General features: G+C 36.7%; 2 protein-coding genes across 3 annotated transcripts; one reads left to right on the top strand and one right to left on the bottom strand.

Moving 5' to 3' along the window:
• Window positions 1-2,897: 2,897 nt before the first annotated feature.
• On the bottom strand, window positions 2,898-49,908 carry STAP1 (signal transducing adaptor family member 1). Of its 2 annotated transcripts, XM_003931891.4 has the most exons (9): window positions 49,629-49,907; window positions 38,816-38,887; window positions 34,108-34,221; window positions 32,368-32,424; window positions 28,645-28,811; window positions 26,130-26,258; window positions 20,240-20,309; window positions 17,496-17,592; window positions 2,898-3,944 (listed from the first exon to the last, which is right to left on the bottom strand). In XM_003931891.4, exons 1-9 carry the CDS (start codon window positions 49,746-49,748, stop codon window positions 3,883-3,885), a joined length of 888 nt encoding a protein of 295 aa, XP_003931940.3. In that variant the 5' UTR covers window positions 49,749-49,907; the 3' UTR covers window positions 2,898-3,882. The 2 variants fall into 2 exon arrangements, with proteins under 2 accessions (XP_003931940.3, XP_074252319.1); XM_074396218.1 differs by lacking the exon at window positions 32,368-32,424 and having other exon boundaries at window positions 49,629-49,908.
• A 13,702-nt stretch (window positions 49,909-63,610) lies between these two features.
• On the top strand, window positions 63,611-127,670 carry CENPC (centromere protein C). Its single transcript, XM_039468564.2, has 19 exons — window positions 63,611-63,856; window positions 64,456-64,502; window positions 67,603-67,673; window positions 68,722-68,816; window positions 76,503-76,596; window positions 87,923-88,208; window positions 89,065-89,274; window positions 92,291-92,904; window positions 94,620-94,787; window positions 98,011-98,302; window positions 100,195-100,341; window positions 102,772-102,854; window positions 112,876-112,935; window positions 114,093-114,197; window positions 115,083-115,211; window positions 115,806-115,901; window positions 117,957-118,111; window positions 125,644-125,734; window positions 127,475-127,670. The coding sequence occupies exons 1-19, from the start codon at window positions 63,839-63,841 to the stop codon at window positions 127,543-127,545; spliced, it is 2,832 nt and encodes a 943-aa protein (XP_039324498.1). The 5' UTR covers window positions 63,611-63,838; the 3' UTR covers window positions 127,546-127,670.
• The last annotated feature ends 16,509 nt before the right edge of the window (window positions 127,671-144,179 follow it).

The following is a 144,179-nucleotide window of genomic DNA, read 5'->3' as shown; positions in this document are numbered from 1 at the left end:
TACTTGCTGTCTCTTGGAAACCTCACCTTTGGCACCTGGACACCATGTTGTGTGGAAGCTCCAACTAGTACAGATGGAGAAAATCTGATACTCCCAGCCTGCAGGCAGTATCAGGTGTCAGACATGTGAGTAGGCAAACTTTCAAATGATTCCAGGCCCTAGACTTCACAGAACAGAAACAAGCCATTCTTATTGTGCTGTGCTATGCTGTGCCAAACTCCTAACCCACGGAATCCATGAACATGGCTTGTTTATGCAACTAAGTTTTACAGTTATTATTATCTAGATATAATAACTAGAGCAACTCTTTAATTTCCAAGTTACATACTGTTGTCATATATTTTATCTGTACTGTGTGTCTTAATTCTGTTGTGATGTACTTTAATGTTCTTTATTTCTAAGAATTTTTTTTATGTAGTCAGTGTTTGTATTTAGCCACACACACACACACACACACACACACACACACACACAAAAACTTTATTTGCTCTTCATTATTTTTTGTATCTAAGGCTTACTGCTATAGGCTGAACATTTATGTCTTCCCCAAATTTATATGTTGAATTTCTAATCTTCAAGGTAATGTAATTTGGAGATGGGGCCTTTGAGAGGTGATTAAGTCATGGAGTCAGAGCCCTTATAAAAGAGGCTCTGGGACCTCTCACCTCTACTAGATAAGGACACAGCAAGAAGGTGCCATCTTTATTATTATTATTATTTTATTTATTTATTTATTTATTTATTTAAGATGGGGTTTCACCATGTTGGTCAGGCTGGTCTTGAACTCCCAAGCTCAGGTGATTCTCCCACCTTGGCCTCCAAAGTGCTTGGATTACAGGCGTGAGCCACTACGCCCGGCCTCCAACGAAGACTTCATTTTCTTTTTTTTTCTTTTTTTTTTTTTTTTTTTTTTTGAGACGGAGTTTCGCTCTTGTTACCCAGGCTGGAGTGCAATGGCGTGATCTGGGCTCACCGCAACCTCTGCCTCCTGGGTTCAGGCAATTCTCCTGCCTCAGCCTCCCGAGTAGCTGGTATTACAGGCACGCGCCACCATGCCCAGCTAATTTTTTGTGTTTTTAGTAGAGACAGGGTTTCACCATGTTCACCAGGATGGTCTCGATCTCTTGACCTCGTGATCCGCCCGCCTCAGCCTCCCAAAGTGCTGGGATTACAGGCGTGAGCCACCACGCCCGGCCTTAGAAGGTGCCATCTTTAAGCCATCTCGTGTGGGCCCTCACGAGACACTGCAGGTACCAATGCCTTGATCTTAGACTTTCCAACCCCTAGAAATAAATTTCTGTCACCCATAAGCCAGTTTATCATGTTTTGTTACTGTAACCCAAATGAACTAAAACACCATCTGGAATAAATTTTTATCTGAACTTACTTTAGAATTTCATTTTATGAGAGTCTGCTGGTAGCATACTTAACTGATTATTGTTTTCTGAACATATATGTATTTTTCTTGATTCTGCAAAGATTTTGTTAATTATAGATGCCTAATTTGGCCTTTATTATCTTTCAGCACATTGGAGACATTTTTTCATTCTCTCATGACTTCCTCTCTTGCTTTTGAGTCAGCTGTCATGCTAACACTTATACCTTTAAAGAAATGTCTTTTTTTATCTGCTTTGATTTTATCCAATTTAATTAACATATGTCTGGGTATGAATTTCTTTTTATTAATCCTGCTTAAGATTTGTTGAGCTCTTTAAATCTGGCTTTGTGTCTTCATTATTAGTTCTAGAGATGTTCTCAGATACCACTCCTTCACATGTAACCACTTTATTCTCTACTTCTATGGAGATTCTCGTTCAACATGACAGACCTTCAGTGTTTATCACCCTTTCTTCTATATTTTCCCGTTGTTCTTTCTTGTCATACTTTACTCTGTATAATTTCTTTTAACCCATATTCCAATTTACTTACCTCTTCATCTCTTTCTTATCTACTTACAGTCTTCTGTTTTGTTATTGTGGTGGTGGTGATTTTATTTTTCACTCCTAAAACTTCTGTTTGGTTCTCTTTTTAAAACTTGCTAGATCACTTTTACAGTTTTTTATTCCCTGCAGATATTTTCTAATATGTTTATTCTTTAAACTATGAGAGCTGTCTTTGTCTGCATTGTTTCAATTTCTGAAATGCCTGTAGCTCTGTTTCTGTTGTTTCTTCTAGATAAATGTATTTTTGGTCTCCTGTGAGACTCTCTACATTGGTCAGGCACTGGGCTTTGATTTCTGTTTCCCTTGACCATTACTTTTCCATTTATTGCATTCAACCACAATGCCTCACCAACTTTAGGAATCTACTTTTTAAAAGTTTTTTTATATTAAACACCCTGATTTCTTAGAGATTGCAAGAATTCACTCAACATTTTGAAATGGTAAGAAATTAGAGCTCTTTAGTCTCTTATCTATATTTTGACCAACTCAATTGGAAAACCCTTGAGAATAATATATATGTGCTGCTTTTGTAATTTTTACATCAATTAACACAGTGATTTATATAAATACTCAATACATTTCAGTAAATACTTAGATTAAATGCTCAGGCTTTATGTCCCAACTCTTATCATATTTATGATTCCTAATTAATTGGCACTGCCTTTCCATTTAAAAGAAAGCCTTACTTGATTTTGCATATATTGCTACACAGATTATTTATCTTCATAATACAGTAAATCTTAAAGAACTGGTTCTCAAACTTGTTATGTATAGCAATTACCTGTGGTGGGTGCTTAAAAGGCAGATTTCTGGACCAGCCCCAGCCCTCCTCCCCAATCCCTGAAATTATGATTCAGTAAGTCCGAGAGAACTCTGCATATTTTTAGGAATCCTAGGGAGCTCACTGAATTCATTTGCTAGGATTGTCATAACAAATACCCCACACCATGTGGATTAAAGAACACAAATTTATTTTCTCACAGTTCTAGAAGCTAGATGTTCAAGGTTTTGGCCAGGTTGATTTTTCCCTGCCATGAGGCCTCTCTCCTTGACTTGTCAATGGCTGTTTTCTCCTTCTGTCTCACAAACTCTTTCCTCTGTAGAATACAGACCATATCTTTTCATTCTTAGTTGATTGTGTGATTCCCAAATTGAATAACCATCAAAATCAATTTAAAAGTTTGCTTTTGAAGAAAAAAATTTATGAAAAAAAAAAATCCCTGTGATTTTGATTCAGTAGATGTAGTCTGGGGCTGATGGTTCTGTATTTTTAAAAACTGAGTATTTATAATCAGGCTCATCGTGCTTACGAAACATGATGATGATACAGATTTTCACCATCTTTGTGAGGAAGTAATGGGTTGATTTTGAACTGCAAAAAGATGACATCAGGGAGAAACATGGAAATGGATACATTTATTTCCATTAACAAAAATATGTGGTATATAGTATTTCCATTGGAAAGGGCTTCTCCTAGTACATTTCATGTCTCTAACTTCCAGCTAGGTAATTAAAATGCATATTTGATAAATTAGTCAAACCAGATTTCAACAAAACTTAGCTTTTCTGGGAATTAGTAGGATTTAGAACTAGAGAAACTGCTGTGGAAATTGTATAGAGGAAATGTATTTAATTGAGCCTAAATTTTAAAAAAACCTCCATCTAGAAAGTACTATGTGTTTTCAGCTTATGTCAGTGCATGGGAATGTGTATATCTGCAGGTTACTGCCACAGCCATAGTCTCTGATTTCCCTGTGAATTGGTTTCATTCTGATAAGATAATGAAATTGTATGGTACAATGTTTAATTCTAATTCTGGTGTTCAAGTGAAGGACTTGGAAATCAGGATCAAGAGAATATAGGTAATTCTCTTTAAAAGTATGATTTTGTTTTGAAATGTAAATTACCAAGATACACAAAGGAGCTTTCACATTCTATTTCATGCAATGTGTGGACTTTTCTTCAACTTTTCACTTCTCCCTTCCATATTGGGTTCTTGACCTAGAAATTGTGGATAGAAAAACTTAATTAGAGAACCAATATTGTAGAAAAAGATGGTTCTTTATTTTCAGTGAGTTGATTTTCCTGCTTGTGCTCAGAACATTGCTGGTGTGGTAGTAAATGCTAGGAAAATAAATACTGAATATTCAGGTGCCTTTTTACATTTTATTTTGTCCTGGACTTGTAATTTTGTTCCTAATAATTTTTTTTCTTTCTCTTTAGCCTAATATCAGTTACCTGCCTTATATTTTGAAGGCGCTTTTAGTTTAAACTGCACATTTCTGGAGTTGGGAAATATCTTTGACCATTCTTGTTCCATTGTTGTTCTTTTGGTGTAAGAGAGAGCCAAATTCTGACATGGGTTAACAGGGATCAAAGAAAACCTTGTTTTCCTTTAGGTAATATTTTATTACATATTAATTTTTTCCAAATCTCCAGATTTGAACCCTTACTTGCGCTACAACTCCCATTTCCCAACTCAAGGTAAATTGAAGCTTAATGTACTAGCAGTCTCACTGTGCCCCAACCATATATGAGTCCAAATTCCTGAAGCAATTTTAGGGTTCCACAAAGTTTTCTTAAAACATCAGCATTATTTGTCAAGATAAGTTTTGATCTTTGAGTAGCTTTTCTTAGAAAGTCCTGTTTTCATTCTCATGTACTTTTCCATCTTTCTGCTTTTGAAAGAATATATGTTACTCTACAGATGATATTCTAATTATTTAAAGTCTTTCTTCACATGTCCCTCTAATTCCATCTGTTCTTATGTCATTCCCCAGTCCCTATACAAAGGAATCTGAAATGCAGGGAGGATGAGTATTTTGTTCCTAATCACAAAGCAAACTGAACAAGTTTAGTCACATACCAATAGCAGTTTAGTTGTCCATTTCTAAAATCATTGTCATTTTACATCAATAGTGCTCTTTTTTTTTTTAGTGTTTCTATTGTCTATTTTTTTTTTCCTGGCCCTTCCCTAAGGGTTGCTCCTAGTCATGATGCAGCCTGTGGCAGTGGCAGCATGGGCACCCAAAATCCCATGAGAAAATTCATCCTTCCATTCAGAGAAATTGGGAAAAGTGGACAGAGGGGAGAATTGGAATTACATTTTTCTCTTTCCTATCACTAACTTCTTGAAGAGATTGGGGCAGCTGCAATCTCAGAACTGCAATTACAGCACAGGTGTCATTAATAAGCTCCATCATTCTAGCAAGAACACCAAGAAAAAAGACCCTTGGTGGCTGGAGAGTATGGAGAAATCCCGGAGAGGTGACAGCTGGAAAAGAATTATCTCCTAGTTCTGAAGTGACACAAGTTCCAGGCTCACCTCTGAATTGTGCATGCACAGAACCTGATACAAAACAGATGCCAAAGGCTTTGACAACTAAACTAAGGTATAAACCATGACCAAGTCCCAGGCTGATGATTCCTGAGACACGGAAAACAGCGTAACAGAGGCTTTGAAAACTGAAGTAATGTTGGAATTGCTTCCCACAGAAAGTGAGACAGAACTTGTTCAATCTAATCAAGATGGTTACCTGCTTTTAAAACATGCTCCAGAGAATTTTAACAGGAACCAGAGGCTCATAGTGTAATATTCAAAATATCCAAGACACCATTCAGAATTACTTGATATATGAAGAACCAGGAATTACTTGATATACAAAAAGCTAGAGGAATGTAACCAATTCCCCAATTTTGTTTTATTTTATTTTTTAGATGGAGTCTTGCACTGTCGCCCAGGCTGGACTGCAGTGTGTGATCTCGGCTCACCGCAGCCTCCGCCTCCCAGGTTCAAGTGATTCTCCTTTCCTCAGCCTCCAAAATAGCTGGGATTACAGATGTGTACCACCATGCCTGGCTAATTTTTTTTTTTTTTTTTTTTTTTTTTTTTTTGTATTTTTAGTAGAGATGGAGTTTCACTATGTTGGCCAAGCTGGTCTTGAACTCCTGACCTCATGATCTTCCCGCCCCCGGCTTCCCAAAGTGCTGGAATTACAAGCATGAGCCACTGTGCTCAACCCAATTCCCCAGTTATCAAGGGAAAAGACAATGGATGCCAACACTAAGATAACCAAGATGTTGAAATTATCAGATGAAGAACTTAAAGCTGCTATGCTTCATTAGGTGGTCATAAACACTCTTGAAATGAATATAAAGATAGATGTTCTCAACAAAGAAAAGCTATAAAAACCCAATGGAGGCTGGGCACGGTGGCTTACACCGGTAATCCCAGCACTTTATGAGGCTGAGGTGGGTGGAGCACGAGGTCACAAGTTCAAGACCTGCCTGGCCAAGATCGTGAAACCCCGTCTCTACTAAAAATACAAAAATTAGCTGGGCGTAGTGGTGGGTCCCTGTAATCCCAGCTACTGAGGAGGCTGAGGCAGGGAATTCCTTGAACCTGGGAAGTGGAGGTTGCAGTGAGCTGATCACACCACTGGACTCCAGCCTGGGCAACAGAGCAAGACTCCACCTCAAGAAAAACAAAACCAAAAACCCAATGGAGGGAGGAGGTGGAGCTACATGGCCAAATAGAACCCTCCAGCTATCCCATCAGGAACACCAAATTAAACAACTGTCCACACTAGAAAGCCCCTTAATAAGAACCAAAAAATCAGGTGAGCAGTTAACAGTACTTGGTTTTAACATCATAGCAATTAAAGAGACACTGACGAGGGTAGGAAAAATAGTCTTGAATTGTCAACCTGGTTTCTTCCCCCATCTCCCGACAGTGGCTGCTGGTACAGAGAGAAAATCTATGTGCTTAGGAAAAGGAGTGGACAGGGACTGTGGCCGTTTGCATTGGAACTCAGTGCTACTTGTCACAGGAGAAAACAGCATAGGGCAGAATTCAGCCAGTGCTACAGAAGGGAGCATTTAGATGAGCTCTAGCCAGAGAGGAATTGTCCATCCCAGTGGTCAGAATTTGATCTCTGAATAGTCTCAACACCAGAGGCTAAAGTGATCTGGGGTTCTAAATAAACTTGAAAGGCAGTTTAGGCCACAAAGACTAAGGGTCCTGGGCAAGTTCTGTACCATGCTGGGCTTGGAGCCAGTGCTTAGATGGCATTTCTGGACCCACCCAGGTCAAAGAAAAGCCCCCTACCCTAAATGGAGAGAACTAGGCCTGGCAGCATTCACCACAAACTGATTGAAGAGCCCTTCGGTCTTGAGTGAACATCAGTGGTAGCCAGGCAGCACTCACCACAGGCCTAGGACGGTGGTAGCCATGGGGAGAGACTCTTTCTGCCTGAGTAAAGAGTAGGAAGGACTTTGTCTTGTACCTTGGGTACCAGTTCAGCTGCTGTAGAATAGAGTACCAAGTAGATTGCTAAGATTCCTAACTCCAGGCCCTGGCTCCTGGATGGCATTTCTTGACTCACTCTGGTCTGGCATGGGGGAGCTCACCAATCTGAAGGGAAGGACACAAGCTTGGCTGGATTAGCCACTTGCCAAATAAGCCCTTGAGCCTTCAGTGAACATCAGCCTTCAGATTACCAAACAATGATCACCATTGGCATTGGCCAAGACTCAGTACTGTGCTGGCTTCAGGTATGACCCAGCAGATTCATAGTGGTGGTGTCCACAGGAGTGCTTGTGTCCACCCCTACCCCAGTTCCAGGCAACACAGCACAGAGAGAGAGAGAGAGAGAGAGAGAGAGAGAGAGAGAGAGAGAGACCATTTGTTAAGGGGAGAGTAAGGGAAGAGACCAAGAGTCTCTGCCTGGTAGACCAGGACATTCTTTAGGATATTACCCAAGACCATCAAGGCAGTACCTCTACAAGGCTGCAAGAGTCACAGTGTTCCTGGGCCCAGGTGCCTCCTAATGTACACGTGGCTGCAGTGCCCAAAGACTTAGATTAGAACACGCAATTATTTTTGAAGACTGGGAAAACCTTTCCAAAAAGGATGGGTACAAACAAGCACATACTGTGTAGACTAGAATTTAACTCTTTACTGCGCAGACATTGACACAAGCATCAAGACCATACAGGTAAATATGACCTTACCAAATGAAATAAATCACCAGTGACTAATTCTAGAGTGATAAAGATATGTAAACTTTCAGGCAGCGAATTCAAAATAGCCATTTTGAGGAAGCTCAATAAAAAGAAAACACAGAGAAGGAATTCAGAATCCTATCACATAATTTAACAAAGAGATTGAAATAATTTTTAAAAGTCAAGCAGAAATTCTGGACCTGAAAAATTGACATTCTGAAGGATACATCAGAGTCTCTCAAGAGCAGAACTGATCAAGCAGAAGAAAGAATTACTGAGCTTGAAGACAGAATATTTGAAGATACAGAATAGGAGGAGACAAAAGAAGAAAGAATAAAAAGGAATGAAGCACATCTACAATATCCTGAAAAAAGAAAAGCCTCAAAAGATCAAATCTAAGAGTTATTGGTCTTAAAAAGAAGGTAGAGATACCAAGGTAGAAAGTGTATTCAAAGTAATAACAGAACTTTCCAACTTTAGAGAAAGGTATAAATATTCAAGTACAAAAGGTTGTAGAACACCTAGCAGATTTAACCCAAAGAAGACTACTTCAAGACATTTAATATTCTAACTCCCAAGGATAGGATAAAGAAATGATCCTAAAAGCAACAAGAAAAGCAACAAATAAAATACAAAGGAGCTCCAATACATTTGGCAGCAGACTTCTCAGTGGAAACCTTATATGCCAGGAGAGCATGACATATTTAATGTGCAAAAGGAAAAAAAAACTTTTCTCCTAGAAAGTATATCCACTGAAAATATCCATCAAACATGAAGGAGAAATAAAGACTTTCCTAGACAAACAAAAGCTGGGCGATTTCAATAGCCAACTTGCCCTACAAGAAATGCTAAAGAGAGTTCTTCAATCTGATAGAAAAAAACATTAATGAATGTTAAGAAATCATCTTATTTCTTTGGAACAAAACTCACTAGTAATAATGCACAGACAAAACAGAATAGTAAAACACCATAATTGTCATGTGTAAACTACTTATATCTTAAGTAGAAAGACTAAAAGATGAACCAATCAAAAATAACAGCAATTTTTCAAGACATCCACAGTATAAAAATATACTGACCAGGCACAGTGGCTCATGCCTGTAATCCCAGCATTTTGGGAGGCTGAGGTAGGTGGATTGCCTGAGGTTAGGAGTTCAAGACCAGCCTGGCCAACATGGTGAAACCTCGTCTCTACTAAAAATACAAAAATTAGCTGGCCATGGTGGCAGGTGCCTGTAATCCCAGCTACTTGGGAGACTGAGGCAGGAGAATCACTTGAACCTGGGAGGCAGAGTTTGTGGTGAGCTGAGATTGCGCCATTGCACTCCAGCCTGGACCACAAGAGTGAAGAAGAAGAAGAAGAAGAAAAAAAAAAAACAAAGTGAAGGTATGAAGTTAAACTACAGGGCTATTATTAGTTTCTGTTTGTTTGTTTGTTTTTGCAGTCAATGTTGTCATCAGTTTAAGATAATGGGTTATAAGATGTTTTTTGAAAGCTTCATGGTATTTAAAAACAGCATTCACAAAAAATTAAAAAGATACCACCAGAGAAAATCACCTTCACAAAAAAAAAAAAAGGAAGGTAGAAGGAAGAGAAGAAGACCACAAAACAATGTGAAAACAAGTAATAAAATGGCAGTAGTAAGTCCTTATCAATAATATGTTGAATATAAATGGACTAAACTCATCAATCAAAAGACATAGAGTGGCTGAATGGATAAAAAACAAGACTCACCAATCTGTTATCTACAAGAAACATACATCACCTATAAAGACACACATAGACTGAAACTAAAAAGATGGAAAAAGATATTCCATGCAAATAGAAATCTAAAATCAGGAGTGGTTATATGAGACAAAATATATTTCAAGTCAAAAATTAGGAAAGATTACTATATAATGATCAAAGAGTCAATTCAGCAAGAAGACACAATTGTAAATATATATAATATATATGCACGCAACCCCGGGCACCCATGTATGTAAAGCAAGTATTATTAGAGCTTAAGAGAGAAATAGACCCCAATACAATAATAGCTAGAGACATCAACATCCCATTTTCATCTATACAAAAGCAACAAACATCAGACACAATCTGCACTATAGACCAAATGAACCTAATAGATATTTACAGAACATTTCATTCAGCATCTACAGAATACATATTTTTGTCTTCAGAACATGGATTATTTTTAAGGATAGACCATATGTAAGGCCACAAAACAAGTCTTTAAAACATTCAAAAAATTGAAATAATACTAAGCATCATCTCTGACCACAATGCAATAAAACTAGAAATTAGTAATAAGAGGAACTTTGGAAACTATACAAACACATGGAAATTAAACAATAGGCTCCTGAATGACCAGTGGGTCAGTGAATAAATTAGAAAGGAAATTTAAAAATTTCTTGAAACAAATCAAAATGGCAATTCAGCAGCCCAAAACACATGAGATACAGCAAAAGCAGTACTAAGAGGAAAATTTATACCAATAAGCATCTACATCAGAAAAGTAGAAAAGTTTCAAATAAACAATCTAATGATTCATCTTAAAGAACTACAAAAGCAAGAGCAAACCAAAATTAGTAGAAGAAACAACAAAGGTCACAGCAGAAATAAGTGAAATTTAAATTTTAAGAAATACAAAAGATCATTGAGAAGTTCGTTTTCTGAAAACATAAACAGGGTGGACATGGTGGTTGAATCCTATAATCCCAACAATTTGGGAAGCCAAGGCAGGTGGATTACTTGAGGTCAGGAGTTTGAGACCAGCCTGGCCAACATAGGGAAACCCCGTCTCTACTAAAAATAGAAAAATGAGCCAGCTGTGGTGGTGCAAACCTGTAATCCCAGCTACTTGGGAGGCTGAGGCAGGAGAATCACTTGAACCCAGGAGGCAGAGGTTGCAGTAAGCTGAGATCACGCCACTGCACTCCAGCCTGGGTGACAGAGTGAGATTCCATCTCAAAAAAATAAATAAATAAATAAAAGGAAATCAATAAACCTTTACACAGACTAAAAAGAAAAGAAGACCCAAATATATACAGGATGAAAAAGGAGACATTACAACTGATACCACAGAAATTAAAAGGATCACTAGAGACTACTATAAGCAGCTATATGTCAATAAGTTGGAAAATAGAAAAATAAATTTCTAGATATAACCTACCAAGATCGAACCATGAAAAATCCAAAACCATTATTTATTATAAGCCAATAATAAATAATGAGGTCAAAGCCATAATAAAAATCTCCCTGCAAAGAAGAACCAGGAACCAATGGCTTCACTGCCAAATTCTACCAAAGGTTTAAAGAAGTACTAATATCAATCCTACTAAGATGATTCCAAAAAATAGAGGAGGAAGGAATACTGTCGAAGTCATTCTGCATTGCTAGTATTACCTTGAAAACAAAACTAGACAAAGACTATTTTTTTTTTTTTTTGAGACGGAGTTTCGCTCTTCTTACCCAGGCTGGAGTGCAATGGTGCGATCTCGGCTCACAGCAACCTCTGCATCCTAGGTTCAGGCAATTCTCCTGCCTCAGCCTCCTGAGTAGCTGGGATTATAGGCACACGCCACCATGCCCAGCTAATTTTTTGTATTTTTAGTAGAGACAGGGTTTCACCATGTTGACCAGGATGGTCTCGATCTCTTGACCTCATGATCCACCCACCTCGGCCTCCCAAAGTGCTGGGATTACAGGCGTGAGCCACCACGCCCAGCCCAACAAAGACGTTTTTAAAAACTACAGCCCAGTATCTTTGATGAACATTGATGTAAAATGACTCAACAAAATACTAGCATACTAAATTCAACAACACATTAAAAAGATCATTGAACATGATCAAGTGGGATTTATCATCCCTGGGATACAAGGATGACTCAACATATGTAAATCAATCAGTGTAATGCATCATATTAACAGAATGAAGGACAAAAATTATATGATCATTTCAATTGATGCTGAAAAAGCATTTGATAAAATTCAACATCCCTTCATGATCTGAAACTATGGAACTACTGCAAGAAAACATTGGGGAAACTCTCCAGGACGTTGGTCTAGACAGAATTTTTTTGAGTAAGACACCACAAGCACAGGCAACTGAAGCAAAAATGAACAAATGGGATCACATTAAATTAAAAAGCTTCTGTGCAACAACAACAAAAAAACAATCATTAAGGTGAAGAGATGACCCACAGAATGGGGAAAGATATTTGCAAACTACACATCTGACAAGGAATTAATAACCTGAATACATAAGGAGTTCAATAACTCAATAGGAAAAAAAAAACTAATAAAACAATTAAAAATGGGCAAAATACCTGAATAGACTTTTCTCGGAAGACATACAAATAGTATATGAAAAGGTGCTCAACATCATTGATCATCAGAGAAATGCAAATCAAAACTACAGTGTGATATCATCTCACCGCTGTTTAAATGGCTTATATTCAAAAGACAGGCAGTAACCAATGCTGGCAAGGATGCAGAGAAAAGGGAACCTTCATACACCGACAATGGGAATGTATATTAGTAGAGCTGCTATGGAGAACAGTAATGAAGGCTCCTCAACAAAAGAAAAATGGAACTACTATATGACCCAGCAATCCCACTGCTAGGTGTATACCCCAAAGAAAGGAAATCAGTGTACTAAAGAGATATTTGTACTCCTGTGTTTATGACAACACTATTCACAATAGCCAAGACAGAGAGTGCAAGGGAAACTGCCACTTTTAAACCACCTGATCTTGTGAGAACTCATTATGAGAACAGCATGGGGGAATCTGCCCCATGATCCAGTCACCTCCCACCAGATCCCTCCCTCAACACCTGAGAATTATAATTTAAGATGAGATTTGGGTGAGAACACAGGGCCAAACCATATCATTCCTGGCCCCTCCCAAATATCATGTCCTTTTCACATTTCAAAACCTATCATGCCTTCCCAACAGTCCCTCAGCGTCTTAACTCATTCCAGCTTTAACCTAAAAGTCCAGGTGCAAAGTCTCATATGAGACAAGGTAAGTCCCTTTTGCCTGTGAGCCTGTAAAATAAAAAACAAGTTAGTTACTTCCAAGATACAATGGGGATACAAGCATTGGGTAAATACAGCCATTCCAAATGGGAGAAATTTACCAAAACAAAGGATCCATGCAAGCTTGAAATCCAACAGGGCAGTTACTAAATCTTAAAGATCCAAAATAATCTTCTTTGACTCATGTCTCACATCCAGGGAATGCTGTGACAAAGGGTGGGCTCCCAAGGACAGGGGCAGCTCTGCCTCTGTGGCTCTGCAGGGTACAGCCCCACAACTGTTTTCAAGGGCTAGCATTAAATGCCTGTGGCATTTCCAGACACATGGTGCAAACTGTGGGTGGATCTACCATTCTGGGATCTGGAGCATAGTGGTCCTCTTCTCACAGGTCCACTAGACAGAGCCAGTGGGAACTCTGTGTGGGGGCCCCAACCCCACATTTCCCCTCTGCACTGCACTAGTAGAGTTTCTCCATTAGGGCTCAACCCCTGCAGCAGATTTCTACCTGTACATCTAGGCATTTTCATACATCCTCTAAAATCTAGGCAGAGGTTCCATAATCTCAATTCTTATCTTCTGTGGACATGCAGGCCCAACACCACATGGAAGCCACCAATGCTTGGGTTTTGCACCCTCTGAAGCACCAACCTGAGCTGTACCTCAACATCTTTTAGCCACAGCTGGAGCGGGCACAGCTGGGACACAGGATGCCATGTCTTGAGGCTGCACAAAGCAGTGGGGCCCTGGGTCCAGCCCATGAAACCATTTTTCCCTCATAGGCCTCCAGGCCTGTGATGGAAGCCACTGCCTTGAAAATCTGACATGCCCTGGAGACATTTTCCCCGTTGTCTTGGTGATTAACATTAGGCTTCTCATTACTTATGCAAATTTCTACAGACAGCTTCAATTCTTCCCCAGAAAATGGGTTTTCTTTTCTATCATATGGCCAGGCTGCAAATTTTCCAAATGATTATGCTCTGCTTCCTTTTTACACATAAGTTCCAATTTCAAACTATCTCTTTGTGAATGCATATGACTGTATGCTTTAAACAAAAACAAAAACAAAAACAAAAAACAGGTCACATCTCTAACACTTTGCTGCTTAGAAATTTCTTCTGCTAGATACACTAAATTATCTCTCTCAAGTTCAAAGTTCCACAGATCTCTTGGGTAGGGGCAAAATGCCACCAGTCTCTTTGTTAAAGCATAGTATGAATGACTTTTACCCCGGTTCCCAACAAGATCCTGATCTCTATCTGAGATCACTTCAGCTGGACTTCATTGTCCATGTCACTATCACCATTTTGGTCAAAACTATTCAATAAGTCTCTAGAAAGTTCCAAACTTTCCCACATCTTTGTCTTCTTCTGAGACCTCCAAATTGTTCTACTCTCTGCCTGTTACCTAGTCCAAAAGTCACTTCCACATTTTCAGGTTATCTTTATAGCAGTACCCCACTCTGCCAGTACCAATTCTCTGTATTAGTCAGTTTTCATACTGCTATAAAGATACTACCTGAGACTAGGTAATTTATCAAAGAAGTTTAACTGACTTACAGTTCCCAATGGCTATAGAAGCCTTAGGAAACTTACAATCATGACAGAAGGTGAAGGGGAAGCAAAGCATGCCTTCACAAGGTAGCAAAACACAGAGAGAGAGCACAGGGGAAATGGCCACTTTTAAACCATCAGACCTCATGAGAACTCCCTCAGTATCAGGAAAACAGCATGGGGGAAACCAGCCCCATGATCTAATCACCTCCCACCAGGTCCATATCTCAACATTTGGGGATTACAGTTTGAGATTTGTGTGGGGACACAGAGCCAAACCATTAGAACAATTATAATTCAAATTTTACAGAATAGCATTTACTAGCAACAAAAAATTAAGTAGATATAAAACAAAATGAGTATGTGCAGATGCTGTATGCTGAAACAAAGCACTGTGAAAAAAAATCAAGGACAGCCCAAATGTACCAGTATATACTGCATTCCTCAGCTGGGAGACTCAATATGAAGATGTCAGTTCTTCCGAAACTGATCAACAGATTCAACATAATCCAGTCAAAGTCTCAGGAGGATTGTTCTCTGGATAGCAACAAGCTGATTCTAAAATTTATATTGAAAGGCAAAGAAACTAGACTAGTCCAAACAATTTGGAATTAAAAAAAAAAGGAACAAAGTAATCCTCCTGATTTTAATAATTACTATAAAGTTATAGTAACTGTGGCAAGACGGTAGGAATATATATCATTGGAAATTAATCCATACAAATATGGTCAATGGATATTTACAAATGTTGCAAAGACAATTCAGTGGAGAAAGAACCATTTATGTTTATTTTTAATTTTTTGGAGACAGGGTCTCTCTCTTGCCCAGGCTGGGGTGCATTCATTGGCACAGTCATCGTGCACTGCAACCTTGAACTTTTGTTTGCCTCACCCTCCCAAGTAGCTAGGACCACAGGCATTTGCTACCATACCCAGGTTTTTTTTTTTTTTTTTTTTTGGAGAGATGACGTCTCCCTATGTTGCCCAGGCTGCTTGTAAAGTGATCCTCCTGCCTTGTGCTCCCAAAGTGCTGGGATTATATATGTGGGTTGCCCTGTCTGGAGGGATAATCTTTTTATCAAATGGGGCTGGAACAACTACACATCTAAATGCAACTAAAATGAGCTGTGACTCAGCCTTCCCAGTTTAAAAAAAATTCAAAATGTATCATATATCTAAATGTGAAATATAAAATTACAACACTTCTAAAAGAAAACAGGAAAATAATTTTGTGATTTTTAGGTTAGGCAGAGTTCTCAGGTACAACACCAAAGTACAATCTACAGAAGCAAAATTTAAAACTCTGGTCTCCAAAAGACACTGTTAAAAGAATGAAAAGCCAAATCACAGACTAAGAAATTACTTGCCAATCATATACCAGCCAAAAAGAAAAAGAAAAACTTGTATCCAGAATATGTTCAGAGCTCTCAAAACTTAACTATGAAAGGAAAAACAACCCAATAAAAAAATATGGGCAAAAGAACAGATACTTTCCCAAATAAAATATATAAATAGCAAATAACACAGAAAAAAGTGCTCAACATTATTATTCAGGTTATATTTTAAGTGAGATATTTAATAATAAGATAAAGAGAATATCAAAGATGAGTGTGAGAGACATACAGGAACCAATAATTCAGATGCCAGAGAGTAAAAAATTAAGGGGAGACATTGCAGACATTTTTAAAATATTTGATGGGCTTTTAAGTCATATTGTTTCAAAGCCAGAAATTGGATTAATATGTAGACGTTGAAGGAATGCTTCAGACTCAATATCAAGGAAGAATTCTCTAATATGAGAACTGTCCAGAAGTGAACTGTGCTGCTTCAAAAATCAAATGTAAGCCCTCTTACATTCACAATTCACAAACAAGCCGAATGGTCGTATCTTAGAGATGTTTCCTGTACTGAGTGTGCAGGTGAGTTCTAAACAGATAAGATAATATAATTTTGTAAAGTTCACTCAGACCCTGAGATTCTGTGTTTTGGTTACTGTTGTTATTTGGCATCACAAGATTCATAATAATGTTTTAAGAACTTGGACTTTTAAACTTACTCTCCTTTTAATTAATGAGACTATCCAAATACGCCTCTGATGGAGGTAGCCAAATAAGGTTGCTTTCCCTCATAATCTGTAAGAAAAGGGACTTGTTTTTGATAACTAAATCCAAACAAGCTGAAAATATTTTCTCTCTTCTGCTTACAGTTTGCCAGTGACAACAACAGTTCTACCAAGAACTGTTGCATAGAATAGAGAGACTATTACATTCATCCTGGCTTGCTCTGACAGAAATTGGACTACAAAGAGAGGCAGTTTCAGGGGTGTGTAAACTGTGCAGTTGCATAGGGTTTCATGCTCGGTTTAATGGTTTGCTATAACTGTTTTTGGAATTATTAATTTATGAACAAGGGGCTGGCAAATTCTGCAGCTGGTCGTAACTACAGTCTTTATCTGTAATTCCTCACCACCCACTCATTCCTTGTAATTTTGCAATCTGACTTCTGCCTTCATAGTGGAATAAAACTTCTCTCTCAAGTCATCTATTGGCTAATCACCAGTTCCCACCATCTCTTCTTAATCTTCATTCATTTTATCTTGTATTAAGCATCTTTGTTGATGGACTATACCTTTAAATTCCATTTAGTTTCCATTAACTTACATGATTATGGTTTTCTCTTACCTTTAATTTTGTTTGATAAAGCTGAGTAGAATGATAGAATAAAGTTATCGTGATAATACATACCTCAGGGTTTTTCATTCCTTAGAATGCACCCATACTCTATTCACAATACATACTGGTACTTTCCTGTTTTTATAGACTGAATGACAAAATGATTTCTAAATGGACAAATTTAAAGGCTAAACTACAGTTCCTGCCTGGCTGGTACTACAAATCATATGCAGAGTTTTGGGAATTGTGTTTTGTTTCCTTTAATATAGCAATTAAGTGAAGAACATACCAGTGTTTTCATCTGTTGAACATATAAACGGCCGTAAATTTCCTCGAGTCTCCTTCACAAAGTAATCAATGACACTGAAAAGGTTTGGAAGTGTTACCTGTATGAATAGAGAGTGAGAGAAAACTCAGCGTCACCTGTTAAAAATGGAGTAAGAGAAGGCTCAGTTGGAATCTAGTGGAGATTACTGTCATTACTTCACTTCAATGGATTACTGTATGACCATAGTTTTCTATATGCATGTGTCTTATTTCTCCTTTTTAAATGACCATGTGTCCATTCTCTGTTGAGGAATTACCTCCTTTCCCATTGAAGACAATCTGGTGGACAATAGTTATGTACCTTGCTCTCCTTCAATTAAAGCATAAGAATGTAAGCCAGGTGTGGCTCACACCTGTAATCTGAGCACTTTGGGAAGTGCAGGTGGGAGGATCACTTGAGACCAGGGGTTTCAGACCAGCCTGAGCAACATAGCAAGATCCTGTCTCTACATAACTGAAAAAATTAGCTAGGTGTGGTAGCTCACACTTGTACTGTCAGCTACTCAGGGGGCAGAGGCAGGAGGATTCCTTGAGTCCAGGAGTTTGAGGCTGCTTGAGTTATGATAGTGCCACTGCACTGCAATCAGGGTGACAGGGTAAGACCCTGTTCTAAAAGGGGGAGCAAAAGATTGTGACTCAAGTTAGGCCAGAAAATACTTTCTTTCTGAAATTTGAACTTGAGTAGAAGAACAGAGAAGGATAGCATTTTCCTAATCAGATGGTTCTTAGCACAAGTTGCTTTCTAGTCCCTGAAGGTTTGCAATCCTTCCAGTCATTCTATGTTCTTTTTTTTTCTTTTTTTTTTTGAGACAAAGTCTCGCTCTGCTCAGGCTAGAGTGCAATGGCACTATCTCGGCTTACTGCAGCCTCTGCCTTCCAGGTTCAAGCTATTCTCCTGCCTCAACCACCCAAGTAGCTGGGATTAACAGGTGTGTGCCACCACACCCAGCTAATTTTTAGTATCTTTAGTAGAGACGAGGTTTCACCATGTTGGCTAGGCTGGTCTCGAACTCCTGACCTCGTGATCCACCTGCCTCAGCCTCCCAACATGCCGTGATTACACGTGTGAGCCATTCTATGTTCTTATAATAAATTTATGTTTGCTTAAGTTAGCTATAGTTCGTTTCTTCTGCTTTAAAGCAAATAACCTTTAAAACCAGAGAATTTAAGCACTGTAATATTTTATTGTAACAGGATAATTTGCTTGTCTAGGAATAGATAAAATGTGTCTCTACCCCAAACTAATATTTTTATACAAGTGAAATCAGATTAAATATACCAGACTATACCAAATAACCTTGAAAAGGAAAATGAATTACTGAGCCAGGCACAGTGGCACGCACCTCTAGTCCCAGCTACTCGGGAGGCTGAAGTAGGAGGATCATGTGAGCACAGTAGTTTCAGGCTGGCACTATGATTGCACCTGTGAACAGCCACTGTGCTCAAGCCTGGGCAACATAGCAAGATGCCTGTCTCTAAAACGAATTTCACAAAAATGCAACCTCATTGAGGGCTTGAGGGGTATTGCTGTGGAGGGTGAAAAATGAAAAAATAATCCAGGCTGTTAGTTTTCCTTATACTGCAGACTGTATGAACTAATGACAGAAATGAACCCCAGTTCACCAGTTACAAAGATGACACATTATTATTCCTTGTCCATTGCTTTTAGTCACTTAGTTATTTGAATTATCCTTTAGCAATCTAGTTCTCTGCCTTCTTTATTGAATTTTATTTTAAAAGTCCAGTCAGGAATGGATCTGAGAACCGAGAAGCTTTGGGAGGCATTTATGGCAAAGACGTAAGTGTTCTGTATGAATCAGCAGCTGCCTTGCTCTCTAAGAATTATGACCAAAATATAAGAAATTCAACCACACTGTTCCTTTTTCTATTTCTTCAACACCATGGGCCCAGAGAAGCAGAGGAACTAGGTAAATATAAATATCTTCAAGACCCACTAGTTCTATTTAAGTGATATCCAGAGACATCTTTCCTGACTCAATCTTCCTATTACTTCAGCCTAAAATCACAGAACTATATATAGTCTCTTTTTCAGCATCCTGAAACATAGGCCACATCACCACATTCTCATTAATGCAGAACAGTGTAAATACCAATTATCTCACTTGTATAAAAGGCTTAACAGTATCTACCTCAGGGTAACAATAACAATTACATTGGATGATATATGTCAAGCACTTAGCTATATCATTAGCCCCATGATAAGTCAGCTAAGGTGAGAGAAGAGCTGAAGACAAATAAGAAATCCTTTCTTCACTACTATGTTGCTACTAAGAGAGGATTTCTTAACTTCAGCATGACAGGTATTAGAGGATTAGGCATTTACAGATTTCTTCCCATTAGAAATAAACATATTTGAAGATTTATAATGGGAGAATGTTTAACAAAAATATCTTTCTTTCCCTGAAAAAATTATTCCCACTTTTCTTTTTCTGCAAATTTTTCTCTGCAAAGATTTGCAGAGAAAGAAAAGTGGAAAGAATTTTTAGAAGCAAATTGTCTTTTACTCTGCCTCACCCACCTATTCTTGAATCTCTCTTTTCACCCTGTATGTCTGCCATGTTCAGGGCTCCTTAACTTAACTGGTTTTAATTTTTATTTATTTATTATTTATTTATTTTGACAGCACTAGGAGGCTATAAGGAATTAGGAGGAAGGTCATCAACAACAACAAAAATAGCTACTTACAGGTTTTTCCAGTTCAATAGTGTAGTTCTGTCCTACGCTCATCACTTTGTAGTGCTTGATTCTTGGCATACTACAATGAAACAAATGTTAAATCTCCATTTTATTATATAATTGGGTACATGCAAACTAAAGTAAATATAAAATATCACCTGTATAATCAATCTATGTTCTCATGACTGTAATTTGGCAAAAAAAAAAAAATAAATAAAAAATCCTTGGTGGTTTGCAGTGTCTTTTTTGGGGCTACTCAGTAGAAATATAGGCAATCTAGGTCATTGAGTGGGTGAATGAGAAAGAATCAACAGAGAAAAACAGGAATCAAGAATTAAAAATCTTTCAGGTAGAAATAATTTTATTTAATGTCAATAACCTAGAAAGTAAACAACATAAAATTCTATATAGGTATATAAAAATCAGATATATATTCTCCATATTAAGAGAGAAGTAGGAAGAATTATTAAAAGTACTTTGGTTTCTACTCTACATTATCACTAATCCAACCAGAAGGCACTCAATAGCTGTTATTCATATTCGCTCATATACTGCTGTGAATATCTGCTAACTTTGGAGCTTACTTAGAGAGATGGAAAATACTGGGTCTTAGGCACTATATGAACATGTAGATGAGAACATGAGTATAATACATGAATTGTAATGTCTTCCTCTTCTATAGTCACATACACTCAGAATGATTACCACTTGACTACATGGTTATTTTATTGATTATGAACTGCTTATGAACAAGAAGAATATCCTATTCATCTTTGTGTTCTAGCATTAGGCACACAATAAATATTTATGAAGTTGAGTTTTTAAAGCTTTAGGAGCTGGATGGGTGGAGTCACACCTGTAATCTCAGAACTTTTGAGAAGCCAAGGCAGAAGGATTGCTTGAGCCCTGGAGTTAGAGAACAGACTGGGCAAAATAGTGATACCCCATCTCTACAAAAAAAATTTTAAAAATTTGCCAGACATGGTGGTCCCAGCTACTCAGGTGTTAGGTAGGAGAATCACTTGAGCCCAGGAGGTCGAGGCTGCTGTGAGCTATGATTGTGCCACTGCACTCTAGCCTGGGCGACAGAATAAGACCCTGTCTCAAAAAAAAAAAAAAAAAAAAAAATAGGACCCTCCCATCTAATAATGTTATCTGCTAGAACTAAGCAAATTTATACTGAGATCAGAAGTCAATATCCTTTCAATTAGTTTTGAACCAGAGTATGTTCGTCTTGAATTCCCTTGATTTGTAATGGCAAGAATGTTAGGACTAAAACTTTTCCAGTGTTGACAAGTTAACAGCATTTATTATATTGTCATTTGCTTGAATGACACTAATTAAACAGCTTCCTATGTATAGAAGCTGTCTAAAACAGAAGTGTTCATCATGTTAAGTTAGGCACAGAGCCTTTCTACCTTCTTTTTAAAAAATCTATTCTCCTTCCATTTTCAGTTAGGACTGAAACTGAAGTCTTCTATTTAGGAGACTCTTCTCATCCACCGTTAATCAAAATCACCTCTCTATTGAAAATCACAATGGAAAACAGCTCATAAATTCCAATAACCTACTTTCAAACCACGGAATAAAACCTAACCAGCCTTTTCCCTTCCTAAAAGAAAGTATTCCTTAATGCGGAAACTTCAGGTATCAGTTACAAGTTGATGAAGGAAACACTGTGGACACAGAAGGTTACAGAGTACCCTTTTGGGGTGGTTGTATCTGGCTTTATCTTTACCTCATTATAAAAAGATCTTCATAATCAGACAGTTACTTTTGAAAACTCTAAAGTTTCTATTAGAATGCCTGTATTCCCATTAAATAAGGGATTACTGTTCCTTGGAAGACTGAAAGAAAACTTGGTTTAAATTCTGATTCTGTCATGTGAGTTATCTGAACCTCCATTGTCTTCATCTGTAAAATGGAGATGGTGATGCCTTGCCTCACAGGGCTGCTGTAAGTTAATGTTTGCAAAGCCCTTAGTGCAGTGTCTGGTACATTTAAGTACTCTGTAAATTATAACCATTTTTACTACTTCTTAAATGTATTGTTTTAATGTAGTAGTTTCTGTGAGTGTCATCCCCTTCGTTTGTAAAACATGGAAAATACTGTCTGTCTCAAAGTTTTTTTTGTGCCTGAAGGAAATGTTTGCCAGCACTCAACATAGGACCAACAAATGGTACCCTATAACGGGAACAACAATTGTTGTTATTAAAAGCCATCATATCATCATCATTATCATCATTCATGGCAAAGCTGTGGGAGGAAAAGTGGCAAAGGTCAAAAGGTATCTTCGACTTTTGACTAATATGATGAAAGTCTGAAACAGAAAAAGGTGGGAAAAAAATCCATTGAAGTTGCTTAGGTTTTGACTCTCTTTTTAGACCTTTTGCTTTTCTTTCATATTCTGTCTTGTTTGGCTTTTCCAAAGAAATAGAGATGAAAAAAAAACAAGATTGATGGAATTTGCTATATTAAAGTTTCCTGATGCTGACCTCAAAATGGAAGTCACAGGTCTTTTGTTTTAAGAAAGGTGTTCCCTTAAATGTTGTTATAAATACTTGTTCTTAGCCTTGACCTCAATTTTTGCAAAGAAATCAATTTTGGGTAATATTTCCTACCGCTTCCTTAGCTAATTGCTTTCCAAAGTTTCCATACTACTAACTTGGTACCTAGTCAAAACATTTTCAAGAAAGCCAAACCAAGCCATGACGTTTTGTTGTAAGAACAGCTTTATGTCTTATGAATTCATGCACCACTGGGCTGGGTAAAGGTAGATGATAGTTTACACTGAGACAAGAGTCATCTGGTAATTTGGCATTGAATGGCTTTTGTTTATTCCTGAGAACAACAGTCTTTCCTTCCACAGCTGCTTTGTGAACAGATGGAGATAATTTTATTTTTATGTACTGCTTTGTAAACCAACTTGTACTTTTCAGCTAGTGTTTTACCAAACACATTCATCTAACTTGCATGACTGAACATTTCTCCCATAACCTGTGAGAGAATGAATTGGTGTTGTGGGTAACACAGGTGCTTCCTAATAGCCGAGGTTTCTACCAAATTCTTTACATTAAGTCATGCAGTATATAACAAGCTAAAATCTAATACTCTATACAATTGTTATCCTTTAAAATTAAATGACCTGTTAAATAGAAGACATTAAATTCAGGTACTCTGAAACGCCTGTTTCGATGCATTAGAGAATACATTTAACAAATCTTGACATCATAGATGGATCTGGCATATAAAGAAAATTTGTGCAACACAAATGAATTTTTCTTAGCCACTTCCAGGTATAAACTATTTCTCAAAGCCTAAATAAGTACACACTGACTCAAGTGTTAGAATGCTTTAGTTTAACCACTATACTTCTTGTTTTCCAAATATAAACTTTTGTAGGGGGAGAGCAATTAGTTTTATAAAATGTTGTAAGTTTTGATGACCATCGGCTCACAAAAGCATGAATTCCTATATAAATAAATTCAAACTGCAAGTGAGCTTATTAAATTTAGACTTATACAACTTTGATATGAACTCCTTTTCCAGACTCTCTTATTAGTTTAACATACAACTTAAATACAATAAAACTGTGAGTAAAAACTGTGACACGACATTTATATCCTAAGTACAGAAATTCATAGTTTAGTCACACACCACATCTGTAGCAGAAAACAGTCATTTCTTGTAGTTAATTGTATAGAAAATGTAATGAAAGAGTTGGACCAATCTAGACTACCTTAAAAGGGATCAGGCTTCTCTGTGCAGGAACTATGCAGTCTTTAAGGAGCTAACAGATCTTTATATTTTGTTCATTTCATGCAGAATAGTAAGACAGGGGTCACATTTAAGTGGATCAACCACTCAATCTGACCAAGAAAGGAATAATATTAAGGAAAAGAAAATCACTCTCTTTGGTGATCTAATTATACTTTTAAGCATTTAGATTATGTTTTTATTAAAAATTATCTCTTTATTTTTAATTCAATACATCCTCTTATTTTTAAACGTGGAAGTAAATGGTTAAGTATATGCTGTAGTTTATGGGATAAACAATTTCCAAAATCCTGAAGAAGGACAAACTTCTTGATTGGGATATACTATAGAGAAAAATCCACTTTTCTCCTACAAATTATCCTAAGTTCACTGATATTTAATGGCAGTTATAACAATAAGAAAAATGATTTCTTTTGGATTTGTTTCAAGATAGTCAATTAAATTATAAATCAAATTAGGTTGTAACTGAAATATCTATTATTTTCTACCATATTTCAATAGAGTTGAAAATCCAATAACTTCAAATGTTAGCTTATAATAAACAAAACATAATGAAACCACGAGTTTAAGTTGACAGACATTCATTGTGGAAATATACACACAGAGATTTACACACACACATATTTCTTTACACAAAGAACCATGATCTGATTTACCATCTAACATTCTTGCCATATGTTCAGTGTCCATGACTAGTGTGTAAAGACAAATATCTGTTTACAGCAAGTGAATAAAGCTTACTGGTCTGTGGTTCACACTAGCAATGTAGCCATAATGCCATGTTTTTAAATTTGTCTCTGGAAGTTGTTTCTTTTTAACTGCTTTATTCACCATACATATCTTCATATTTAGAATTATAGATGTTTATGGGGTGGATTAGTAGATAGGTTCATTGATAGATATGTTATAGTATAAAATTTAATAAGATAATATTATCCCCACTAGGAATAGCAAATTCAAAAATAAAAGTTCTGTTTATGCGTATATATTAAAGAAAGTCATTGACTGAATATTTTCATGTAAGACAAAATCTCTATATTTAAATTATATTATCAGTTGTGGAAGTATTAACTAAGCCAGAGTCCCCAGTGAAGTGCAAGTTCTCATAAACTTTGAAAGCTGGAGTCTATTGAAAGATCTAACTACTGTAACTACACAGAAAACGTTTGCATTTAAGTGTTACTGACTTTATCAAAGTTAAACCATTTGCCAGAAAGAAATTAGTAACTTTGACAAAGAGGCTCCTAAATGGCCTGTTTTTAAATAGGTAAGTCAGATTATGACAACAGTTCAGTGGCCTCTCATGTCATTTAAAGTAAAACCCTTGTCCCTACTATGACCTGCAGGGCTTTGAGTGATCTTTCCTTACCCCCACCTCTGGAATCTCCTCTCCTACCACTTTTCTCTGCTCATTTCATTACCGTCACAATAGCCCTTTTCTTTTCTTGAACAAGTCAAGCATTCTTCTGTCTCAGAGCATATGCACTTGCTGCCTGGAGCACTTTTGCCCCAGATATTGGTAGGATTTATTTTCTCACTTCCTTCAGCTCTCTGCTTAAATCAGTTAATAAAGTAGGTCTTCCTTGACCACTGTATATTAAAGCAACAGCAACCATAAAAATGTGCTCCCTTTATCACATCATCTCTCTCATCCTGCTTTATTTTACTCTGTAGAACTTATTACCACATATATTTTTGCTTATGTGTTTAAGTCTATGTCTCCTTATAAGAATGTAAACTCACTGAAGATTGAAACTAGGATGTTTTGCTTTTTATATTTTTATTGCTAGGCAACTCAAACCAAAACAGGGATGTTGTTTGTTTTTTTCAGTGCTGTATTCTCAGTGCCAAAGTATTGCTTGACATATAGCAGCTGCTCAATAAATATTTGTTTAATTGAATGAATGAACAATACAACTATATCCAGGACCCAAATAATGTGCTATTCCTTCTTCTTCCCTGCTGCAAATGTTAGCACTGGCTCAGTCTTTACTATTGGTTTTATGACATTCCCTACCTATTCTTGTGTTCATGTTTTTAGCCCCCAACAAAACACATAGCAGGTGTATTAAGTGATACCATGCTTTTAAAAATTCCATATATTTTTAAAAATTAAACATACTCTATCTCCTGCCGGATAGTGATGGAGTAGTTTCTATTGTCACTGCCAGGCCTTAGGATCATATTTCCCAAGGAAGGGTTCTTCTGGAGCATCTCAGTTGCCTCTTTCCGGGACACTGTATAAAAACATCTACGGAGGTGAGATTAAGAAAACAAAATTTATTTTTAACTGACAAAGATCATTACTTGAAAAAAAAAAAAAATGCTACCAAAATAACTTTGAGAGCTGCAGTTGTTAACTTTCCTTAAAACTTCTGGCTTTATTATTCCAATTATGTAATTACAGCGATCTATTATTACAAGCCTATGCCACTGTGAGTATGTTAACATTAAGGCCTTCCTTCCTTAATTCTTTCAAAGCCTTTTTATACAAAGAGAACCTGAAAAGTTATCTACTGATCAATATATAATCAGCATTACCATTTGAAAATCTACAAGAATTAACAATATATTCCAGTCTCAGTTGACAAATAGGTTCTTGGATAAATATCTGTTGGGGGATTTCCTTTCAGGGATATAAAACATGTAAGTATTTCTCTTGTATGGTCTACGTTTTATACAACTGATATTTACGCATGTCTGAACTCACTTCTTTTGGTATAATATGTCTTTCTATGGCATTGTTATTTTTATATGAAAAAAATTAAACACTTCTCATTTTTATAATATGTAGATGCTCCTTGAATTATGATGGGATTATATCCTGATAAACCCACTGGAAGTTGCAAATATTATAAGCTGAAAATGCGTTTAATACACATAACCTACTGAATATCATAGCATAGCCTAGCCTACCTTAAAAATGCTTAGAACACTTACATTAGCCAATAGATGAGCAAAATCATCTAATAGAAAGCTTATTTATGATCAAATGTTGAATCTCATGCAATTTATTGAATACTGAAAGTGAAAGACAGAATGGTTGTATGAGTACTCAAAAAACAGAGTTTATACTGAATGCCTATTGCATTTACATTATCTCAAAGTCAAAAAGTCGTTTAACCATTGTTCAACCTATACAGATCACCTGTATATTATAGTCAAGAAAATATATAGTCATATTCATAGAAAAAAAAATACCTCATAGAAAAAATCTGGTAGGAGGCTGGGCGTGGTGGCTCACACCTGTAATTCCAGCACTTTGGGAGACCAAGGCAGGTGGAACACTTGAGCTCAGGAGTTTGCGACCATCCTGGGCAACATGAAAAAACCCTGTCTCTACAAAAATAAAAAAATTAGCCAGGTGCAGTGGCAGGCGCCTGTGGTCCCGGCTACTCAGGAGACTGAGGGACAGTAATCGTTTGGGCCCCAGAGGCAGAGATTGCGGTGAGCTGAGATTGCACAGCTGCACTCCAGCCTGGGTGACAGAGTGCCATAGTGTCTTAAAAAAAAAAAAAACTGCCCCTCAAAAAATATGGTAGAATATCAGTACACTAAAATGTTGATAGCAAATATCTCTGAGTGGTGGTGGAAGAAGAAATTATTTTAACCTTTTATACATAATAAACATTTATTACTTGTTTTATTGAGAAAAAAGAAAAATTAGCAGTCTTTGTGACTTTTCACCTATCAGTCCGTCAGTTGCCAGTGGTTTCAGGTAAATGTGATGGTTGGCAGGTTTCAGTGACTATAGTACAGATAGAGTATGCAACAGAATTCTATGTCAAAGAGAGTACAAGGACAGTTTTTAGGACAACACCACTAAGATTCCAGGAGGAAAGAGCTCAGAATCTTTTCGACAATATAAAAAAATAAAAAAAATAGAATAAAATAAAAACATTAAAAAAAGGCTGGGCATGGTGGCTCACACCTGTAATCCAAGCACTTTGGAGGCCAAGGTGGGCGGATCACCTGAGGTCGGGAGTTCAAGACCAGCCCGACCAATACGGTGAAACCCCGTCTTAAAAATATATCTATATCTATATCTACCTATATATCTATATATATATCTATATATATCTATATTTATAGATATATATATCTATGTATACACACATATATTAAGATGTTGGTGAATTTAGCATTTTCTGCACCTCTCTATTTTCCAGCACCTTACACATTTTACCCAGGGCTGTTGTCAAAGTACAAGCTCAATGACTACTCACTGATTGACGACTGGCCAGTTGAATAGAACATTCTAGATATTTAAAATTTATTGGTATAATCTTCTGATAGAAAATCAGTCAATCATAGAGTTTGCATAGTGAAAAAAATATATTTTCCTGCCTTCTTCATAGGAGTTTTTATTTAGGTGTGAGCTCTGGAAAGAATATCTATTTATTCTAAAAACGTGGGTGGAAGGGGATTTCCTGTGTGGTAAGCGGGTTGGTTCAAATTTGCATTTTGTTGATCATGACATAGAAGAGGAAATGTGGCAGGTACTCAGAGATATACAGTTTATCCCCAAGACTGCTTATTGTCCCTGGCTTAACACGATCAAGTGGCTAACTCTCCTTGATAGTTGGAAATTAGTTTCAACAACTGAATGAATAAACTGCAGTTCATTGTGCACTTACGCTGGCATAGGGTTCAGTACATCCACATAGTCTTCAGTTGATTCCTTCTCCTTTTCCAGAGATGTCCTCTGCTCTGTCTCAATCCTCCTTTTCTTTTCTCTCTCTAGGACCTCATGCAATTTAATTACTTGCCCAGGTAGGAGTGACACATTTTGGGGAACTGACAGCTGAAACCAATGAAAAGAGTAGGTAGGTAAGAAAACAGCTTAATAACTTACGACTTTAGAAAAGATGAGCCTGTTCTGGTCCGACAGGGCTGCAGTTACCTGACAGAAATGGATGAGTAGGGAATAAGAAATAGAGGATTTTAGTCTAGGGTGGGTGTCCCAGAACTGCCTCTAGATCAACTACAACCTGCACAAAGTGCCTCCCCTTCTTCCAAGGAATCTTCCTTTTGGTTTGGTCCCAAAGCAAAGAACATCTCACCTTGCACTACAAGCTGATTCAAGTAAAAACAAACCGCACATTTTTCATTCTGAGCTCACTTGTTCATCAATGCCAGGGAAGTTCCAGAACACCTTCAAGGTGCCTCACTCTCTCACAAGTAATCCAAAATGATTTGCCCCAGCCACAAGGCAACATGGGATTCAGATGGAACTGCTGATTCGTTGACTGAAGGTCAGCAGTCAGAGGTCTCTATTGTGTGTTTGTGGTGTGTTTCAAACATTCATTTACATGTTAGAATTACTAGTTGGAATTTCTACTTACTAGTTGGTTTTGTGGTGGTTGTTACCTTTTCTTGAGATGTGTTTTGGATTGACTCACCCATATTTGTCCTTCTGATTTATATTCATACCTTCAATTTTGACCTCATTATGACCAGCTCTGTGCTCTTGGAAGGTATAGTTTGAATGGTAGGATATTTGTTGTATGTGACACGAGCAAGTCTGTATTTGGAGGTAGCCTTGTGTGATTATCACCAAGGGGTGCATGCTTTCCAAGAGGTATACAAGAAAGACCATTAGAGTATGTGAAGAAAACATTAGTAGAACTTTACTTTCTATAAGGTTACTACTTTGCTAATTTCTATTATTATGTATGTTTTAATATGTGTATGAGTACATATAAAATTTACATAAATATTTACTAGTAGGGATACACAATAAAAAAAGCTTAGAGACATTTTAGATAACTAAGCTAATAACCAATAAAACAATTTCCGTATATACTAGAAAAAAATTAAATAATGGGAGAAGATACCTAATGAAACACATATTTTTATTAATTGACTATTATAGCTCAAGCATTGTACTTGTTTTATTGCAACTCCTCACAGAAATGCTACAAGGTATTGCTTTGCGGGAGGGCACAGTGGCTCATGCCTATAATCCCAGCACTTTGGGAAGCCAGTGAGGGTGGATATCTTGATGTCAAGAGTTCAAGACTAGCCTGGCCAACATGGTAAAACCTGTCTCTACTAAAAACACGAAAGTTAGCTGGACAGTGTGGCATGTTCCTGTAATCCCAGCTACTTGGGAGGCTGAGGTAGGAGAACTGCTTGAACTAGGAGGGAGAGGTTGCAGTGAGCCAAGATCAAGCCACTGCACTCCAACCTGGGTGACAGAGCAAGACTCCATCTCAAAAAAAAAAAAAAAAAAAAAAAAAAAAAAGGTATTGTTATCCCCAATTTACAAATGGTGATATAGTTTGGATATGTGTTCCTACCAAAGCTCATGTTCAATTAGCCCCAGTGTTGGAGGTGGGGCCTGATGGGCAGTATTTGGGTCATGGGGATGAATCCTTCATGGCTTGGTGCTTTTCTCATATTACTGGGTGAATTCTTGTGAGATCTAGTCATTTAAAAGTGTGAAATACCTCCTTCCCTACTCTCTCTCTTTCCTATTCTCACCATGTGACATATATTCTTCCCCTTCATCTTCTGCCAGGAGTAAAAGCTCCTTGAGGCCCTTCCAAGAAGCTAAGCAGATGCTGGCATGATGCTTTCTGTGTAGCCTGTAGAACCATGAGCCAATTAAACCTCTTTTCATTACAAATTACCCAGTCTTAGATGTTTCTTTATGACAATGCAAGAATGGCCTAATACAAATGGAAAAAAAAAATCAAGCTCAGAAAGATTAAATAACTAGTCCAGAGTCACACAGCTAGTAAGTTATGGAAAGGATGCAAACTGAGGTTTATTTGATTCAAAAGTAATGTGTCAGCTGTTTGAACTACATGCAATCTGAGCTTTTCTCATTTCTTTTTTTTTTTTTTTTTTTGAGATGGAGTCTCATTCTGTCACCCAGGCTGGAGTAGAGTTGGCTCAAACTTGGCTCACTGCAGCCTCTATCTCCTGGGTTCAAGAAATTCTCCTGCCTCAGTCTCCCGAGTAGCTGGGACTATAGCTATGCACCGCCAGGCCCAGCTAATTTTTGTATTTTTAGTAGAGACATGGTTTCATCATGTTGGCCAGGATGGTCTTGATCTCCTGAACATGTTATCTGCCTGCCTTAGCCTCTCAAAGTGCTGGGATTACAGGCATGAACCACCACGCCTGACCATCTCTCACCTCTCTACTAAAGTTTTCTTAATAACAGCATATTGTAAATGTTCATATACTCTGATCTGGAATCACAACACAAAACAACATTTACAGAGTACAAAATTTGAGGCAACTTGTCTTCTCTTAAAAATTCACGCCGGGCGCGGATGGCTCAAGCCTGTAATCCCAGCACTTTGGGAGGCCGAGGCGGGTGGATCACGAGGTCAAGAGATCGAGACTATCCTGGTCAACAAGGTGAAACCCCGTCTCTACTAAAAATACAAAAAATTAGCTGGGCATGGTGGCACATGCCTGTAATCCCAGCAACTCAGGAGGCTGAGGCAGGAGAATTGCCTGAACCCAGGAGGCGGAGGTTGCGGTGAGCCGAGATCATGCCATTGCACTCCAGCCTGGGTAACAAGAGCGAAACTCCGTTTCAAAAAAAAAAAAAAATTCACATAGGCTGGGCATGGTGGCTCACACTTGTAATTCCAGCACTTTGGGAGGCAGAGGCAGGAGGATCTTGCCTGACTTGAGGTCAGGGCTTTGAGACAAGCCTGGCCAACATGATGAAACCCTGCCTCTACTAAAAATATAGTTTTTAAAAACTTAGCCAGGCATGTTGGTGGGTGCTGTAATCCTAGCTACTCAGGAGGCAAAGGCAGGAGAATTGCTTGAACTCAGGAAGTGGAGGTTGTGGTGAGCCAAGATTATGCCACTGCACTCCAGCCTGGGTGACAGAGTGAGAACCCATTTCAAAAAAATGAAAAAGAAAAAAAGAAAAGAAAGAAAAAATAAAGTAAGACAGAAAGAAAGAAAGAAAAAGAAACAAAAGAGAAAGAAAGAAAGAAAAAGAAAAAGGAAGGAAGGAAGAAAGAAAGAGGAAAGTATTTTTGAATATGCTGTATTAGCTACAAATATAAGAATATACAAAGGACTATTGAGTCAAATATATAAGACCAAAAAGTAGATCTCCTTTACCACCTGTTACTCCCTAGCAAATTGCCTTATTTTCTTCATAACAATTATCACAATATGAAATGATCATCAGTTTACTTGTTTACTTTCTCCCTCTCCAACACCTGATAAAAATATAACTTTCATAAGTAAGTGCAAAGGTTTAGATCTGTCTTTTTAAATTGGTATATGTTCAGCCATTTTCATTCTGTATGGTTCATAGGGTGTTCAGCAATATTTGTTGAAAAAAAAAATGAATCAACCAAAAGCAGTGAGCATCCTACCTCTGTTACTGTAAGAATGAAGCCTTTCCATTCTTCCCCACTTTCCGTGTTCTGTGTCTAAAGTTGAAGACAAAAGCACATAAAGCCAAGAAGGAAACACATGAGTGACTGAGCATAAAATAAATAATTATGACTGAGCATAAAATAAATACTTCATTTTCTTTTTTGGCGTAGAACTATTAATGTGTACTTTTATGAAATATTTCAATATTATTTTCTTTCCAGAAGACATATATAGCTGTAATCTGTTTGCTTACTTAAAACAAATAAGCATGTAAAATTTGCTCAACTTAAAAAATTCAATGTTAGCAAACTTATTTTTGCAGTATGTTAATTCACAGTTACTCTCTCCATTAACAGTTAAAATGGACTGGCTTTAAATTTAAGACAACCAAATTTGGAAGTAGAAACTTCCAATTCTTATCTGTAAATGCTATTACTATGTTATTACTAATAATAACAATATCAGGCCAGGGGTGGTGGCTCATGCCTGTAGTCCCAGCACTTTGGGAGGCTAAGGTGGTTTGAGAACAGCCTGGGCAACATGGTGAAACCCATCTCTACAAAAAACACAAAAAATTAGCCTGGTGTGGTGGTATCAGCTACTTGAGAAGCTAAGGTGGGAAAACTACTTGAGCCTGGGAGGTCAAGACTGCAGCCAACATGTTTTGAGCACTTACAGTGGTAGCTACTATTTAAGCACTTCACAGGTATTACTTGATTTAATCTTCATGGTAACTTGACAAAAGGTCCTATTATATTTTTGTTTGTTTGTTTTACAGATTTCTTCATTTAACAGATATTTACTAAGTACCTTTAAGTGCTAAGCACTGTTCTACATACTAGTTTATAACAGGGAACAAAACAAAAATCCTTGTTCTCACGGAGTTTAGGGTCTAGCCAGGAACAATAAATAATAAACATAAAAGTAAATTTTATAGTGTCAAATAGAAATCAGAAAAATTAAAGGTACAGCAGGGTTAGAGAGAGTAGGAGTACAAATATCGGGTAGGAAAGGAGAAAAAAGTTGCCATTGTAATATAGTGGTCCGGGTAGGCCTTGGTCAGAGGGTTTCATCGGAGCAAGACTTACTTCTGGGTGAAAAAAACGAAGAGACAAAAAAGCGAAGTAACTTGCCTACAATCACATGAATCGATAACTAATAAAACCACCCAAATTCAAACTTAAATTTCTGACACAAATCCTGTGCTCTTCACCATAATATCTGTGAATCATCTGGGGAGCTTGCTTAAAATGTAGGTTTTGAGGTGGAGGATGAGGATCTGAGTTCCTTCGTACAGGTGATTTCTATTAAACGAAAGTTTAAAGACCAGTGCTTTCAAGGTCAATCAGTAATCTCCCAGGAAAAGTCTCTGAGCATATCTTATTTAATTGCAAGTTGTTCTCTTTATGTTATTACTGTAGTTACTGGTTGACTTTCATTGGCTTATTTCGAATGCTGATTCAAGAACGACCTTAACAAACACCAGGTGGGCTCCCTGACTTTGTCAGAGGGCAGGAGTATCTGGTTTCATGGTGCTTGTATACTAAACAAGTGAACGTGTATTTTTAAATTCCAATTCAAAAAAACTAGCTCTTGGCCAAACACAAGAAAAAATATTAACAAAGTATAAGACTTAGCCTCTCTTGTAATTTCTCTTTACTTCAGCCACTGGATGTGAAGACGTGAATGTTATTTTAACCACAACCCTTTACAGACTACTGTTTCTCCTTACTCACCTTCAGTTGTACTTCCTCTTTTGGCAAAACAAGGGTGAATTTTGCACAGTTTTTTTCAGTTGAATTTTGGTCAGTAAGAGATGTGAGGTCTATTATGTCTAATTTGTCAACATACTGCAAAGATAAAGGAAGGTAACATTACATGATTTCACGGGTAATAGACATTAGTTTTAGCAGAAAGCAAAGTAATATCTTCCTTTCAACTGATTAGTACTTTACATGATACCCTGGTTTTCCTAATCCCACAGGACATGTGGAACTATATTATGTGGTGGTATGCTGAACCTGGCTCACACAGATTTGCAAAAGCCAATTGTTAATTTTCAGGAATTTTGTAAACACATTGTTAAACACAGCCATTATTAAAAATTAAATTATATAAACATACCAATAAATAAATTACAGTCCAATCAAAAGTAATTAGGGCAGGCACAGTGGCTCACACCTGTAATCCCAGCACTTTGGGAGGCCGATGCAGACAGATCACCTGAGGCTGGGAGTTCGAGACCAGCCTGACCAACATAGAGAAACCTCATCTCTACTAAAAATACAAAATTAGCTGGGCATGTTGGTGCATGATTGTAATCCCAGCTACTCAGGAGGTTGAGGCAGGAGAATCGCTTGAACCCAGGAGGTGGAGGTTGTGGTAAGCCAATATCGCACCACTGCACTCCAGCCTGGGCAACAAGAACAAAACTCCATCTCAAAAAAAAAAAAAAAAAGTAATTAAAACACAATTTGTTACATTCTAATTATATTTCTAAAATTTCCTGTTCTCTATGTTCTTAAGGTAATTTACATATTCATTTCTGTATGGGGAAAAATACCATATAATACTGTGCTTTTCTTCCCAAATATATGTTCAGTGAGATCATATTGATAAGTCGAAATCAGCCATGGTGCGAGTATTTTACACCATGAAAACTGATAAACCTTACAAATCAAGCTTGATTTATTATTTTGTTGATGTCCAGGGGCAGCATTTTTTTTTTTTTTTTTTTTTTTGCAAAAGGCCGAACAGTACCATACTTCAGGGACACATACAGTCTTTTGCACATTCTTTGTCTTTATTTTATTTAGAAACACTTTAAAGACGTTTGGTTGGGTGCAGTGGCTTACAACGGTAAACCTAGCCATTTGGGAGGCCAAGGTGGGCAGATCACAAGGTCAAGAAATCGAGACCATCCTGGCCAACATGGTAAAACCCCATATCTACTAGAAATACAAAAGTTAGCAGGGCATGGTGGCAAATAAATGGCTCACATTCATTGATTTTAACGAATACATGATGTTTTGACATAAATCATTATTTTCTTTTTACTCATTAATGTAAATGAAAATATTAGATAATATCCATGTCAAATATCATATTTAATGATAATAAATTTATTATGGAAATAGCAGATTTAAATACCATTTCAATCTCTATTTGTCAAATTATGATTGAATTATCTTAATAGTTGGTTACCAATCCAAGAGTTAGGCAAAAATAAAGGAAAGCATTCTGTGAAAATCAGTTGTCATTATGAACATTACAATAAAGACTACTGTGTATTTTTCTAATTGTGTACTATACACTGTTTATATCAGTAATATTTGTAATGAATTTATGTACATATATATTCATAATTCTTTCTAGAAAGCCATTCAACATTTACTACACACCACTGATTATGGCATTCCTATTAAGAAATTCCTATCCTATCCAAGTATAAAAAAAAAATTTCTTCTGAGAAGTTGGTTGGTCAGTTTCCACTGTCTATATGCAATGCACTTGCCTTCTAGTAGTAGAAACAACCACCTGTAATAAGTATAGCGGGGTTTTTAAGATATATATATATTTGCTAAATTAGCCTCATTCTTGAGTTCTTTTTATCTCCTTTTATGTTTCTTTCAATTGTGCCCAATATAACTTATTTTATTGTATATTTGTAAGTCTTATTTTTCTGAGTAAGGTAGGACATAAAAATAGGTATATAATTTTTTTTCCCAGAGCTATTTCCATATTGATGAGATAGATAGTAAGTTTGAGTTGGCCTGGTTATTTTCAATTTAACCATTCCATAATGTATATATACTTCAAAATACAGCATGTGTACATAATAAACAGTTTTATATGCCAATCTTAATTTAAAAAAATATGAAAGGAGAGGTACAAGGGAAGAAGGAATCTAAAATTAAACAGAAGTCTTTTTCTGAGAGATTGTCTAGGTCAAGCTTAGTGAGTTTTGCTGCAACAAAGGAGGAAGCAACAGAGGAAGAGGTGGCAGTTAGATAGAGTGCAGTAGCCTGATCCGTTGATTATAGGAAAGGAAGTCATATCTTTTTGTTTTTATTTGTATCTTGCGAAGAGGCTTAAAGGTCATCTGTCTAACCTTACTACCATCTGATGGCATCTCTGTCAGGGTATCCTTTCATTAGTCATCCAGCCTGTGTTCAAACATGCCTAACATGGAACTCATGCCTCCTGAGCACTTCTACCTACTAGCAAGTTTTTGCTTGTATTAAACCACAACTTTTCTCCAATTTTCATCCATTGCTCCTAATCTCTTCTTTCTGGAATAACACAAAACAAATTCAGTGACCCTTTCACATGACTTCCTGACAGCCTTTCATATATTTAAAGACAGCTTTAAATTCTTCCTTGTTGTAAGATAAAAATGTACACTCTCACCTTGTCTATCTTAGTGCTTTATTCGAAGACTACCACTCAAAAAAGTTCCCAAAAGGTCTGTATATTCTTTTAACAAAATTGGTAGATGCGTAATTCTGAGTCATTTCATTATAACAATCATCTCATGGCATTTTGATGAAGAAGACTCGTTTAGGAGCAAGACCTGGATTGTACCTTTCGTATTACCTCTCTGACCTTGTACAATTTCTTAATCTTTAAACTTCACTAATTTCATCTATAAAGCCGGGGTTAAAATAGCAGCCATTCTGTAGAGTTGTGAGAAGTAAATTAGACAATGCATGTAAAATGCCTGAATGCTATGTGCCAGCTACTCTCTTAGATCCTTACATGTACTATCTTATTTAGTTATTTTGAGAACCTTATAAAATAGACTAATATTTTTATTCTTATTTCAGATATTTGAAGACTGTGGAGATCTTTTGTTTGCTCTTTTAGATTCACTTTTATTCCTTCACCACCTAACACTGTACCAGGAGAGAGACCTGTATGGATAACATCGGGGAGCTTCGTACCCTTTGCGTTCTTGTTGGGTTGGACCACTGGAGAATGGTGGCAGAAGATCAGAAGACTGAGGCCAGGTATTTATTACCTAACACAGTTGCTCCCTCAATCAAAGATCATACTCTTCTCAAGGCAGTCATCTCTACACAATTCTCACTACTCTCCCACTCTTTCCTCTCAGTCCTAGGTGTGGTAATGGACATTGTTATTCGCCTCAGGGTTCTGTACTATCTTTTGTAATTTTCTTACGCTCTGTTCACTACTGTGCATATTTATTAAAGCTTTATTAAATTCTCTTCAAATTGCCCAATTCGAGGTGTCTTTTGTTTCCTGCCAGTTCCCTGTCTGTTGCCACTGAGACACAGATCAGATAACTAGCTCAAGATTCCACCGCTAACAGTGGTAGGGCTAGGACAAACACCCAGGCAGGCTGTCCAAAGAGAACAGGCTCTCGATGACTAAGCTTTACTGCCTCTTGCCGTGTGGTAAGTGAGCAACAACTGTTAGCTCTCTCATTTACGGTGCATTAGAAAAGGTTAAAATGAAAGCTCTTTTATGTTTACTGAAATCAGTGGGAAATTGGAATGCATAAAAGAGAAATTAATTTTGTAAACTGTATTATGGTATTTGAAAACACTCTTGTATAAATCTTGTCTATACAGGACTCTGATAAACATGACTATTTTAAGTTTGTTTTTGTATTTGTTTCTCTTCAGCGGTTTCTGCCTGGTTTGCCAATAATGGCACTGAAATGATTTTATGTGGAATACATTATGCAGATTATTTTTCTGTCTCTTTCATTAGATGTTAGCTTCTAATAATGCAGTTCTAAGAAGTGTGGGCTACTATATCCAGATCCAGAATGTTTATATTTAGTCAAGTTACTGGCTCATAGAAAGTCCTATAAATATAGTGTTTCAAGGTAGGTAAGCATTTGCCACTAAAAACTACATCTTATTCCTGAAAAGAACTGAAACATACAATCAGAATTTGAAATAAATATGAATAAGTAAACCTTAGAATCCCTTTATTGTTATTCTCACGTTTAGTCCCTTGGAAGTCCTGCTTTGTGGGATATGTTTTTGTCTTTTTAGAAAATTTAAATAGCGGCTTTGTATGCTCTGGAGATCGTTATGTCCCTTTCCAATTATAACTGCATACTACAGCAGATCAAAAGTGCGAGAAATTGAAGCTATCACTTGGCATTAAGCAATCTATGTGCAGATGTCTTGTTAAAACTTTTCACTTTTTAGCTAAGTTTAGTTATCAGAATCAGAAAGAAAAGAACGAAAAGTAAAAGACATGAGCCAGTATCTTCTTCTGAATTGTCCAGGAAAATTTTTCATTGTTCCTGTAATCATTGACAGCCCCCACAGACTTAAACATTTTTGTTTGAACTGATTTTACCAGAGCATCTTTATTCTTGGATAGCAGAAAATCCAAAATGAATAATATTCTACGTGATAAGGGCATACTGGGAAACAATGGAATTAACTGAACACGTTTACTTACTATTGTACTTTTTTTGTCAGAATAAAAGAAAAGTGTAGTGCCTCTCAACTCTGTCCAGTAATGCTCATACTCCTGTGGGAAAGAAATCATAAGCATTATTTCATTAGTGTATATTCAACTATTTTTCTAATGGTATTATCTTTTGTAACTTTCTTAATTGCTTGTGTGATATAAGAAGTTTTCTTTATCATGGATAATTCTAACTTTTATCACTTAATTTTACATTTAATTCTTTTCATTTTTTGAGATAGGTTCTGTGGTCTCAAGATTTGCCCAGGCTGGACTCTCCAAAGAATGGGCTCAAGCAGTTCTTCTGTCTCAGCCTCCCCTCCAAGTAGCTGGAACTACAGGCACATGTCACCATGCCTGGCTTAACATTTAACCAACCCTCCCTCCCTCCGTCCCTCCCTCCCCGCCCTTTTCTTTTCTTTCTTTCCTTCCTTCTTTCCTTCCTGCCTCTCTCTCTTAGTTTTCTTTCTTTCTTCTCTATTTTCTTCTACTTTCCTTTCTCTTCTTTTTCCTTTTCCTTTTCTTTCTTCTTTCACAGTCTTGCTCTGGCACCCATGCTGGAGTGTAGTAGCACAATCATGGCTCACTGCAGCCTTGAACTACTGGGTTCAAGCAATCCTCCCACTCCAGCCTCCAGAGTAGCTAGGACTACAGGCCCATGTCACCACTTGATTAAATCATTCTCAAATTTATTTTAGCATAACATTTCAGATAAGGATATACAATCATGTGTCACAAAAAGATCTTTTGGTTAGTGACAAATGCCTATGTGACAGTGGTCCCATAAGATACAATGGAGCTGAAAAATTCCTATCACCTGTCATAATGTTGTAGCACAATACATGACTCAGATGTTTGTGGTGATGGCGGTAAACAAACCTACTGCATTGCCAGTCAAACAAAAATGTAGGACATATAATTATGTACAGTAAATAATACTTGATAATGATAAGTGACTATGTTACTAGTTTATGTGCTTACTATACTATACTGTTTAATCATTATTTTATAGTTTACTCCTTCTACTTTTAAGAAACATAACTGTGAAGCAGCCTCAAGCACATTCTTGGAGATATTCCTAAAGAGGGCATTGCTATCATACAGATGACAGCTCCATGCATGTTATTACCCCTAAAGGCCTTTTACTGGGGCTTGGCATGGTGGCTCATGCCATAATCCCAGTACTTTGGGAGGAAGAAGTGGGCAGATCACTTGAGTCCAGGAGTTCCAGACCGGCCTGAACAACATGGCAACACCCCGTCTCTACCTAAAAACATAAAAATTAGCCAGACATTGTGGTGTGCACCTGTAATCCCAACTACTCAGGAGGCTGAGGCAGGAGAAGCACTTGAACCAGGAGGCGGAGGTTGCAATGAGCGGAGATCATGTGACTGCACTCCAGCCTGGGCAACAAAGCGAGATTCCATCATGGGTAAGAAAAAAAAAATTGAGACAAGATGAGAAGGTGGAAGACAATAATATTCATAATCTTGACCCTGTGTAGGCCTAGACTATTGTGTGTTTTGTGTCTTAGTTTTAAACTAGAAGCTTACAAAGTAAAAAAATAAAATATTTTAAAAGTAGAAAAAGCTCACAGAATAAAGATATAAAGAAAGAAAATATTTTTGTAAGACTGTCCAATGTCTTTTTTTTTAAATTTAAGGTAAGTGTTATTACAAAAGAGTCAAAAAGTTAAAAAACTTTATAAAGTAAAATAGTTACAGTAAGCTAAGATGAATTTATTAATGAAGAACACAAAGTTTTTTATAAACTTAGTGTAGCCTAAGTGTACAGTGTTCATAAAGTCTACGGTAGTACCTGGTGATATTCTAGAACTTCACATTTACTCACCACTCACTCACTGACTTATCCAGAGAAACTACCAGTCCTGTAAGCTCCATTTGTGCTAAGTATCCTATACAGGTATACCATTTTTTCTTTTATATCATACTTTTACTCTACTTTTTCTATGTTTTGATTTGTTTAGATAAACAAATTCTTATCATTTTGTTACAACTGCCTACAGTATTTAATACAATAACATGCTATATAGGTTTATAGCCAAAAAGCAATAGGCTGTATCATATAGCCTAGGTGTGTAATAGGCTATACAATCCATGGTTGCATAAGCATACTCTGTGATGTTCACACAATTATTAAATCACCTAACAAGGCATTTCTAAGACTGTATCCCCATTGCTAAGTGACTCATGGCTGTAATTTGATTTGTGTTTAAGTAGTTCATTTTCCAAAACTTTCCTCATTGATTTAAAACTATTTATGCTATTTCAGTGGAAGCTTACATGTGTCAGATGGACCAGTGAAGGGCCCAGGATAGGAAAAACATATACTATCTACCTTCTAGAACAGATTAAAAAATTTAATAAACTAATACATGTAAAGCACTTAGCAAAGTACATGGCTCATAGTTGGGGTTCAATAAATAATATATATTATTGGCATAGATCAAGAAAATGTGAGAAATTGATAATTTAACACCATCAAAGCTGAACTTTAAAATTCAAATCTCATTCATGTGGTGAATATTTAATAATAAATATGTTCATATTACTCTGGATTCTATAGATATATAACCTTTTAAGTTTAAAATATTGAAATAACCTAATCAAACTCCCATTTCATTCAAAGTGAGTTTATTTAAATTAATACAGAGTGATTATATTAAAGAGTAACAAGTTAAAAAAATAAAATCCTTCGAGATCTAAAGATTTACCTTCATATGCAGCTTTTTCCAAAAGTGTGTATAAAAATATCCAGTTATTTTAATAAACTTGTTAATCATTCCTTCCTTTATGGTTTAACAAGCTGATTTTTTACCGCTTATTGAACTATCACGGCATGTTGACGATTAATGTAAGAAAGTCATATAAAGGGTTTTCTCTTTTATTGTGCATGTGAAGATATTTTGTCTTATGATATTTTGTGTCTTCAGTATTGATACATCCTTTGTATTTTTTAACCAGTAAAATGTTTGTTACCTCTTGAGAATTTATATATTTATTTTCTCAAACAATGACAACTCTATAACCCAATCTTGCTTTTAATTCCCTGGCTACCAGGAAGCTCGATGTTAAATTCATTCTGAACTACAATCACCATTTTTTTCCTATGTTCTTGGTAGAACTATTTTCTTTGTCTTCATGACTAATAAGATAATGTATTAGTTAGCTTCTCCCATGTAACAAGTCACCCTATAACTTAGCGGACTAAAATAAACAAACGATTTCTATTTCTCACCGTTCTATGGTTGGCTGATGGCTTTTCTGATGTGGACTTACTTGCCTATGGCTGAATGGTCTAGGGTGGCCTCACTCACTTGTCTACGGTGGTAGCTGGGAAGGCAGGAACAACTGGGAAGGGAGGGACAACTGGAATCTCACTCCAATAACTCTCGTATCCTCCAATCAGCTAGCTTAGACTTGATCACATGCTGGAAGGAGGCTTCCCAGGAATAAGAGAGAGCAAAACCCAGTTTGCAAGCTTATTCTAAGCCTCTGCTTGTGTCACATTTATCAATGCATGCCACATAAGCCAATCCAGATTCAAAGGGTAGAAAATTATTGTTTGCTGTAAGTTCAATTCTAAAAATTAAAATAAAGGTTAGAGAAATAGATTCAGCCTTTTTGTATGATGAGCAGAAAAGTCACATTTCAAAGAGGCTTACATACTGTAAGACTCGAACATTGGTTGTATGACTGTAGCAATCAACCTCAGGAGCATGTTGGAATTTAGGACAAAGTATCTTTGTTCAAGCCCTGCTATGTTTTCACTCTATCCTCCCCCCAGTTGAGAACTGGTTATAACATGTAATGAACCTGCTGATGCCTCTTGAACCAAGAACAAATTGCCATAGAAAAGAACAATTCAAAAGGGCAGATTATTAGAGGATCAGACAATAAATGGTCCTCAAAGGAGTAATTATAAAACTAGGCAGAGATTCTCTCTCTTGTCTGAAATCCAGATGTCCAACATATACCTGACACATCTCAGAGTCAAGCAGTTTAATAGGACAGTAAAACACATCTTAACTTCCACCCCATCCAAAGTCTTTTCTTTACTTCTTTTTATATAGGATATAAGGTGTTTTTCCTATAACAGCATCACTTTACCTGTCTTTCTACTACCATCTTATACTTTACAATCTATTAATCTATTTTTTTTCTGACAGAAAATTCACTCAATCTGTTGCCCAGGCTAGAGTGCAGTAACATGATCTCGACTCACCACAACCTGCATCCCTCTGGGTTCAAGTGATTCTCCTATCTCAGCCTCCCCAGTAGCAAGGACTATAGACATGTGCCATCATGTCCAGCTGATTTTTCTATTATTAGTAAAGACAGGGTTTCATCATGTTGGCCAGGCTGTTCTCAAAAGCCTGAGCTCAAGTGATCTGCCCACTTCGGTCTTACAAAGTACTGAGATTACAGGTGTGAGCCACCGAGTCCAGCCTACTTTCTAATCTATTCTGCACAGTGCTGCCAGGGTGGTCTATCTGCTTTGCAGAGGGTAGGACTGAGTATATAACAGGTGTGTTTGGGAGGCAGCATGCTCGGCTCAGCCCTTTCCTGTCCTCTCTCAGTTCATGCTACTAGGAGACAGTGGGTGTACTGCTCTGTTCCCTGCCATATGGCAAAGGGCCTCCAAGAGGGTCAGGCTGTGGCTCTTAATCTGAGTCAATGACTTGATGTAGGTCAAGGTTACCTAAATCTGGAGTAAAATATTAGAACAGTTTTGGACTTAAATCTAAACTACACATTGATAATTTATCAATACTAAAAGTAACTAACTGATCTTCATTTGTGTGATTTCTGTGTCCGGTTGTTTTCAAACTTGGGAGAAGAAAAATTCTAATAAAAGAGTACGAAAATGTAAAAGCGGGGGAAAGGGCCAGGCGCGGTGGCTCACATCTATCATCTCAGCACTTTGGGAGGCCGAGGCAAACAGATCACCTGAGTTCAGAAGTTCGAGACCAGCCTGGCCAACATGGTGAAACCCCGTTTCTACTAAAAATTTGAAAATTAGCCAGGAGTGGTGGGAGCGCCTATAATCCCAGCTACTTGGGAGGCTGAGACAAAAGAACCTCTTGAACCCAGAGGGTGGAGGTTGCAGTGAGCAGAGATCACACTCTAGCCTGGGTGACAGAGCAAGACTCGGTCTGGAGGGGAGGGGAGGCAGAGGTGGATAGGGAAGGAGAAGTGAGTGTGACTGCCCGTGGAGCTTCTTAGTAGAGACAGGATTTCACCTTGTTGGCCAGGCTGGTCTCAAACTCCTGATCTCAAGTGTTCTGCCCACCTTGGCCTCCCAAAGTGTCATTTGTGTAATTTTACTAAAGTATGACTTCTAAAATCTAGTCCAACTCCAGGATTGTATGATTCCTGAAGGAAAAACATACAAGAGAAAACCCCGAAGTAAAGGCCTACCACTCTATTCATCTTCTTAATCAGCCTCGTGAGTACAGCATTACCCTGCCATGAGGTAGAAAAACTAGTATTACTGATAGCCAGAAAATGTTTATTGAATTCCCTCTGTATGTACATGCAGACCTCCTTTGTACTACTGAGAAAAACTATAGAGGTGTTCTGTCTCAAAAAAAAAAAAAATGATATGAATTGGGTAGAGTTAAATAAGGGAAAAATGGGAGTTCTATGGGTAAGGAAATGTATATACTTGTGGAAAGCATTAAGTGTTTATTAAATGAGGGAAAAAGCGGGTATAAAGGCACTGAGATGAAAGCAAAGGAAAAGTAAGGTTCCAAATAGCATTAGACCCTGTGAACTGCAACCACAGCTGCAAACCTAACACTAGATCAAACTTGCATTCAGTATGCAAAGACTTATTGGTCACAGTCTTGATTTTGTTTCTAATAAGATGTAATAAATACAAGTATAATCTGAGTCGTTTATAAATATCAATCTCAACAGACAACATCTAGGTACCGATTCATATCTAGAGAAATACTCAAAAATTCAAAAAATTAAGTTAGAAGGACACATCTTTGGATGAAATACATTGGAATGAAGTACAATTTTTTTATTTTTTAACTATCATTTGTGTTAAATCACTGACATAAGAGGCCAAAATAAGACTTCTCAATTTATCACTAGCTTAACTAGGAAACCTACAATCAAGTGGAATTAAAACTTGAGTTTGAGGAGCAGAATATTCAAGTATATCACAATCAAATCCAAGCTAGGCTCCTTAATAGATAAGGAACCTTGAGTAACCTCTGTGGCCAGAACTCACCCATTTGTTTATCTGGGGTTCCTTATTTGTTTGTTTTAGAGAGACAGGGTCTTGCTCTGTTGCTCAGGATGGGGTGCAGTGGTGCAATCATAGCTCATTGCAGCCTCAAACACCTGGGCTCAAGTGATCCTCCCATGTCAGCCTCCTGAGTAGTTGGTACTACAGGGTGTCCCACCATGCAGGGCTAATTTTTTATTTTGTAGAAATGGGGTTTCGCTATGTTGTCTAGGCTGATCTCCAACCAACTCCTGGCCTCAAGCAATCCTACTTCCTTGGCCTCCATAAAAGCTGGGATTACAAGCATAAGCCACCATGCCCCACCTACTCACTTATTTGTGAAATGAATAAAATAATTACCCAGAAGAGTTAGTATAAAAATCAAAATGATACAACACTAAGAAACTAGAATGATATTCTTCATATCTCAGAAGATTGTATTCATTATTATATAGTCTACTTAGTCATCGAAGCAACCTATTCAGTTATGCGAGAGCATAATTACTCTTTGTAGAAAGGAGAGAACAGATTTTAAAATGTAAAGGAATAGCCCAAATTCTAGAATTTGACGGATACTTTTATCTCTTAATTCACTAGTCCTCTTTTCTCATTAATATAACTAGCAAAAATGAATTAAAATGCAAACTCCAGTTAAGTTTCTCACTACCCTCTCCCCAATAAAAAACCCTCTTTTTTTTTTTTTTTTTTTTTTTTTTTTTTTTGTGAGCAAGTAAAGTACATTTACCCAAGGAAGAATGTTGCATAGGGGTCTCCAAAATGGGTTGCATAAATTCCAAAGGTGTGCAGGATGATCCATTGGGAAAGAAAATTTTAGAAATTTTATTATATTTTATTTAATCTTTCTTAATTTATTTTTTATATATTTGAAATAATTTACATGGAGTAAAAGTATGGAAAATTATATATTTATAATTTCTAAGTGAATTAATATTCTCATATTAGGCATCTGTGCTCAAAACGTTTTCCTGAAAGGAATGTGTTATTTAAAAAACTTGAAGAAGATTACTGCCGTAAGAACTGTGTGTAAGCTTTTCTTTCTTTTTCTTTTTCTTCCTTTTTTTTTTTTTTTTTGATGTGGAGTCTTGCTCTGTCACCCACACTGGAGTGCAGTGACCCTATCTTGGCTCACTGCAACTTCCACCTCCTGGGTTAAAGCAATTCTCCTGCCTCAGCTTCCCAAATAGTTGGGATTACAGGCATGTGGCACCATGCCCAGTTAATTATTATGTTTTCAGTAGAGACAAGGTTTTGCTAAATGAATTAGAAGTGAGTAGATTAGTTACAGAAATACTATTTTGATATAGTTATGATGTCCACATGCTTATGTTCAGGTTAATAAGACATATCATGCACACTGTTTTTTTAACTTTACCACATCACAAATTGAAGGAATTACAAGACGTTGCCCAAACTCTTAGTTTCAAATGGTCCCAGAAAAAAATGAGAAATTTTTTCCATTTGTAAGAACTGTGGTGCCATTGATATTCCATCATGGCATTTAATAGCTTTTATTATCAAATACGTCTTCCTATTTAATCCAGAATCCTCATGCTGTGATTCAAATAAATCTTCCCACATTATCTTTTCCACAAAGATTATGTGATTTTCATGGGTTCTTGACCTCAGATCTACAAACCTTCTGGAATTGCATGAAAAGTGGTACATGTTGTATATTTTTTTCTGGAGAAAAGCTCTTTAAATACTTAGAAGTGCCTCATCACAAAAAATGGCTATGTAATGCCTTTGTAGACCAGGTTATTTCTCAGTTATATTTTTTCGAGTTTAAATGTTCTGAATGACTTTGGCAGAGACCCTACTTTACATTCTGCAGAGCCTCTCAACTTCTTCCAGCTAATCAACTCCAAAGCTGACCTGGCTATATACCTTTGGCTCACCTTCTGTTTAAAGATTCCTTGGCACTTTGCTGCTGATTGCTTGGAAATTCCACTTATTTTCCTTAGATTTTTCTCATAGCTTCTATTTTCAAGTACCCTAATTATCACCAGGCTCACTCTCCTTTGAGCCGTATTACTCGCAGAACTCAAACTAATTTTAAGAGTATGATAAGTGATGAAAAAGAAAGAGAATGAATCTAACCTTTAATGTGAGCCAGGTGTTTTACATATGTTTTCACTTTAATCCTTGAAACCACCACATAAGTAGGCATTATTGTCATCCTCTTGCTCTCTTCTCCCTGACATGCAAGTAAAAGGTAGTTTGTGGCCAGGCTCAGCGACCCACGCCTATAACCCTAGCATATTGGGAGGTCAAGGTGGGCAGATTGCTTGAGCCCAGGAGGTCGAGACCAGCCTGAATAACATGATGAAACCCTGTCTCTATAAACAATACGAAAATTGGCCAGGTGTGGCATGCACCTGTAGTCCCAGCTACTCAGGAGGTGAAGGCAGGAGAATCACCTGAGCCGGAGATGTTGCGGCTTCGTGAGCAGTGATTGCACTCCAGCTTGGGCAATAGAGACACTGTCTCTCTCTCTCTCACACACACACACACATACACACTTTGCTATAAATTCAAACAGAAACACAAGTTAATTTCATTGGAAATATTTATGCCTATAATTATTCATTCTGCTTCAAAGAGTGCTTTCTAAGAGAAGGTAAAGAGTAGAAATTTGGTAAGGAAGACAGCACTCCTACTAAATTAAGCCTCATGAAAATAGGATCTTTGTGTTTTTTTTTTTTTCATATTCTCCAGAAATAAGAGTAATGCTTGGTGCATAGGAGGCACACAATAAATGTTGCTTGAGTGAATAAATTGATTGAACACCTACTGTATCCCAGAATTGTACCTTAGGAGGCAAGTAGCAAGTAGTATTCTATCTTATAGTTGAAGAAACAGTCTCAAGGAGATTGAGTAACGTGCAGAAGAACACAAGCTGTAAGTGGCAAAACCATCAGATAGGCCGGGCACGGTGGCTCAAGCCTGTAATCCCAGCACTTTGGGAGGCTGAGGCGGGTGGATCACGAGGTCAAGAGATCGAGACCATCCTGGTCAACTGGTGAAACCCCTTCTCTACCAAAAATACAAAAAATTAGCTGGACATGGTGGCGCATGCCTGTAATCCCAGCTACTCAGGAGGCTGAGGCAGGAGAATTGCCTGAACCCAGGAGGCGGAGGTTGTGGTGAGCCCATATCATGCCATTGCACTCCAGCCTGGGTAACAAAAGCAAAACTCCGTCTCAAAAAAAAAAACAAAAAACAAACAAAAAAAAACTGTCAGATAAAGATACTGTAAAAATCTTACTCTTTCTGATAGTGATACTAATGGCATGCCTTCTTTAAGCATTAAAAAGGAGCTGCTATCATAAACAGTTATAACAAATACTTTGGCAAACATTCAATGAACAACCAAATTTAAATTACAAATTAGAATTTTTTTTCTCAACTCCCCTTTCCTAACAAAGTGTGACTATCTGGCTTATCTGTGGTGACAAGATTAAATTTACTTTAAAAGCATATAGGATCAACCTAAAAGTATTCTAATATAACTGAAAGATAATTTATGTATGTTTAACATCCATAACAGAATACAAATTACTCTGTCTTTACTCTCAAATAAATGATCTGATAATATATATAAGAAATGCGAATATGCTATTATAGATTTTTCATGTATATAATTTTTCCATAAGTATTCATGAATCCTCAGAAAATATATTTCATCATCATTAAATATTTCTGATGACATTTCTGAAAACCTTAAAATTTTTCTAGTTTTAGTCAATATACAATTTCATAAAATTTGACCTAAATTAATGATTTTTTTCTTTAGTAACAGGCAATTTTGGGCTTATTTCTCTAATTAATTTCAAGTCATCCATAATTACTATTTTTAAAGTAATGATTTTAACAACTATAAGTTTTAATTATTATATTAAAAAATACAGACTGCTTCATATTCTTAGAGCAAAGGTATTTATGTAACTTACTGTACTTAATACCCAAATAGTAATCTAAAAATTAAAAGTCACTATCTTGAACAGTATTTTTAGAATACATAACTATATATAATATTAAACAGTATGAACTTGGTCATTTTAATAACTTTTACAGAAGTCATTTTTAATAAATTGATCATTATAAACTTCAAATGACTGAGAAGAGAAGCAGGTTTAATTTCAATCATGATATCATCTTATCTTAATTGTACATGCCATCATTGAAGCATAGCAATAAATTGTGGAGAAAATACAAGAAACATTTTATCTCTTAAGCCAAAATCTTCTGTGATGTTTAAATGAATTCTCTGGAAATTTAGCTTACTGATTTTTTATATTAGTGCCTTAATATTACCACTTAAGTTATTATATATATTATACATATGTATACATATAGGTAAGTCATACATTGTATTTAAATTATGAAATATTGGAATCATTCTTCTGAGCTCAAAGAAGAGATGATTTAATTCCAGCAGAAATAAGGAGGTCTGAACACATCACCATGAAATAAATACTAAATTAAAACAGAAGTCTTTTAACATTATCATCTATAGACTCACCTGGTATCCTGACCGCTTGACTAATAAAAAACCTTCAAAGTACAAAGGTAGAGCAGTAATCTTTAACCTTTCCTGGAAGATCCTGCGAGGGGCTGGTTTTGGGGGCTTCTTAGCCATCATACCCCTCTCTTTGGTGTGTGGTTTTGTTTCAACTTGATCTGGTCTCAAACAAAATGAAATCTTCCTTGTATAAGAGGAAGAGGCAACTGTTCAAAGAGGAAGTCCCAAATTGCTTTTTAACCACCAACACCACCACCAACAGGACACACACACACGCTCACTCACTTTTTTTCCATTACTTTTTGTGAGATCAGAAAGAACAGGTGTAGACTGACTTTTAGAGGGCAATCTCTGGGTAACCCACATGTGCTTAGATTTAAAGTAGCAAAATAAACAGAAGATTAACATCACCTGACGATGAAAGAAACAGGTGTAGAGATTGTGAACTTTAGAGGAGACATCGACAAGACAGTTATTCTTTCTACCTTTGTTTTTGTTTATTGCTGTCCATTTTTATTTGCAGAAGACATGAATAAACTCTACTTCATTAAAATTACTTCATAGAATAATTTATTAGTACTATTTCTGTTGGTTAAATATTTCAGGGCCAAGTTTTGTGTAAATAAAAAAATAATTCTATCTCATGCCCATTTGATGCTTCGTTAAATAAAATCACAGTTGTGGGAACATGGAATATGGAATATTTTTCTTTTTTATTTTTATTTTTTGCCAATAGGTATTACAAGTGCATGAGTTTCCAATGAATACTTAGTGCTGTGTTTTGAATGTGTCCTCCAAAGTTTATGTGCTAGAAACTTAATCCCCAATTAACAGTGTTTAGAAATGGGATCTTTAGAAGGTGATTAAGTCATGAGGTATCTGCCCTCACAAATCAATTAATACTGTTATTGAAGGAGTGGGTTTCTTTCTCTTTTTGTAGATGCAGGGTCTTGCTCTGTTGCTCAGGCTGGAATACACTGGCACAATCACAGCTCATTGCAGCCTTGACTTCTCAGGCTCAAACAATCCACCCACATCAGTCTCGAGTAGCTGGGACTACAAGGCAGGTGCCACCCACCACTCGTAGCTACCTTTTTTATAGAGACAGTATCTCCCTGTGCTGTCCAGGTTAGTCTTGAACTCTTAGGCTTAAGTGATTCTCCTGCTGTGGCCTCCCAAAGTGCTGGGATTACAGGTGTGAGCCACTGCACCTGGCCTGGAAGTGGGTTTTTTTTAAGTAAAAGCAAGTTTGGCCAGGCATGGTGGCTCACACCTGTAATCCCAGCACTTTGGGAGGTCAAGACAGGTGGATCACGAGGTCGGGAAATCAAGACCATCTTCACTAACATGGCAAAAACCAGTCTCTACTAAAATACCAAAAATTGGCCAGGAGTGGTGGCACAACTGTAGTCCCAGCTACTCAGAGGCTAAGGCAGGGGAGTTGCCTGAACCACGAGGCAGAGGTTGCAGTGAGCCGAGACTGCGCCACTGCACTCCAGCCTAAATGACAGAGCGAGATTCCATCTCAAAAAAAAGCATGTTTGGCACTTTCTCATATGCTATCACCCTCTCTTGCTCTTCTACCTTCTGCCATGGAATGATGGTGCCTGAAGGTCCTCATCAGTTGCTGGCCATGCTCTATGACTTCCATCCTCATACTTGAGCCAAATACATTACTGCTTATGAGAGGATTTTTTTTTTTTTTTTGAGACAAAGTCTTGCTGTGTCCTCCAGGCTGGAGTGCAGTGGTGCCATCTTGGCTCGCTGTAACCTCTGCCCCCTGGGTTCAAGTGAGTCTTATGCCTCAGCCACCTGAGTAGCTCGGATTACAGTACTGTGTCACCACGCCTTGCTAATTTTTGTATTTTTAGTAGAGATGGGGCTTTACCACATTGGCCAGACTGGTCTCCAACTCCTGGCTTCAAGGAATTTGCCTATCTCAGCCTCCCAAATTGCTCCATACCTGGCCTTATTGGAGAATTCTTATTTGTGGTGTCAACAGCACATCATTTCTGCCCCTTATCTTTGCTTCTAGTTTATCTTCCTATTGTCTCTTACTTTTAGGTGAATGATGGAGCCTCTGGAGAAAAAAACAAAACAAAACAACTCTCACTTTTAGGTACTATCTGCAAGCTACTATTTTGGTATTTTATTGTTTATGAGTTTCTATAGATACTTGAATTTACAAACATGTCATATATCATATGCCACATATATTTAACTTAAAATGACCCAAGCATAGCAAGTAGTATGATAATTCATCAAAAGATGCTCATTCTGTATCATAAGTTACAGCTGAGAAGAGATGAAGGCAGGCACCATAAAAACTGCTTGATAACTTTCCTGTTTTTTTTTTTTTTTAAATTTCACAAAGAACTAAAGCATGTTTCCTGTCAAAAATTAAAAAAAAAAAAGAAAAGGAAACAGAGAACTTTAATGCTCAATGTTTCTAATGCTTTGAGTTACATTGTGCTAAATAAGTATTAGTTTTACTTTTTTTCCATTTCCCTATAAATTTATAACTGACAATAAGGGATAAGTTAATATTTTGATAATTGTTTTTTGAGACAGCGTCTCGATCTGTTATCCAAGCTGGAGTACAGTGGCATGATCTCAGCTCACTGTAGTCTCTGCCTCCCAGTTTCAAGCAATTCTCCTGCCTAAGCCTCCCAAGTAGCTGGGATTCAGGCACCCACCACCACTCCTGGCTTATTTTGTATTTTTAGTAGAGATGGGATTTCGCCATGTTGGCCAGGCTGGTCTCGAACTCCTGACCTCAGGTGATCCACCCGCTTTGGCCTCCCAAAGTGCTGGAATTGCAAGTGTGAGCCACCATGCCTGGCCAATAATTTTTTTTTTTAAAGATCATAAAACAATCAGAAGTTTTACATGATTTCAGCTTACATGGTCTTTTTAAGGGTCCTGCACTACTTTGCAAAGCAATGACTGGCTGAAATTTAAAAATCATACCCTACATTACTTGCCAATTTTCACTCGAGGTAATTTAAGTCTTCTCAAGGGTAAAATTATAATGCAGAACCATTTTATTAAGCTTTTGAAAATCTTATACAGCAATTTACAGTTTGAAAATTTATACAGCACTTTACGATTAAAAACTCATTGTGGACCTCAACAACTCATAGCATTGTAAAACTGTTCTTGTAAACATTGCTGCCACCTACCTGAACATTGCAAGCATATTTTATTAACTTTTCTATTATGGTCTATGTAATATAGATAGCATTTCTATTGAAGGATAATTTCGTCAGAAAAGAATACTTAAATGAATCTCCTTAACAGAGGGACCGACATTTGCAGTAAAGAGTAAAAGAAAAAATTACATAATAAAATAAAAACCAAAATCATGTTTATTTTACCTTAGCAAATATTGTTATAGTTGCAACTATGCTACACTTTTTAGAAGAAATTCATTTTTATGTGTAATTTTTCTAACAAATATGATAGTCATTTGCTAATATTTTCACTTTTGACTTTTGCTAATATTTTCATTTTGACTTTTGCAGAATAAATAATAACTGTTTTTGCAAAAGTTTTTAGAACTTCAGCAATTTTATTAAGGTGAAGTTCTGCCATCATTTTACTATGAAAGATTTCAAACGTACAGAGAAAGACTAGTGTTAAACACACTGAAGAACTAGGTTCAATAATTGTTAACATTTTCCCATATTTATTTAACTATCTCAATTGCTGTATGATTAACAATTTCAAAGTACTTAAAAATATCACAAGACAGTTCACCCCTAAATACTTGGATATGTATATACTAAGAGTAAGGACATTCAATTACGTAAACATAATCATATTATAACACCTAAGAAGACTTTACAATTCTCTACTATTATCTGAAAATTTTTTCATCTTCATTTACTGTTTAATGCTCTTTACTGCTACTTTGTTTTGAACTAGACTCTGATCAAAGTTTACACATTGCATTTGTTTTTCATACAGTGCCTTTGAGTCTCTCTCATTTTCTCTTTCTCTCTTTTCATCTCTCTCACAGATTTACTGAGGGATAATTTACTGCAAAAGTCACTATTTTGGTCGGGTGTGGTGGCTTATGCCTGTAACCCCAGCAGTTTGGGAGGTAGAGGCCAGAGGATCACTTGAGCCCAAGGGTTCAAGACCAGCTTGGGCAACATAGGAAGATTCCATCTCTACAAAAAAAAAAAAAAAAAAAAAAAAAATTTAGCAGGGTGTGGTGGTGCATGCCTGTGGTCCCAGCTATTCAGGAGGCTGAGGTGGGAGACTCATTTTAGCCCAGGAGGTTGAGCCTGGAGTGGGCCTTGATTGTGTCACTGCAGTCCAGCCTGGGCAACTAAGCAAAATCTTTCTCAAAAAAAAAAAAAAAGTCATCTTGTTCAGGGGCACAGTTCTAACTAAGAATTTTGACAAATAGATACAGTCATATAACTACCATCATAATCAAGACATAGCATATTTTCAGCACTGGAAAAAGTTCTCTCATACTCCTTTATAATCTTTTTCCCCTCCCTCCTCAACCCCTGGTAACCATTGATTTAATTTCTTTTCATACAGTCATTGATGTCCAGCTTCTTTCACTTAGTACAATGCTTTAAAGATTCATCCATATTGTATATCAGTAGTTTGTTTTTATTGCTGAAGAATGCACTGCATTGAGGTACTACAATTTGTTTATCCATTCACCAGGACAGATGTGCATGGGAATGAATACGGACTCATTTCAAAGTGATTAGTTCAGTTGCATATATTTTTGTGCTAACACTTAATGGAAGACATTTTGATAATAAACACCCATATCATAATTATTTGATGGAAATCAAAGATCTAAAACAAAATATTCTTAGAAATAGTTTTAAGATTTACAAATTTTAAATCATCTACCTGAAATCGTAAGTAACTAAAAGTTTTTTTTTTACTTCCCTTTCAAGCCAAATTTCTGGATACTTTATGTTCCCCATATATACATCTAATTATGTATATGTTAATACTTCCATATACTGATATGTAAACACTCACACATACGCACACGCAGCCCTTAACTAGGTAAGTAGTTGTGAAAGAAAACTTCAAGATTGTCATAGCAGTTCATAAGAAGTAATCTTGACGTATTTTAGGGGGGAGATTTATAATGACAAACCTGGGTTTTTAAATAAATATTACTCCCTTCATTAATTAGTGATCCTATTTTAGGATACTAAAACCATAGTGGGGCTACTAAGTACTACAACAAGTACATATGGAAGTAAAGCCTTTATTGGGAAACTGTGGAGTCTCCACAACTGTTTTTATAAGAGTGCTACTCCATTTTCTTTAGAACAATTCATCCTCAACACCCTTTTTGCCCTGCATTCTACAGCAGCACAAGCCATTGCATTTCAAATTTCTCAAAATAACTGTGAGAGATACTGTTTCTAGTGGAAGCAGAAGATATAATTTTACATGTGGGACTTTACATCTATAATTGTGCTTGCTAAAATTTCTTACCCAGAGTCAGAGGGTAGTGATTAAGAGCTCAGTCCTGGAGCTGGCGACTGGAGTGCCTGGGAAACAGAGATGTCCATTCAACTGATAAAAAGGGAGCTGAAACAGGGAGCCAGGCCAGGAGATTCCCAGGGGAAAAAGGAACACGAGTCTCCAGCACGGCTGTTTCAGCCACGCAACAGGGCTCTGCATGAGAACTCACACAAATCTGGGCACCGTTTCAACTGGTGACTGGAACGCCTGGGAGACATAGTCACCCATTCAACTGAAAAAAAAAGGGGTCTGAGACAGGGAGCCAGGTGATCAGGCTCAGCCGGTTCCACCCTCACAAAGACCAGCAATCTGAAATGCTCTAGACTGAGAGTTTGACAGCAAGCACAGCTGAACCTAGGACTATCCAGCTCAGTAGGGGAGGAGCGTCCGCCATTACCGAGGCAGTCCACTATTATTGAGGTAGTCTGCCTTTGCTGAGGCTGTCCACCATTGCAGATGCAGTCCACCATTGCCCATGCAGTCTGCCATTACAGAGGCAGGCCACCATGGCCAAGACAGTTCTAACTATACCTCTATAAACAGGAGTACAGGGAAGTTCACACGGCAGCTGGGCAGAGCCCATGGCAGCTCAGCAACACCTCTACTGGCAGACTGTGACTAGGCTGCCTCCTTGCTGGGCAGGGCATCCCTGATAAAACGCAGTAGCACAGCAGGAACTTATAAATAAAGCCCTACCTTCCCAGGACAGAGCACCTGGGGATAAAAAAGGCAGTTATGAGTTCTGCTACAGAAGACTTAAATACACCTGCCCAGCAGCTCTAAACGGAACAACAGAGCTCACAGCTAAGCACTTGAGCTCCTCCTATAAAGGATAGACTGTCTCCTCAAGCAGCTCCCTGACCCCCATATATCCAGAGAGTCACCTCATAAAGGAGAGCTCAGACTGACATCTGGCAGGTATCCTTCTGAGACAAAGATAGAAGAAGAAACTGGCAGCAACCCTTAGTGTTCTGCAGCTGCTGCAGGTGATCCCCAGGCAAGCAGAGTCTCTAGAGGACCTCCATCAGTCCTACATCAGAGGGGCCTGTTAGAAGGCAAACTAAGAAACAAAGAAATAACTTCATTATCAACAAATAGGACGTCGATTCAGAGACCCCAGCTGAAAGTTACCAACTACAAAGACCACAGGTAAATAAATCCACAAAGATGGAAAGAAACCAGTGCAAAAAGGGTGAAAACACCCAAAACCAGAATGTCTCTCCTCCTACAAGGGATCACAACTCCTCACTAGCAAGGGAACAAGGATGTATGGAGCATAAGTCTGATGAATTGACAGAAACAGGCTTCAGAAGGTGGGTAATAAGAAACTTCTCTGAGCTAAAAGAACATGTTCTAACCCAATGCAAAGAAACTAAGAACCTTGAAAAAAGGTTTGACAAAATGCTAACGAGAATAAACAGCTTAGAGAGGAATATAAATGAACTGAGGGAGCTGAAAAACACAACATGAGAACTTTGTGAAGCATACACAAGTTTCAATAGCTGAATTGACCAAGCAGAAGAAAGGATATCAGGGGTGGAAGATAAACTCAATGAAATAAAATGAGAAGGCAATATTAGACAAAAAAGAGTAAAAAGAAAACATGAGATTATGTGAAAAGACCTAATCTACATTTGATAGGTGTATCTGAATGTGACGGAAACAATGAATCCAAACTGGAAAACACTTTTCAGGATATTAATCCAGGAAAACTTCCCCAACCTAGCAAGGCAGGCCAATATTCAAGTCCAGGAAATACAGAGAACACCACAAAGATATTCCTCAAGAAGAGCAACCCCAAGGCACATAATTGTCAGATTCACCAAGGTTGAAATGAAGGAGAAAATGCTAATGTCAGCCAGAGAGAAAGATTGGATTACCCACAGAGGGAAGCCCATCAGACTCACAGCAGATCTCTCAGCAGAAACCTTACAAGCCAGTAGAGATTGGGGACCAATATTCAACATCCTTAAAGAAAATAACTTTCAACCTAGAATTTCATATCCAGCCAAACTAAGTTTCATAATCAAAGGAGAAATAAAATCCTTTACGAACAAGCAATTACTCAGAGATTTTGTCACCATCAGGCCTGCTTTACAAGAGCTCCTGAAAGAAGCACTAAACATAGAAAGGAACAACCAGTACCAGCCACCCCCAAAACATACCAAATGGTAAAGAGCATCGACACAATGAAGAAACTGCATCAACTAACAGGCAAAACAACCTGCTAGCATCAAAATGGCAGGATCTAATTCACACATAACAATATTAACCCTAAATGTATATGGGCTAAATGCCCCAATCAAAAGACACAAACTGGCAAATTGGATAAAAAGCCAAAGTCCATTGGTGTGCTGTGTCCAGGAAACCCATCTCATATGCAAGGATACACAAAGGCTCAAAATAAAGGGATGGAGGAAGATTTACCACGCAAATGGAGAGCAAAAACAAGCAAGGAGTTGCAATTCTAGTCTCTGATAAAATAGATTTTAAACCAACAAAGATCAAGAGACAAGGATATTACATAATGATAAAAGGATCAATGCAACAAGAAGAGCTAACGATCCTAAATATATATGCACCCAATTCAGGAGCACCCAGAAACATAAAGCAAGTTCTTAATGACTTACAGAGACTTAGACTCCCACACAGTAATAGTGGGAGACTTTAACACTCCACTGTCAATATTAGACAGATCAACGAGACAGAAAATTAACAAGGATATCCAGAAGTTGAACTCAGAACTGGACCAAGCAAACCTGTAAGATATTTACAGAACTCTCCACTCCAAATCCACAGAATATACATTCTTCTCAGCACCACATCACACCTACTCTAAAATTGACCACATAATTGGAAGTAAATCACTCCTCAGCAAATGCAAAAGAATAGAAATCATAACAAATAGTCTCTCAGACCACAGTGCAATTAAGTTAGAACTCAGAATTCAGAAACTAACTCAGCACCTCACAGCTTCATGGAAACTGAACAACTGGCTCTTGAATGTAGACTGGATAAACAACGAATGAAGGCAGAAATAAAGATGTTCTTTGAAACTGATGAGAATGAAGACACAACATGCTAGAATCTCTGGGACACATTTAAAGCAGTGTCTAGAGGAAATTATATAGCAATAAATGCCCACATGAGAAGTAAGGAAATATCTAAAATCAACACCCTATTGTCAAAATTGAAAGAGCTAGAGGGGCAAGATAAAAAAAAAAACCCCTCAAAACCTAGCAGAAGATAAGAAATAACTAAGATCAGAGCAGAAATGAAGGAGATAGAGATAAAAAAAAAAAAAAAAAAAAAAACTCTTCAAAAAAATCAATAAATCCAGGAGCTGGTGTTTTGAAAACATCAACAAAACAGACAGACTACTAGCCAGATTCATAAAGAAGAAAAGAGAGAATAATCAAATAGATGCAATAAAAAACGATAAAGGGGATATCACCACAGATTCCACATAAATACAAACCACCATCAGAGATTACTACAAACAAATCTATGCACATAAACCAGTAAACCTAGAAGAAATGGATACATTCCTGGACACTTGCATCCTCCCAAGCCTAAACCAGGAAGTCGAAACCCTAAATAGACCAATAACAAGGGCTGAAGTTGAGGCAGCAACTAAAAGCCTACCACCCAAAAGAAGCCCAGGTCCAGATGTGTTCACAGCCGAATTCCACAAGACATACAAAGAGAAGCAGGTACCACTCCTTCCGAAACTATTCCAAACAAACCCAAAAAAGAGAATTCTTCCCAAATCATTTTATGAGACCAATATTATCCTGATACCAAAACCTGGCAGAGACTCAACAAGAAAATAAAACTTCAGGCCAAACATAGATGCCAAAATCTTCAACAAAATACTGGCAAACCAATTGCAACAGCACATCCAAAAGTTTATCCATCATGATGAAGTAGGCTTCATCCCAGGGATGCAAGCCTGATTCAACATATGCAAGTCTATAAATGTAATTCACCACATAAACGGAACAAAAGACAAAAACCACATGATTATCCCAATAGATGCAGAGAAGGCCTTCAACAAAATTCAATAGTCCTTTATGCTAAAAACTCTCAATAAACTAGGTATTGATGGAACGTATGTCAAAATAATAAAAGCCATTTATGACAAACCCACAGCCAATATCATACTGAATGGGCAAAAGCTGGAGGCATTCCCTTTGAAATCTGGCACTAGACAAGGATGCCCTCTCTCACCACTCCTATTCAATACAGTATTGGAAGTCCTAGCCAGAGCAATCAGGCGAGAAAAAGAAATAAAGGGTATTCAATTGGCAAAGGAGGAAGTCAAATTTTCTCTATTTGCAGACAACATGATTTTATATTTAGAAGACCCTATCTTCTCAGCCCAAAATCTCCTTAAACTGTTAAGCAAATGCAGCAAAGTCTCAGGATACAAAATCAATGTGCAAAAATCACAGGCATTCCTATACACGAATAACAGTCTTAAAGAGAGCCAAATCAAGAATGAACTGCCATTCCCAATTGCTACAAAGAGAATAAAATACCTAGGAATACAACTAACAAAGGATGTAAAGGACCTCTTCAAGAACTACAAACCACTGCTCAACGAAATAAGAGAGGAAACAACAGATAGAGAAACAGTCCATGGTTAGGAAGAATCAGTATCGTGAAAATGGCACTACTGCCCAAAGTAATTTATAGATTCAACGCTATCCTCATCAAGCTACCAATGACCTTCTTCACAGAACTGGAAAAAAAAAAAAAAACACCTTAAACTTCATATGGAACCAAAAGAGAGCCCGCATAGCCAAGTCAATTCTAAGCAAAAAGAACAAAGCTGGAGGCATCACACTACCTGACTTCAAACTATACTACAAGGCTACAGTAATCAAAACAGCATGGTACTGGTACCAAAACAGAGATATAGACCAATGGAACAGAACAGAGGCCTTGGAGGCAACTCCACACATTTACAACCATCTGTTCTTTGACAAACCTGACAAAAACTAGCAAGGGGGAAAGGATTCCCTGTTTAATAAATGGTGTTGGGAAAACTAGCTAGCAGTGTGCGGAAAGCAGAAACTGGATCTCTTCCTGACACCTTACACTAAAATTAACTCCAGATGGATTAAAGACTTGTATAAGACCTAACACCATAAAAACCCTAGAAGAAAACCTAGGCAAAACCATTCAGGACATAGGCATAGGCAAGGGCTTCATGACTAAAACACCAAAAGCATTGTCAACAAAAGCCAAAATAGACAAATGGGACCTAATTAAACTCCACAACTTCTGCATAGCAAAGGAAACAATCATTAGGTGAATCAGCAACCAACAGAATGGGAAAAAATTTTTGCAATCTCCCCATCTGACAAAGGGCTAATATACATAATTTACAAAAACTAAAACAGATATACAAGAAAAAAAGAAACAAATGCATCCTAAAGTGGGCAAAAAATATGAACAGACACTTCTCAAAAGAAGACATATATGAGGCCAACAAACATTTGAATAAATGCTCATCACTGGTCATTAGAGAAATGCAAATCAAAAGCACATTGAGATACCATCTCACTCCAGTTAGAATGGCGATCATTAAAAAATCTGGAGACTACAGACGCTGGAGAGGATGTGGAGAAATAGGAACACTTTTACACTGTTGGTGGGACTGTGAATTAGTTCAACCATTGTGGAAGACAGTGTGGTGATTCCTCAAGGACCTAGAAATAGGAATTCCATTTGACCCAGCAATCCCATTACTGGGTATATAGCCAAAGAATTATAAAGTATTCTATTATGAGAACACGTGCACACGAATGTTCACTGCAGCACTGTTTATACAATAGCAAAGACCTGGAACCAACCCAATGCCCATCGATGATAGACTGGACAGGGAAAATGTGGCACATATACACCATGGAATACTATGCACCCATAGAAAATGATGAGTTTGTGTCCTTTGTAGGGACATGGATGAACCTGGAAACCATCATTCTCAGCAAACTGACACAAGAACAGAAAATCAAACACCACGTTTTCACTCATAGGCGGGTGTCGAACAATGAGAACACATGTACACAGGGAGGAGAGCATCACACACTGGGGTCTGTGAGGGGGATCTAGGGGAGGGACAGTGTGGGGTGAGGAGTTGGGAATGATAACATGGGGAGAAATGCCAGATACAGGTGATGGGGAGGAAGGCAGCAAACCACATTGCCATGTATGTAGCTAGGCAACAATCTTGCATGTTCTTCACATGTACCCCAAAACCTAAAACACAATTAAAATATGTATATGTATATATATATATATATATATATATATATATATATATATATATATATAAATGTTGGGACCAGCAAGTTGATTTCACTGTGTTTTAATGGATCAGGTTCTCACAGTGTAAAATCCATTAGGGTTCTTGTCCAGGTTTTGGAGTCAGGGAGACCCAGGTTTGTATCCTGGTTTGGGCACCTAGAAGCTGTATAAACCTAGTTAGGCAAGTCATTCCCACTCTATCACAGAAGCCTGAGTTTCTTGATTTGTAAAATGGGGGTGTCAATAGAGCCTGCTTCAAGGGGTGACTGTGAGGATTAAATGGGATTAAAAAAAAAGAGCTCAGTTCTGAAGTCAGAATTCTTGGGATAATATTCCATTCTACCATTTAGCGGTGATGTGATCTTGGTCAAGAAACTTATCCTTCTGTGTTTCAGTGCCCTTATTTATAAAACAGAAATATTAATTGCTTTCTTCAATGCATGCGAAGCATTTACAGAACTGGGCATAGAGTATGCACTCAATAAATGTTAGTGTTTATTATTATCTGTTCCAAATGTGACAGCAGTAAATTATATTTGATATAAACTGATTGGCAAAACTGCCAAAGATAGTAAAAAAAAAAGTCCTTGCAATGACACCAATAGCTTTATTACTGAATTCTTACTATGTTCCAAACATTGTTCTTAGATCTTAACAGGAATTATTTAATTACAGCATCTCAACCATTTTAATATTATTCTCAGTTTACAGACAAGAGAATTAAGGAACAGATAACGTACTTGCTCATGATGGCAGAATTCATGGAATGGAGTGCAATGCAGGCCCACTTTCAAAGTTCATAGTTCCTTTTCCTTCCCTATCAAAAAATAAATGTAAAACTAAAAAATTGGCTTTCATAGGTGACAGCATATGTTAAAGCACTACATGTTTTAAAAATGTATTAGCTCCACTCCTGATTAATGTATTTATTCAATTAGTAAACTATTTTCTGATTAAAATTTTCTTGTAAATTTTTAATTAAATAAAATAAGATACAGCTTCACAGAATAACACACTGGTCAGGTAGGACGAGGTCTTCAGAGCACCTAATTTAGACGTCCATTCTATCACTATGGAAACACCCAGAATGGTGCCACAATTTTGTCCTAGACGACACATAGTTAGTCACGGCTGGCAGGTTTCAGGATTCTGTATAGAATTCTTTTCAGTGCATCATACTTAATTGATAGATATTTACGTGGGTCATTTGTTGGCAATGCATCACCAAAATATCACCCACATATTTGAAAAATAATACAAGCCATCATCACCATTATTATACAGTTCAATTATTTTCAGAGATGATGTTTAGATGGGCTGGGCGTCCCTGACAAATCTGCATCAGAAAAATTTCTTCAAAAAAAGATTCTATTCGAATAAAGTCGTCAGCAATTTCTACCTCTCATTCTTCCAAGTATTAAATAGAACTGTTGAGAAGTTTTGCATTGGGCACAAGGGGCGGTTGCCATGGCCGTGCCTTCCAAACAACGGCCCAGTGTCACGCCGGTCCCTAACTCGGAGCTGATGGAGAGAGAGGTGGAAAGAACCGAGAGGCCCGAGGCAGGGGGGGCGGGGCTTCGCGCGGCCGGAGTCGGGGAGGGCGGGGCTGCGCGCGGCCGGAGGCAGGGAGGGCGGGGCTGCGGGCGGCCGGAGGCAGGGGGGCGGGGCTGCGCGCGGCCGGAGTCAGGGAGGGCGGGGCTGCGCGCGGCCGGAGTCGGGGAGGGCGGGGCTGCGCGCGGCCGGAGGCAGGGAGGGAGGGGCTGCGGGCGGCCGGAGTCAGGGAGGGCGGGGCTGCGCGCGGCCGGAGGCAGGGAGGGCGGGGCTGCGGGCGGCTGGAGGCAGGGGGGCGGGGCTGCGCGCGGCCGGATTCAGGGAGGGCGGGGCTGCGCGCGGCCGGAGTCGGGGAGGGCGGGGCTGCGCGCGGCCGGAGGCAGGGAGGGTGGGGCTGCGGGCGGCTGGAGTCAGGGAGGGCGGGGCTGCGCGCGGCCGGAGTCAGGGAGGGCGGGGCTGAGCGCGGCCGAAGGCAGGGAGGGCGGGGCTGCGGGCGGCAGGGCCATTGGCCAGGAGCCTGAAGGGGCGAGACCACTAAACGCTTGCTTCCTATTGGACGGCGTGGCCGGTTTTGCGCATGTGCTGTCCAGTTCAAACCCGACTCGCGCTGAGTGTTTCTGTTTGTTGAGGGCGTAGCCAATGGGCGGCTTGCGTTGTTAGCGCGCGCCTTCCGGACCGTCGCTCTCGTCGCAGTCGCCTTCAACTTGAAGGTGTTACTGGGCCGCAGCCTCGTAGTCTAGTGACTAGTTTCTTGCTCGGCCTCCTGGAGCTGTGGCCCGTGTGGATTTCCACCTCAGACCTCTGCGCGAGCTCAGCGGGGCCGGAAGATGGCTGCCTCGGGTCTGGTAAGGGCGGGCCCGGGCGCTACAGGCGAGCGGTTGAGCGCCTGGCTGCGGCGCGGGGCACAGGCGCCCGAGGCTCGGGAGAAGGAAACGCTGGGCTGGGGCTGTGGTCTCTGACGGATTTCAGGGGGAAAGCCGCAGGAATTTTTGAAATGAAGTGTGATCGTTTGTCGCTAACCAGAGTTAATCTATTGTACTTTTATTATTTAAGTTTTCATGTCGTCATTTCGTCTATGCCGACGTCTTAGTTTTGAGAGGTGCTTGTGATTCCTGCCTTTTAGTCTAGCCGCAGTTCCTAGGCCTCCAAATACTTTGCTGCCCATAGTAGAAGTATTGAAACGCCTTAAACATGTGCCTTTGCATCACACTCGCTAGTTGGGAGGAGCAGATTATGTAACAACTATAGCTGGAAATAATCTGACATTTTCAGTTCTTTTGTCAAAGTGGTGACCTTATATGCAGTTTTCGTGGCTGATATTTATGGGGCATCAGTTATTAACAAAGTCTTCTGAAAGACACCTGTTAGTTAAAAGGTGCAAGCTGTGAATGACTGATGGAAGCAGCAACTCATATTTTGTGTTGGTGATTTACTTCTCTTTCAGGATCACCTCAAAAATGACTACAGAAGAAGATTTTGTCGACCTTCCAGGTGATTTATATACTTAAACTTTTAAGATTAGTTTTATTACCATCTTTATGTAGATTTTTAAATGAAGAAAGGAGAAAGTGTCACCTCTGACTAAAATAATGATTTCTTTGCCCACTTAAGACTAGTCATCTTAGTTATTTTATGTTAACAGAGGAATGTTAATGCAAGCAGTGCAGTGACTTTGTGGCAGTGAAAAAAGAAATCCACCTGATACAATAGTGGAACCAGGAAGAGACAGTCTCAATTCTGACTACGTGACTGCCATGGGAAAAGGATTTTGTAGCATGAATCAAATGGTAAAATTAGAAAATTATTCAGTGAGGCAAAAAGAAAAATACTACATGCCGTCATGCATTTATTTGTTGGGTGCTAATTTGGGTTGTTTTGGTCCTTTTAATTATAAAACCTGTTAAAAGTAAATTTTCTGGTTAAATATTTAATAGTAATAGGATGAAAAGCATGTTTTTAAAAGTGAAGATGCTATTGTGAATAACGTCTTGTTTATTGAGCTGTGATTTTAGTACGTCCAATGGGGCACAGAAATACTTTCTTTTCCTTACAAGAAGCTTTCATTTCAATTGGGAAAATGTACATTTGTGAAATAATTTAACGGACAAAAATTTCCACTTTTAATACTGAAGTAATGACTTGTATATTATAGAGAGTAGGCCTATATATAATTAAGCATTAACTTGCAGTATAGACAGCCATGTAAGAAATAAGGGATTTGTGTGTTGTTGGTATTAAGGAAAGCTTTAAAGTTGTAGTGTAACTTAGGTGGATCTTGAATAGGGATTTAAAGACTAAGATAAAGTACATTGCAGACATAGAAAGTAACTTAAAAAAGGAACCAAAGTAGGAATACATTTATTTGTCAGTAGCAGAGAGACCTGATTTAAGAAGGTGAATATGTTGGGTATTAGTGGAAAATGACCATATGAGTTGGATTGGGCAGAAAATAGATATGTTAGACTTTAGGCATTTATTATAGGCTTGAATAAGCTGTCCTAAATCTTCTGTGGAATAAGGGCTGTCTGATGTAAAAACACACACATTTAAAAAAGCAAAGGGGTTTAATGTTTACAAGGTAGCTTAAGAAAGGGGTCGTAGTAGTCTAGACATGATGGAGGTGCTTTTATGCTAAGGTAATAATAATGACAAGGGGGGAGAAAAGATTAATTTGATAAATTTTGAAAAAGCTGTTGTCTAGACTAATGTCACTTGTGTTTTAGTAGTGACTGTCTGCATTATCACCTTTGACAAATCTATCTTTTTGGATTTCATCCATGAAATAGGTAATAGCAGGAGTGTGTTTATAGTTGGAAATATATGCACCTGTAGGTGGTATTCTGGGCTGGTGTCAAGGGCAGAATTTATAATAGTGACCTATATTTTGGTAGAAGGCCAGCCACTAATACTAATTAAGTTTGCAAACTGAGGCAGGCCATTTGACCAATTTGGATTTCAGTTTGCCTATCTACAAAATGAGGGCACAGGATTCAGCTAGTGTTTTTTAACTAGATTCACACATCAGAATTATCTCAATCACCCTAGAAAATCTGATTAAATTGGTTTGTGGGATGTGACCCAATATGTATTTCTGCAAAGCTACAAAAGTAATTTTATGCATCTGTTTGGGTGATAATTATTAGACTGGATGATTTCTGAGATGTTTCAGTTATAAAAGTTTATGATGGATGACCTGATAATGCATTGTGGCTCACAATCTTTAATTACTTCATATATAGTACTTTTCAAGAATAATAGAAATTTTGTAGATGAGGGATCAGTTAACTTTGGCTGATAGGCCAGCCAAATGTTTTGTCACAGGTTTTGTTTCAGTTTTATTGGAATACAGGCATGCTTCTTTATTTACATACTGTCTGTGGTTGCTTTCGGGTTAGAATGGGAGAATCGACTGGTTGTGGCAGAGACCGTATAGTTTACAAGTCTGAAATATTTACTGTCTGGCCTTTTAAGCAAAATTTGACAACCCTGTTAGACATGCATGTCAAAATTTTATACTGATTGAAATCCAGACGTCCTTCAACAGGTAAATGGTTGAACTTTGTGGTATACACATAGCGTGGAATGCTACTTTTCTCTAAATAGCAAAGAAATATTGATACATTCAACTGCGATTGATCTCCATAGAATTGTGTTGAGTGAAAAAAGCCAGGGCAAAGGATACATACTGTATGATTCTAGTTACTTTTAATTTTTTTCCAAATGACAGAATTTTAGAAATAGAGGACATATTAGCGGTTGCCAGAGGTTAGGAATGAGAGGAGGCAGGAAGGAGGAGAGAGAAAAGTGGTTATGGTTATAAAAGGACAATAGAGGATCTTTGTGATGATGGAACTATTCAGTATCTTGACTCTGGTTGTTTTATATGAACATGCAGATGTGATACGTTGTGTCGAAATAAATACACATAAACACGAACATATTCAGAAATGAGTACATGTAGAACTGGAGAAATTGAAATAGCATTGGTAGATTGTATCAATATTAGCATCCTGGTTATGATAATATGCTATAGTTTTGTAAACTCAGCACTGAGGAGCACTGGGTAAAGTGAACAAAGAATTTCTATTATTTTTTATAGCTGCATGTGAATCTATACGCTCAACGTAATTTTTAATTAAAATTTATATTGATTCATAAATTGTTAATATTAACGATACTGAATCAAAAATGCATTTGAGAACTTATAGGGAGGAATATGTTACTTGGAGATGTAACTGTAAAGTCTTTTAAAAAAGCATTTCAGGACCGATTGGATTCATTCAAAAAAATTTGTGTTGAGATACAGCAGTAATCTAAAACAGCTTTAGACATGGCTTTAGCGATGGCTGTTCAACTAAGAAATGTAATTGTTAATGTAGATTATTATATACTAATTCTTATTAGGAAAGAAGGAGTTCATTAGAGGGAACTCATAGACCCTCAAATACTTGTATTATCTTCGAATGGTAAAGATATTTTACATATTAAGTTAATTAATATTTTATAATGAGATCTGGAATTTTCAAATAGATGGTAATATAAACAAATATCTTCTGAAAATGATTGGTTATATTTTCTCTTTCTTTATTAGGGCACGGAACATTAACACAGAGCAAGGCCAGAATGTTCTGGAAATCTTACAAGACTGTTTTGAAGAAAAAAGTAAGGCTTCATTTCAAGATGGAATTTGAGGGTTAGGTGGATGAAAATATGAGTTTGTCATGGTAATTAATATCAAATGCAGCAAATATGTTCTAGGGTTTAAATATACTTAAAGTATTTTCCCTAGAATTTTGAGTTCATGTGCAATGCTTTGTGTACCTTCTGGCATACTTAGGATAATACTGACAAAAATAACAATAATTTGACAATAATTTGTCATCCCCTTTAGTTCACATTAGATTACTGTAATCTAGAAGTCCATACATAATTAACATACACAAGAAAAAAATATTTATTTATGTTTTTGAGACATAGTCTTGTTCTGTTGCCCAGGCTGGTATGCGATGGTACTATCTCAACTCCCTGAAGCCTCTACCTACCAGGTTCAAGCAGATTCTATTGCCTCAGGCTTCCAAGTAGCTGGGATTATAGGTGTGTGCCGCCACGCCTGGCTTATTTTTATTTTTATTTTAGTAGAGTCCAGGTTTCACCATGTTGGCCAGGCTGGTATCAAACTCCTAGCCTCAAGTGACCTGCCCACTTCAGCCTTCCAAAGTGTTGGGATTATAGGTGTAAGCCATTGCACCCAGCCAGAAAAAATACTTAATGTAATGAAAATAGATGTGTAGAATTCTTGAGATCGTTAGAGAATTTGGTATAATCTTTGGTGATATATATGCCTGTTTAAGAAAGTCATGAATTATAGCAAATACTTTTCCAAGTAGTGATTAGCATCAGCAGGTATTAGAATAAGAGTAAACCGGCCAAAGAAATAGGGGCAGATGATAGAAAAAAATGTTTTCTATACAAGCTCTGAAAGAAGAGCTGGCATATATTGATACTTCAGGTGTTTTTTTTTTTTTTTCTTTATTCTTGATGCTTCCCAGGAACATTTGAGTATTGAATTAATGTCTCTACTTGACTTAAGCTAATTGTGGTCAGTGAGTCAACAGATGGTTCTTCACATGCTATATACAGCTACTTTTAATTGTAACTAATAGATATTACGTTATATCTTGTTTTTGAAAATTTTATACTTTTGTTTTAGGTCTTGCCAATGATTTTAGTACAAATTCTATAAAATCAGTGCTTTATTCAACACCCAAAATAAAAGACACTTGTATTCAGTCACCAAGCAAAGAGGTAAGTGATAAAGGAGAGCTGGTATAGGTTTAATATTTTAATGAATGAAGGTATGCACAATATACTTACGTATATTTTAGTTGTTTGCAAGTCTTATTCTTGAAAGGGAATTCTGTATTCCCATTGACTTTCTTTAGAATTTGGAGATATTTTGTGAAAAGTTTTATTTGATATTTTCTGTGTTAGAATTGGGGTTATGGGAATTAGCGTTGTCAAATTATAACAAACATTTCTCACTTCTAAAATAATACTCAAATTAGGTTTTTAGGAAAATGGGCAGGGATTGAAGTTGCTGTTCAGGTTGACAGGTTTGGTTATATTCTTAAAAATGAAGGTACTACCTTGCTCTAAAGGGAAATCGGTCTTTTGTTGATTATATATTTTAATTGTTTGCTGTTTGTTTGATCATAAATAAAGTATTTATTTATGTACTAATTAGAAAAATCATATAGTGCTAGAAATAACATTTACTAGAAAACTATAAAAGGCTGTCAACATATTAAACATATTGTAGCCTTTTAGCTCCAAGGAATGAAGACAAAACCATTTCTTTCAGAATTGAGAAGACTTCTGAAACATGATAAATTACAATGGTTTTTGAAAGTTAAAGCAACTTTACGTTTTCTGGGATAAACTTAACTTGCTCATAAAGTATTAACTTTTTTGATTAGGTTTGCCTAATATTGAAGATGTTTGCTTCTATGTTTGTGAACAATACTGTCTTTTTTTCTTAAAATGTTCTTACAGGGCTTTGGTATCAAGGTTATGCTAGAGGTTCTTCTAGATAGGATGCAATAAGTCACAGAAGGCTAACACTCCTGCTAAAGTAACTATTTTAAAAAATGGAAACTAATTTTATTTTTAGAGATCTGAGGAGCTGTGGAAACAATAAAGACTAGCAAAATATAGCCTGTAGCTAATTTTCTTCCCTTCTGAGGCAAAATTCTTCTTTACTCTACTGTGTTCTGTTACTTATGGAGGTTTTCCACTCTGGCTGGTAAGTACAGGCATTATTTTAGGTCCTGTGTGACTGGGAGGATATTCCCCCTCAAGGCTTCGGGTGGTTCTTTCTCTGGTTTTCTCACAACACATTCTCTGTTCAAATATTTGATTGAATGCTCAAGAGAGATCTGTACATTCCAAAGTTTTCTCTGTGTAACTCGTGTCCAGTATTTTACCTTGTAAATTCTAACCACCTTGGTCTTCCTGAATCCTCAGCTTTGGCTCCTCAACTGAAGATTTCCCCTGTGTGTCACATCCTGGAAATGGGTGGATCAGAGGGTTCACTTCATTTGTTTCCCATCTCAAGAATCATTTTCTTTGTTTTTCAATTTCATATTTCTTGAGAATCTTGTATGTTTTTTCTCTTTTTAAAATTTAAAGGAGGGTAAATATGGTCCCTTTTGAGACATTGTGCTCTAAAGTCAAGGTCCACTGCAATGACTCTAAATTACTTTGGGCCAAAGAAGAAAGCATGTTGGGACTGCAAAATATTCTGAACTGAATAAAAACAATAATATGAATTATCAGAACTTGTGAGATTTAGCTAAAATAGTGTTAAAGGGAATTCATAACTTTAAATGAATAATAAGAAATAAATGTTCAAAAGAAGGGGCTCTCCTCTATGTTTATATTGCTTTGTAAAATGAGTTGTTCAGTATTTTATCTTTCTCTTTTCTCCTGAATTGTTTATGAGTCAGTATTGTTTCTTAAATATTTGATGTTATTCATAGTTTTATCTTTGTGAAAGTTTTAAAATATGAATTTATTTACTTTTCCTTTTCTGAGACAGGATTTCACTCTTTAGCTCAGGATGGAGTGCCATGATATGATCATAGCTCTCTGCAGCCTTGAACTTTTCCTGAGCTTGAACAACCCTTCCCTCTCAGCCTACGGAATAGCTAGAACTATGGATGCATGTCACCATGCTGAACTGTTTATTTACTTTTCACAGTCTTGCTCTGTCACCCAGGCTGGAGTGCAGTGGTGCTATCTCAGCTCACTGCAACCTCCACCTCCCAGGTTCAAACGATTCTCCTGCCTCAGCCTCCTGAGTACCTGAGGTTGTAGGCACCCACCTCCACACCAGGCTAATATTTGTAGTTTTAGTAGAGGCGGATTTTCACCATGTTGGCCAGGCTGGTCTTGAACTCCTGACCTCCAGTGTTCTGCCGAACTTGACCTCCCAAAGTGCTGGGTTTACAGGTGTGAGCCACTGCATCTGGCCATTTAAAATTTTTCTTTACAGAGGCAGGGTTTCAGTATGTTCCCTAGGCTTGTTTCAAACTTCTGGGCTCAATCAGTCCTCCTGCCTCAGCCTCCCAAAGCATTGGGATTACAGGCATGAGCACTGGGCCTGGCCTCACTTTTGTTTTCTTATGAAACATAATATGTTAAAATTCACAAATTGCATGTGTATTGCATTGAAATTTTACAGCTGCTACCTAGACGACGATATAGAATATGAAAGATTTAGATTTTTCTTAATAGTTTCAGTAGACAATTTTGATTTTTTATTTTCCTTTTTTTTGGAAAGTTTTGCCTAATTTTCTCTTTTTAGGGATTTGTTCATTTTATTTGAAATTTCCAGTTTATTTGGATAATGATAATGTTGTTTTGTAATGTCTTTTTACAGTATTATAATGTTTGTGGGACCTATAGTTACATACTCTTTTTCATTCCTGACATTGGTTATTTATGCCTTATCTTTTTTTTTTTTTTTTTTTTTTTAAATTAGAGCTAGGGATCTTGCTATGTTGCCCAAGATGGACTAGAACTCTTGGGCTTAAGTCATCCTCCCGAAGCTAAGTAGTAGCTGGGACTACTTACTGCTCATGAGGCACATGTCACTGTGCCTGCTATGCCTTGTCTTTTTCATTGATTCATTTTGTCAGGGTTTATCAGTTTTGGTCTTTCAGAAAACAAGTTTGGCTTTGTTGGTCCTCTCATTTGCTTGTTTTTAGTTTCATTTTTTTTTCTTAATTTTATTTTTCATATATTCTTTATTTTTATATTATTCTTTTTATTCGAATCCTTGAGATGGATGCTTCCAAACAACAGGTAGTTGTTAGGGTTTTTTTCAGGTAGGGCCTTTCCATGCAACAAACTTGGCCCAGGCCTTCCACATAAGAAGTGGAATTTGTTTACTTGATTTGAAAATAAAGTGAGTTAATCAGACTTAAAACTTACCTGTCTTACTGGGTTTTCTGTTTGAGAACTTGAGATTTTGAGGTCTAGTTACTATTTCATATTTGTATGTCTTTAAGTAAAATAAGATATGAGTCCTTAGGTTTTAACTGCAACACAACCAAGCTTCATGAAAGAAATTAGTTTTTCTCTTCTGTTTTCTGGGATAACTTGATTAAGCAAAAATGATCTGTTTCTTCAAATTTAGATCATTTGTAAAACATACGGTTGAGGCTGCTTTGTTGGGGATGTTTGTGATTACCACTTTATTTAATGATGATGTTACATTTTTTGTATTTCTTTTGCCAGTTTTGATATTTTATAATTTCCTTGAAACATCTATTTCCTTCTTAATTTGTGTATAGTTAACTTTATGATCTTTCTCATCGTTGTTACTCTTTTTTTATTGCTCATTTTCACCTTTTTAAATTATCTGTGTTGTTAGAGGTATTTTTCTGTCATTAGCATTTTCAAAGAACCAGCTGTCTATGCTGGTTCACTGTTTTCTTTTCCATATATATCCATATATATATATATATATATATATATTTTTTTTTAAATTTTATTATTTATTTATTTATTTTATTTTTTTTTTTTGAGATGGAGTCTTCCTCTGTCTCCCAGGCCAGAGTGCAGTGGCTCAGTCTCAACTCACTGCAGCCACTGCCTTTTAGGTTCAAGCGATTCTCCTGCCCCACCCTCCCAAGAAGCTGAGACTACAAGTGCGTGCCACCATGCCTGGATGATTTTTGTATTTTTAGGAGAGACGGGGTTTAACCATGTTAAACAGGATGGTCTCGATCTTCTGACCTTGTGATCTGCCTGCCTCCACCTCCTAAAGTGCCAAGATTACAGGCGTGAACCACTGTGCCCAGCCCTCTTCCCTATCTTTTAAAATAATTTTCTTCTTAATGTTTTGGAAGAATTATTTTTAAGCTCAAAGGCATTATATACATATAAGTTAAAATAATTCCATAACTTCCACAAAAAAAAAAAAGTAGAGCCCACTCTTCCTCCTCTAAGTCCAACTTCTTAGTCTTAGTTATTCTTCTGGATATTTTGACTCCGTATTTCAAAATAATGTTTATATGACAGTTTCTTGATTTTTTTTCAGTCTTTGCTATTACTTACTGATTTTCTACTATGGAAGTTTAGACTATTTGTCATATAGTTTCTACTTTGTACCACAACACATAAACTTCCATTTTTTAGTACATCATATTTTCAGTAGGATTAGTATTTAGGGTTCACAATATTTTTACAACTGTTTCAGTAGTCACAGCTATGTAAAGTACTAATGGTTAATTTTTCTTTATGTACAGCTCTTAGTTTTCTCCTGATTTAATCTTGGTTTTTCCAGTTTTGACTTTCTGTGCACCTATGACTAATTCGTCACCAGTTTTCTGTGACAAAAGTTTAAGTATAAATGTCTTAGTATATGTAGACCCTTTAAGTAATTTATCATTTTCAGCTTTTTTTGAAACTATCTCTGCTCTTTTTTTTCCCTTCTGTCTATCCTTAGAGCTATCAAATAGATTTTGTCATGTACTCTTCCTATATCAGAGGGAGTCCCTTTGCTTTTCTCCTGAATTGCATCTCATATTTCTTGGATCTTAAGTCTTCCTTTTTTCTTGGCCTCTCCTTTTTTGGAACTCATCCTTTAATAGCTTTCTGAGAATTTAAGACCTTAAATGTTTAAAAATATCATGGTTTTACTCTCATGATAAGTAATTTGGGTGAGTACAGAGTTGTATTAGAAATTATTTTCCTTTAGTTAAAGTAACATATTTTTTCATATGAAGCCTCTGTTTTAGTCAGGTATATTTTCCCTTAGACTTTTAAAAATGTTGCTTTCTCTTATTTTAGCTCCTCCTCTTGAGAATACTGTTTTGAGTCCTTGATCCTTTGTTACTGTTTTTTCCTCTTTGCAGGCTTTTAGGATATTGTCATCTGTCTTTAGTGATCTAAATTTTTATTATTTTTTTTGATGTTAGGTTCATCTAACCCTTTTCATAAATATTTCTTCTTACAACTTCCGTTTTCTACAAGTACCTTTTTTACTTACTTTGCTCATTACCTGGCTTTTTTTCTTATGTCTAATGATCCTTAGCTGTCTCCTCTCCTTTGAAAGTGGGAAACTAAAACACATGGGGAGCTCCATATGCCTAGTAAAATTTGTAGACTGGTGGATTTCACTGGTGTAGCTTACTCCATTTAATTGTTGATACCCAGGTGTTAACATCTGTAGATTTCTTTTCCCTCAGCCTGGTAAGATACCTCTCTCGCTTGGCGATTCAATTCTAACAGAGATTGTTTTGAATTTTAGTCAGATGTGGCAAAGGGGAAAGTGCAGTTTGAATGCTCCTATTTAATATCTCTGGTTTTCATGTATTGCCCTTAACTTCACCTGTGTCTTCCACCACTAATTTCACAGTCTTTATGTTTTAGAAACTCAAGAGAGTAAACATCTAATCTTCTGATGGGTTTGGGAGAGGCTCTTTGGTTTTACTACCTTCTTTTTTTATTTTTTTATTTTTATTTATTTTTTTTTTTGAGATGGAGTCTCGCTCTGCTGACCAGGCTGGAGTGCAGTGGCACAATCTTGGCTCACTGCAACCTCCACCTCCCAGTTTCAAGCAATTCTCCTGTCTCAGCCTCCTGAGTACCTGGGACTACAGGTACCTGCCACCACTCCTGGCTAACTTTTGTTTTTTTAGTACAGGCGGAGCTTCACTGTATTAGTCAGGCTGGTCTCGAACTCCTTACCTCAGGTGATCTGCCTCCCCTCAGCATCCCAAAGTGCTGGGATTACAGACGTGAGCCACTGCACCCACCCAGTTTTCCTACCTCTATATACACTTTTTTCTTTTCTGTGACAAAAGACACATTCGGCTATACACACTTTTAACACCCTCTGTTTGCATGCCCCTTCTTTTTTTTTGAGACAAGGTCTTGCTCTATTGCTGGAGTGCAGTGGCGTGCTCATAGCCCACTGCAACCTCAAATGTCTGGGCTCAAGTGATCCTTCTACCTCAGCCTCCTGAGTAGGTAGGACCACAAGCATGCACCACCACTCTTGCCTAATTTTTTGTTTTTCATAGAGATGTGGTCTTGCTAAGTTTCCCAGCCTGGTCTTGAATTCTTGACCTCAAGTGATCCTTTTGCCCTGGCCTCCAAAAGTGCTGGGATTACATATGTGAGCCACTGCATCTGGCTTGCACCTTTTTTTAGAGGTGTCTTACACTTCCACTAATCCTTATAAGTTTCTCCATGATTCAGTTATCACCCCCTGGGCCCCACCCACAACACAAGGGAATTCTGGGAGATACAGTTCAAGTTGAGATTTGGGTGGGAACACTGCCATACCATATCAGTCTGTTTTTTATTTATTTTTCTACTGGTAGATCTGTGCTGATACCATGTCCACATTTCTGTTGCTACAGAGAGCAGAAGGAGACCTCTGTGACAGGTCCCACTACCATCCACATTTGGTGCTTCACTAAAAGGACTCAAGAGACTTGGCTTACAGTTGAACTCATGACTGATACTTATTATAGTCATTCAGTCAAAATACACAGCTAGGTCAGTAAGGGAAAAATTTACATTAGGTAGAGTCTGGAGGAATCCATGTATAGGCTTCCTGTGCTCCCCAAGGGGCCATATAGAGTGTACTCATTTCCTCCAGCAGTTAAATGCAGTAACATGTATAAACACTTTCTCCTCAGAGAAGCTTTTTTAAAACTCAGGTTGTTTTCACTGGGGGTTGGTCCCATATACACTCTCTGCCTACCAAAATTTTACACACTCCCAGAAGGAGAGAAAGCAGATGCTAACTATAAATCACATTGTTTATACAAGCAGTGTAGGCAGGGTGTTTATACAAGTAGTGTAGGCAGGATGTTACAGCAGGTGCAACCTTGTCTGTTGGGAATGGAGGGAATATTCTAAAAGTCAAATCTCTGAATGCCTACCAAGGGATTACCCTGTAAGCTGGCCTTTTAAATGATCAGGCCTAATATGTTAACTCTTTCCTGCAAAGAGTGAATCTGTAAATACTATAGAGTTTTACATGTCTATTTTGAACTTTGCATAAATAGGATTGTTATGTACTTCTGCAGCTTTTTTTTCTGGTTAAAATAATTGTATATATTATTGTAGTTTGTTTCACTATTATGTATGTAATATGATATATCTTTACCACAACTTATTTATTCAGTAAGTTTATTCAGTCTTCTGTCCACATAGTTTTTGGCTGTTGAGAGCAATATTGTTTCTGTGATAGGTTGTATGAAATTTCAGCCTTACTGAATAATGCCAAATTGTTTTGTAAAGTAACTATTGCTTTAGAAATAAAATAAAAAGTAGTATAAAACTCTTAACAGCTGGTTTGTTGTTTTAGAATGTTGGTTTTCCTCCCATTTTAAAACAAATATATTTCATCAGAAATGGTAAGTTAATAAAATAGTTCTAATGTTGTATTTCTTCTGTGCTCTGTGCCAGAAATCACATCCAAAGTCAGTTCCAATTTCTTCAAGGAAGAAAGAAGCCTCTCTGCAGTTTATTGTAGAACCAAGTGAAGTCACCAACAGATCAGGTTGGTGGCATCTCCATGGGCATTATTTGCTTGGATATATTTAAAAAGTGAGAAATGCTAATGCTGCATGTGTTGTTTTGAGTGTGAAGGTCAGGTTCAGGTTAGACAGAATTGTGAATTGTGAAATGGATGAATATTTTTTGATTTCCTTACAACTCCATAGTCAGTGCCCTTTTTCTGTCTTCTCCATTTCCTTTAGTCTGTGATACGTGCTATTACTTTTTAAAGTTTTCTTTATTTTCATTTTTTGGATTAAAAGAGGGTTGCTCCATTGAGTTAATAAAGGTTTAAAAGAATAATTTAGTCATTACTTCTATCATTCTGCTGAAGTAGCCTTTGAATCATTCTATAACTTAATTGGTGCTCATAAGTGAAAAAAAAAGCATATGTGTTTGTATGTGTCTGTGCCTGTGCTTTCAGAAAAGGCTATTACAATTTCCTTTCACACCAATAACGTATGACTATCTTTTACCTGATAGACTATTTAACTAGTCTACGTTTTTTGCCAGTTCATTGATAATGAACAATCTCGTTTTTACTTTAGAGTCCATTTCCGTGATTGCCGGAGTTTGAGCACCATATGTTTATTGACTGTTGGATTTTTAATTGTTAAATGGTGTAACTTTTGTTTTATAGCTTTAAGTTTCCTGTTTTAGTTCAAAGTTTCTTATCCCAATGGTATCTGTAATAACTTAGAGTTTTCATCTGAATACCTTTTTAAAAAAAAAAAAATCTAAATCTTTAACGATTCGGAATGTGTTTTGGTATATAATGTGACATAATCTTCTAAGTTTATTTTCTTCCAGGTGGTCAGTTGTGTCAGATCTGTTTATTAATTTAAAAAAATCTGTTTGCTTCTGAATGTACCACTTATATCATATATTAAGTCTTACATAACATTCAACATACATTATTTTTTTTTTTTGACACGGAGTTTTGCTCTTGTTGTCCAAGCTGCAGTGCAGTCGCCTGATCTTGGCTCACTACAACCTCTGCATCCCAGATTCAAGCAATTCTCCTGCCCCAGTCTCCTGAGTAGCTGGAATTACAGGCACATGCCACCTCACCTGGCTAATTTTCTGTATTTTTAGTAGAGGTGGGGTTTCACCATGTTGGCCATCTGGTCTTAAACTCTTGACCTCAGGTGATCTGCCCACCTTGGCCTCCCAACACATTCAACATACTTTTGAATGTTTTTTCCTCTGTCAACACAATACTCTTGTTACTTATAGTAGCTTTATAGTATGTGCTGATACGGAGATAAATACCTTTACTATTCCACTGCTGTTCGCCAGCCTTTTTTCTTTCTATAAGCTTTTAGTTTTATCCAATTCCTAATAAAATTTTACAATTCTAACTGCAATTGCATTTAATTTATAGTTTTGTGAGAATTCACATTTTTATGTTATTTAGATTTTTTACAAAATAATTTGTGTTTATGTTTCTTAGAAAAATATTAATCTGGGGCTGGGCATGTTTGCTCATGCCGGTAATCCCAACACTTTGGGAGGTTGACGTGGGTGGATCACTTGAGGTTAGGAGTTTGAGACCTGCCTGGCCAACATGGTAAAACTCCGTCTCTACTAAAAATACAAAAATTTGCTGGATGCGGTGGCAAGTGCCTGTTATCCCAGCTACTCAAGTGGCTGAGTCAGGAGTATTGCTTGAACCCAGGAGATGGAGGTTGCAGTGAGTTGAAGATTGCACCACTGCACTCCAGCCTGGGTGACAGAATTAAGACTGTGTCTCAGAAAAAAAAAAAAAAAAAAAAAAAAAAAAGTAACCTGAAGGATACTATCAAGAGTGTGGAAGGGGAACCAGACCAGGAGAAAGTATTTGCAAATAATTTACCTGATAAGAATAATAGAGATTTATATCTAGAATATACAAAGAACTTCTACAGCTCAACCACAGAAGAACCAGACAACCCAAATACTCAAATAAAAGATGAACAAAGGACTTCAATAGGTATTTCTCCAAAGAAGGTATACAGTTGGCCAATGAATATATGAAACGATGCTTGAAATCTTTAGTCGTTAGAGAAGTGCAAGTTAAGACCCTAGGGAGATACCACTTTATGCTCACTAGGTCAGCTATTATATAAAACAAAAAAAGGAAAATAAGGGTTGTTGAAGATGTGGATAAATTAAAACCATCGTGCATCACTGGTGGGAATGTAAAATGGTGCAGCCACTGTGGAAAACAATTTGACAGTTTCTCAGAAAGTTAAACAGAATTACCATATGACCCAGCACTTACCTCCTAGAAGAATACCTAAAAGAATTGAAAGCCAGGACAGAAGCAGACATTTGTATACTAATATTCATAGCAGTATTATTCACAGTACCCAAAAGGTATAGACAACCCAAGTGTCTGTCAACAGATGAATGGGTAAACAGCGTGTGGTACATATGTAGAATAGAGTATTAGTCATGAGAAGCAAAGTTCTGCTATATACCATAGCATAGAAGAATCTTGAACACATTAAAACTTGCTAACTGAAATAAACCAGACAAAAAAAAATTTTATATAGATAAATTTAAAAATATTTAAATTTAAAAATTTAAAATAGATAAATTTAGAGATAGGAAATAGAATAGAGGTGGCAGGGGATTTCAGTAGGGGGTAATTGGTGAGTTAATGTTTGATGTCTACAGAATTTGAGATGATAAAGTTCTGGAAACAGTGATGGTTGCACATTGTTGTGAATGTACTTAATTCCACTAAATTGTACACTCAAAAACTGTTGGTATGTTGAACTTTGTTTTGCCATTAAAAAATCTTTTAGTAAAATTCGTCTCCTGGCTTCCCATTCTGTCCTCCCTCATAGTATTGGGTCTTTAACTTTCTTACCAAGATTAACCCTAACTATACTATAATTTTTGTACTGTTCTGAATAACATTTTTTTAAATTATGAGGATAATTTTTGTATCAAGAAAATTTTATCCCAACACCGAGGTTTTTTAAAAAAATTCTTGACCTTTAAAAATTCAAATATTTCGGTTTTCTTTAAGCCATATAATCATGTCATCAGCTAAAGAGAGGTTTCATCTGTTATGTTTAATCTGATTATTTCAGTCTGCTTGCCTTCGATAGAATATGAGTCAGTGTTGTCTAATAATGATAATAGTAGGTATCCATGTCTGTTCTATGATTTTAAATGAAATTATATTAGTACTGTGCCACTTAACAATTGTGGGTAGTTTGGGGTAAATTTAGTTTATGTCTTTTATTTCTTTTCCTTGCTATCATTATCTAGCACTTGAGTATTGTGTTAAATAACAGTGATGGGTCCAAGCACCATAGCTTAGACCTATAGTTCCAGGACTTTGGGAATCTGAGGTAGGAGGATCACTTGAGGTCAGATGTTTGAGATCAGCCTGGGCAACGTAGTGAGAACCTGTCTCTACAAAAAAAAAAACCCCAAAACAACAACAACAACAAAAAACCCACAAAAATTTAGCCTGTGCAGTGGCACATGCCTATAGTCCTGCGTTCTTGGGAGGCTGAGGTTGGAGAATCACTGGAGCCCAAAAGGTTGAAGATGCAGTGAGCTGTGCTAGTGCCACTGCACTCCAGCCTGGGTACAGAGTCAGACCCTATCTCAAAAAAAAAAAAAAAAAAAAGATGGGATGAAAATTCTAGCCTTGTTCCTGCTCTTAGAAAGCATTCAGTCTTTCACATTAAGTATGTGATGTTAGCTGTAAGCTGTAAGTTTTTAATAGGTGTTTTTTAGGGTTTGGAGATTTTCTGTTTGCCAGTATGCTGAGATTTTTTTAAATCATGAGTAATATGAATTTTGTCAGATGTATTTTTTTTCATAAATCCATATGATTTTTCTTCTTTAATCTATTGATATGGTGGCTTATACAGATTGATTTTTGAATATTTAACCAGCCTTGCATAAAGTTCCCATGTGGTCATGGTGATTTTAGGTCTGTCTCCTTTTCAAATGTATTCATTTGGCACAAATTTCCCCCTTAGCACTGTTGTAGCTGCATTTTACAGGTTTTGATGTGTTGTGTTTTCTGTTAATTTCACTTATTTTGATGTATTTTTAAATATGCTTTCAGACTTTAACCTATTTGGTTTTTTTTAAGTGTGTTAATTTTCTAATGTTTGCTACTTTCATATTATTTTTTTCCTTAATTTCTGATTTTGATTCCTTTATGACACAGTATACATGGTGTAATTTTAGTTTTTTTATGTTTATGAAGATTTGTTTTATGACCCAAGATATTGCCTGTCTTTATGAATGATTCATGGGTACCTGAAAAAAAATGTATTCTGTTGTTGAATATAGTTATCTAAAAATGTCAGTTATTCTTCATTATTGGTACTTTTTCTACATTGTTAGATGTGATTTTTTAAAATTTTGTTTAGGATTTTTGTATTTAAGGAGAGATTGGTTTATACTTTTTTTTTTTTTTTAAATTCTGTGTTTGTATGGTTTTGGTATCAAGGTAATATTTGCCTTATTAAATGAGTTGGAAATTATTCCCTTTTCTAATTTTTGAAAGGGACTCTTTTAAAATGGTGTTAATTCTTTGTTTAACATTCTCCAATGAAATCATCTGGTTCAGGAGATTGTTTTTTTCCATGAAGTTTTAAGTAACAAAATTAATTCTTTAATAGTTACAGGACTATTTAGGTTATTATTTTTGTTGTTGGTGAATTTTGGTAGTTTGTGTTTTCTGAGGTTTTGGTCCATTTTTTTGTAATCATCTGTCAAGTTGATAAGCATAAAGTTGTTCATTGCATTACCCTGCTTATTATTATGATTTTTTTAACTTTAAGTTCTGGGATACATATGCTGAACATGCAGGTTTATATAGGTATACCTGTGCCATGGTGGTTTGCTGCACCTGTCAACCCATCATCTAGGTTTTAAGCCCCAGATGCACTAGGTATTTGTTCTAATGCTGTCCCTTACTTTTCTCCCCTCCCCTAACAGGTCCCAGTATGTGATGTTCCCCTCCCTGTGTCCATATGTTCTCATTGTTCTACTTCCACTTACGAGTGAGAACACGTGGTGTTTGGTTTTCTGTTCCTGTGTCAGTTTGCTGAGGATGATGGTTTCTAGCTTCATTCACGTCCCTGCAAAGGACACGAACTCATTCTTTTTTATGACTGCATAGTATTGCATGGTGTATATGTGTCATATTTTCTTTATCCAGTCTATCATTGATGGGCATTTGGTTTGGTTCCAAGTCTTTGCTATTGTAAGTAGTGCTGCAGTAAACATACATGTGCATGTGTCTTTATAACAGAATGATTTATAATCCTCTGAATATATGCCCAGTAGTGGAATTGCCGGGTCAAATGGTATGTCTGGTTCTGTGTCCTCGAGGAATCATCACACTATCTTCTACAGTGGTTGAACTAATTTACACTCCTACTAACAGTATAAAAGTGTTCCTGTTTCTCCACATCCTCTCTAGTGTCTGTTGTTTTCTGACTTTTTAATGATTGCCATTCTAACTGGCATGAGATGGTATCTCATTGTGGTTTTGATTTGCATTTCTCTAATGACCAGTGATGATGAGCTTTTTTTGATATGTTTTTTGGCCAGATAAATGTCTTTTTTTGAAATGTGTCTGTTCATATCCTTCACCCACTTTTTGATGGAGTTGTTTATGTTTTTCCTGTAAATTTGTTTAAGTTCCGTGTACATTCTGGATATTAGCCCTTTGTCTGATGGATAGATTGCAAAATTTTTCACCCATTCTGTAGGTTGCCTGTTTATTCTGATGATAGTTTCTTTTGCTAAGCAGAGGCTCTTTAGTTTAATTAGATCCCATTTGTCTATTTTGGCTTTTGTTGCAATTGCTTTTGGTGTTTTAGTCATGAAATTTTTGCCCATGCCCATGTCCTGAGTGGTATTGCCTGGGTTTTCTTCTAGAGTTTTTATAGTTTAGGTTTTAGGTTTAAGTCTTTAATCCATCTTGAGTTAATTTTTGTATAAGATGTAAGGAAGGGGTGGCTAGCCAGTTTTCCCAGCACCATTTATTAAATAGGGAATCCTTTCCCCATTGCTTGTTTTTGTCAGGTTTGTCAAAGATTAGATGGTTGTAAATGTGTGGTGTTATTTCTGAGGCCTCCGTTCTGTTCTATTGGTTTATATATTTGTTTTGATACTGGTACCATGCTGTTTTGATTACCGTAGCCTTGTAGTATAGTTTGACGTCAAGTAGTGTAATGCCTCCAGCTTTATTCTTTTTGCTTGGATTGTCTCGGCTATATGGGCTCTTTTGCTTCCATATGAAATTTAAAGTAGTTTTTTCCAGTTCTGTGAAGAAAGTCAATGGTAGCATGATGGGAATAGCATTGAATGTATAAATTACTTTGGACATTATTGCCATTTTCATGATGTTGATTCTTCCTATCCATGAGCATGGAAGTTTTTTTCTATTTGTTTGTGTCCTCTCTTACTTCTTTGAGCATTGGTTTGTAGTTCTCCTTGAAGAGGTTCTTCATGTCCCTTATATGTTATATTTCTAGATAGTTTATTTTCTTTGTAGCAGTTGTTGATGGGAGTTTATTCATGATTTGGCTCTCTGCTTGTCTATTATTGGTGTATAGGAATGCTTGTGATTTTTGCACATTGATTTTGTATTCCTGAGACTTTGCTGAAGTTGCTTATCAGCTTAAGGAGTTTGGGGGGAGAAATGGTGGGGTTTTCTAAATACATAATTACATCATCTGCAAACAGAGACAGTTTGACTTCCTTTCTTCCTGTTTGAATACCCTTTATTTCTTTCTCTTGCCTGATTGCCCTGTCCGGAACTTCCAATACTTTGTTGAATAGGAGTGGTGATAGAGGGGCATCCTCATTTCGTGTCAGTTTTCAAAGAGAAGCATTACCGTATTTTTAATGGCTGCAAAATCTATTGTGATATTATCCTTTGTTCTATTCCACATATTGGTGGTTGGTTTCTTCTTATCGTTGTTAGTTTTGTTAGATAGATGTTTATCATTTTGTAGTTTTTTTCCCCAAAGAATACCTTGTGTCAATAATTTTCTGAATTTTTCTATTATCAGTTTTATTGATTTCTGCTGTTTATTTTTTCCAATCCTCTGCTTCATTGGGTTTATTTTACTCTTGATGGAGAAATTTTATTTCTACTTTATGATTCATTACTATTTATTTTGTTCAAATTGTTCCAGATGTGGCTAATAGAAGCTCTTACTTTAGTTCTAGTGACATAGTCCAGTTTTGTTGTTGTTTCTGAGCACTTTCTTACCTTTTGGAGCCACAAGATGCTGTTCTTCCCTGTCCCAGAATCAACTATTTCTTCTGTGGAATCACGATTTCTTTTACTGGGTAATGGTATTAGAAACCAAGATCTGAATGCTAGGTGTGCTGTCACTCCTGTGGAGTTGTTGCTTCTAGACCCTTTCAACTGACAGAACCGGGTAATTGTGTGTGTGTATACTAACTTGTGTATAAACACATATTTATAAATATCTTTAAATGTATCTGTATCTATATTGAAATAAACATAAGTTCATATTGATGTCTCTGACTCTAATCCATTACCACATGGATTATTCTAGCCTCCTCCCCTTGCTTATCTGTAAACTCCCATTACATGGATTAGAAACTTGGTGTTCACCATTCACTATCTATTTACTTACCTTTTACATTTCTGTATACATGTAGAAGAGTGGCAGAATTGTTGATTCATATCCTGTGGAAAACAGTTTTGTCAGCTGAAGCATAGTGCTTATACTTATGTACAGTTTCTTTTGCCTTCAGTCTCACGGACTCCCTTCATTTTGTTGGTGTTTTTTTTGTTTTTAGTTTTTTAGTTTTTTTTTTTTTTTGAGGTAGAGTCTCGCTCTGTCAACCTGGCAGTGGAGGGATCTCGGCTCATTGCAACCTCTGACTCCAGGGTTCAAACGATTCTCCTGCCTCAGGCTCCTGAGTGGCTGGGATTACAGGTACTGGCCACCATGCTCGTCTAATTTTTTTTTTTATATTTTTAGTAGAATATACTACTAACAGGGTTTTCACCACGTTAGCCAGGCTGGTCTTGAACTCTTTACCTCAAGTTATCTTCTGGGCTTAGTGTTCCAAAGTGTTGGGATTATAGATGTGAGCCACTGCAATGCCCAGCTGATTCGTTTCTTGTTTTTAAGATGGAGTTTTGCTCTTATCACCCAGATTGGAGTGCAATGGCATGATCTTGGCTCACTGCAACTTCTGCCTCCAGAGTTCAAGCAATTCTCCTCCCTCAGCCTCCTGAGTAGCTAGGATTACAGGCACGAGCCACCATGCCCAGATAATTTTAGTATTTTTAGTAGATACTGGATTTCACCATGTTGGCCAGGCTGGTTTTGAACTCCTGACCTCAGGTGATCTGCCCACCTTGTCCTCTCAAAGTGCTGGAATTATAGGCCTGAGCTATCGCACCCAGCCTTCGATTCATTTCTGATCATTCCTAGGTCATCACCTTCCCCCCACCCTCATCCACTTCAGCGAGGTTGTTTCTACATATCATACATTGAATATGGCATATGTAATACATGTGATTTCCATGATTAGGTCATAAAAGGCTATATGGCTCTGCTTGGCATGCTGTATCTCCCCACCCCCACTCTCTCTCTCTCTCTCTCTCTCTCTCTCTCTCTCTCTCTCTCTGTCTCTCTCTCTCTCTCTCTCTCTCTCTCTCGTTCTCTCCAGTTACACTTGGAACCCAGACAATTTGCTATGAAGAAGCCTACACTAGCTGTCATGGAGAGAAAGACTCCCAGCCTGCAACCAAGACAAGGTGTCAAATATGTGTAAACAAGCTGTCAGATGATTCCAGGGCTCAGACTTGATGGAAGAAGCCATCCCTTCTGTGCGCTTCTGAATTCCATGAACATAACAAATGGTTGTTTTATGCAACCAAGTTAAGGAGTTACATTATGCAGGCATAGTAACTGAAACAACTAATTTGCAACTTAAATAATACTGTTATTTATTTCTGTTGTCATGCGTGTTAATATTTTTTAACTTTACAAGACTTTGAATAGTTGTTTATATACACGCATCACTTTCTTTGCTGTTTTAAAGAAATTATGTATTTCAGAATATCGTATAATAAACATAAAATTTTCCACTTTATTTTTGAATATACAGTTCAGTAGCTTCAAGTACATTCAAATTGTTGTGCAGCTGTCACTACCATGAATCTATAGAGCTTTTACATTGTGTAAAACTGAAACACTTTATCCATTAAGCAGTATCTCTTCTTCCATCAGCCCCTGGCAACCACCATCCTGCTTTTTCTGTCTCTATGAATTTCAGATGGAAAGTTTGTCTTTGACTGGCTTATTTCATTTAGCATGTCTTCAGGATTCATCTGTGTTGTAGCATGTGTCAGAATTTCATTCTAAGATTGGTAATATTTCATTATATGTGTATACCACGTTTTATCTATTAATCTGTTGATGGCACTTGAGTTGTATTCACTTTTTGGCTATTGTGAGTAATACTGCTATGAACATTGGTGTGAAAGTATCTGTTTGAGTTCCTGCTCTCAATTTCAAGTTTTTAAGGATCCACTGTACACTTACAGTCACACCTGCAGTGCATGCACAAAGATTCCAATTTTTCTACATCAACAGTTGTTATTTTTTGTTTATGTAAATAGCCATCCTAATGAGTATGATACAGTATTTTATTATGGTTTTGATTTCTTTTACATCATTGTTATTAGGAAAATTTAAGAACATTTAAAAACCACTACATATCTATAATGGCTGCTATGCAAAAAACTTTTTTTTTTTTAAAAATTACTACTTATTTGAGAGTTTCTTTTTTTTTATTTTTATTTTTTGAGACAGAGTCTTGCTCTGTCGCCTAGGCTGGAGTGATCTCAGCTCACGGGAACTGCTGCCTCCCAGGTTCAAGTGATTCTCATGCCTCAGCTTTCAGAGTAGCTGGATTATAGGCATGTGCCACTGTACCTGGCTGATTTTTGTATTTTTAGTAGAGATGAAGTTTCGCCATGTTGGCCAGGCTCGTCTCGAGCTCCTGGCCTCAAGTGATCCACCCATTTTCCCTTTCAAAGTTTTGGGATTACAGGCGTGAACCACTGTGCCCACCCTCTCTTTCCTAGTTTTATGAGTCCTATTTTCAATGATAGTTAAGTGTTCAGAGTAATAGCAGTGGTATTTTGTTCTACTTCATTTTCTGATGCTGTTAGAATTCTAGCTCAGTTCCTGTTGATGCTGTCTGGGGTGGGTAGAAGGTACCTTTTGATGTCCTTGTTCACCTATATGGAGTTCTAGTTAAAAGCTGCTGGGCCTGAGTTTTCTTATATCATTGGGTGGATGACAGGGGAATGCTGGCCTCTCTTACACTGTTGTTGCCTCAGATTAGACCGTCTGCTGGTGCCCTGGTTGGTAAAGCAGGAACTGGGATGACCTGGGGTGTAAATACTGTACGTGGATCAAAATGTTGCCTTGGGCTGTGAAGGTCAGGTGTTTCATTCCTCTACAGCTACCTGTGGGTCATACTGCTTGCCATCTCTGACTCTTGAAGCAGGACTGGCATGGTATGAACTCCTTTGCTGCTACAGTCCATAGCACAGCTCAGGGCTTTGTTGCTCTGCTAGTGCATGTAGTAAGCAGTGCTCCATGGCCCACAATGCAGAATGAGGCTTGAATTTTCTCATTAGGTCTTTATTGGGTTCACCTTGTTCAGAGAATGCAGAGTCCACCCAGCCCCCACCCTGTCTTTCACCTGTTGATAGTTCCAGCTTGTAGGTTTCTCCACTACCCATCCAGGGGTATATGGGAGACAAAGAGAAAACCCAAGGGACTCATTGCCTTGTCTGTTCCTTGTCTTGAGTTTCCTAGATAGTCTACCTTTTTTCTTTCAGCTTTTAGAATCCTAATGTTGATTGATGGATAACTTCCAGGGAATTTAGTTGTATTTAGAGGGAGAAGCACGGAAATGCTATCTCATTCAGAAGGATGAGGGTTAAGAAAATATATATATATATTCTCTTATATTTTCTCATAAATGTTCATATACATATATACTGTGTATGTATATATGCATACATGCCTACATCACATCTTTATATATATCTATATTCATGTGTGTACGTGTAAATATGTGATCATCTAACTGCCCTAGGTCACCAGTTTTTAGCTCAAAGATAGAAGAATCTTAAGTACTTATTTTAATCATATATCTTTGGTTCTAATCTTAATGGCTTTTGAGTTTTCTGAAAACTATTTCTGATTCAATTATTTCTGAATTTTAAAAAGCCTGCTTGATTCTCTTATTCTTTTAATTGACAGTATCTTTATATAATTTTCTTCTAGTTCAGGCCAATGAAGTTCATCGGAAAATTCTGGCAACTGATGTTAGTTCCAAAAATACATCTGACTCGAAAAAAATGTCAAGTAGAAACATAAATGATCATCACAGTGAAGCTGATGAAGAATTTTACTTATCTGTTGGCTCACCTTCTGTTCTTTTGGATGCAAAAACATCTGTATCACAAAATGTTATTTCCTCTAGTGCCCAAAAGAGAAAGACTTACACTTTTGAAAATTCAGTAAATATGCCGCCTTCAAGTACAGAGGTTTCACTTAAAACCAAAAAAAGGTAACATTTTATTTAAATAATATTAATTGCACTTTAAAAATTTTACCTTTTATATTAAAAAATGGTAATTCAATCATGTTATGCAATTTTACAGTAAGAAAGGAGGAATGTTAACATGTTAACATATTAACATGAGAAAATATGCATTTAGCATATATTCAGTTTATAATAAGGAAGGACTTAAAGTTTACTTAAGAGAAGTTTAGAGGTTAACTTTTCTATAGTCTGTAGAAAGATGTATTTTCTCTCTGATTTGACTGCTTCCTAAGATAAACAATTTGTATTTCCTCAGTATTTTTTTATAATTGCAAGTGTAGGTATATATCAGGTCACTTCTAGGGTAGCAGAGCATACCTATTATTGAAGATACTATACTTTGTGGACAGCTGGTTTCTCTTTCTTGGCCTTACCTTTGGCCTTTAGGAAGCAAAGTGGATTGTTCAAGGACTTTTGCTGTTGGAGAGCTCTGTAATGAGTGTAATTTCTATCTAGAGTATTGTGTGATTCCTGGAGCCAAGGAGTTAAGTATATTCTAAGACTTTGCTATTCAAAGTTTGGTCTGTCACTGTGCTCTAAGATTGCCCTGAGAACCATCACCTAGCTATACATTTCATTGATGTATACTTTGACTATCGTTTTCTCTTTTTATGTTTTTGTATTGGTAAATACAAAAGTTAATTTTCCTGAGCAGTTTATCTTGTGTGTTTGGAGTGCACAAATCAGCATTTATGTTTTAAATAAAGGCCTAGTGCAGAATTTTAAAGTGGTCTGTATTGTCTGTAAGGGAGTTCAGAAAGGCTCATAACTCAAGAAACATTACAGGAGCATTCAGCTTATCCTCCATTTAACCTTTTAGGTTAAACTTTGAAGATAAAGTTATTTTAAGGAAAATAGAAATAGATAATAAAGTATCAGATGAAGAGGATAAAACATCAGAAGGACAAGAAAGGCAACCATCAGGATCATCTCAAAATAGAATGCAAGATTCAGAATGTGAAATTCAACCACAAGCTAAAAGTTTTTCAACATTGTTTTTAGAAACGATAAAACGAAAAAGTGAATCCAGGTGAGTTATTAAGAAACTATCCTTTGAAACATTTTTCTTTTTTATTCTATGAAGTATGTATAAGGATTCCTAATGTTATTTAACTTAGAAATAAATCATTTAATTAACAACAATTTTAATTGAAAATTTTGTCTGACTTGTAAAGAGAGATGTCGCCTGGCCAACAATGCAGTATTTAAAAATCACTATTTTAGGATCCCCTATGTCACTATCATAGGTGTCAGAATGTTAGTGAACATACTAGGAATTTTTTATTCCTGGGCGCAGTGGCTCATGCCTATAATCCTAGCACTTTGGGAGTCTGAGATGGGCAGATCACTTGAGGTTAGGGGTTTGAGACCAGCCTGACCAATGGTGAAACCTTGTCTCTACTAAAAATATAAAAATTAGCCAGGCATGGTGGCACATTCCTGTAATCCTAGCTATTTAGGAGGCTGAGGTAAAAGAATCACTTCAACCCGGGAGGTGGAGGTTGCAGTGAGCCGAGATTGTGCCACTTCACTCCAACCTGGGTGACAGAGTGAGACTTTGTCTCAAAGAAAATGAAGTTTTTATAACAACATGTTGAATGAATGAATGAAATTCCCCTTTGTTCAGTCTCTGTTTCCTGTAGTTGATTATTTTTATGTATATATTTTACCCCTCATATGGATATTGTCACCACCATCTGAAACAAATGTGTTATAATTATGAGCTAATTATATCATGTCTGAGAAATAATTTTTTAATGTTCTTTTTGATATTCTAGTGAGTAAAGTTAATTTTATGTTTAATTATTGTAGCCACATATAACTATTCACTATTCCCAGTGCTTTCTAGCATCATTGCTTCCACTTAGGCTCTTCCTTCTGATTGTCTTTCTTGTATCTCCTTGTGACCAAATCTTATAAATCCATCAAGATCCAGCTCAAATGCTACAAAGCCTTTCATGGTTTTTCTAGCTAACCACAAGCCATCTTTCCCTATTCTAAACTTTCATAGTATCATCATTGTTTCATAAGGATATCATTTCTGTTAAACATCCATTCATTGTAGTATTTGTATTGACTTTGTCCTTTATTCGTTTTTATAGTTTTATTATATAAATTTGTGAAACTCTACCATTAGAGAGTATATTTCTTAGAGTATTTGCTATTTTAAATTATAAGATTTGTCAGGAGTTTGAGATTATAGGAATAAAGAAGGCATTTTCATTTCTGGTTCATTTTCTATATTCTAATTAAAAGAGAAAAACATAATCTAATTTTTGCATTCTGGCTTTCTTTCTGTTATGGCTAACCAGAGCTAAGTAAGCCTTCTCATCCAATGGAAAAAGCAGAAACAAGGGTGCATATGCTAGCTTTGGAGTTTGGATGTTTACCTTGTTTTTTATTTTTTGTATCTCACTGCAATATGTGGTGTATTCAAGGCTACTATAAAAAGCAGGGAAATGAAAAGTCAGTCAGTCTGTCAGATTACCATCCTTGGAATAGTTCCTTCCTTCTCTAGAAAACTTTCCTGACTAATTGGAGGAGGTGCTGTATGCACTAGTCTTAATTTATTCAACACCTCATTAAATGCATGAATCTCTTTGTATGTACTTAACATGTACATGATTTTATGAAAATGTAAGAATTAGTGTTGATGTTAGATTATAAGACATAAAATCGTAGTTGAAATTGTCTTACTGTTTATCCTTTTACAACACTGGGAGTGGGAAATAACAATAATAGTCATAATACAGGTTTTCTCCCTTTTAGTAAAATACATAAAGTTTGGGCTATAGCTATGGAGAAAGGTCTAGAGTTGGGAAACATTGTTTGACTTTGACTTCATTATTTATAACAGATTCTGTAGCATTGTAAGCTTTGTAATAAGACTTGCCTTTTATTTTTTCCTGTTTCTATGGCACTAAATTTCTTTTGTGCTTAAGCTACCTTTCTAGATACACTCCATTTATTTCTATACCATGATTATAATATGAAAATATATATGAAATACCAAATTTGGAATGAATTTTTACTCATATGCTGTCATATAACAAGTTAGTACACATTTAGTGGCTTAAAACAACAAACATTTATTATTTTATAGTTCTGTGGGTCTATTGTTTACAGTTCTATAGTAATGTTAGTAATTTTTACATTCGTTCAACCGTCTGTGTATTTGGTGTTGCTATATATAAAGAACTTGGGATGTAAAAGAAACATTGGAAGAAATTTTCCCCAATCTCTCTCGCTCTCTCTTTTTTTTTTTCTGAGACGGAGTTTCACACAGTCACCCAGGCTGGAGTACAGTGGCATGATCTCGGCTCCTTGCAACCTTTGCCTCCTGGGTTCAAGCGATTCTCCTGCCTCAGCCTCCTGAGTGTCCTGGATTACAGGCACCCGCCATTATGCCTGGCTAATTTTGATATTTTTAGTAGAGATGGGGTTTCACCGTGTTGGCCAGGCTGATCTTGAACTCCTGACCTAAGGTGATCTACCCCCTTCACACTCCCAAAGTGCTGGGATTATAGGTGTGAGCCACTGCACCCAGCCTCTCCAATCTCTTATAATTTAGTAGTATTCCATTTGAATATCAGACTTGGAGTTTTCTCAGAAATGATCTTGTTGATTTATTTTGAAAGTGAAGAATTCAGACCCCAAAAGGCACATATACAAATATGTAATTAATTATACCATTATATATTATAGTGGCATTCATTTTGGACTGCGAGTCAATGTATCTGGGTTATAATTTTACCTGTCTGGGCTTCAGTTTTAGTATATATAATGTGTGAGTGAGTGGGACCAAATTAGTCGATACCTATCTCTAATTTCCAGCTCTAAAGTTTTGTGATGTCATTGTTATAAATGAGGGTGAACAGACATTGAAATGTAAAAGGAGGGAAAGATTTGTAAGATGAAGGGAAAATTGAGTAGCTATATAAACTGTTTAAAAGATATGTAGATTTTGTTTCCTAGATTATTTTCTTTGCTAAACAAAGATAAAAGCTTCATTTTTTTGAACTGTTAAAAGTATCACCCTTTTTTAGTCCCATTGTTAGGCATGCGACAACTGCTGTACCTCATTCATGCCCTCCAGATGATAAGGAGTTGATAGAGGATGAATTTATAATAGACGAGTCAGATAAAAGTTTTGCCAGTAGATCTTGGATTACAATACCAAGAAAGCCAGGGCCTCTGAAACAACGCATAACATCTCCGGCTGAGAGTACTACAGTCCTTCAAGGTAGAAAGTCAAGAGAAAAACATCATAATATATCATCTAAGACTTTGACAAATGACAAACATTCCCAGAAAGCTCACTCAGTAGAGACATCTCAGCCCTCTGATGAAACAGTACTGGATACAAGTAATGCTTTGACAGGTGAAATGGTAAATGACTGTAGATCTACAAAATATGAAATGTATTCTGAGAATGCAAAAAAATCATCTGGAAGCAAAAGAACTATAAAACAAAAACAGAAAAGAAAATTTAAGGCTAAACTAGCTAAAGAACAGCTTGACGTGGGACAGTCTAAAGATGAAAACATGTATACATCACATACTACCCAAGACAAATTTCAAAGAAATTCAGACAGAAATATGGAAGAGCGTGAAGAGATGGGAAATGATCGTGCTTCCAAAAAACAAATGTCACCTTTGGGTAAGTGTTTATATTAAATATAACTGTGATCATTATTCTACCCATTTTAATATCCTAATTTAGCTTTGGCAAGTAGGCAAAGTAAACTTGAATCAACAAAGAGCCTCAAAAGCCTATAGGTTATTTTCTAGAATCTTTTTATTTTATATGTAATTCGATTCTAACTCATGGTTTTTGTTTATCTTGTGAGATGACAGTATATATAGAGGGCAAAGTGAAAAGGAAAGGCTAGTAAACAAGTTAGTGTCAACATGAATATGACAGAATGATAAATTCTTTTTTTTTTTTTAATTTTACTTTAAGTTCTGGAGTACATGTGTAGCTCTTACAGGATTGTTATATAGGTATACACATGCCATGGTGGTTTGCTGCCTTCATCCCCCTGTCACCTATATTAGGTATATCTCCTAATGTTATCCCTCCCCAATCTCCCCACCTCCTGCTATCCTTCCTATAGCCCCCTGCCCCCCAACAGACTCCAGTGTGTGATGTTCCCCTCCCTTTGTGCATAAATTCTTTAGAAAATAATAATGTTAAAAGAAATTCTAGGGTGGCATGGGGCTATTTTTTATAGAAATAAAAATCCATTCTCTTCCATCATTCACTCATTTATATGACAGTTGTTGAATGCCAGACACTGTATTAGGCACTGTAGTCACAAAAATTACTAACTCAGTATTTCTGCTGTTAACAAGATCATTCTGGTGGGTTCTGTAGAACAATAGATAAAAAGGAAGGGTATGAAATTTTGATTTATTCATAATTTCTTAGGAAAAGACATATAAAGGAAGTATACTTGAAGGATGCCTTCTATAATTGTAAATATTAAAGACTTACTGAGTACCTGCTATATTCTACACACTGATTTTTTTACATGTATTCTTTATCTAGATCGGTTAGTGAATATATAATGTTATTAATTTCCATACCAGTTGTACTGATTTTCTATTGCTGTCATATGACAAGTTACTACACACTTAGTGACTTAAAACAGCAAACATTGATTATCTTACAGTTCTGTGGGTCAGATGTCTCACTGGGATAAAATCAAGGTATTGGTGGGGTTTTCTTTCATTTTAGTGGCTCTAGGAGAAAATCTATTTATTTACCTTTTCCAGCCTGTTTAAACTACCTATATTCCTTGACTCATGGTCCTCCTCCACAGTCTGCAAAACCAGCAATGCCAGCCTTCTGATGTTTTGAATTTATCTTGGCTCTTCTTCCATCATCTCATCTCTCTGACCACATCTTTTAAAGGAAACATATCATTAGATTGGGTCAACCTGGCATCAAGATAATGCCTGTTTTTCAGGGTTTATAATTTAATCACACTTTAAATCTCCTAAGAATTAGATTGAAAAAAATCATTTCAAAACAAGAAAGCAGTAATTGCTTTTACTTGGGACATTGTAGGAAGGAACTGTATATATTTTTTCAGTTTCAGAAGATAATTGTTTTTGGCTAAGGAGTATGTAAGAGTTATCAAGCAATGTGAAAAGTTTGCATTTAATAGAACATTAGTGCTTACTTCAGCAGCACATATAATTGACAGAAAGAGAATATGTGACTTTTAAAAATAGAGGTGAAAAGAAGGCCACAGGATAAAGTTAAGAAGTTCCTATAATTGAGGGTTTTTTTTTTTTTTTTAATTAGTTATAGTTTCCTGAAAACTCCTAGTAGATTGTGAATTGGTTTTATGGTTTTCTTTACTTTAGGAAGCAAGAAAAGTAGTCCTAGAAAAGATAAGGAAGAATCTAAAAAGGGGCACCTTTCCAGTGAGTCCAAGGACAGACTTGTACCTGAAGAAGTGACTTCAACTGTCAGAAGAAGTCGAAGAATTTCCAGACGTCCATCTAATTGGTGGGTGGTAAAATCAGAGGAGAGTAAGTATTTTTATTTAAATTATGTTTGTTCACAGATAAAATCATTCTGTAAGGGGCATTATATTTGATTTTATATTTCTATGCAGAGAATCTTATGAGGACCAAGTTAAATTGGGTTATCAGAAGAAATGTTAAGTCAATTGTAAAGATATTCCTTGAAGCTTTAATATATAAAGCATTCTAGGTATAGGGATAATAGCTATGGGAAAACAAAACACCAGACCAAAAATCCCTGCTCTCCTGGAGCTTACATTCTAGTTGGGAAAGGCAATATAAATAATCTTGCTATTTTAATGTGTTGGTTGTGAGGGATACAAAGATTGTTAATATGAGGTTCTGCCACCGAGGAGTTTATAATCTAAAAGGTTATAATTGAGTTTATTACACATAGAAAAGTAAATTATTTGTGTTGGTGGTTCTTAAGACTACCCTTAGATTTGGTAATTTTCTAGGAGGTCTGGGCATATAGTTGTACTCAGTGGCTGTGATTCATTACAGTGAAAGGATGCAGTGCAAATTCAGTAGAGAAAAAGCGCAAGAGCTAAGTCTGGAGGAAATCAGCAGAAAGAGTTCTTTCTCAGTTGATTCCCACAGGAGTTGCTTAATTCCTCTAACAATGAGTTGTGACAAATTGACGAAATGTCTACCAGGAAAGCCCACTAGAGACTTAGTGCCCAAGATCTTTACCGGGGGTGGTCACATAGGTACTCTCCCTAGCAAGTACTATAATTCCATACTCCCTGAACGAAGGCAAATATTCAACCTGAACCATATTTTTTGTATAAGCAGTTTAGGCACACAAAACAACATTTGTCAATTAGGAAATGATGGGAACCCTTCTGAACTTTAAGGTTATAGGGCTAACTTTGAAAGCAGGCCCTTTTAAGGCAGTGTACTTAGACCTCCTCTGCTAACTTTTTTTCTGCACAATATGAAACATTTATTGTTTTGGAAGAATTGTCTTTTTTTTTAAGGGAAATGATCCTGAAAAGATTGGTGGATCATGAGGTAGAATTCACATACACAAATTCTATTGACTATGGGGCATTTAGATTAATAAGTGAAAGATTAGTACAAATATGGCATTATATCTGTGAAGCCTTATTGTTATGAATTATTAAATCATTGAGATTATTGATTAATAGCATCAATTATTTATTTTGTTGCAGCCTTTGGATTTTGGAGTCAGATCTGAGTTCAAATGATCACTCTTCCACTTAGAGTAGATTACTTTGTTTAGTTTCTCATTCTATAACATGATTATCTCATTGAGTTTTATAAGGATTAAATGCAGTTAGCATAGTGGGTAGCATATGTTAATGTTGAAGTGTTAAGTAATACTGTTACTTCTTTGGGGAACTCACTTTTCTGCCCCAGGTTGCCTGAAATGCTAAAGTACTATGGCAGATCGCACATAAATAGTGGGGTAAATAAGTTCTTGCAGAAATTAAATGTGCTAGATTTCTGAAACTATCAAAAACCACTTATTTAACAGTCCTGAAATAGATATTGTACTTTTGATCAAGCTGGGAATCAAAAAAGTAGAGAAATGCTTATATATCATATAGTCTAAACTCTGATCTGATGGAAGAAGCAACTGAAGTCTGAAGTTAAGAACAACTTGACCTGTCTCCAGCCTACTTGTAGTACATGTGACATTGTTGACCTTCCGTATATATGAAGAAATGTATATGGAGTACTTGCCTTGGAGCAGGAATGAGGTACAGGAGGACCAGGACTAGAGTAAGACAGTTGAGACACTAGTATGAAAAATGTAAGGCATTAAATTTCAGGGTTGTGTGAGTTCAGCCTCTGTACTTGCACAGACCTAAAAATGAGTACCTTCTTGAATTTTCCAGCTGAGACTACTCTTGCTTCACCATAGTCCTGCCCCTATTGTTAGGCATGGGGAAAATACATAAACTACCAGTCAGTTACTTGGGGTCAAGGAATTGTCAGTCTGCTGGAGGAGAGGGGTAGAAATAAGTAAATAGTCACATGTGTGATAGCAAGCTACCTTAAGACTTAGAAATTAGGGAAAGCTTCCTGAAGGATGAATTAGGAATTAGCTAAGTGATTGAGTGGAGTAAGGAGGAAGGATGGAATGTTTTAAGTAGAAGTAGCATATGCAGAGATCTGGAGCAGAGAGCTTGGTCTTTTCCTTTTTTTAATTTAGTGTGCTTTAGAATTGTCTGGGGAGCTTATTAAGACACCGATTACTGGGTCTTGCTCTGCAGAGTTTTTGATTCACTGGGTCTGAGGTGAGGCATGATAATTTGCATTTCAAATTCCCAGATAATGATGATCTTGCTCGTCTAGAGACTGCCTTTTGGCAGCTAGTGCTTTAGAGAAACTATAGATAGTTCAGTACTGATGGTGTTTTTTGGTTCGTTTGTTTAGAGTGTGCTTTTGGGAATTGTGGTTTATAAAATAAGCAAATCTAGATGTAGATATAAATTGATGTTGCAGGTATTTGGACTTCATTCTAAAGCTATAGATAATCATTGAAATACTTTAATTAAGCAGGGTTGTAATGATCTAGTTTTTGTTTTCCAAAGGTGATTCTTGTAGCATTGTGAAGAATGGATTGAAAAATGAGAAGGCTAGAGAAGGGGAGATTAATAAAGAGACTGTTTTAATAATCCAGATATGAAATGATGAAGGCCTCTTCTAATGACAGGACGGAGAGCTTGAAAAATTTGAAAGGCATTAATAAAGTAGAATTGATAGGATTTTGGGAGTGATTATGCATGACTCAAATTTCTGATTTAGATACCTGGATAGATTAGGTAGTTGTATTTTTCAGTAAGATAGGAAATAAAGCAAGAGAGACAGATTTAGGGGAGAGCAGTAGGTGGATATTATAGGTATCAGTATAAATAGTAATTAAAGCTCTGGGTAGATGAGTCCCTCAAAGAATGTATATGGAGTGAAAAGCTGAATCTGTAGCCTTGGGGAATACCAGATATTAAGGATAGCTAAAAGAGCAGTGGGCAAAGCTAGAGAGTGTTTTTAGAAGTCTGTGATAAATTTAAACGGTCTGTTGCATATGTCTATAAACTGAAGAGCTGCATTGTTTAAATAATTTAATTTGGAAATAAATTTAGCCTATGAGGTGTGTGTGTCTGTATGTTTATATGCAAATATAAATTAAGTTTGTATTTCAGTGAGCCAAATCATCTGGACAAACATGCTAACTTTAGGTTATCATTGAATCTTTCAGGTCCTGTTTATAGCAATTCTTCAATAAGAAATGAATTAGCAGTGCATCATGACAGTAGGCAAAAATCTGCGAAGAAAACAAATCAGTCATCTAAGAATATTAGAAAAAAAACTACTCCACTTAAAAGGCAGAAGACAGCAACTAAAGGCAGCCCAAGAGTACAGAAGGTTTTAAATGCTAAAGGTTCTGGAGGTATTGTTGATCATGATGAAATTTCCAGTTGTCCTCAGAGTGAGCCATTGGAAAGTGATGAGGCAGACTTGCTTAAGAAGAAAAAGCTTGATTGTTCTAGGTAATATCTGTTATGTATACAATATATACTTTTGTTTTTCATCATTTAATATTTGCACTACTTAATCATTTATAGACAGGTAGTATTAGCGTAAAGAGCTCTGCACTCTGGCATACCTGGTATTAAATCCAGTCTCTACCATTAGCTGGGTGACACACAGGCAGACTAGTACTCTGCGCTTGTTTCCTCATATTAAAATAGGGAATAGTACATAGCACCTGGGATTATGACTGTTAAATTTAATAAGATATTATTGTCATTCAACTCTTTAATAAGATATTATTGTCATTCAAGAGTTGCTTTTTTTTTTTTTTTTTTTAAATTTAAAAAGCCAGTGCCTTACTCTGGAGTGCAGTGGCATGATCATAGCCCACTGTAACCTCAAACTCCTGGGTCACATAATCCTCCTTCCTTAGCTTCCTGAGTAGCTAGAACTACAGGTGTGGACCACTATACCTGGCTAATTTTTTAATTTGTTGTAGAAATGGGGTCTTGCTTTGTTACTTAGGCCTGTCTTGAACTGGTGATTCTCTTTTGTTGGCCTACCAAAATAGAGATTCAAAAAACAAACAAAAAAACACATATCAGAAAATTTGCTATCTTAATCTTTTTAAAGTATGTAGTTCAAATTGTTTCCTTTTAAGTGAGATTGATGTGATTTCAACAGTTAGGAATATAGCTTAATGCTTTTCTTCTAGGATAATAGTTAACATTTTTTGAGTTCATACTATGTGCCAAATATTTGCTAGATGCTTTTAGTGAATTCTTACTAGTTGCAACAACCTGTTGAGGGAATACATACTTTGTGTTAGAAGCAGTAAGGTGCTGAGGATATACTGAAATAAATTAGTGTGTCCTAAAATATATTAGTGTATGTCATTATAGTGCATAAAGAAATTCCATACACATTCTGTTTCACTTTTTTAGGCCATTCTCTACTTTCTTTCCCTTTTTTTTTAAAATTGTGTTGCTGAAATTGGTTTGCTAGTATTTTATTGAGGTGTTCTGGTTTGTAACTTACTTTCCCTGTGTTGTCTTTGTTTAGTTTTGGTATAAGAGTAATAATTGGCTTTATACAATGAGTTGGGAAATATTATCTCTTCTATTTTTTGAAACGGTTTGTGAAGAATTCTTAATTCTTCTTTGGATGTTTGGTCAAATTCAGCAGTGAAGCCACTTGTGGCTGAGCTTTTCTATGTGGGTAGTTTGTTTTTAATTACTGATTCATGGTATTTTGAAACTATTTCCTCTTGAATCAATTTTGATAATTTGTTTCTAGGAGTTCGTCCATTTCATCTAGTTCATCTAATATGTTGCCATACAGTTGTTTCTAGTATTCTCTTGTAATCACTTTTATTGCTTTTGACTCTAATGGTAGGACCCAGGAGGACACTAGAACCTAAAGAAATATGCAGTCCCTAGGAATAGTGTATCTTGTTTGCAAGTATTTGGAGTAAACTAACTATCGAAGAGTTGAGCTGAGTCCCTCTAAGGACCTATTGCCCGTCAGTAGGCTGACTGCAAACGAATATCAAAGAAAGAATTTGAGTTGTTTTTGGATTCTCCAGTAAACCATGATAGATTAACTGTAACATACATCATAAGCCATTAATCGACAAGGTCTCCATATGTCTTTGTCACTACATGGCCAGGTGTCTTCTCCATTTCTCTCATCAGAATTTTTCAAATTAGGACTGTTGGGAGGTCCTAGAAACCAATTTTCTTCCTTAGCTAGTTGCAAGTCTCAGAACCTTAACAGGTTGATCTGATACCCATTATAGCCAATATTGTATTGTCTACATACCCACCTACATACCCAATATTGTATTGTTTCTGGAAGAAAATTTTCTTTTGAAGAGGTATAAACAGTCATACATTTATCATTTTTATAGATCTACAGGAAGCTCAAAGAATCAAGATGATATTATGACTGCACAGAATGTTTCTCTAAAGCCTCAGACGTATGGATATACATGTAAGACACCAACAGAGTCAAACTTGGATTCTGAAGAGCATAAGACTTCAATTTTAGAGGAAAGGTATGCATATATTGTAAGGATAATAGTATTTCCTGACTGTACCCATTGCTGTATAACAGATTACCCAAGAACTTTATTTTAATTTTGTTGTAGGCTTAAAAACACTTACTGTTTCATAGTTTCTGTGGGTCAGCAATCTGAAAGACTTAGCTAGCTAGTTCTGGCTCAGATAATCTCAGGAGGTAGCAGTCAAGATGTCTTTCTGGTTTTAGTTTTTTAAAGTCTTGTCTGGAATTGGAGGATCCACCTGTAAAATGCCTCACTCACGTGGCTTTTAACTGGACGTCCCATTTCCTTGCTGGCTGTTTCCAGTAGACCTTCGTTTCTGGCCATGTGGCCCTCTCAGCTGCTGAATATGGTAACTGGCTTCCCACAAAGCAAATGCTCCAAGAGAAAGTGCGACTGTGATGGATATCACAGTGTCTTTAAATGACTTAGTTTTTGACATTGTACACTGTCACTTCTACTTTATTCTGTTCATTAGAAACAACTTATTAAGTCCACACAACATTCACGGAGAGGTGGAATTAGGCTCCACCTCTTAAAAGGTGGTATATTAAAGAATTTAGACATATAATGTTAAAATGACCACCTTTAGTGAGCAAATTGAATTAACCAACTCTTAATTATATCTGATGTCATATAACCAACCTTTTAAAAAATGAACAAAAGGTAAATTATAGCAAAGTCTCAGACTTTTAAGGGATGGCTGAGATTTCTGTCGTGGACCGTCCGGACGGGTAGGCACGTCTGCCCGGGGGTCTCTCGACCTGCAAGAGGGTCCCAATACCTGGAAGAGGGAGTGCGCCTGAGAAAATAATAAAGACAGAGAGAGAGAAAGCGAGGCGTCTGGAGGGCTGATAGGCTGTGCCTAAACAGCAAATTTTATTTTTCAAAGGCCAGGAATAAATACACTTTCTTGGCTCTGGTTTACGTCATAGCAAGAGGAATGTAAATGTATGCCTCACATGGCCTATACAATAGAGAAATCAGATACACAATGGTTGCAAGAGGAAATGCAAATGTATACCTCACATGGCCTATACAATTGAAAAGTCAGATACACAATCAGTGGTTGTAAAAAGTAACAGAATTTCCTGTAATCACAAAGCTTGTTTGCATCCAGACATTATTCCTCCTGGCTGCAGGTATCTCCAGTTTGATCTTGTTTTAGAACTGAGATGTGAAAAGGTTTTCTGGTTTTGCTCATCAGAATATCTCTTAACCGGATTCTCCTTTGCCTACTCCTAACTCAACTCAATTTCCCCATTCAGGAATCTCTGAGTCAGGAATCAAAGCCATCCCTTATGGTGGTATTTGCTTTGCAAATATCGACAGTTAAACCATTATCTAGGGTACAAGGCAGTCTGGTAAGTAAGGTTTAAGGATTATTCTTAAAGTCATAAAAAGGTTAAAAGCAGGAACCGGTTGCCGGCAGGGGGTCACTCGGTCTAGCAGCAACGCATAGTTTTAGGCCCAAACAATATTGTGGTTGATATTAGAAACTGATCATTCATCTTTCAGTTCCTATATTCAGGATAGCTCGACTGCCTCCAGTAGGAAACTGTGTTTGGGATCAAACTCACCGTATAGTGAGACTCACGCCTTTTAGGGGTCTCACACGGGAGTGTTCCCCACAATTTCTTTACTATTTGTGAGGTTATGACTAGGCTTATCCTGGGTTCATAATAGGTAAAAAGAGATCTAGGACTGGGAGAACCTGAATCATCTCTGACAATTTCCAGGCCACATTTTAAATTCCATTGGATTTTGGCTCTAATTTTTTTTTTACTTAAGATATGATTCTTTCTTTTTTTTTTTTTTAAACATATATAATTTTCACTACAGGATGTTATCATTTGAATTAACTAAGATCATAACTCTGATCTATAAGTTATAAATTCAGTCCTTAACGATGCTTGCTATCAGTTATGGTTGTAGCCTTTATTTAATGTGGCAAGTACAATTAGCCCTCCATATCTGTGGGCTCTGCATCCACTGATTGAACACTCATTGAGTGAAAATACTCAGAAAATATAAAATAGTAAAAAGTAACAATATAACATTAAAAATAATACAAATAAAAATACAGTATAACAACTATTTACATACATTTACATTAGGTATTATAGGTAACTTAGAGATAATTTAAATTATATAGGAGGATATGTGAAAGTCATATGCAAATACTGCACCATGGTATATAAGGGATTTGAGCATCCTTGGATTTTGGTATCTACAGTGGATCCTGGAACCAATCCCCCACAAATGCTGAGGGATGACTATATATTCTTGATGACTTGTAACATCATTATTGATTTTAAAAGAAAGACTTATGGCAATTTTAGGAGAAAAATGATCATTAAGGCAAATACATTAGATATATGCATTATAAAAGCATTAATTTTGTGGTTTACTTTTTTTTTTAAGTGGACCTTCCACGCTCAAGAATTATTTAATGTCTGGAAAGAAGAATAATGATGTAGATGATGAGGAAGTTCATGGAAGTTTAGGTAAACTTTTTTTTTTTGTCTTAATTTTTGTGTCATTTTGAATATGGAGTAAGGAGTGCTATGTTTTATTTACATTATCACTGATGGCAAATGCATATTGAGTACCTACCTCTTAAGACTCTTAGTTAGAAATTAGTAAGACCCTATGCCTAAGTGAGAGAGAAAAAAATAAGTGACAGTTTTTTAAGTAGAATGTAATGAAATACTGGCATTTAAGGTGTCTACTCCAGTATTTAAAATTGTTAAGCTGTTAAGGGTATACATGAAGCAAGATTAGTCATCTGTTGATTACTGAAGCTGGGTGATGGGTGTGTTGGGTCCATTGTGCTGTTTTATTTTTTTTCAAACTTGAAATTTTTTTTCTTGATATGGAATCTCACTCTGTTGCCTAGGCTGGAGTGCAGTGGCATGATCTCGGCTCATTGCAACCCCCGCCTCCTGGGTTCAAGCAGATCTCTGCCTCAGTTTCCTGAATAGCTGGGATTAGAGGTGCCTGCCACCACTCCTGGCTAATTTTTTATATTTTTCGTAGAGAGGGGTTTCACCATGTAGCTGGTCTTGCACTCCTGACCTTGTGATCCACCCTCTTTGGCCTTCCAAAGTGCTGGGACTACAGGCGTAACTCACTGTGCCTGGCTTTCAATACTTGAAAATTTTCATCCTGACGTTTAAAAATGCTTCTTAATAGAGAATTTTATAATTTTTTTATGCTCCTAAAAATGCATGTTTGATTGTAATTTGTTATACTGTTTTTTTTCTTAATAATCACTATGTGTTTAACTTTTTAATTTTTCCCTCATCATTAGATTTATTATGTCATTTTTCTTTTTTAACTTAAATGCTTTCTGTGTTTTTCTGCTTTTTCTTTGGTAAAGAAGCAGCATTGAATTTCCCTCATTATAGTTTTGGCTTAATTTTATAGGCTTTGCTATGTAGTGTTATTGTAGTATACTCTGAATTATAGTGATTTTTCTTTGACTCAGTAGTTATTTAAGAGTACATAGTCAAGAGCTTGGTTTCCAGAATCATGGACCTGGGATTTGTTCTAGCTCTACTACTTACTGGCTATGTTATCATTTTTTCCCCCATTCACCACTGATCAGAAAGCATCACTATGCTATCTTGAGTAAGAAATTTTAGTGTTCTTAAACTTCAGTTTCCTTATCTGTAAAATGATATCAGCTCTAATCCCATAAGTTGATATAAAGATGAATACATGTTCTTTGCTTAGTTTAATATCTGGTGTGTGTAAAATACCCAATTTTGGCTGTTATCTAAGAAGTTATGTTTTATTCTTTTATTATTTTCTGGTTTTGTTTTGTTCTGGAAAACTTGGCCTATATTATTTAGTGGTTGAATTCAGTAAGGTTTTCTTTATGTTCCAATATCTAGTTTATGCTTAGTTTTTATAATTTTTCGATCAGTGCTTGAAAAAGAATAATTTATGTACAGATGGGGACTTAAAGATATATATCCAGTTATTTTGTCGATAATGTAAGTCAATATATTTTTTTGAATGTATTTTGAATGCTTATGGAATTCTTAAATATATATGAAAAATTATGGAATAGTCACTGTACATTCTAGGGCTTAGGTATGTGTCAGTGAACAAAACTAACAAAAATTTCTCCCTCCTGGAGCATAATTTCTGGAAGGGGCAGGATAGCAGACAATTTAAAAGGATAACAAAATTTATAATTTGTTGGGTGTTGAGAGTAGAAACATAAAGTAGGGGTTTTAGGGTGGCAAATGAAGTTTACACTTTTAGGTAGGTGGGCAGAGAGGTCCTCACTAAGGAAGTGATCATTTGAGCAAAGTTGTGAAGAGATGAGACAGTAAACCATGCAGCTGTCTGGCTAAGTAGTGTCCTAGGTAGAGGGAAGATGAAGGGCAAAGGTTCTGGTATGGTAGAGTCCATCGTGATTGAGGAACACCAAGAAGGCCAGGGGGTTAGAGCAGAGGAAGAGAGGGTGAGTAGCAGGAAAAATGATGTCACAGAGGCAGCGGAATGAAAGATCACATAGGATGTTAAAGGCTTTTATTAAGAGAGATGGGAAGCCATTAGAGGGTTTTGAGCAGAAGACCTGTATTAACAGAATCACTGCAGCTGCTGTGTTAGGAGTTGACCGATGGGGTTGAGGGGACAGAGGAAGGTTGGAAGCTAGGAGACTGGCTGGAGAGATGTTGAAATAATCCTAATGAGAGGTGTTGGCTTAGACCAGTGTGGTACCAATAGAAGGTGGAGAGCAGGAGGAGGATTTGTAAGTGTTTTTGAAGGTAAACACAACAGGATTTTCTGATGGAGGAGATGTGATATATGAGAGAAAGAATATTAGAGATAACTTGAAGGTTTTTGGCCTGAGTACCTGGAAGAATAGCAATATTGTTTCCTGATCTAGGGATTATTGGGGAATAAGCAAATTTTGGGGAAAAGAACAGGATGTTAGATTTGGACATCATAAGCTTGATAGTATTCTGAACCTTTGTATTTTTACTTTTGATTTGAGATCTGTTAACGACTGCTAGAGTTGAAGGGTGCCACTCCCAACTGTCTTTCTCCTTGTATTTCCTGTAGTCTTTGTTATGTATATTTCAGTGCTATTACTAATCACATAAACCTTCATTCATATGGAAGGTACCTGTTTTGGTCAAATCTCCTTCATTGTGTTCAATGCTTTTTACTTTGTAGTTTGTTTTGTCTAGTATTAATATTGTGACCTACAATTTCTTTTGGTTGGGTATTGTTTCTTATCCTTTTATTTAACTTTTATTAGAAAATTAAAAGTGGCTCAGAAACAGCATATGATTGAATTGTTTTTGACTTGCTGTGTAAGTATTTTTCCCTTTAATAAAATATTTAATATATTTACACTTACTGTCAACAGATATATTTGTTACTTCTTAGTTAAGGTGGTAGACATTCTCACATATTCCAGCAAGGACTCAGGCTTTTTCTTTTTTAAACACAATGAACCACCAGCTAAATAGAGAACATAATCTTGAGTCATGATCTTTTTTTCTTTAAACTATCTGCCTGTTGCTCTTTTGCTTCATGAGAGTTAATGCTTATGAATAGAAATTTGAAGGCAGCCTTATTTCTTGTTTCCTTTGTAGATAACCAGTTTTCTTCCATCTCCAGGCTTACTAGGATCCTTTAATCTTTGAAATTTAGGAGTTGTCCCTTGTGTTAGTCACTTAAAAAATAATTTATTTTGAAATAATTTGAGTCTTAAACAGAGATCCCATATCCCCTTCATTGAGATTTCACAATTGTCCGCGTTTTTCAGCATTTTTCCATCTTCCTCCCTGTCTCCTCTAATAAATATTTATACGTTTATTAGCATTCATCTTTTTCTAAACTATTTGAAAGGGAATTATAGACATAATATATTATTTCTCTTAAATACCCCGTAATGCATTTCAGCAAGACAAGGATATAAATACCCTCTAACTACCCAGATAAGGCAATCAGCATTAATACAACACAGATTCATTCACAGATTCCATTCAGATTTCACCAGCAGTTCCTTTTCTCTTCTAGCTCAGGATCCAATCCTGGATCTCAGTGTTTCCTTTTCTTCCTGGTTCAAGATCCAGTCATCAGCGACTGCATTTAGCTGTCATGTCCCTTAGTTTCCTTCAACATGGAACAGTTCCTTAGGTTTTTTTTCCTAACTTTCCTGACACTAACATTTTTAAAGAATGCAACCTTCTAGGCTGGGCATAGTGGCTCAGGCTTGTAATTCCAGCACTTTGGGAGGTCAAGGCAGGTGGATCACAAGGTCAGGAGTTTGAGACTAGTCTGGCCAAGATGGTGAAATCCTGTCTCTACTAAAAATACAAAAAATTAGCTGGTCATGGCGATAGACACCTATAATCCCAGCTGCTCAGGAGGCTGAGGCAGAGAATTGCTTGAACCCGGGAGGCAGAGGTTGCATTGAGTGGAGGTTGTGTCACTGCACTCCAGCCTGGGCAACAGAGCAAGACTCTGTCTCAAAAAAAAAAAAAAAAAAATACAGGCTTCTTATCTTTAGAATGACCTTCAGCCTGGGTCTTTCTGTTTCCTCGTGATCAATGTGTGCTACTGATATTTAGAGTAATACTACAGAAATGGTACTATAGGGTTAGGAGTTAGGGGTTGTAATTTGTGCATCACACAGGAGGCACACAGTGTTGACCTTCTACATGATGCTTTTTTTTTTTGGTTTTGGTTTTTTTTTTTTGTTTTTTTTTTTTTTGAGACAGAGTCTTGCTTTGTCACACAGGCTGGAGTGCAGTCGTGTGATCTCAGCTCACTGTAACCTCTGCCTCCCGGGTTCAAGCAATTCTTGTGCCTTAGCCTCCTGAGTAGCTGGGATTACAGGCATGCATCAACACATCTGGCTGAGTTTTGTATTGTTAGTAGAGACAGGCTTTCACCTTGTTGGCTAGGCTGGTCTCAAACTCCTGACCTTAAGTGATCTGCCCACCTCAGCCTCCCACAGTGCTGGGATTACAGGTGTGAGCCACCACGCCTGGTCGACATGATGTTAATCCTGATCACCTGTTCACATTGTCTACCAGGTTTCTCTACTGTAAAGACACTACCTTTCTCTTATAATTGATAAATATTGTGGAGTGATATTCTGATACTATTTTAATAACCTGTTTCTTGTCAAACCTCCATCCACCAACTTTAATGTACATTGAAGATTCCCAGTTGAATTATCAGCTGCTAATAATGATACCACATTATTTTCTATTTTCTATTCTTTTATTCCTTCCCCATTAATTAGTTGCCAGTTTTTCTCTTCCATGCCAGTTATTTATTCATTATTCATTTTATTTATATCAATATGGACTACTAGGTTTATATTTTATGTCGTGTGGTTGTAATCTTGATCATTTATTGTGATACATTGTGATATATTTGGTCATTTGATTTTCTTTCAGCTGGTCTCTGTGCTTTTGTTATGATTCTGTGAATACTGTCTTTGGTTTTTGGCATGAGGTGTTCCAGTTGTTTTTCCCTGCTCCAGCTCTGGGATCAATTACTGCTCCAGGAAGCCTGGTTATTTTCAGTGGAGGATGGCATTTAGAAACCAAGATTTGGGCACTTGGTATGATCCTTGTTTGGGATACCATTGCTTCTAAGCTTTCTCAGTGGACAGAGATAGTATATAGATACATCCACATACACACATACACATATGTACACACCATATATAATACAGGCTTCTATGTCTATTTCTATATTTATATTTATACAGGCATGCCCTGTTTTAGCGTGCTTTGTGTCATTGTACTTTGCAGATACTGCGTGTTTCACAAATTGAAGGTTTGTGGCAACCCTGTGTTGAGTAAGCCTTATTGGCACCATATTTTTCAGTAGCATGTGCTCACCTTGTGTGTCTGTCACATTTTGATAATTTTCACAGTGTTTCACTTTTTCATTACTATGTCTTTTATGGTGATTTGTGATCAGTGATCTTTGACGTTACTATTGCGATTGTTTTGGGATATCATAAACTACACCCACATAAGAAAGTGAACTTAATAAATGTATTCTAACAGCTCTGCCAACTGGCCAGTTCCCCATCTTTCTCCTTCTCCTCGGGCTTCCCTGTTCCCTGAGAGGCCAATAATAACCCTACAATGGCTTCTAAGTGTTCAAGTAAAAGGAATCAGGCATTTTTCACTTTAAATCAAAAGCTAGAAATGATTAAGCTTAGTGAGGAAGACATGTCAGAAACCGAGATAGTCCATAAGCTTGGCCTCTGGCACCAAACAGCCAATTTATGAATGCAAAGGAAAAGTTCTTGAGGGAAAATAAAAGTGCTACTCCAGTGAACACGTGAATGATAAGAAAGGGAAACTGCCTTACTGCTGATATAGAGAAAGTTTCCGTGGTCTGGACTGAAGACTATACAAGTCACAGCATTTCTTTAAAGCCAAAGTCTAATCCAAAGCAAGGCCCAAACTCTCTTTAATTCTGTGGAGGCTGAGAGAGGTGAGGAAGCAGCAGAAGAAAAGTTTGGAAGTAGCAGAGTCTGGTTCATGAGGTGTAAGGAAAGAAGCTGTTTTCATAACATAAAAGTGCAAGGTGAAGCAGCAAGGTCTGTTGTAGAAGTTGCAGCAAGTTATCCAAAAAATCTAGCTAAGATAATTGAAGGTGTCTTCATTAAACAACAAATGTTCACTGTAGACAAACACCCATCTATTGAAAGAAGAGATCATCTAGGACCTTCATAGCTGAAGTGGAGAAGTCAATGCTTGACTTCAAAGCTTCCAAGGACAGGCTGACTCTCTTGTTAAGGGCTAATACAGCTGGTGACTTTAAGTTGAAGCTAGTGCTTGTTTACCGTTCCAGAAATCCTAGAGCTCTTAAAAATTATGCTAAATCTACTTCGTTCTATTAGTAGAACAACAAAGCCTGGGTGACAGCACAACCATGACAATGCACCAGGCCATCCAGCAGCTCTAATGGACAAGGACAAGGAAAATAATGTTGTTGTCATGCCTACCAGCATAGCATCCATTCTGCAGCTTATGCATGGATCAAGGAATAATTTGGACTTTCAAGTCTTATTATTTAAGAAATACATTTTGTAAGGCAGTAGCTGCCATGAGTAGTGATTCCTCTGATGGGTCTGGAAAAAGTAAATAAAAAATCTTCTGGAAAGGATTCACTATTCTAGATGCCATTAAAAATATTTATGTTTTATGGGAGGAGATCAAAATATCAACATTACCAGGAGTTTGGAAGAAGTTGATTCCAACCCTTCTGGGTGATTTTGAGGGCTTCAAGACTTCCATGAAGGAAAAAACTAGATGTGGTGGAAATAGCAAAGGAACTAGAATTAGAAGTGGAGTCTGGAGATGAGACTGGATTGCTGCAATTTCATGACAAAATTTGAACAGATGAGGAGTTGCTTCTTATGGATGAACAAAGAAACTGATTTCCTGAGGTGGGATCTACTCCTAGTGAATGTGTTGTGAACTCTTGAAATGACCAAAAAGGATTTAGGATATTCTATGAACTTAGTTGATAAAGCAGTGGCAGGCTAGAGAGGTTTGACTGTGGTTTTGAAAGAAGTTCTACTGTGGGTAAAATGCCATAAAACAGCATTTTATATGCTCCAGAGAAACTTCATTGTTGATTTGCTTTAAGAAACTGCTACAGACACACCAGCCTCATCAGTCAGCAGTCATCAACAATGAGGCAAAATAGCCTACCAGCAAGAAGATTAAAACTCACTGAAAGCTCAGATGATATTTTTATTTTTATTTTTTATTATTTCTATTTTTTGAGGCATAAGCTTACTCTGTTACCCAGGCTGGAGTACAGTGGTACAATCTTGGCTCACTGAAACCTCTCGCTTCCTGGACTCAAGTGATTCTCATGCCTCAGCCACCAAGAGTAGCTGGGATCACAAGGTGTGTGTCACCACACCCAGCCAATTTTTTTATTTTTAGTAGAGACAGGGTTTTGCATGTTGGCCAGGCTGTTCTTGAACTTCTGGCCTCAAGTCATCTGCCCTTTTGGGCCTTCCAAAATTCTGGGATTACAGGAGTGAGCTACTATGCCTGGCTGATCTTTAGCATTTTTAATAGTAAAATATTTTTAAATTAAGGTATACGTACACTGAGTTTTTGGACCTAATGCTCTTAAATACTTAATATACTATAATATAGTAAAGACATAACTTTTGGCCCGGCATGGTGGCTCACACTGTAGTCCCAACACTTTGGGAGGAGAGGCAGGCAGATCACTTGAGTCCAGGAGTTTGAGACCAGCCTGGCCAACATGCCGAAAACCTGTTTCTACTAAAAATACAAAAATTAGCCGGGCATGGTGGTGTGCATCTGTGGTCCTGGTTACTCGGGGAAAAACAGAAGGATCATTTGCTCCCAGGAGCGGAGGCTGCAGTGAATCATGATTGCACCACTGCACTGCAGGCTGGGTGACAGAATAAGACTTTGTCTCAAAAAACCAAAACAAAACAAAAGAACCAAAAAAAAAAAAAAAAAACACACACACCAAACAGTGTGTCTTGCTTTATTCAATATCTGTGTTATTATAGTAGTCTGGAACTGAGCTGGCAGTGTCTCTGGGATATACCTCTATTTATTATAAGTTCACATTACTAATCCTACTTCCATTTCAATATAGACATCTCCTTTTCCATTTTTATAAACCTCTTCTCAGTGAGAAACCTGACTCCCATTATTCTCAGTATATTTGCTTGTTTCTGTGGTTCCTTTTATGACTCTGGCGCTCCCTCCAAGACTCAGTGTCACAGGAGAATTTCCAACAGAGGCGAGACCTCTACTTCTAGTAGAGATTGCATGGGAAATGGGATTTTTGGCAGTGGGGGTTGAGATGGAGTGGAGGATGCACTAGATTTATTGAGTTAGACTTCATATACCATATAATTAGTCCACTTATGGTATACAAATCAATGGTATGTAGTAATTGTCGTAGTCGATGTTAGAACTTTTCATCATCCCCAAAAAGAAACCCCTTTACTCTTTAGTAGCCACCTTCCATTTCCTTTCCCTGGGCCTATGCAACTCCTAATCTACTTTCGATGTCTACAGATTTGCCTATATCTGACAGGGAAATTAGATGTTATGATCCCTGAAGTTTCTTCCAAACCAATGATTTTATAAAATACCTAATTCAATCATTCTTAATAATTTTTTGTTGTTTTTCTTCCATGGATTCATTTGAGAATATGATAAAAACAGACTTACTTTTTAGGGGAAAAATGCAAAATTGTATTTACAACTTTAGGTGTTTCATGGACATTGTGTCCAGTTGTATATTGCTGCATAACTAACCACTCTAAAACTTAGAGGCTTAATACAGTGATTGATTTATCTTTTATGGTTCTGTGAATTGACTTGGCTTAGTTGGGTAATTGTCACTTGAGTACACTCATGAATTTAAAAGTACAAGTTGCTGGTGCTGGAGTCATCTAAAAGTTCAACTGGGTTTGGACATTCAAGGAAACTTCCTCACTTATATATTTGAACCCAGCTAGGAGAGCTGGGACTCTGACGGTTGCCCAAGCAACTCTTTTCCTCCATGTGGCTTTTCTATGTGACTACATTGGGTTTCACAGCATGGCAGTCTTGTGCTAATCTTCATATTGTTGCTGTCTTCCCCAAGAGTGAGATCCCAAGACTTCTAGATGAAACCTGTAGATTGTTTTAGGACTTAGCCTTCTAAGTCCCAGACATCATTTCTGTTGTGGTCTATTAGTTAAGCAAGTCACTAACTCAAGCAGAGATTGAAGGAGAAGGGAATGAGACTCTGCTTCTTGATATAGAACATTTGTGCATAGAAAGGGAAAGAAGTGAAGACAGTCATCTTTAGGTGCTATTTACCAAAGTTGAGAACCTCTAAGCTCATTGGCACACTGCTAAGTTCGGTACACTTAAACTATTTCAGAACTTTATGAGAAAGTTACAGATAGTTCATTAATAACATATTAATTATTCATTATCAGTCCCTACATTTTTATCCACCAGTGGCTTATTTAATCTTTCCATGAGCAGTAGAAAAAATCTCTTTTTTGTTGTTGTTGTTGTGTTTGTTTGTTTGTTTTTTTAACAGTTACACTCTTAAGAATACAAACCAGGGTGTCCAAGGGAGAGAATACAGTCATGGGTTCTTAGTTTCTCTTTCTGGTTGGGTCAGTAAAACCCTTTCTTCATCCCTCTTCTCCATTTGCCACTAGAGATACAAACTAAAAACCATGGGTTCAGGCTGCTAAAGGCCTAAAACAAAACAAAACAGAACATAACAAAATAAGGCGAATTGGACAAGCTTGCAATGTATTCATTGTAGCAAAGTCTACAGAAATAACTTCTTTTCCTTAATTTTTATAACTGAGCAGTGAAAAGCAAAAGGACTAATAAAATATATTATCAGGTCAAATTTTATTTAAAATACTCATACTGAAATTGACCAGGAAACTTTAACTTAACTTGGAATTAGCAGTCATTGCTCATGATATTCTTTTGCATTTTGTAGATGACTCAAGAGTAAAACTATCTAAAGTGATACCAAAGAACAGAATCCATCACAAATTAGGTAAGAATATTTTCTCTTTTAATATTTTTATTGAGAAAAATACTTTAATTTTGTTTCTAAATATACTTAATTTTTCTTGAGGAGAAATACTATTACTTGGATTAATTGGTAGGTAGATAAAATTACATACTTAGTTTTTATGAATTTCATATTAAGTCATCACAAACCACTGAGTTAGTCTATTGTCCATTTATGAATTCTGTTGCCTTCTCACTTTTTCCCCCCTAGTAAGGGGGCATGATCCTCCCTTATCTATGAAGCTAGTGTGGAGTATTTTATCAAAGAAACTGTAACTACCAGGTAGATGGCTTCCTTGACAGCATGTGCTTCCACTTTAATTCAGTTGACTCCTAAACAAAGCAGTAGCTAGGGTAGTAAGTAGACAAAGCTGTGAACTAGGGAACCCGTGGAGAGGCCCCTGTAAAGATTAACAATCCATGGTTCCCAAAGAGATATTTGCGAGTCAAGATACATGTTCCCACTTTTCTGTGATGTTGGGTGGCTTTTAATGTTTCTCTCTTTGTTTGAGGCTGTGAGTGCTCTTAAACTTAGAGATTAACAGTAGGAGTGAAGCTTTTTCTCATTGCCTCACTCAAAAACTTAGCTCATGTTAATATTTCGTGAGCCTGTGTGATGAGAAACTGCTATATCTCTTGATACTTAATGCTTGTCTTGGAGTGAAATGATGAATCAGGAGTAGAGAAAAGGAAATAAAAATGTTCCTGATCAGGAGCTTCAGTGTTTACAGAAAGGAACATTAAGCATTATGCCTAACAGCAGTAGGCAACTTCCTGTTAGCTTCAGGATAGCTCTAGCAAACAAAAAATAGGTAAGAACATGGGAATTTGAAGATACAGCCAACAAACTCAATTTAATATACAGAACTTTGCATTGTTCAGATGAGTGTACATTTAACATTGTCAACACTGGGCATTATTAAATTTTTAAATGTTTGCCAATTTGGTAGCCTGTTTTTCCATTGGCATTTCTTTAATTATTAGCATAAATACATGTTTTGTTTTTTTAGTCTTTTGTCTAGAAAAATATTTATGTTCTAAAAAATAAAGCATTCATTTTCTAAAAGATAGTCTTTCCACTGCCAAGTGCCATTAACTAAAAAACATATATATACACTTTTGTCTGATACCTTTTTATAGTATTGCCCTCCAACACACCAAATGTTCGCAGGACCAAGAGAATACGTTTGAAACCTTTGGAGTACTGGCGAGGGGAGCGAATAGATTATCAAGGAAGGCCATCAGGTAAAACTTAGTTTATGCTATAATGTCTGTCAATAAAAAATTTGTTTACTGTGTGCCAGACACTGCAGTACATGTTTAGATACATTACCTTACTTAATCATCACGCCTGAGATTTCAATAATAGGATTTAAATTCATTTTTGTCTGATTAATGTAGAGATGCTGGTATTTTCTCTTTGGTAGCTGAGTGTTGTTATTCCTGTATTATCAGACAAGATCTCTAATTGCATAATATAATTAGATTAGAACATGAGAAAATTATAACTGGTAAAGGTAAAATAGTTTCCATTATTATTCCTGCTAACCATTTTCCATTTCCTCATAGATTTCTACAGAGTAATGTAGGGTGGGCAGGAAAGTATAATGTTAATCTTAGAGTTATTTTCTTATTTTTGTAGAGATGAGGCCTTGCTATGTTGTCTAGGCTGGTCTCTATCTCATGGTCTCAAGCAATCTTCCTGCTTTGGCCTTTCAAAGTACTGAGATTACAGATGTCAGCCACCGTGCCTGGCTTTATTTCTTGCTGTGATGGATATATCTAAGTCAAAGGACTAAAGGCATGTGGATTTCTATAAATAGTTCATTGCTAGCCTCTCCTCTCCTTTTTTTTTTTTTTTTAAAAGCCTACACTGATGACTATTGGTTTCAGGTGAGCAACAGAGACCATCTAATTATGTTTCATCATCTAATCCTATTTTATCAGCTTCTGATTTAGGGTGGTAGAGGCATAATGAAATGGGTTGGTTTTGTGTTATTTCGGCTATTAGCTGCAGACATATATATTCTTTGATACTTTGAAAGGAAAGGTGCCATAATAAATTTAAGGAGTTTTGTTTCAAGCTTTTCTCTTTCCCGAGTATATTTTCATTTTTTTGTTAAATTTCAGGAGGATTTGTGGTTAGTGGAATACTCTCTCCAGACACAGTACCATCTAAAAGGAAGGCAAAAGAAAACGTTGGAAAAGTCAACAAAGGAGCTAATAAGAAAAGGATCTGTCTTGATAACGATGAAAGAAGTATGAACTTATTTATGAAAGTAACTTTTAGATTTTATTTTAAATAGGAGTACTTTGAGAAGAAGCTCTTTGCAAAATATGAAATTTACTTCCAATAACTTCAGAAATAATACTATAGGTAAAATTGATTTTTTAATTTCTACTTTCTTCCAAATGGAAAGTAAGCTAATTTTATTCTTAAAAAAGTATTAATATCATTGTATAAATTTCTTCATGAGTAAATTGCCTAGTCAAATGAAATCTACCTTTCCTATTCCCAACTGATGGTTAAAATAGACATTTCTGAAGTGTATTATGTACCTCTTTCTCTTAAAGATTGTGCAAAACATCAATTCCTTGATGATGCAAGAGTTTGAGTTTACACATTGTAGGCTTACAAAAAATAGGAAGTTTAGGATGTTTGCTTTTATGTTAAATTTTTATGGGTTTTAAATTTGAATTTTTTTATATAAGAGTGCTTATAAATAGGAAGAGACTTGTGGTTTTGACAGTTTTCTATTATAACTGCTGTATACCTATATTTTGTACTGAATGTTTTTTATAATTGAGAATTAATTTTAAGTAGTTTGTATTTCAATGATATTTCTTTTGCAGAGACTAGCTTAATGGTAAATCTAGATATACCTCTTGGAGATCCTTTGCAGCCAACGAGTGTAAAGGACCCAGAAACAAGAGAGATTATTCTTCTGGGTAAGATCAGGGCTGTTATTGAAAATACTTAAACAACTTGTAAGAAAACATTGCTTGCTTGATGATTGACCTGTCTGCTTTCCCTTTCTCTCCCCAGTTCTTTCAGTGCTAAAGTCCAAAAGAGAATCTAATTCTAATAAGTAGGCTATGTGAAGACAACTGTGGGGGAATATTGATGTCAGACAGCCTCCAGGGTACACTTAACACCCTGAACTTGTCCTCCAGGGCACAAGTCCTATAATTAGGAATGTTGTCTCCCCCAACAGAGTCTAGGCCTTCTTTGACCAGGAGGACACATGGGGACAGAGGTTGTTTATAGGGAATTATAGATAGTTGGCAGACTCGAGGATCCTCTTACCTTGAGCCCAGGCAGGGATTGTGGATAGGGCACAGACAAACTTTTACGCCTACGGATGGCAGTAATGTTACCTGGGATATGAATCCTTTGTGAGGATGACTAGCAAGGGCATCAGTCAGTTGTACAAATGCAAATGCCAGGTTTAAGCTTAAAGCCGGTGCAAAGTCCTGGAAGCCTCCTGCTGTATTATATAGGCATTAAATATTTCAGTCTGTAGCAGGTCATGGAAGATCCCCAAAGGATGGGCTATAGTGAGGTGGGAGTTTATGGATTACTCAGCCATTTACCAACCAGGCTATTTACCAACCAGGCTATATATATATATAAATACATGTACATACATATGCATATATACATATATACGTATATATGTATATGTATATACATGTATATGTATATATGCATATATGTGTATATATATACACTCACATACATACACACACACACAAGAAATATTTAAATATTTCAATAACTCTTACTACTGCACCATTGTGTACTAAGGGCTATTTTTTCTAAATCAGAGGAAAAGGTCAAATCAGAAAGGTGGTAATGGTTGGTGTGTGTTTGTAGTCCCTGCTACTTGGGAGACTGAGACAGGAAAGTTGCTTTAACCTGGGAGGTGGAGATTGCAGTGAGCCGAGATCACGCCACTGCACTCTAGCCTGGACATGCAGAGCAAGACTCTGGCTCAAAAAAGATAATAATAAAATAAATAATTATTTTTTTTAAAAAAAGAAAGGTGGTAATTGTACTCCTAATTAAAATTTGGACTATGAAAATAGATTTCTTTTACTATCTTAACATCTTTGCAAAGTTATGTTTATATTCAGATTATTTATTTGGCAACAAAGCAAAGAAGTATGGAGTTTTGTTTAGTGTCTTAACTGAAAAGCATTGTTGTACTCTGCCAGGTTATTGTTAGTATTGTCAGGAGTTCATTTTTTATTTGTTTCTTGAATCTACTATATATTTGTTTCTATATCATGTAGTCTGTAGGATCACTAACATTCCCAAATATCCTGGGAAATAGAATCAGAGGTTGATGACAGAATAATTTATTAATTATAGATCTGGAAATGTTTGTTAAGTAATGGAAATTTTTGTAAGTGAGATAGTAATTTATGAACAACCATTAGAACTCTGGTTTCTCACAAATTTTACCTAATAAAAATTAGCATCAGTCAAGCAGGACAAAAAAATCTATTGGCATGGTGATGATGCATTTGTAGTTTATTTTAAACTTCAAAAATAGGGAACTATTTTTTGTATCTCAGCTAATTTTGTTTTCTGTCCTAGTTACCGTAATACTGTCATTATTATTATTCAGCTGGAACTAACGGTGCTTACTTTGTGCCAGACAATATTTTAAATAGTTTACACACATTAACTCATTGATATTCACAGCAACTCATTAACATCAAATAGAAGAACCAATTATTAATTTTATTTTACTGAAAAGGAAATTGAGGCACAGTGAGAGAGAGCTTAAGTAACTTGACTAAAGTCATACAGCTTTTAAGACAGACACAACAATTTGACCTCTGGCATTCTGTCTCCATCATTGATCTGAATCAGTTCTGTCTCTCTAAGGCAGATTTATATCCAGAAATAACTCTATTATATGTATGTGTATATGTTATATCGTTGACCAATAATACTGCTTTTGTTTTGTATTTGTATTACTGTTTTACCCCTAGATCTTATAAGGCCACGAGATACGTATCAATTTTTTGTTAAGCATGGTGAGTTGAAGGTATATAAGACATTGGATACACCTTTTTTTTCTACTGGGAAATTGATATTAGGACCACAAGAAGAAAAGGGAAAGCAGCATGTTGGCCAGGATGTATTGGTAAGTATATATATATTTTTTTTATATATTTATGTTTTGCCATAGGTAGAACTCTGATTTATTGGATTTGATGAGACATTAAAATGCTGTTTCCTCAGGAATTAAATTCGATTACTACACTATGAAGAAAAAGATTTTGATTTGTTCAATCTGTTTAGAGTCTACCAGCCAATAGTTATTTGACAATATCTGTTCTCTGCATAGCACTGTATTCTTTTGAGATTCATAAATTTAAGGAATGTTTTTTAGTTAAAAAATCTTAGAATATATATTTGCACCAGGCTGGGCGCGGTGGCTCAAGCCTGTAATCCCAGCACTTTGGGAGGCCGAGGCGGGTGGATCACAAGGTCGAGAGATCGAGACCAACCTGGTCAACATGGTGAAACCCCGTCTCTACTAAAAATACAAAAAATTAGCTGGGCATGGTGGCGCGTGCCTATAATCCCAGCTACTCAGGAGGCTGAGGCAGGAGAATTGCCTGAACCCAGGAGGCGGAGGTTGCGGTGAGCCGAGATCGCGCCATTGCACTCCAGCCTGGGTAACAAGAGCGAAACTCCGTCTCAAAAAAAAAAAAAAAGAATATATATTTGCAAACAAATCATTAGGATTTTAGTGCTGGGGAATTACAGAGATTAAGATTCTATCAGATAGATATCATAGAAATCTGATAGATTTCTATGATAATGTGTAGAGAAATAGGTTAAAAGACTTCTTCAGAAATAACTTATATCCCAGTTGGCCTGATTTGATCATTATACATTGCATACAGGTATTAAAATGTGACATGTACCACAAAAATATCTAAAACTATTATATATAAATAAAGCAATAACCTGAAAAAAAAAGTAAATAAAAATGAGTGAGATAATAATAATAATTAAAAAATACTTAACTATTTAGCCATAGACTCAGGACTAAGAGCTAGTTGCTTCAGTAAGTACTAAGTAATATACCATTATATGTAATAATATTACTGGGTGAAGTTACAGTGAGAATCAAGGTGAATCAGTCTCTTTCTTTCTTTTTATCTCCTTTTCTCCACCCTCACCCTCATTTAGAGACATATACCTTTGCAACATTGGTCTGTTTTGTGTGTGTGTGTGTGTGTGTGTGTGTTTGTATGTGTGTGTAACAGGAATATATATATGTATGTATATACACACACATATATATAATATTTGTGTTCTGAGTTTGAAAATTATAGAATATAGAATTTGAAAAGCATCAAATTTTGAGAATACTTAACATATCAGCAGTTAAAAAATATAACTAAGGAACATTTTTTAGTCTGACATTCTGGAGTCTGAAATCCTGCTATTGAAGTGTCACACCCAGAATGATTCTCTTTAATGACAAACTTAAAGTAAGTTCAGAAAGGAGGGAAAAAATGTGAAGACCCTTGAGTTTATGTTAACAAAGAAGGGCAAATTTAGGCAAAGCAAGGAAAGGTACATGTGAAAGTCAAAGATTATTACTGCATCAGTATAGCTAGAAGCATGATTTAAAATAATTTAGCAATATTCATTAATTCAAACTTAAAATGTTATAGACTTCCAGTTGCTGTGAGTGAAAACACATTTTAAAAGTATAGATGGTCCCTGTATAATAATGAAAGAATAATTAATAATGAGGATAAAAATGAAATGTCATCACTCAACTAATAGCAGTACCCATTCAACTGTCATGCTTTTATTATACAAAAGGAAATTTGAATAATAGGTGTTTGAAAGTATGTAATCTGGCTAATGTTCAAAGGAATACACTTTTAAATACAAATGATACTTTATAATTACTGAGTTAGTGGAAATTATTAGCCAAGCATTTATACCCTGTGACCTGTGAATCTCATTTCTAGAAATTTTTCCTAAGGAAATAATTTGAAAGTTCAGGGTAAGAGGTGCTGAACATACGTAGTTATTTATTTAATCATTGACTAATTGCAGAAATGAGAAACCACTACAATGTGCTACAGGAAGAAAATGGTACATTTTAATTTTGACTTAGTAATGAGATAAACCATTTTATGACATAATAAACAACTATACTGAACTTACGTGTTTCAGGCACTGCACTAAGCACATTAAAATTAGTTTGAGCATTTTATTTTGAAGAATAGCCATATATGAAGACCCTTGTGATAAACATTTAAGTAAACGTGCAACATCAAAGTTCTTTGCATATAATATCTATTTTTCTATTTTTCTGACTGGGATTTTAAAATGTAAGTAAAATCTTGATGAGAATACATGTTTTACTATGTGATGATATAGTTATTGATTTTATTTGTTATATATATTATCTTTAACTTTTTATAATGAAAATTAAAGCTAAAGTTTTTTTAAAGTAAGACTAGATTTTTACATTTTTAAACATGAAGCACACTTAAATATACCTTTTTGAAAAAAATAATAAAGATAACAAGATGGAGAACCAGCACAGGCCATTAACTCTCTTTCAAACACAGTACTAGAGAATATATAAGACAGAACTGTAGTACATTTGTTAAAACCAAATCGCAGAAGAATTTACAAATTAATTATGAGAGCTGGTTGTAGAACTTCCCAGGAGACAAGAAGGAAATTAAGAAGTAGAAAATATTAAAGTTAAATAATAATAGAGAAGAGAGATAAACATGCCTAAATTCAAATAATAAGAATTTCAGGAGAGAGAAAAAACCCACTGAAAAATGATTGATAATATTTTTTAAATTAGACAATAAATGTTCCAGAACTTAAAAAAAAAAAAACAAAAAGATGACAGCAACCTACTTAAGAGAGCCGGTTCCTTGTAGAAATGCCTGATTCTAGGGCTGAATCTGAGCTTGGAATTGATAGCAAACCACTAATCAGAGACCATTAAGATTAGGTCATGTTTCAGGTTCCAACTTGAAGATGCCACCACTGGCTGGCTAAGATATGAAACTTGAGTATTAATAAGAATAACTTCAGTAGATTGATATATATCCATTATATCTAAATCCATGAATTTGTAAGATGATGTCAACCACTGCTACTAGTACAAATGAACCTAATTTGTTACTATTGGAGGAGTCTAGGAAGCCAACTCGTTTTAACAACTGATTCTGCCTTTTCTATATAAACTCTGTTATTAGGTAATCAAATAATAGATGAGAATTTTATTCATATTAGAGTAATATTCCAGCTAATGAGTGAAGAAGGAATGTTTGAGTTGAAATATTACCATTTTGCAATCTCTGATAAGATACTGGATCTAGGCATCAAGGCCCAGCTGAGTGGCTGTTAGATGTCTAAAAAGAACACAACCAGGCATTATGTGCCTCTTGATAGAAAAATACAACACTATCCAAGAAGTAGTCTTTCCTCTCCCATGCCTTAAGAAAAGAACAAAAAAAACATAAACAATCAAGAAAACCCCAAAGCAAATAAAAAACCTGAATCTGATCAAGTCTGTAGATTTAACTACCAGTTTACAAGAAATAAGGAATGGTGAAACCTTTCAAATGACACCTGGGGATGTCGTTAGCAAAATCCAACTGCATGAAGATTTTCACGGCAAGCTGCTTAATGTTTTCAATAAATTAAATGTAAGAAATAAAAAATAACCAGGTGGAACCTGGGGAATCAGGGTTTCTCAGCCACAGCGCTAGTAACATTTTTCATTAGAAAATTTTTTGTTGTTGTAATGGGGACTGTCCTCTTTGTTGTAGGATATTTAGAAGCTTACCTGACCTATACTCATTAGATTCCAGTAGCACCTCTCTAGTTGTGACAGAATTATATATGTCTTCATAAATTGTCAGTTGTCCTAAGAGGCAAAATCACCTTGATTGAGAACCACTAATTAATATTGATTGAGAAATTTAATAAACAGATCAACAGTCACTGTATGTGGTGCTAATTTGGATTCTGATTCAAGGAAACCCTTGAAAATATGTTTAACAGATGATTGGAAATTTGACCATTACCTAGATATTTGGTATTAAATATACATTCATTTTTAGGTGTGATAATAGTATTGTGGTTATGTTTTTTAGAAGCACTTGATCTTTAAGTACACATTGATATATTTGCTGATGAATTATGTTACTGGGCATTTATTTCAAAATAATGTGGAATGAGGATAGTAGACTCTGGCCTGGGCAAGTGGTTAGAATTGGCTTGGGCAGGTGGTTAGTGTTAAGTATTCATGAGAGTTCATCATTCTATTTTTGTATGTTTCAAAAGCTCTCTTAATTAAATGTTTGTAGAAATGAAGAGAAGTATGCTTAGAGAACCAATTGAATAGGTAAGGAAAAAATACTAGAAATACATACTTGACTTTCTAGTATTACTTTTTTGTCTTTTTGTGCCTTCTCATGTAAAAATACAACACTATCCAAGAAGTAGTCTTGCTTTCCCCATGCCTTAGGAAAAAAAAACAAACATCAATCAAAAAAATCCAAAAGCAAATACAAAACCTGAATCTGATCAAGTCTCCAGATTTAACTACCAGTTTACAAGAAATAAAGGATGGTGAAAGCTTTCAAATGACACCTGGGAATGTAATCAGCAAAATCCAATTGCATGAAGATTTTTGTGGCAAGTTGCTTAATGTTTTCAATAAATTAAATGTAAGAAATAAAAAAGAACCAGGTGGAACCTACATTCTTTTTGATTGAGGCAAATTCTTTTTGGGTGTAATAAGAACTTTTTTGTTAGTTATTAAGTTATAAAAATACCTTTGGAACATTTCAGGAGGCTTTCCCCACCCCCCGATTTAGGGAGGCAGTGTATCACAGTGGTTAGAGAATGAATTCTGTAATCAAAATGGCTGAGTTCAAACCCCAGCTCTGCCGTTTACCTTGTGACTTTGGAAAATTACTTAACCTCTCTGTGCCTCAGTTTCTTCATCCATGAAAAGCTACTAAAGTAGTAACTGTCTCATTAGTGGGCATATACATTAACCAAATAAGAATAAAGTGCTCATAACACTGCTCGGTCCAGCATAAGTGCTATGTAAGTGCTAGCCGTGATTGTTATTCTGGTATATTATGATCATTATACAAAGTAGTAATAAAAAAGGAGTAGAAATAATTATCTGAGGCAAAACATTCTTGATGTATGTCTTAGTCAGATTTGGTTGCTATGATAAGAATACCATAGACTTTGATCCGTGTCTTTTACAGAGGCACTAATCGTATTCCTGAAGGCTCTGTGCTCATGACATAACTACCTCCCAAATTCCCCACCTCCTGATACCATCACAGTGGGGGTTAAGATTTCAAAATATGAATTTTCAGGGGACACACTAATCTCTAACAATAGCTGAATCTCAAAGTTTGAAGGCCTTATACTTTTTATTTTAGTTGCAAAAAAAAAAAAAAAAAAAAAAAAAACAAACCCAGGTCACTGCCAGGGTGCTGTCTATGTATAAAGTATGAAATTTGCTGTGTTTGAATATGGAAGCCAGCATGATTGAGAGATTTATCCTCTTTTACTTTCTTAATCTTGATGTTTAACATGATTTTGAGGGGAATAGGAATGTAGCTTTTTGTTTTCTTTGATTTTTCATTTGTAGTTTGCTGTCCTAAGCATGTGACCTTTAAAGAGGCATACATAAAGCCTAGGTATTTTTCTAGTGTAGGTGATAATCTTTACAGTGGCTCTAGAATTTTCATAAGCCAGTAAATAATAAGGAAAAACAAAGAAACCTCTTCCTGTATTACAGCTATCCCCAACCTTTTTGGCACCAAGGACTGGTTTGTGAAAGACCAGATTTTTTCCACAAAAATTGATGGTGGCAGTGGGATTTGGCATTAGATTTTCATAAGGAAGAAATTATCTTTGGCTACAGGGCACTTAGAGAAAGACCTCAGGTGGAGGTAGAATTGATTAGGTTTGTCTGAGCTCAGCCTCTTTTTGGACTGAGCTTGCTGTGACCACTGTAGAGGATAAGAGTGTAGTTCTCAAGCCACTGGAGTTATGTTCCCAGGGGGATTATGGCTGTCTCCACTGTGTCATTATGGTCACCAAGGAAGTGGGGGAAGCCAGCAGGCAGGCCTCACCCAGCTCCCATGCAGCCAGGCGAGGCCATTCTCACTCCCACTGTACCTCCCCAAACCAAGTTTGTATCTAGGAAGCCTGTGAGCGGGGACTGACATTTTCCCCCAGGCTACAAAGCCTCCCTGCTGAGAAAGAAAACAGGACCTTCAGGCCCTGCCTCTTGCCACCTACCCTGGCTTGTACCTGAACTTTCTGTTTGCCTTTTCTTCAATTCTGCCCAGGATAATTCATGCTAGGCCAAAATTATTTAAAGTTCAGCTGGAAGTTTCTTTCTTTCTGTGGTCCTTCCCCAATGCCACTGGCAGCCCTTCTCAAGGACTCCCATGAGATAAAGTCAGAAATGGCTTGCCTGGTCTTCCTTGGAAACCAGGAGTACCTACAGAGCTCTTCCGGCGTCTGCTTCTCCTATTACATTTCCCTTGGCTCTCTAAATTTGTTTTAGCTCTAGGTAAGGTTAAATCCTTCTCTCATGACCTGGATTTTCAGGTTTCCCAGTAAGGATTTGTTTGGAGGCAGACTTTCCCCCTCTCACACTTTGGACACTCAACAGTTTTTCAGCTGTCTCATGGAGTTTGCAGTGGTAAGCCACTTTATTCAAAAGAGTCTGAATTCTTTCAGTTTTCCTGATATGTTCCTGCAGTAGTTCTTGGAGCACAAGTTCATGATGTGAGTCTCCACACACTTTTGTGTCCGTGTGAATGGGAGCTGCAAATTACCCTACCTTCTATCCTCCACTTTTTCCTTTATGTGCTATACTTTAATGTGACTGGCAGTGCAGTAGGTTTGTTTACATAAGCATCACCACAACCACGTGAGTAATACTTTTCATTAGGATGTCATGATGGCTGTGAGGTCACTAGGCAATAAAATTTTTTAACACCATTATAACCTTATAGGACCACTATTGTGTATGCATTTCAGTGTTGACTGAAACCCTGTTAAACAGTACATGACTAGCACAAATTTAACCACTTAAAACAATACTCTTTTTATTATTATTTATTTCACTGTTATGTAGAGATAAGCATGAGCTTGACTAGGCCTTCTGTTTAGTGTATTACAAGACTGGAATCAAGATGTCGGCAGGTTTGTATTTCTTTCTGGAGGATGTGAGGACGAATATGCTTCCAGTCTCCTCCCAGTCTTATTCAGATTGTTGGCAGAATTCAGTTTCAGGTGGTTGTGGGACTAAAGTTCCCATTTTCTCACTGACTGTTGGTGAGGGTGTCATTCTTAGTTTCTAGAAATAACCCATGTTTATTGGTATATGGCCCCACATCTTTAGTACCCATTTTTAAGGGTCTGTGTGTTTGGATTGGGCTCACCTACATTATCAAAGCTAACTTCCCCATGTCAAGGCCCCTTTTGCCATGAAATTTAATGTAGTTACAAGTTACAGAGATTAAAACAGGCACATTCCTGGGAAGTTGTTCTTTTTCCCACTACATTTTAAAGTTCCTTTGGAGTATTGTCATGATTCAATTTTGAATGAGGTTTTTATTTTTACAGGTTTTTTATGTTAACTTTGGAGACCTTTTGTGTACTTTACATGAAACACCTTATATAATAAGTACTGGGGATTCATTCTATGTTCCTTCAGGTAACTATAATTAAAGACAATTTATTTCACTTAGATAACATCTATATAGTTGTTTTTGGGCACCATGGAAATGGAAGCCACAGTGGTCAAAATGAAGTGTGATATGACTAATGGATGTCAAAACAGTTTGGTACCTATTTTCCTTTCAGGTTATCATTAAGTAAGCATATTAGCATTTTATTGTGTGGTGGGTTTTTTTTTTGGACACAGAGTCTCACTCTGTCACCCAGGCTGGAGTGCAGTGGCGTGATCTCAGCTCATTGCAGCCTTTGCCTCCAGGGTTCAAGTGATTCTTGGCCCTCAGCCTCCTGAGTAGCTAGGACTATAGGCATGCACCACCACACCTGGCTACTTTTTGTAATTTTAGTAGAGATGCATTTGCCATGCTGGCCAGGCTGGTTTTGAACTTCTGACTTCAAGTGATCTGCCCAGCTTGGCCTCCCAGAGTGCTGAGATTACAGGTGTGAGCCACTGTGCCTGGCCAGTTAGTGTTTTGATACATGAGAACAAGAGTTGTTTACTACTGAAAATAAAAATATTTACTCAGAAGATATGTTATATTCCAGAGTAGAAGGAAAATTATTTTCCCCGTGTTACCTCTAAGAAATCATGTTTTTAGAACATTATTTTAAACTGTTGAAAGAATGGTGTGCTTCATCCACTATTGAACAGCAGAAGTCATGGTAAGTAAGTATTTTAATCCAGTTGACATTCATTCACTCATTGAACAAGTATGATTAAGAGTCTACTATGAGCCAGGTGCAGTGGCTCACACTTATAATCCCAACATTTTGAGAAGCTGAGGAGGGCTTGATGTGAGGAGTTCGGGACCAGCCTGGGCAACATAGGGAGACCCTATCTCTACAAAAAATGCAGAAATTAACCAGACCTGGTGATGCACACCTATAGTCCTAGCTCTCGGAAGGCTGGGACAGGAGGATTGCTTGAGCCCAGGATTTCAAGGTTGCAGTGAGCTATGTTTGTACTACTGTACTCCAGCCTGGGTGGCAGAGTGAGAGTCTGTCTCAAAAACAAAAACAAAGCATAGTTTCTACTATGTCCATATATTCCTGCAAGAGTTTGGGATATAAAATGAACAAAAAGGTAAAGATCCCTGCTGTTACAGAGCTTACATTCTGTTGGAAGGAGACAATAGTAATAGCCATGCTTATATAGTCCTTAATATGTGAGCACTCTTGGGAATTTTCTCAATTGCGAACTTTTAAAAGTTCTAATATATAGAAAGTCACAGTGATAGTACTCAATTCTGATAAGTCTGTCACATGGGATACTTGTGGTCCATCTGTATTTGACTTTTGCTGTTATTTATTACCTTATTTATTTAAGAGTAGCATTTGCCTTTTTAAAATTTTGATTGTACCTTTTATACTCATCTATATATGAGTATGTCTGGTTCAGAGGAATCCACGGCAGTTGTACAGACCTAATAAAGATTGATTTCAGAAAGAGATTTCCTTTTTTTAAACTCTTGACTGACTCATCTCTGCATTTTTTTTACCATAATAATGTGAAATTTATATTCTCTCAAGCCTTATCTGTATTATGTGTCATGGTTAACTCTTGATGTTTTAGTTCGTGAAATTAAATGCTACTTTAAATTAGGTGAATTGTTTTTATTTTGTGTCCTGTACTACAACTGTCAGGTGATGACTGAATACTTAATTAAAAGAAATGATTCCTATAGAAATAACTTTTGTTTTCTTATCACTTTACTTTTAGGTAACTATTATAACATCAAAAATCTCCTGAATGAGGAAAGTGTTCTTCTTTTTACTCAGATAAAAAGATGAAAGATAAACCAAGCTTAAATGTATGTGTGTATATATGTATATGTAAAAACAGTTTGTATAGTTGGGAAATTTATCTTTGATGACACATTATGTTTTAAAATAAAAATTTTATTCATTTTTCTGTAGACTTGTATTTCATAAACATTTCTAACTCCCACTTTTTTTTTCAGCTTTTCAATAACTATACATAGTAGCTTGTACCAATGCCCATATTTATGTTATTGCTTTTATAATATGACAAGGATATGAAAATTAAATATAGGGCATTTCCTTATCAAAAGAGACCTGATTAATATATCTATTCATTAAAAAACATCTTTTCCAAATACTAATTTTAAATCATTGATTATTAAATAGTCCAGTGGGAGAGAACTATGGTAGATGGCACATTTGTATTAATTTCCTAGAACTGCTTAACAAAATACTATACAAACTGAGTGACTTAAAGCAACAGAAATTTATTATCTCAGTTCTAGAAGCTAGAAGTCTGAAATCAAGGTGTTGGGACCATGATGTCTTTGAAAAACTGTAAGGGATAGAATCCTTCCTTATTCCTAATTTCTGGTGGTTTACTGGCAATTTGTGGCATTCCTTGGCTTGCACATGTAGCATTTCAGTCTACTTCTGTTATCACATGGTATTCTAGCCTATGAATCTGTGATCTCATGACATCTATTTATTATATTACATATAGTTTTTCCATCATGTCTTGGTTCATATTTTCTGTTGGAGGCAGTGTCCTTTGCCATTGCTTTATGTGTGTGAACTCAACTTTGCTTTTTAATATCAAATAAATATAAGCCACAAAGTCTAATCAAGGTTTTTTGGTATGGTTAGCATAGAATTATTAACTCTGAAGAAACTGATGTTTCATGGTAAATTATTTGTAGGCGAACTCCCTTTTCAGGTCTTATTTAACTGTTAAATACACACATTTAAAGAAACTTGGTGGTAGGACTTATGTAGAATGAAGTGTGCTGGCTCTTTTTTTATACTTCATTTTTTTAAATTGTGATTTCTTTATTGACTCATTTTGAATTTATCTTTAATTCTTTGAATATATTTGTTATGAAGTCTTATTGAAGTTGTGACTAATCAAATATCTGGGTTTGTACAGACTTCGTTTTCATTGACTGCTTTTTTTCCTTTTGTATATCTCACTTTCTCATGTTTTTACATGCTTAATAATTTTTGGTTGACAGCTGGACATTTTAGGTAGTATATTCAAGCAGCTCAGTTTTGTTTTATATCTAAGGGATTTGTATTGTTTTAAATTTAACATTTTGACTGAACTCAAACTGTGGAATCTATCTTACAAATGATGTAAAGTTATTGCTGTATCTGCTTGGTTTTTAAATTCATTTCAAAATTTATTTTTGCCTGGTAGGGGTAGTCCCTGTGTCTGCATAACTTAGCCATCAGCCAATCATTTGGACAAAGGTTAAGATCAAACACTTGAGTCCGTAAGCCTTCCACCCACTGTTGGTTGTTTTGTATGGGATGGAGGATGCATTTAGTGTAGCAAGCAGTTACCAAATCCCTCTTGGTTTTTACATTTGCCATGCTCTCTAGAGTCTCCCCTGTGCATGCGTCATTTCAGTTTGCCAAAGATGTGTGGAGAGCTCATGTTACCCTTCTCTGCCCTTCTGTTTCGAGGATCTTGTTAAATTTCTGGCTGCTCTGTTGCTCTTCAGGAACTGGGACTGTAACCTTTGGCTAACAACTATAGAATTTTCTCGTCCCTTCCTAAGTAATTTTTCCACTTTTGACTTACAAAGTTGTAGGTTTATACCTCTGCAGTAAATCAAGTAAGTCTTCTCTTACAGCAAAGTTGCTGGTTTTCAGTTAGCTACAGGAAGATAAAACTGCAGTTTTTACTGATCACCCTAAGGGTGGGTGAGACCTCACTCTAGAAGGCCACAGATTACAACAATCCCCTCCCCTCCCCTCCCCTCCCCTTCTCTCCCCTCTCTTCCCTTCCCCTAATTGTGTTTTTTCTCCTCTGCTCCTTAAGACACTATTCTTTTTGAACTCAATTCTCTGTGTCCAGTTTTGGAGAGTGCCCCAGGCATAAAATCAGGTGACTATAGAATTAATTCTCGTATCTTTAGAAAATCACAGTCCTGTCCAGGTGCAGTGGCTCACGCCTCTTATCCTAGCACTTTGGGAGGCCAAGGTGATCGGCTCACCTGAGGTCAGGAGTTCAAGACCAGCCTGGCCAACATGGTGATACCTCATCTTTACTAAAATACAAAAATTAGCAGAGAGTGATAGCAGGTGCCTGTAATCCCAGCAACTCGGAGGCTGAGATGGAATTGCTTGAACCTAGGAGATGGTGGTTGCAGTGAGTTGAGATCGTGCCACTGCATTCCAGCCTGGGTGGCTGAGCAAGACTCTGCCTCAAAAAAAAAAAAAAAAAAAAACCCTTCACTTTTGTCCAGTGTCTGCATAGAGTTACCTTTTCTATTTCCTAATTTGTTAGAGGAGGACAAATTTGATACCCATTAATCCATCGTGGGCATCACCCATGAAAGTTTTTTTTATGGTTTTTCTAATCATTTTTATTATTGAATAGGATTACACAGTTTGTTGTCCATTTACCACATGGATGCATGTGCCTTTAATTTCTCCCAATGGTTAACTTACATCTTGTAACTACAATGCAGAAAACAGGAAATTGGCAAGGATAGTGCATGTGTATAATTCTACTTCATTGTGTGTGAATTTGTGTATCTACTGCAACCAACATAAAACTGTTCCGTCATCAGTAATTTGTTCTTTAGCTCTGTAATTTTGTTATTTACATATTTTTGTAGCAATGGAATAATACAGTGTGTGACCTTTGGCTTTTCTCATTGAGCATAATTTCCTTAAGATCATCCAAGCAGTTGTACCTATCAATAGCTCATTTCTTTTTATTGATAAGTGGTATTCTCTAGTATGGATGACTGCACCACAAATAAAGATGAAGTGAACACTTCTTACAGGTTTTTGTGTAAACGTAAGTTTTTGTTTTTCTGGAGTAAAGCCCATATGGGAAGCATACATTTAATTTTTTAGGAAACTGCCTAATGGTTTTTCAGATTGGCTGCACCATTTTGCATTCTCATGATCAATTTATGAGACACAATCATGTCATAAATCCCTTATCTGTGGTTTCACTTCCTTTGATTGCAATTAACCCACAGTCAACTGTGGTCCAAAAGTGTTAAATGGGAAATTTTAGAAATAATTCATAAGTTCCAAATTGTGTACTGTTTCGAGTAGCATAATGAAATCCCATGCCCTCCCTCCTGGGATGTGAATCTTCCTTTTGTCCAACGTATTTATACTATATACTACTTGCCCTTTAGTCATCAGTATTTTCTGCTCTTGACATTCAACCATTGATACCATGATGGTTCTATGATCCAGAATCACCTGAAGCAGTTGATCCTCCTGACAGTAGTAGCTTAATGCTACATCTCAATTCCTGTGTCATTCACTTCACTTCATCTCATCAGCATAGGCCTTTTATCACGTCATCATAAGAAGACGAGTAAGATGGGTGAGATGGGTAAGTGCAGTACAAGAAAGTATTTTGAGAGAGAGCCCATATTCACAAAACTTATAGCACATTATGATTTTTCTGTTTCATTGTTGACTCATACTTTGTTTATAAAATTAAACCATTATATGTATGCATACAGAAAATCTAAAGATAGCTACATATTTATAGATATATATAGGGCTCAGTACTATCTGTGGCTTCAGGCATCCACTGGGGGTCTTGGAACCTAACCCCCAAGGCAGGCTGCTGTATCATTTCTTTGCCCCCTCATCAAACATTTGGTATTGTTACTTTTTTTTTTTTTTTTAGCTATTCTAGTAAGTAAGGATATTGTCTCTTAATTTGTATTTCTCTAATGACTAGTGATGTTAAACATCTTTTCATATGTTTATTTACTATCCATATATTTTCTTCAGTGAAATGCCTTTTCGTGTTTTATGATCACTGCTTGGATTTTTTAATACTGTATTTTGGAAATTTTAAAAATATATTTTAGGTATGAGTCATTTGTTGGACATATGGTTTGCAAATATTTTCTCCTGGTCTGTGGCTTGTGTTTTCATTATTATAACAAGACTTTTTGAAAAGCAAAGTTTTAATTTTGATGAAGTCTAACTTGCTGATTTTATTCTTTTATAGATCCTTCTGTTAGTGTCATGCAAACTCTTCAATGCCTAGATCCAAAAGATTTTTTTTTCCCTATTTCCTTCTAAAAGTTTATAGTTTTGCATTTTACATTTCAGTTTTGTTATCCATTTTGAATTAAATGTTTTTTCATAAGGTGAGAGGGTTAGGTCAAAATTCATTTTCTGACTGTGGACATCTGATTATACCTGCAGCAATTTTTGAAAGGGCTGTCTTCCATTGAATTGCTTTTGCACCTTTGTCAAAAATCAGTTGAGCATATTTGTGTGGATTTATTCGGAGTTCTAGATCTATTTTTTTTAATATGATAGAAGTTTATTACTCTTGAAACAATTCAGAGGTATATAGTCAAAGGCTGAAATAGGGTGGCTCTACTATCCTTGATATGTGGCTTGAATTATTTTTTTAATTTTATTTCAATGGCTTTTGGGGTACAAGCAGTTTTGGTTATATAGATGGATTACATCGTGCTGAAGTCTGAGATTTTAATGCACCTGTCACCCAAGTTATGTACACTGTACCCAGTATGTAGTTTTTTTATCCCTCATTCCCTTCTCATCCTCCCTCTTGAGTCTCCAAGTTCGTTATACTACACTGTATGCCTTTGCATATCCACTGCTTAGCTCCATCTCACTTAGCTCATGACTGAGACCATGTGGTTGTTAATTATCCATTCCCGAGTTACTTCACTTGGAATAATGGCCTCCAGCTATATCCATGTTGCTGCAAAAGACATTATATTTTTAAAAGTTCAATTTTATTTTAGATTCAGGTTTGTTACTTGAGTATATTGCATCCAGGTAGTGAGCACAGTTAGGTAGTGAGCACAGTATATTGAGACGTTTGTCACTATGTGCAGAGGTCTGGTCTGCAGACCCTGACTCAACAAATGGATGAATAAATTTATTCTCACACCATTACAGTGATTCAAGTGGGCTGGGGATGGTTGTTGGCTGCTTTCAATGGGCGAAATGCAAGCCATCGACCAAGACTCCCTGTACATCCACACCTTTGTTCAGTAAAAGATTTCCTGACAGAGGTTCTAAGTCAACACACTTGTGGATAATTAACATGGTTTTAAAAAGTGGTTTTATAATGATAAAAGCTTTAGGTTCCAGGACCAGAGTAAACACTATTAGCAGGTAATTCCCCTTCTATTCCTTCCCCCCGGCCTCCACCCCAGAGGACCATCCAGCACAAAGTTGGCATGAATAAACAGAGTAGAGACAAAGGCATGTGGGTAAAGACAAACTGGAAAAGCCTTTTATCTTCACTGTGTCTTTCCTAACATGCCAGCTGCCTTCAACTTGTCCCAATAAAACCTTTTGGCCTTCCAAAAGGTTTCAGACTAATCTATAACTTTCCCTAATATTTTGCCAGCCACCTTGAGTGAATCTCAACAGTATATTGCATCCATGTAGTGAGCACCCAATAGGTAGTTTTCAACCCCTGCTTCCGTCCCTCCTTCCCTGTATCCAAAGGAAAAGAAGTAGAGAGACTCTGCACTCTACTTTTTCTCACCTCCATGGCCAGGCCATCAGGAATGTGACCCACTTCCTACTCACACTCCTGACCAGTGTTCTGGCTGTTGAGATGAGGCAGTTACCTCTTTTCATCTGCAGAAACATTGGTGTTCAAGTAGAGAGGGAGTGTGACTCTACCCCACATGCAGCTCTAAATCTGGAGGGTACTCTTCCTGTGGGAATGCAGTCACCCTGACATACGCTGTGACTCTACCCCACATGCATCTCTAAATCTGGAGGGTACTCTTCCTGTGAGGATGCAGTCACCCTGACATGCTCTGTGACTACCCCACATGCATCTCTAAATCTGGAGGGTGCTCTTCCTGTGGTGATGCAGTCACCCTGACATGCTCTGTGACTCTACCCCACATGCATCTCTAAATCTGGAGGGTACTCTTCCTGTGGGGATGCAGTCACCCTGACATGTTCTAGAAAGGCTGTCTATAGGTGCACCCATGTGAAGCTCCCATGGGAGAAACCCCAGCTCTGTCTGCAGTGGTAAATTTGGGGAGAAAGAAAGTCATAGTAGAGCTACAGTTTCCCCACTAAGCCCGGCACTGCACTTGTTCCTCTGCTGAAAGAAACTTCCCACAAAGATTCTGGAACTCAAGGCCTGACATCTGGATTCTTTTGTCATACAGGATGTTCCCTTCATATGGTATACTCCCCATTCCTGCGGTAGTGGAAGTCCCTGAGAGCCAAACTACTGTAAATGCTCCACTGGGGCTAGCCACCCAGTGAGGCTGCCACACTGACTGATGCAGGTGAATATCTGAAAGGAATCTAGTGATATGAGTTGTCCTCAAATCTTCCAGCAGTGGGTACAAGGGCCAGTTGTGATGGTGGCAGGGGAGTGACGTAGACTGAGACTGCTTGATTATAAATAGCCTCAGTGTGTTTGCTTTATCAAATGCCAATTCCAGTAGTTATGAACTGGTCACGTGGACAGACTCAGGACCTCCTAGTTAGCCAGGTGGTATAGGCAGTGGTGATAGCTGAAGTTACACAGGTTTTCCTCTTCCTTGGCACTGTGTTATTCTACCTACAGATGCTGTAATGGACTGTGTTGGCTGGCCTCCAGCTAGGAGGTGGTATTTGCCAAAGAGTGCCAACTGCAGTGGTACTGGTGGGATTTGTGCTTGCCTTATGTTACCCAGGAAGGTACTCAGGCAATGGGCAGTGTCATAGTACTTCCAAAAGTTTTTATTGTTTGTGTTAAGCTACTAGGGTAGGTTGAGGGGCAAAGCCAGGTGGAGGCTAGGTCAGACAATTCTGCACTCTGACTTTGTGTGTGGGGCAAGCAGTGGCCCCACTAGCAGTCAGCAGGCAGTTCTCTGGCCACTGGGTAATGATACAGGGAGGAGTACAGCTGCCTCTGTTGCACAGAAGTGTTCACATAGGGTGTGGGGAGTAGCAGGTGGCAGTGAACCCCACCCAGCTCCCATGCACTTGGCAAGGTACGTATCACACCCACAGTGTTTTATTAGCAGCAGCTAGCTAGATTCCAGGCAGTCGGTGCTCGGATTCTCTGATGATCCATGTGTCTACCTCTCCCTTAATGTTTGACTTGAAATTGTGTATAGTGGTTCCTCCTGTTTTCTTTCTGAGAATTATTTTAGGTATTCTGATTCCTTCACCTTTTCATGTAAATTTGAATAATTTTGTGTATATGTACAAAGATTCTATGATTTTGATTAGTTATGTTAAACTTGTATATTATTTTGGGGAAAACTGACATTTTTACTATCTTGAAGTCTAATCCATGAACTTGATATGATGGTAAGTTTCTCCATCTATTTAGATCAGGCGTCCCAAGACTACGGCCCGCTGGCCACATGCGGCCCCCTGAGGCCATTTATCCGGCCCCCCGCCACACTTCAGGAAGGGGCACCTCTTTCATTGGTGGTCAGTGAGAGGAGCACAGTATGTGGTGGCCCTCCAACGGTCTGAGGGACAATGAACTGGCCCCCTGTGTAAAAAGTTTGGGGACGCCTGATTTAGATCTTTGATTTCTTTCATAAGTATTGTGTATTTTCAGTATACAAGTCATGTACGTGTTTTGTTAGATTTATATATAAATATCTTTTGAGGGATTGTAAATGGTAATTTTTCTATATTATGTGTTCTGTGATTTATTTATTTAGCATTTTGCCTTTCCTAGTCTTTTAAGATTTTACATTAAAAAGTATCTTATCTCTCTGATTTCAGAATGTATTGTACTAATTTTTACATGTAACTTAAATGATATGTACTAGATTAAATTAAAATAGCCTAAGGAAGTTTTGAGATTGTAAATTGAAGCTTCAAAGGAGGAATAAAATTAGTTGTCTGGAAACAGCTTTATTAAATCAGAAACTTCATAACAAGGTCAGGGTAGACAACATTTTTGTGGAACACACACAGTGTCTTGATGTTTTAAAATTAGGTTTTATTTATTAGAATAGTTTTAGATGCACAGCAAAGTGGAAAACAGTACTGAGATTTTCCTGTATACCGTTTGCCCTCATATGTGCACAACCTTTCCTGCTATCAACACCCTGAACCACAGTGGTACGTCTGTTACAGTTGATGAACCTACAGTGACACATCATTATTAGCCAAAGTTTACAGCTTACATTAGGGTTTTCAGTTGGTGTTGGATATTCTGTGGGTTTTGATGAATGTATAATGACATGTACCCATTGTTACAGTATTATAGAGTATAGTTTCACTGCCTTAAAATTCCTCTATGCTTCTCCTATTTACACCTCCCATCTACCTCACCTCTGGCAATTACTGATCTTTTTAGTCTCCATGGTTTTGCCTTTTTCAGAATGTCATAGGATGGAATTATACAGCATCTTTTGTTTGACTTCTTTGATAGTGTATTTTTAATACAATTTTTAGCTTACACAGGTTAATTATTAGTGTATATATAAATACATTTTTTTTTGAGATGGGGTCTTGCTATATTGCCCAGGCTAGAGTGCAGTGGCTATTCACAGGTGTTATTATAGTGCACAATAGCCTTGAATTTCTGGCATCCTGTGTCCTGAGTAGCTAGAATTACATATGTGTGCAACTTCACCAGGCTCCCCATTGAGTTTTAAATGTCAATTTTTTGCATCCTGAATACTTGCTAGAGTCACTACAAGTTATAGGAAGTTTTTATTGTTTGTTTTTCAAAGATTTGTTTTTTAAAGATTTTCTGCTTAGACCACTATGTCATCTGCAAATAGAGCCATTTTTTTTCTGTCCTATCTGAATGCTTTCACTATTAGAACTTCCAGTTTTATGTTGAGTAACAATGGGGAAAATAGACATTCTTACCTTTTTTTCCTAATTATAGGAGGAAAGCATCTAGTCTTCACCATTAAGTTTGATGTTAGCCATAGGTGTTTTTTTTTTAGATGTTCTTTGTCAAGTTGAGAACTAATTTTTAAAATAACAAATAGTGTTGAATCTTGTTAAATGTTTTTTTGCATCTGTGGATATGATCATGTGGTTTCTCTCATGTGTATAGATATGTTTGTAATATTTTCTTTTTGTTTGTTTTCTGCAGAGTCTATAGTGATATTTTCTGTTTTGTTCTTGGGTGCCTTTCCCAATTTTGCTAGAGGTTTGCCAGTTTTGCTACAGGTTTGTCAATATTATTGATCTTTTTAAAGACCCAGCTTATTATTGTTCAGTGATTTTCTCCTGTCTTTCTGTTTTCAATTTTACTGATTTCTGCTCATTTTTTCCATTTTCTGCTGTTTTTGAGTTATTTTGGTCTTCTTTTTCTAAGTTATTGAGGTAGCAGCTTAGACTATTGACTTGAGACTCTTACTTTTTTTTAATGTATGCATTTAGTATTATAAATTTCCCTCTCAGCACTGCTTTAATATGTGTCCAAATTTTGATATGGCGTATTTTCATTTTCACTCAGCTCATTGTATATATTTTTTACTTCTCTTAAGATTTCTTCAACCAAGGATTCTACAATAGTGTATTGTTTAGTTTCCAATATTTAAAAAAGATTTTTTTTGTTTTATTACTGTTTTCTAGTTTGATCCTACTGTATTCAGAGTATGTTAGTAATTATTTCAAATGTGCTAAGGTTTGTTTTATGACCCAAGATATTGCCTACTTTGTCTATGTTCTGTGGACATTTGAAGAAAATTATATTCTGCTATTATTTGTGTGGAATTTGCTAAAAATGTCAAGTAGATCCTGTTAATGTTGTTGTTGAGTTCATGTATATACTTACTGATTTTTTTCGTAGTTTTACCAATTATTGAGATTGAGGAGTGTGAAGTCTCCAACAATTGTGGATTTGTCTATTTCTCCTTTCAGTTCTGTCAGTGCTTGCTTCACATATTTTACAGTTCATTTGTTTGGTACAAACACACTTGGGATTGCTCTGTTTTCTTGGCTCTTTCTTTTTTTTATTATGTTCTTTATCAAGGTGAGAAAGTTTCCCACTATTACTAGTATATCAAGAGTTTCTTGCAGAAGGAACAGGATTAAGATAAATTTTTTTTTTAATATTTCTATCGTTTACATTATATAATGTCCTCCTTTGTTGCTGGTAATTTTCTTTGAAGTCTGCTTTGTCTCATACTAATATTACCACCCTTTGCTTCTTTTAATTAATGCATGAATGATGTTTTCCCATCCTTTGTCTTTCAGTTTACCTGCATTGGTATATTTAAAGGTAATTTCTTATAGACAGTATATCATTGGATCTTTGTGGGTTTTTTAAAAGAAATTATTTTTAATTATAATAGAGATAGGATCTTACTTTGTTATCCAAGCTTGTTTTGAACTCCTGGCCTCAAGTGATCTGCTTACCTCAGCCTTCCAAAGTCCTGGAGTTACAAGTGTGAGACACTGCTCCCAGGTGGTTGTTTTTGTTTTATTTTAATACACTTTGCCAAATCTTTGTCATTTAATTGGTAAATTTAGACTGCATACTTCTGATGCATTCATTCATATAGAAGGGCTATTGTCTGTTATTGTAATTTTTCAGTTTGTTCCCAGTTTTTGGTTTCTGTTGTTTTTTTTTTTTCTCCCTTATAGTGGCTTTCTTAATATTTTGTAAAATTAATTTATCTGTAGCATTTTTAGTCTATCTGTTTACATAGCATTTTAATACCTAGAATAAAGTATTATACATACATACACTAGTTACCATTTTACCTATTTGCTTGTAAAAATATTAGCATTATCTACATCTCTTTGCCTGCCTTTATATACAGTATGACTGATTATTAAGTATTTCTTCTATATAACTTGAGAACCTACCAGTGTTAGAATTTTTGCTCTAAAACATAGTTTATAAGGGCAAGTGGAAAAAGAAAATCTATTTTATTTACCCATATACTTAATGCCTTTGTAGTTCTTTGTTCTTCCTGATGTTTCAAGATGTCTTTCTTTGTTTTTGTTTTTTTTTTTTTTAATTTTGAGAATTTCATTAGCTATACTTTTCTGATAGGTCTTCTAGTGACAAATTGTTTTTGTTTTTTCCATCTGAGAATGTCTTTATTTTCCTTCATTTTTGAAAGCTGTTGCACTGGATCTAGAATTCTAAGTTAATAGTTCTTTTCTATCAAGTTATTTAAAAATGCTGAGCCTCCATCATTCTGGCCTCCATCATTCCTGATGAGAAACACACTGCCATTTGAATTTTTCCCTTGTACTTGAGACATTTCTCTCTTATGCCTTTCAAGATTTTTGATTTATCTTTGGTTTTCCGAGGTTTTTTAATAACTGTCTTAATGTGAGCTTTTTGGGTTTGTGCCGTTTGATGTTTGTTCAGCTTCTTGAGTTTGTAGGTTTGTATGTATCTTGCTACATTTGGGAATATTTTAGTCATTATTTCATGAAATACTTTTCAAGCCCACCTCTTTCTTTTTTCCCTCTAGGATCTGATGACACAAATGTTAGTTTTTTTGTTGTTAAATTCCCACAGAATACTGAGGTTTGGAATTTTTTTTTTCTTTAGTCTGTTTTCTTTCTGTTGTTCATTTTGAGTAATTTCTATTGTTCTGTATTCAAGTTTACTATTTTTTTTCCTCTGTTCCTTCCATTCTGGTGTTAAATCTATTAATTGGGACATTATATTTTTCAGTGGATGAAACTTTCTAATTTTTGTTTCAACTCATTTTGTCATTGTTCCTTGTAACATTTTTATGATGGTTACTTTAAAATATTTGTTAGAATCTATAATCTGCATCATCCTGACATTAGTGTCTTTTGGTTGGGACATTGTATTTTTCAGTTGCTGAAACTTTCTATTTTTTGTTTTAATTCAATTTGTAATTTGTCCTTGGAATATTTTTATGATGATTACTTTAAAATATTTGTTATATTCTGTAAACAATATCCTCCTGACATTGGCGTCTGTTGATTATCTTTTCTCATTCAATTTTAGACTTTGCTGATTCTTGGTATGAGGAATGATTTTCATTTGAATCCTTAATATTTTGGATATTTTGTTATTATATTTTGGTTTTTATTTCAATCTGTTTAGCAGTCCTCAGACACCTCTTCTCACATCTCTGACATTGAGCAGTCAGGGAAAGGAGTTGCTTCCTTGTTGCTACAAGATGGGAGTGGATACCAAGGTTTTCTACTTAGCCTCCATTTATACTCTAGATGTAAGAGGGCTGCCTTGTTACTGCGAGATGGGTTTGAGAATTCAGGCTCCCAATTAGACCTCTACTACTAACTGCCTGGAGGCACAGGGGTGCCTTGTTAGTATTCTCCATGTGCCTTTCACCATCATTGTGTGGTGATGAAAGTTCTTTCTTTACACTTAGCTATCACTAAAGTCACCACTGCATAAAGGGGGAGAAGTGTCTCACTACTTGTTGGTAATGGATAGAAGTTAGGTTTTTCCACCTGATCTCCCCCCTCACCGCTCCCACCCCCGACAATGAAAGAAGAGGAGGGCACTCCTTTCAGCAGGGCTGAAAATCATGAATCATGAATCGCATGATGTGTGCTATTGTGTCCAGCCTAAGCTGAGTCTTTCTCAGTCCTTTATTTTCCTCTTAAATGAGACAGAAACCGGAAGTCTGTCTACTTTTTATGTAATATTTTTTCTTGCAAAACACATTCATAAACAATGATTAAGATATATTTTTAGCTTAAATATTTTTAAATAAATTATAGCCTAATTTTCTTATAAATCACATTTATTTGCTAATTTGTTTCATAATTCTAACGTTTAATCTTTCCTATTTAATTTTCTAATTTAATCTTAATTTCTAAAAATTTTGGTTTCCCAGGTGTTTCTTCTGAAAACAAAGCAGCAAGTAGTCCATAAAGTTACTGGTCTTTTACAAAGAAGCACTGATTTTGACATGCACTCTTAGATGCTTTTCTATGTTTTTCTGGTGTTTCAAACACTTTTCTGGTGTTTTTGCTTTATGCTTTTTGCTTTCTCCCATATCTGTGCTTTAAAGTGGGTGTAGGTGTGGATGCATGGTTTTGTGTTCATTTTCTAGTGTAGACATTTTATTGTACTATGCAATTCTAGAGTACAAAAAGACATTTTTATTAAAACCTTAATATTAATAGCAAACTGTTCCAATTGTCTATTACTGAGTAAAAGCAGCAGCCGTTTACCTGACATGGTGGCTCACATCTGTAATCTTAGCACTTTGGGAGGCTGAGGCAGGAGGATTGCTTGAGCCCAGGAGTTCAAGACCAGCCTGGGCAACATAGTGAAACTTCATCTTTAAAAAAAAAAAAAAAAAAAAAAAAAAAAACTAGCCATTTTATTATGTTAACAGACTCTGTGAGACAGGGATTATCAAAGGGCACAGTAGGGATCGCTTATATCTGTCCATGATCATTTAGGCCTCAGCTGTGAAGATTTGAATGCTGGGAACTGTTACCATCTGAAGCATTATTCACTAATGTGTCCGGTGGTTGATCATGACTGTTTTCTGGGATCTCAGCTGAGCCGACATCTAGAACAACTGATCATGGACTTTCCATGTGGCCTGCAGGGCGTGCTGATGCAAAGGGTGGACTCCCATCGCCGTGGGCAGCTCCTTCATGGGCTGGTGTTGAGTACCTGTGGCTTTTCCAGGCACACAGTGCAAGCTGTCAGTGGATCTACCATTCTGGGGCCTACAGGGCAGTGGTCCTCTTCTCAGAGCTGCACAGGGCAGTGCTCCAGTAGGGACTCTGTGGGGGCTCCAAGCCCACTTTTCCTTTCCACACTGCCCCTAGCACAGGTTCTCCATGAGGGTTCTGCTTCTGTAGCAGACCTCTGGACATCCAGGTGTTTCCATTCATCCTCTGAAATCTAGGCAGGGGTTTCCAAACCATAATTCCTGAATTCTATATACCAAGAGGCCCATGTGAGACATGGAGTGAAAGGATATTATTTTGGAACACTAAGATTTAATGACTGCCCCACTGGATTTAAGACTTGCGTGGAACCTGTGGCCCCTTTGTTTTGACCAATTTCTCTTATTTGGAATGGGAACATTTACCTAGTGCCTGTACCCTATTGCATCTTGGAAGTAACTAACTTGCATTTGATTTTACAAGCTCATAGTTGGAAGAGACTTGCCTTGTCTCATATGAGACTTTGGACTTAGACTTTTGGATTAATGCTGGAATGAGTTAAGACTTTGGGGGACTGTTGGGAAGGCATGATTGGTTTTGAAATGTGTAATGGACATGAGACTTTGGAGAGACCTGGAGAAAAATGATATGGTTTGGCCCTGTGTCCCCACCCAAATCTCATCTTAAATTGTAATCCCCAGGTATTGAGGGAGGGACATGGTGGAAAGTAAGTGGATCTTGGGGGCAGTTTTCCCATGCTGTTCTCATGATAGTGAGTTCTCACGAGATCTGATGGTTTGATAAGAGGCTCTTCTATCTTTAGTCTGTCTCTCTTGCTGTTTTGTGAAGAAGTTACTTACTTCTCCTTTACCTTTCCCCATGACTGTAGGTTTCCTGAGGCCTCCCAGCCATGCAGAACTGTGAGTCAATTAAACCTCTTTTTTTAAAAAAATTACCCAGTCTCAGTTATTTCTTTATAGCAGTGTGAAAATAGACTAATACAGCCAGGATTCCTTTTATGTATGTTATAAGACTTTACTCATTTAATTGTACCTTTGCTCTGTTAGATGTCTTTTGCTCCTCTTTAGCATTTTAGAAAAAAAGAGATAAAGCAACGTGTCAAAAATTCACAACTATGAAGTGATAGAAGTACGATTTCAAACAGACACCACTCTTAACCACCACTGCGTTTCATTGCCTCAATGAAATCAAACACTTGCTGCAAGTGCTGTGTGGATTTCAATTTATGTAGATGAGCACTGCAATCTGCACTATATTTTGTATATTAAGACATTTTTAGAGTAGTAAGACTATGTAATTTTTGTCTTACGCATTGTCTTTTGTACCTAACCCTACAGAAAGAGGCAATGCCCCTCAATTCTTTTTTTTTTGAGACAAAGTCTCGCTCTATTGCCCAGGCTGGAGTGCAGTGGTGTGATCTCAGCTTACTGCAACCTCTGCTCCCCAGGCTCCCGAGTAGCTGGGATTACAGGAGTGTACCACCACACCCAGCTAATTTTTGTATTTTTTGGTAGAAATGGGTTTCACCATGTTGCCTAGGCTGCTCTTGAACTCTTGACCTCAAGTGATCTGCCTGCCTTGGCCTCCCAAAGTCCTGGGATTACAGGTGTGAGCCACTGTGCCCAGCCACCAATTGATTCTTTCACTTGATTTTCACTTTCATTTTTTTTTTCTTTTTCTATTTTCATTGGATCAGTCTGTGAAAGTCAGTATCACTGGTACTATGCTTAACTTGAGAAGATGTGATGTATAACAGATTGTAAACAATTTTATGTATAACAGATTGTAAACAATTTCTTTTGTTAATAGGTGTCATGGGTGTGTGGGAATGAACAATTCTATGAATATTCAACTTGTTGAACCTTGATTTACATTGTACTACAGATAGTACAGTTAGAAGTGGAACCTCATGAGTAAGTGTTATAAACTTTGCTCTGTAAACACATAAATTTATGAAGTATTGCATAGAAAGCATCCATTGTTCATTCATTCTATCACTATAAAAGGAGAGTACCTTGCCTAGGCTGGTGGGATCATTAATTTTCCTGAGAAATGCTTTGTCAAGCAGCACAGGTTATGTCAGCTGAGATTATTTAGGTCTCTTTTTCCCCTTTAATTCAGAAAAGAAACAAGATAAAGGTGTTATAATGTAACTAAAAATAGTATTTAGAGGAAAGTTATAAAATCAGGAGTACCCAGAGTTGACAATTTATATCTCTGCAAATGCCTGTCTGATCAGGATGGGGGTAGAACATTGGCACACAGTTCAGACAGACAAGTGAGATGTTTGGATAAAGGAAAAAAAAAGAGGGATTTGCTATGTAACAAGTACATATCTCTAGGGTTTTAAAAATTGCAAGGTAATCACATGTGAAACCCAAATATCTTTCCTTGATATTTGCTGTGCATGTCAGGCATTATTTTTTCATATATGTATATATGATACATATTTATATTTTATGATAACACAGTAAATAGAGTGGTAGGGTTTCTTTGTTGTTAAAGAAACATTCTCATAAAGAAGAAGTGGAATTGGTTAGAAGAGTAATGGATAGATAATGGTATTTGGATAGAGTTAGTGAACAAAGCTCAATAAGGGGTAGTGCCTTTGTATACAAAAGTGTGAAGACCACACCCAGTGGCAGAGGGACTACAGTCATTTGGGCTTTCAAGAATCAAGGGAATAGTCAGGCTGTTAAAGCTCAAATATATGTGTACTACAATCATGCTTTTGGCTGCCAAATAGCCATGTACATCTATCTTCTCATAAACTCCTAAAATTATTCCAATCAATGTAAACATTTATAATAATATAAACACATCCTTCCTATCTAAAAGAGGGCAATCTA

Source organism: Saimiri boliviensis, chromosome 3 (genome assembly GCF_048565385.1).
Source record: "Saimiri boliviensis isolate mSaiBol1 chromosome 3, mSaiBol1.pri, whole genome shotgun sequence".
NCBI lineage: Eukaryota > Metazoa > Chordata > Mammalia > Primates > Cebidae > Saimiri > Saimiri boliviensis.
Note: the sequence above shows the minus strand (reverse complement) of the source record. Positions and strands in the feature narration are given on the sequence as shown.

Bases quoted from the DNA above. Each gene is read 5' to 3' on its own strand.
- STAP1 (XM_003931891.4), bottom strand. From the start codon at position 49,748: ATGATGGCTAAGAAGCCCCCAAAACCAGCCCCTCGCAGGATCTTCCAG. The intron at 38,888-49,628 runs GTGAGTCTATAG...TCTTTCCCACAG, and splicing joins TCAAGCGGTCAGGATACCAG to GAGTATGAGCATTACTGGAC. The intron at 28,812-32,367 runs GTAGGATGCTCA...CATTGGTTTCAG, and splicing joins TCATTCTTACAGTAACAGAG to CTGTCAGTTCCCCAAAATGT.
- CENPC (XM_039468564.2), top strand. The intron at 92,905-94,619 runs GTAAGTGTTTAT...TCTTTACTTTAG, and splicing joins AAAACAAATGTCACCTTTGG to GAAGCAAGAAAAGTAGTCCT. The intron at 94,788-98,010 runs GTAAGTATTTTT...TGAATCTTTCAG, and splicing joins GGTGGTAAAATCAGAGGAGA to GTCCTGTTTATAGCAATTCT.